This window comes from Leucoraja erinacea, unplaced genomic scaffold (genome assembly GCF_028641065.1).
Source record: "Leucoraja erinacea ecotype New England unplaced genomic scaffold, Leri_hhj_1 Leri_195S, whole genome shotgun sequence".
Classification (NCBI taxonomy): Eukaryota; Metazoa; Chordata; class Chondrichthyes; order Rajiformes; family Rajidae; genus Leucoraja; species Leucoraja erinaceus.
Genome location: NW_026576096.1, coordinates 32204 through 140635, shown reverse-complemented (window position 1 = coordinate 140635; position 108432 = coordinate 32204). Strand labels below are relative to the sequence as shown.

The 108432-nt window shown below is 48.6% G+C and overlaps 2 protein-coding genes across 2 annotated transcripts; both read right to left on the bottom strand.

Moving 5' to 3' along the window:
- Positions 1-6864: 6864 nt before the first annotated feature.
- Positions 6865-73548, bottom strand: ptpn23a (protein tyrosine phosphatase, non-receptor type 23, a). The gene is made up of 26 exons (XM_055666128.1): positions 73439-73548; positions 61640-61714; positions 57896-58023; positions 56340-56416; positions 54090-54139; positions 52444-52575; positions 50572-50652; positions 48775-48906; positions 45566-45613; positions 44925-44981; positions 44073-44131; positions 43192-43271; positions 39941-40055; positions 36224-36289; positions 34082-34227; positions 31296-31592; positions 29675-29829; positions 26065-26216; positions 25185-25364; positions 22020-24384; positions 20852-21142; positions 19390-19574; positions 17126-17230; positions 15118-15256; positions 11939-12052; positions 6865-8561 (listed from the first exon to the last, which is right to left on the bottom strand). The coding sequence occupies exons 1-26, from the start codon at positions 73520-73522 to the stop codon at positions 8016-8018; spliced, it is 5859 nt and encodes a 1952-aa protein (XP_055522103.1). The 5' UTR covers positions 73523-73548; the 3' UTR covers positions 6865-8015.
- A 6158-nt stretch (positions 73549-79706) lies between these two features.
- LOC129716252 (chymotrypsin-like elastase family member 2A) lies at positions 79707-96609 on the bottom strand. Its single transcript, XM_055666125.1, has 8 exons — positions 96561-96609; positions 93638-93714; positions 91526-91635; positions 90817-90942; positions 86872-87008; positions 84061-84206; positions 81429-81578; positions 79707-79842 (listed from the first exon to the last, which is right to left on the bottom strand). Exons 1-8 carry the CDS (start codon positions 96592-96594, stop codon positions 79816-79818), a joined length of 807 nt encoding a protein of 268 aa, XP_055522100.1. The 5' UTR covers positions 96595-96609; the 3' UTR covers positions 79707-79815.
- Positions 96610-108432: the final 11823 nt, after the last annotated feature.

Genomic DNA, 108432 nt, shown 5'->3' with positions numbered 1-108432 from the left:
TCGATCATGGCTGCTCTATCTTCAGTCATAAGGTCATAAGTGATTGGAGCAGAATTAGAACGGAGATGAGGAAACACTTTTTCTCACAGAGAGTGGTGAGTCTGTGGAATTCTCTGCCTCAGAGGGCGGTGGAGGCCGGTTCTCTGGATACTTTCAAGAGAGAGCTAGATAAGGCACTTAAAAATAGTGGAGTCCGGGGATATGGGGAGAAGGCAGGAAAGGGGTACTGATTGGGGATGATCAGCCATGCTCCAGAATTGTGACATCTCTTCCAGTAACTTCACATTTTTGTGTAGATTATCACAGCTGTTTCATTGAGCCTGAACTCTGCATTGACTGGAGCGCCCCCTGATCCATTTAATCTCCAGCAGATATGGATAGGACAACAAAACAGACCAAAGCAAAGCTGAAGTAAACGCAGTCCCACATTGATTCTGGGTTAAAGATAGGAATGAAGAAGTGCGAAGTGTGTGTACGCGTGTGTGTGTGCGCTTATGTGTATGCAAAGACCGCAAGATAGACCGCTCCTGCTAAATGGGCTGATGTGTAGTACGCAACGGAGCGGAACATGGGCCTTTTTGTCATCCATTTCAGTAACCCGACCCGACCCGCAGTGTAATTAACGTTGCGGGGGAACAGTTTGTTAATAAATTAAAATTCTGAAAATGAGGAGATTTTTCCCAAATAACTTTTATTTTTACGAGGTTGTTTCCGTAACCGGCTTCCGTCACCGCACTAGTATCTTTGCTCCGCTACGGGATCTTTGGTTACGGGAAATGGGGCCGAAAATGACCCATGAATCTGCCCATGACCGTACTATGTCTGTTTCGTCGAGTGGACTATCTTGCTCGCTCGCTCGCTGTAGGATCTTTGGTGAAAACTTGAGGAAAATAAATGAAACTCTTGTCTCAAGTGCCGGCGAAAGTTGGGATTGGAATATAATAACAGACTTATCGGTTGTCCAAATTAGGGAATTACATCACAAGCATCGCTTGGGCAGCATGGTGGCGCGGCAGGTAGAGCTGCTGCCTCACAGCGCCAGGGACCCAGCTTCGATCCTGACCTCGGGTGCCATCTGTACGGAGTTTGTACCTTCTCCCCGTGACCTATGTGGGTTTTCTCTGGGTGCTCCGGTTTCCGCCCACACTCCAAAGATGTCCGTGTTGTAGGCTAATTGGCTTCGGTGAGATTGCAAATTGTCCTTAGTGTGTCGGACAGTGTTAGCGTGCATGGATGAACACTGGTCAGCGCGGACTCAGTGGGCAGAAGGGCCTGTTTCCGTGCTGTATCTCCAATGTTTAAAGCCTTCACGTCTAATAGTTGATCATGGGAGATATTGGTCTGATGTGTGTAAGGGCTTCATCAATCTGATTCGTCACTGGGAAGACCGTTTCCCTGATAGAACACTCTCAACCCGAAATGTCACCCATTCCTTCTCTCCACAGATGCTGCCTGTCTCGCTGAGTTACTCCACCTCTTTGTGTCTATCCCTGATAGGACAGATGTGGGTGGAAGAAAACACCTTATGAGTGATAAATGAAAGGAACTGCAGATGCTGGAATCCAGATCAAATCACCGAGTGCTGGAGTAACTCAGCGGGTCAGGCAGCATCTGTGGAGAACATGGTTAGGTGACGTTTCACAGAGTGCTGGAGTAACTCAGTGGGTCAGGCAGCATCTGTGGAGAACATGGATAGGTGATGTTTCACAGAGTGCTGGAGTAACTCAGCGGGTCAGGCAGCATCTGTGGAGAACATGGATAGGTGACGTTTCACAGAGTGCTGGAGTAACTCAGCGGGTCAGGCAGCATCTGTGGAGAACATGGATAGGTGACGTTTCACAGAGTGCTGGAGTAACTCAGCGGGGTCAGGCAGCATCTGTGGAGAACACGGATAGGTGACGTTTCAGGTCAGCCTGTACAAGGGTTCCCACCCTGAAACTCTCCTGTCTATACGTTCTCCATGAATGCTGCCTGACCTGCTGAGTTCCTCCATCACTTTGTGTCTTTTCTGGCAAAGCTGGCATCTGCAGGTGTGTTGTTTTGGTGATTTCTGTGTTTTACGAATCATGTTTGACTTATTGTCCATTGCCGATTGCCCAAGGAAAGAGGAGTCAGTGGGTGGCAGCGGCTTTGTTGGTCTGAAGATGTGTCAGCGAGTGAACCAGACGTGGTTGTTACAACTATCTGGCAGTTTCCTGGTTTGTGTCACCAGACTATGATTTCTTTGAATTAATTCCTTGAATTTAAATTCCCCAGTTGTCTTGAAACACACGTCCTGCTCAGCTGCTCCAGAATTGTGACATCTCTTCCAGTAACTTCACATTTTTGTGTAGATGATCACAGCTGTTTCATTGAGCCTGAACTCTGCATTGACTGGAGCGCCCCCTGATCCATTTAATCTCCAGCAGATATGGATAGGACAACAAAACAGACCAAAGCAAAGCTGAAGTAAATGCAGTCCCACATTGATTCTGGGTTAAAGATAGGAATGAAGAAGTGTGAAGTGTGTGTACGCGTGTGTGTGTGCGTACGTGTGCGCGTACGTGTGTGTACGTGTGTGTGTGTCTAACACATACTGATACAATGAGGTGACAGGGACAGAATGATACAGTGTGGAAACAGGCCCTTCAGCCCAACTTGCCCACACCGGACAACAATGTCCCAGCTACACTAGTCCCACCTACCTGTGTTTGGTCCATATCGCTCTAAACCTGTCCTATCCATGTACATGTCTAACTGTTTCTTAAACTCTGGAATAGTCCCAGCCTCAACTATCTCCTCTAGCAGCTTGTTCCATGCACCCACACCCTCTATGTGAAAAATGGGGGGGGGTTTGAGGGGGAGTTGAGGTTGATTTTAAAGCCACTTAGAAAGGAATTGCTCCAAACATCAACACCTCGATTCCAAGTGCGATTAAAGAAACGTTGCCCATTTCTTCTCTCCAGAGATGCTGCCTGTCCTGCTGAGCTACTCCAGCATTTAGTGTCTATTTTCGCCGACGAATAAAAATGAAAGCTTAAAGCAACACAAACTTGGACAAGAAAGGCCCTTTTGGTGATTTTGGACGTAATTTAGTGTTAAAAACATATGACTTATTAAATATAAAATGTCACGTTCCAGGTGTACATATTTGACTAGAACAGCAACTGACAGGGATAATATGGCATTTAGTTTTGTACACGGCATTGTACTGTATATTAATATGCAGAAGAGCTTGTGATATTTTTGTTAATATATAACAAACTTTGTACTAATTGTAAATAAAAACTTTCATATGTTGTATGTTGGGATTTTCGCATAAGTCATTTCCCAATTTAGTTTAAGAAAGAACTGCAGATGCTGGAAAAATTGAAGGTAGACAAAAATGCTGGAGAAACTCAGCGGGTGAGGCAGCATCTGTGGAGAGAAGGAATGGGTGACGTTTCGGGTTGAGACCCTTCTTCAGACTGACTGGGGGGGGGGGGGGGGGGGGGGGGGGAGGGGGAAGAAGAAAGGAAGAAGGCCTCCCCTCCTCCCACATCAGTCTGAAGAAGGGTCTCGACCCCAAAAGTTACCCATTCCTTCTCTCCAGAGATGCTGCCTGTCTTGCTGAGTTACTCCAGCATTCTGTTACCCTGCTGTATCTGTATACCAAACGTGATATGGTCATTCAAGCAATGACAACAGTTTAAGAATAAGGAGTAAGCCATTTACAACGGAGACGAGGTAACATTTTTTCACACAGAGTTGTGAGTCTGGAATTCTCTGCCTCAGAGGGCGGTGGAGGCCGGTTCTCTGGATAATTTCAAGGGAGAGCTAGATAGGGCTCTTAAAGGTAGCGGAGTCAGGGGATATGGGGAGAAGGCAGGAACGGGGTACTGATTGGGGATGATCAGCCATGATCACATTGAATGGCGGTGCTGGCTGGAAGGGCCGAATGGCCTACTCCTGCACCTGTTGTCTATTGACCCCCCCAGTCATAAGTCAGTGACCCCAAACGTCGAGAAACAACTTTCTCTTCAGTTAAACAGTAAAAGAAGCACTTGAGACGAGAAAGTAATCAAAGTTATTTATAAGGACGAGTTATATTACAGTGGAATGGTCCGATGAGATTGATGCATTATCCAATAACATACACATGCAGGAGCTCGAGTCTCACTATAGATCCAACTCATCTCCCTCCATCCATTCACGGGTCACAATCCAAGATGGCTCGTGCTTTTATGGTCACGAGGACTACCATGTTTCAGTGAGTAAAGAATGGAAGGAAATGGTTAAGGGTGTAAATAACGGCCTGTTTCAGAATAGCAAGGGTGACAATTCATAGAAACTAAAGTTAACGCTAACTCCTCAGCTGCTCACAACCCAGTGGCATTTCTTTGTATAACACAGAATTCCCCCTTTTTTTTTGCAGAGATAAAACCTAGATGACATACAATAGAACACCAAAGGTAGACAAAAGATGCTGGAGAAACTCAGCGGGTGAGACAGCATCTATGGAGCGAAGGAATAGGTGACGTTTCGGGTCGAAACCCTTCTTCAGACTGACGTGGGGGTTGGGAAGGGGCGGGAAGAAGAAAGGAAGAGGCGGAGACAGTGGGCTGTGGGAGAGCTAGGACCCTTCTTCAGACTGATGTGGGGGTGGGGGTGGGGTGCCCCCCCCCTCCCCCACCCCATCAGTCTGAAGAAGGGTCTCGACCCGAAACATCATCTATTCATTTGCTCCATAGATGCTGCCTCACCCGCTGAGTTGCTCCAGCATTTTTGTCTACCTTCGATTTTTCCAGCATCTGCAGTTCCTTCTTAAACAATGTGAAGCCAAATCATTTAAAAAAAACAGATCGGTCAAACCCAGACCAGAATTCAAGTTTCCCCCTTTTCCCTGCGTTCCTCTCAAGCCAAACCCTCAAAACACATTCTATTGTTACCCCAGCACTTCTCTTTTGTAAACCAGCATCTGCTGTTCCTGAAGAGTCTGGAGAAGGCTCAACCAGAAACGTCACCCATTCCTCTCTCCACAGATGCTGCCTGACCCGCTGAGTTACTCCAGCACTCGTGTGAAACGTCACCTATCCATGTTCCCCACAAATGCTGCCTGACCCGCTGAGTTACTCCAGCACTCGTGTGAAACGTCACCTATCCATGTTCCCCACAGATGCTGCCTGACCCGCTGAGTTATGGTGCAGGAGCATCTATGGAGCGAAGGAAATAGGCAACGTTTCGGGCCGAAACCTTTCTGGAAATAGGCAACGTTTCGTGCCGAAACCCTTCTGGAAATAGGCAACGTTTCGGGCCGAAACCCAGACCCGCTGAGTTCGACCGTGTGAAACGTTACCTATTTCCTTGTTCTCCACAGATGCTGCCTGCACCCACTGAGTTACTCCAGCACTCTGTGAAACGTCCCCTATCCATGTTCCCCACAGATTCTGCCTGACCCGCTGAGTTACTCCAGCACTCTGTGTCTATTTTGTTTTAAACATCATATTGTGTCCAAATCTACATCTAAACTATTTGAAATAAGATTGCCCGTTGCTGCAATTGGTCTCATTTTGAGGATCAAGACTTTGGGGCCTGTCCCACTTGGGAGTTATTTGTGTGTCATCATTTACACGTCACAACGCGGGCGTTGTGGCGTGCATTACGCACGCATGGTGCGTGGTGCCGTAGACAGCGGCGAGCGGTCGCATGCAGCGTCCCTGCATGATGCGCAAATGACTCCCAAGTGGGACAGGCCCTTTTGACTCCGCTTTCGGTTCTTGGAATGAGAGTGGATGCCTTCAAAACAAAGGCATCTTTCTCCAAACAAACTTGAAGCAGGCACGTTAGATTTCTGGGGGGGAAACGAGAGGGGAAGTTACCACACACATCTCCCTCTTAGCTATCATTTAGTTGACTAGGAATCAAGCAGCAGAAAATGGTACAGGCGAGAGGGGAAAATGGTCACAATCACTGCCGTCTGGTGATCAACATGCACACTTGTACATCCCTTCTTCCCTGCCCCCCCTCACAGGGATTCTCCCAACCGTTGCCATTCACCTCCACCTTCTGCACAGACTGAAATAGAATTCATTGTAGAAATGATGTCAAAGCAGCTCGCAAAATTCAACTCCTAAACTCAAACACAAAGATGCAGAGTGCTGGGAGTCAGGCAACTGTGGAGAACATGGATAGGTGACGTTTCACAGGGTGCTGGAGTAACTCAGCGGGGCAGGCAGCATCTGTGGAGAACATGGATAGGTGACGTTTCACAGAGTGCTGGAGTAACTCAGCGGGTCAGGCAGCATCTGTGGAGAACATGGATAGGTGACGTCTTCACAGAGTGACGTTTCACAGAGTGCTGGAGTAACTCAGCGGGTCAGGCAGCATCTGTGGAGAACATGGATAGGTGACGTTTCACAGAGTGCTGGAGTAACTCAGCGGGTCAGGCAGCATCTGTGGAGAGCATGGATAGGTGACGTTTCACAGTGTGCTGGAGTAACCCAGCGGGTCGGGCAGCATCTGTGGAGAACATGGATAGGTGACGTTTCACAGTGCTGGAGTAACTCAGCGGGAGTGCATCTGGAGTAACTCACGTTTCACAGGGAGTCAGGCAGCATCTGTGGAGAACATGGATAGGTGACGTTTCACAGAGTGCTGGAGTAACTCAGCGGGTCAGGCAGCATCTGTGGAGAACATGGATAGGTGACGTTTCACAGAGTGCTGGAGTAACTCAGCGGGTCAGGCAGCATCTGTGGAGAACATGGATAGGTGACGTTTCGGGTCGGGACACTTACTTGATCTGAAGAAGGGTATGAACATTCTCTAATTTTAAGGTATTTACAAACCCTCCGACTGTTGCCCCACAGCTCTCTGTCCTTTCCCCCTCTCCCTCCCTCCCCCATGCCCCACCTAGACTCACACCTATATCCCCCTTCCACCAACATTCCTTCCTCTGGCTTCACAATTGGCAACTGTTCGGACTTTCAGTCTGAAGCAGGTGTACCGACCCGAACCGTCACGCATCCAAAGATGTTACGTGAGCCGCTGAGTTACTCCAGCACTCTGTGTCTGTCTGTGTTGTCCACTCATGTCTGGTTGGACAGGTTCAGCAAGGAGTGGCTGGAGGTCCATTCACCTGTGAGACTAGTCTAGCCGCCTGCCCGGGTAGTTTACACTGCTGCTCGGCAAGGACTTGGAGTTGATGCACTTCTAAAACAAGGCTGTACCACCAGCGCAGTTGAACCAACATTTGCTCTCCACCCTTGCTAACAAAAACCCGGCAGGCAGCCCCCAACAGCAGGGACCTGCACAACTGCTGAGGCGGGCATCAGGAGGAGGCAATTCTCCAGGCAGATCCACCACAGGCCGCCCTTCATGCAAGTCGACCAGAGACCTTCACAGTTAAGACTCAACAGCAAAGTCGTCACCCCGTGCAACTGGATCAGAGCCCAGAGTCGGGGAGTAATGAGAACATAACCAGGGGATAGATGGATAGATAGATGGATAGCAGCTTGCAAAGACCACATCCACAAGGTTGCGGAGAAACATGCCTCAGTCGTGATACAAACCGGAGAGCAAGAGTAAAACAACTTATCGACAGCGGGGGGAACTATTTTGGCCGTGAGCAAAAAGCAGGGCAATTTGTGCAGAATGGTGATTTGTTATAAATTCTTGAAATTAAACAAATTGTCGTGCGAGATGTCCGAAAAGCAGCCGGTCTAGAGAGTGAACAAAGTTCCGACATCCCGACAACTCTTGGTACCAATCGACCTGGCGGCAAACACCAGAGTAGATGAGTGGTTTACACAGAGCAATAATTTACTGTTTACATTGATGCTATGGGGAGGGACAACTCCTCACTGGTATACATGTAGGAGCTATACGGCATACAGGATACAGCTCTTTCTGATTTATACAGAACAAACCGGGAGCCTATTTCACTGACGTCCCCACGAAAGGCCCGATCACATTTTCCTCTTCCCAGCCCCCGCTACAGAACAAGAGGCGTTGAGACAGAGCGAGGGAGAGAGAGAGAGGGAGAGAGAGGGAGAGAGCCATCACGTCTTGTTCAGGGTCCACAGTGGGTCGAGCTGGCTGAGCGGGTCCTCGCCTGTGGTAGGCGTCTGGAGACCTTGCCCGTTGTTCTGGTGCTGGAGGAAGTTGTGCTTGCTGATCTTCTGCCTGTTGCGGGGGTTGGTGTCCAGAGTGAAGGCTTCTGCGGTGAGGGAGGCGAGGAGGTCGAGGGAGGCCGCCTTGCTCTCTGCCTCGGTCTCCGTGTGGGTGTGGTTGGCGGCGCTGGGCGTGTGGGTGGTCCCGCTTGTGTCCAGGGCCTGGCTGGGTTGGCCGGTGTCCAGGGTGGTCTCGGCCGGCAGCGGTGGTGAAGGCGGTTCCTCCACAGCTCGGGGGGCCTTGATGGGCGGGTCCTGCTGGAGGATGGGAGGGGGGTCGGGCACTGGCTCCAGGGGGGGCAGTGGGCCGGCCCTGCCCTCGCCAGCGCCCCCGGCACATGCCCTGATACTCAGCTTGGCAATGGTGGCTTGAATGGAGCTGATGGGCAGGTCACCGCCCAGCACTAAGTCCTGCAGTTCTTGCCGACTGTAACTCTGCAGGGCACACACAAACACACAGTCAACACATGTCTGGAGGCATATGGACCAAGCGCAGGCAGGTGGGACTACTGTAGCTGGGACATGTTGGCCGGTGTGGGCAAGTTGGGCCGAAGGGCCTGTTTCCACACTGTATCACTCTGTGACTTCATGTTGCAGTTGTATAAGACGTTGGTGAGACCACATTTAGAATATTGTGTTCAGTTCTGGGCACCATGTTATAGGAAAGATATTGTCAAGCTTGAAAGGGTTCAGAAAAGATTTACGAGGATGTTGCCAGGACTAGAGGGTGTGAGCTATAGGGAGAGGTTGAGTAGGCTGGGTCTCTATTCCATGGAGTGCAGGAGGATGAGGGGTGATCTTATAGAGGTGTATAAAATCATGAGAGGAATAGATCGGGTAGACACACACAGTCTCTTGCCCAGAGTAGGGGAATCGAGGACCAGAGGACATAGGTTCAAGGTGAAGGGAAACAGATTTAATAAGAATCTGAGGGGTAACTTTTTCACACAGAGGGTGGTGGGTGTATGGAACAAGCTGCCAGAGGAGGTAGTTGAGGCTGGGACTATCCCATCATTTAAGAAACAGTTAGACAGGTATTTGGATAGGACAGGTTTGGAGGGATATGGACCAAACGCAGGCAGGTGGGACTAGTGTAGCTGGGACACGTTGGCCACTGTGAGCAAGATGGGCTTGTTTCCACACTGTAACACTCTATGAAGGGCCTGTTTCCACACTGTATCCATGAAGAGCCTGCTTCCACACAGTTTAACTCGATTACTCTATAACTGCAAACAAGGTCCATTTCAGACGAACACATTGAACAGATCAACGCTGCATATTTACGACTGTTAATTGCATAATTCCAGGAAGGATGTGGAGGCTTTGGAGACGGTGCGGAGGAGGTGTATCAGAATGATGCTAGGATTAGAGAGTATTGGGTAACCTAGAGAGGTTGGACAAGACTTGAATGGGTTCGCTAAAGATAAGGACACAAAATGCCGCAGTAACTCAGCGGGACAGGCAGCCTCTCCGGAGAGAAGGAACATTCAGAGCCGGCACGGATGACCAGGGAAAGGCAGAGCCCACAATGGTCCATTGTTGGCTGTGGAAGAGGTGATAACAAACAGTGAAACTAGCAGGACGGCTAGGACGGGGGAGGGGCGGAGGGGCGGAGAGAGAGAGAGTTGCTCGAAGGGCTACTTGAAGTTAGAGAAGTCATTGTTCATACCGCTGGGGTGTAAGCTACCCAAGTGAAATACGAGGTGCTGTTCCTCCAATTTATGCTGGGGCTCACTCTGACAATGGAGGAGGCCCAGGACAGAAAGGTCAGGGTGGGAATGGGAGGGGGAGCACACTTTTTTGCTGTTGTTTAGATTAGATTAGATTCAACTTCATTGTCGTTGTGCAGAGTACAAGTACAGAGCCAACAAAATGCTTTTTCACCATACAGACATACGAATTAAAAAAATAACACACAACACGATAGTCTATGGGTTTTACAACATGCTCCGTGTACATATTCTGTTGTACGGCAGCAAGTGAGAATGTCATTGTCCTATCTGGGACATGAGACGATCGATAAACCACTCGAGACTAGTTTTGGAGATGGAGGGGAGAGTTGATTGAAGTTACGAGGCGTAGGTATGGGGGGGGCAGTCGGTAATGCTATACCTCAGGGTGGAAATTTCAAAGACAAGAGGGCATAGCTTTATGGTGAAGGGGGCTCAGTTTAAAGGAAACAACACCAATTCCTTCGCTCCATAGATGCTGCCTGACCCGCCGAGTTACTCCAGCATTTTTGTCCACCTATAGGATAGTGTTAGTGTGCGGGGGTCGCTGGTCGGTGTGGACTCGGTGGGCCTGGGGGCCTGTACCTCTAAACTACAATAAATACAATCAAGCCAAACTCTAGCACAATAGGCAGAGTAAAGGGGAAAGATACAGAGTGCAGAATATAGTTCTCAGTAGCGGTTCTCGAAAGGGTTTCTAGACAGGCAGGAAGTGGGTGCAAGGCATTAATCATTTAACGGGGATGTGTTTTACACAGAGGGTGGTGGGTGCCTGCAACGCGCTGCCAGGGGTGGGTGGTGGAGGCTGGTACCATAGTGGTGTTTAAGAAGCTGTTACACAGATGTACATGGAATAAAAGGAAAGAGTTAATGGGAACCAGATGAGTATTTTTTTTTTTTTTTTGTTTTTACACACACACAGAGGGTGGTGGGTGCATGGAACGAGCTGCCGGAGGAGGTAGTTGAGTCTGGGACCATCGCAGTGTTTTAGAAACATTTGGACAGGTAGGACAGATTTAGAGGGATATGGGGCAGGCAAAGTGATTAGTTTAGCTTGGCATGATATTTGGCACGGACATTGTGGGCTGAAGGGCCTGTTTGTGTGCTGTACTGTTCCATGTTTGCTCTTCCTCAGGGGAGAGGAGTTAAAGCAGCTTCAGAGACAAGATGTGAGAAGGCACATGTGAGGACAGTTGTGGCGTGTCCCAATTGAGTTCAGTTCAGTCTAGTTTATTGTCCCGTGTACCGAGGTCCAGTGAAAAGCATTTGTTGCGCGCTAACCAGTCAGCGGAAAGACAACACATGATTACAATCGCGCCGTCCACAGTGTGCGGATAGATTTAAAAGAATGGAGCGCTGGTGATGAGCGATTGCAGATACACTTCTGTCACCAGAGCGCAAAGAGTCGTCTGAGTTGGGCACCATCTTGTATCTTAACGGAGTCAAGGGATAAGGGGAGAAAGTAGGATTCTGGATGATCACATTGAACGGGCAGAATGGTCTACTCCTGCACTTATTTCCTATCTTCCTATCTTGGTTTCTGAACTATTCCTCGTACACAGTTAAAACTTGGAATGGTTTAGTGATACAGCGTGGAAGCAGGCCCTTCGGCCCATCGAGACCATGCCGACCAATGATCGCCCGTACACTAGTTCTATGTTATCCCAATTTCGCATGATACACACTAGGGGCAATTTACAGAAACCAATTAACCTGCAAACCCGCACGTCTTTGGAGTGTGGGAGGAAGCTAGAGCACCCGGAGAAAACCCACGCAGGTCACGGGGAGAACGTGCAAACTCTGTACAGACAGCACCCGTAGTCAGGATGAAACCCCGGTTGAGGCAGCGGCTCTCCCGCTGCGCCACCGTGACACCACAGGTTCTGTTCTGGTGACACAATGCAGTTGGCTCCATAATTTCAAGGGTAGACACAAGATGCTGGGGTAACTCAGCGGGACAGGCAGCATCTCTGGAGACAAGGAATGGGTGACACTTCGGGTCGAGACCCTTCTTCAGACTGATGCTTCATAATTACAATACGTGGTGCAGCAGCGTTAACAATTAGTAAACACTACAAATACCTTTTGAGATGAACAGGTGGGTGCCTTGGTGGACAGGTTGGTGGCAACTCCATGCCTCAGTAGAACCTGCTCCACATGTTTCAGGATGGCTTCATAGCAGTACTTCAGTTGGAGCTACAGAGGGGAAGACACAAAGCATTGGCCATTATAACAAGAGGAGTATAGACAATAGGTGCAGGAGTAGGCCATTCGGCCCTTCCAGCCAGACTGCTATTCAATGTGATCATGGCTGATCATCCCCAATCAGTATAGGAGCAAAGAGGTCCATCTGCAGTTGTACAGGGCCATAGTGAGACCACACCTTGAGTGCAGTTTTGGTCCCCTAATTTGAGGAAGGACATTCTTGTTATTGAGGGATTGCAGCATAGGTTTACAAGGTTAATTCCCGGGATGGCGGGACTGTCATATGTTGATAGAATGGAGCAGCTGGGCTTGTACACTCTGGAGTTTAGAAGGATGAGAGGGAATCTTATTGAAACATATAAGATTATTAAGGGTTTGGACACGCTAGAGGCAGGAAACATGTTCCCGATGTTGGGGGAGTCCAGAACCAGGGGGTCACAGTTTAAGAATAAGAGGTAAGCCATTTAGAACGGAGATGAGGAAACACTTTTTCTCACAGAGAGTGGTGAGTCTGTTGAATTCTCTGCCTCAGAGGGCAGTGGAGGCCGGTTCTCTGGATACTTTCAAGAGAGAGCTAGATAGGGCTCTTAAAGATAGCGGAGTCAGGGGATATGGAGAGAAGGCAGGAACAGGGTACTGATTGGGGATGATCAGCCATGATCACATTGAATGGCGGTGCTGGCTCGAAGGGCCGAATGGCCTACTCCTGCACCTATTATCTATTATGATGCTTTGGCTAAGGACTCTTCTTGGAGTCATAGACAATAGGTGCAGCAGTAGGCCATTCGGCCCTTTGAGCCAGCACCGCCATTCGATATGTTCATGCCTGATCATCTAAAATCAGTACCCCGTTCCTGCTTTCTCCCCATATCCCTTGATTCCGTTAGCCCTAAGAACTAAATCTAACTCTCTCTTGAAAACATCCAGTGAATCGGCCACCACTGCCTTCTGTGGCAGAGAATTCCACAGATTCACAACTCTGTGGGTAACATTCTTCAGTCAGTGTCTGCAGTTCCTCGTCCCTGGAGAACATTCGGAGAGGATGTGAATAGCGTAGATGAGACAATGCTAGAACTGAGTGGCGTGCCATTGTCTCCTGTAAATACTGTACAGCGGAGCGTGCCCAGGACCGCTCGAGTTTTACACAGGACGCAGCCAAGAGCAAAGCCTTGCATTCTCACCATGTACCAATAGATCCTACGTAGATGTACAAAGAGGAATAGGTCGGGTAGATGCACACCGGCTCTGACACAGAGTAGGAGGATCGAGAACCAGGGCACAGGTTTAATGTGGGAAAGATTTAATAGGAACCTTAGGGGCAAACGGTGGTGGGTGTATAGAATAGGCTGCCGGACGAGGCTTTAAGAAACGTTTAGACAGGTTTAGAGGGAGAGCTTTCAAGAGAGAGCTAGATAGGGCTCTTAAAAATAGCGGAGTCAGGGGATATGGGGAGAAGGCAGGAACGGGGTACTGATTGTGGATGATCAGCCATGATCACATTGAATGGCGGTGCTGGTACGAAGGGCCGAATGGCCTACTCCTGCACCTATTGTTTATGTCTATTGAGGGATATGGGCCAGACACAGGCAGATGGGATTAGCGTAGATGGGACATGTTGGTCGGCGTGGGCAAGTCAGCCTGTTTCCGTGCTGTGTTACTTCATGGCTCCCAGTACCATTGCTCATTTCCAGAACTCACCAGGAGTGCTGCAAGATCTCGCATCGCTCGATAATGTCCATCTCTTTTGGGTGTGGCAAGAATGTGTTCCCCACTGTCTCACACTGTCTTATAGACAATAGACAATAGGTGCAGGAGGAGGCCATTTGGCCCTTCGAGCCAGCACCGCCATTCAATGTGATCATGGCTGATCATCCCCAATCAGTACCCCGTTCCTGCCTTCTCCCCATATCCCCTGACTCCGCTATCTTTAAAAGCCCTATCTAGCTCTCTCTTGAAAGCATCCAGAGAACCTGCCTCAACCAGTGAATTCCACAGACTCACCACTCTCTGTGTGAAAAAGTGTTTCCTCGTCTCCGTTCTAAATGGCATACCCCTTATTCTTAAACTGTGGCCCCTGGTTCTGGACTCCCCCAACATCGGGAACATGTTTCCTGCCTCTAGCGTGTCCAAGCCCTTAACAATCTTATATGTTTCAATGAGATTCCCTCTCACATCCTTCTAAACTCCAGAGTGTACAAGCCCAGCCGCTCCATTCTCTCAGCAGATGACAGTCCCGCCATCCCGGGAATTAACCTGGTGAACCTACGCTGTACTCCCTCAATAGCAAGAATGTCCTTCCTCAAATTAGGGGACCAAAACTGCACACAATACTCCAGGTGTGATCTCACTAAGGGCTCTGTACAACTGCAGAAGGACCTCTTTGCTCCTATATTCGATTTGTCTTGTTATAAAGGCTTGCACCGTGTGTGTGTGTGTCCCACTGTCTCACCATGTGTTGCACCGTGTGTGTGTGTGTGTGTGTGTCACTGTCTCCCTCTGTGTTGCACCGTGTGAGTGGGTGTGTGTCTCTGCCTACTGTCTTGCACCGTGTGTGTGTGTGTGTGTCACTGTCTCCCCCTGTGTTGCACCGTGTGTGTGTGTGTCACTGTCTCCCCCTGTGTTGCACCGTGTGTGTGTGTGTGTGTGTGTGTGTCACTGTCTCCCCCTATGTTGCACCGTGTGTGTGTGTGTCACTGTCTCCCCCTGTGTTGCACCGTGTGTGTGGTGTGTGTGTGTCTGTGTGTGTTGCACCGTGTGTGTGTGTGTCACTGTCTCCCCCTGTGTTGCACCGTTGTGTGTGTGTGTGTCACTGTCTCCCCCTGTGTGCACCGTGTGTGTGTGTGTGTGTCACTGTCTCCCCGTGTGTGTGTGTGTGTGTGTGTGTCACACTGTGTGTGTATGTGTTGTGTGTGAGCGAGACTCTCTCTGTTCGACTGTCTCCCCCTGTGTTGCACCGTGTGTGTGTGTGTGTGTGTGTGTGTCACTGTCTCCCCCTGTGTTGCACCGTGTGTGTGTGTGTGTGTGTGTGTGTGTGTGTGTGTGCCCCACTGCCTCACCTTGTCGTGCAGCATGTGTTTGCGCTGCTGCCTCATGTTCCTGACGATGCGCGGCAGATCGGGGATGCCGTTGCCAGCTTCGACTTCCTGCACCGCTGCGTAAACCAGGCAGAAGGCTCCTGTTCTCCTCACTCCGGAACTGAAACAGTTGAACGGGTCTTTTACCATCTGATGCACCAATGTACAGCGAGACCCACTCTTTGCGCACACACACACACACACAGGAGATTATTTGCCGTACACAAGTACACTAATGGGCCTGTCCCACTTACGCGACTTTTTCGGCGACTGCCTGCACCCGTCATAGGTCCTCGCAGGTCGCTGAAAATGTTCAACATGTTGGAAATCCAGATTTTCCACAAATCCAGAAAATACGACTCTTTGGGCGACTACTCACGACCGTACAGGCTTCACCCCGCGACGTGTCGCCTGTACGGTCGTGAGTCGTCTCCTCAGTCGTAGCGTCTTTCTGGTCGCCGCTGGATTTCCAACACGTTGAACATTTTCGACCTGCAACGACCTATGACGGGTGCCGGCAGTCACCGAAAAAGTTGCGTAAGTGGGACACAAGTGGCTACAAGTACGTCACGCACAGAAACAGCCCTCTGAGTCTTTAGTTTAGACTACAGCGTGGAATCAGGCCCTTCGGCCCACTGAGTCCACACTACCAGCGATCCCCACACACTAACACTATCCTAAACACGGGCCAATTTACTGGATCTGATGTAGAACGCTGAAAAGCTCTAGGTAGAGCATTACTCAGCACTGGACAACATTATACTCGACAATTGTTACATTTACACCAAGCCAATTAACCTACAAACCCGCACGTCTTTGGAGTGTGGGAGGAAACCGAAGATCTCGGAAAAAAACCCATGCAGGTCACGGGGAGAACGTACAAACTCCATACAGACAGCACCCGTAGTCGGGATGGAACCCGGGTCTCTGGCGCTGCATCTTGCTGTGAGGCAGCAACTCTACCGCTGCGCCACCGTGACTGCTTTACCATTACAATTTTAACTAACTAACCTACAAACCTGTACGTGTTCAGAAAGGACGAATGAGGGCCATGATAATCCTGTGAATCACCAGCCCTTGCATGGGAGTGACACTGACATCTACACTTTGAGATGAGAGATTGCATAATACTACACATAGTATTGGGCGGCAGCGGGTAGGGCCGCTGCCTCACAGCGTCAGAGACCCGGGTTCCATCCCGACTACGTGTGCTGTCTGTACGGAGTCCACACGTTCTCCCAGTGACCTGCGTGGGTTTTCTCAGAGATCTTCGGTTTCCTCCCACACTCCAAAGACGTGCAGGTTTGTAGGAAAGAACTGGAGACGCTGGTTTAAACTGGAGACAAAAAGCTTCAGAATGAAGGTCTGAAGAAGGGTCTCGACCCAAAACTGTCACCCATTCCTTCTCTCCAGAGATGCTGCCTGTCCCGCTGAGTTACTCCAGCAGTTTGTGTCTATCTTCAGTTTAAACCAGCAACTGCAGTTCCTTCTCACACAACTTAACCACTTCACCGTGTTCCCATTTGTTAAACAGATTTCACAACTGTGTTACTTTCCCCATGACTTCACCATGAGTGGAATAGATCGGGTAGATGCACAGTCTCTTGCCCAGAGTGGGGAGGTCGAGGACCAGAGGACGTAGGTTCAAGGTGAAAGGGGAAAATATTTAATAGGGGTAACTTTTCCACACAGACGGTGATGGGTGTATGGAACAAGCTGCCAGAGGAGGTAGTTGATGCTGGGACTATCCCATCGTTTAAGAAACAGTTAGACAGGTACATGGATAGGACAGGTTTGGAGGGATATGGACCAAGCGCTGGCAGGTGGGGATTAGTGTAGCTGGGACATGTAGGCCGGTGTGGGCAAGTTGGGCGGAAGGGCCTGTTTCCACGCTGTATGACTCCATGACTCCAGACTATGAGCAGTTACGTTCCTGGTGAATACTCGACACAAGCACACATCCTTGCTGCGAGTTTGGAGATCACGTTACCTGCAGTGGACAACGACAGGTGTGTGTAGTGGACGCTGGTGCAGGTAATGTCCGTGCACTTCTTGGATAAAACGCAACAGGTGACTTTTACTCTCCGGCAAACCCCTGCGGTAAAAAGGTCACATGGTTACACACATGAAATGAAGATTTTATTCCAGTAACGTGGCAAATACAGGAGCAGGAGATTCTCACGCATTGTGGGCCCACCACTGTTTATCCAGCAACTGCTGGTCCGCCACGCTTTCATTAGTTTAGTCTAGTTTAGCGATACAGCGCGGAAACAGGCCCTTCAGCCTACCAAGTCCACGCCGACCAGCGATCCCCGTACACTAACATTATCCCACGCACACTCCAGGGACAATTTACATTTATGCATTTATAATTAACCTACAAACCCGCATGTCTTTGTGGAGTGTGGGAGGGTAGCAGAGTTAAGGGATAAGGGGAGAAGGCAGGAACGGGGTACTGATTGTGGATGATCAGCCATGGTCACATTGAATGGCGATGCTGGCTCGAAGGGCCGAATGGCCTACTTCTGCACCTATTGTCTATTGAAACCGAAGATCTCGAGAGAAAACCCACGCAGGTTAAAGGGAGAATGTGCAAACTCCATACAGACAGCACCCGTAGTCGGGATGGAACCCGGGTCTCACCATCGCTAATTTTGCCAGCCGGTATCTCGGCTCCACCAAGGTCGTGACAATAAACTAAACTGAACTGATTATTGTTTAAGAAAGAACTGCAGATGCTGGAAAAATCGAAGGTGGACAAAAATGCTGGAGAAACTCAGCGGGTGAGGCAGCATCTGTGGAGCGAAGGAATAGGCGACGTTTCTGGTCGAGACCCTTCTTCAAACAGATGTGGGGGTGGGGGGAAGAAAGGATGAGGTGGAGACAGTGGGCTGTGGGAGAGCTGGGAAGGGGGAGGGGAAGTAGGGAGAAAGCAAGGACTACCTGAAATTGGAGGTCAACACATTTATCCACATTAAACTTCATCTGCCATGCATCTGCCCACTCCCCCAACCTGTCCAAGTCACCCTGCACTCTCATAGCATCTTCCTCACAGTTCACACTGCCACCCAGTCAATGTTCATACCGCTGGGGTGTAAATGACCCAAGCGAAATATGAGGTGCTGCTCCTCCAATTTACAGTGGGACTCACTCTGGCCATGGAAGGAGGCCCAGGACAGAAAGGTCGGATTGGGAATGGGAGGGGGAGTTGAAGTGCTGAGCCACCGGGAGATCAGGTTGGTTACTGAAATCTCTTTTCAACTTCCAAAGAACCCACTTGACCAACACCCAGCCACCAAGCACCAGTGGTCCCATCTTGATTGTAGGAAGCTAGGAAGCAGCAACTGCTTCTTGCCCTCTGTGATGCTGCTTCTCAACCACCCTTCCACAAGGGCCCATTTCTCAGTCGCACGTGAACTCAATATTTTTCCAGCCCAGCCTGTAATATGGGGACCCAGAATGGAGAACTGCAGTAAAAAAAACATTACTCGTATGGTTAAGATCGACACAAAATGCTGGAGTATCTCAGTGAGGCAGGCGGCATCTCTGGAGAGAAGGAATGGGTGATAATAGACAATAGACAATAGGTACAGGAGTAGGCCATTTGGCCCTTCGAGCCATTCAATGTGATCATGGCTGATCATCCCCAATCAGTACCCCGTTCCTGCCTTCTCCGCATATCCTCTAACTCCGCTATCTTTAAGAGCCCTATCTAGCTCACTCTTGAAAGTATCCAGAGATCCGGGCTCCACCGCCCTCTGAGGCAGAGAATTCCACAGACTCACCACTCTCTGTGAGAAAAAGTGTCTCCTCGTCTCCGTTCTAAATGGCCAACCCCTTATTCTTAAACAGTGGCCCCTGGTTCTGGACTCCCCCAACATCGTTTCTATGTTTCTATTAGTAATGGCTACACCAGTACACCAATGACCCCATGGACGTCCCTGGCCAGGACCTGCCCTGAAAGAGGTGGACAACCCTCAACTGCTTGAGGACGGGCGTCGGACGCTACGGAGTAGCGATGTAGAGGTGGGGCCTCGTGGACAGTGAGCGCCTCCTGCCAGTGTGGGGACCCAACACAGACAGTGGAGCACATGGTCACCAGTTGCCCCAAACACCGGTTGGCCACCGAATGGTGAACGAGGTCTGATTGACCTGGACGATGACACGTTGGCCTGGCTCGTCTCAACGGAGCTGCAGGTCTAAAAGACACACGACAGAAGAAGAAGAAGTCATTATATAAGAACGTGAACTCACAGCTCAGGCCACGAGGTAAACTGCAGGTGGATGATGGTGCGTTTGAGGCTCTGGTCTCTGTACTGGAGCCCGATCATGCGCTCCACGTGGGTCTGCGTGATCTTCTGCGTGGTCAGCGTGAGGGTGATGGGTCCGTGCGCGATCTGCTGCCCCCGCTCCGTCGGGAAGTAACGCAGCACCTTTTGCTGCAACAGCGAGAGTGAAGAACACACAGCGTCACCAAACCACATCTACACCAGCAACCAGGGGTAGAATCAGGCCATTCGACCCCATCAAGTCAAATTCATCATTCAATCTTGGCTGATCCATCTCTCCCTCCTAACCCCATTCTCCCGCCCGTTTCCTACCACGCTCCAAAGACGTGCATCTTTGTAGCTCATCTTAGGGCTCATAAAAATAGCAGTCAGGGGATATGGGGAGAAGGCAGGAACGGGGTGCTGATTGGGGATGATCAGCCATGATCACTGTCTCTTGTCTAAAATAGTCTAATAGGTGACCTTTAGGGTCCCGACCCCAAACCTCACTTAGGATAATGCTAATGTACGGGGTGATCGCCGGTCGGAGCAGACTCGGTGGGCTGAAGGGGCTGGTCCCCGCCCTATATTGAAACATAGACAATAGGTGCAGGAGGAGGCCATTCGGCCCTTCGAGCCAGCACCGCCATTCATGTATTGTCTTTCCGCTGACCTGATGGCACGCAACAAAAGTTTTTCACTGTACCTCGGCACACGTGACAATAAAGCACTGAGGTGAGGAAAAACGCTTTCACCCAGAGAATCTGTGGAAATCTCTGGCAGTGGAGGCCAATTCACTGGATGTTTTCAAGAGAGTTAAATTTAGCTCTGAGGGCTAATGGAATCAAGGGATATGGGGAGAAAGCAGGAACGGGGAACTGATTTTGCATGATCAGCCATGATCAAATTGAATGGCAGTGCTGGCTCAAAGGGCCGAATGGCCTTGTCCTGCACCTATTTTCTATGTTTCGCTGAGAGAATGGACCAGCTGGGGCTTGTACACTCTGGAGTTTAGAAGGATGAAGGGAATCTCATTGAAACATATAAGATTGTTAAGGGCTTGGACACGCTAGAGGCGGGAAACATGTTCCCGATGTTGGGGGAGTCCAGAACCAGGGGCCACAGTTTAAGAATAAGGGGTAAGCCGTGTAGAACGGAGACGAGGAGACACTTTTTCTCACAGAGAGTGGTGAGTCTGTGGAGGCCGGATCTCTGGTTGTTTTCAAGAAAGAGCTAGATAGGGCTCTTAAAAATAGTGGAGGATATGGGGAGAAGGCAGGACTGGGGTACTGATTGGGGATGATCAGCCACGATCACATTGAATGGCGGAGCTGGCTAATAGGGCCGAATGGCCTCGTCCTGCACCTATTGTCTATGTTTCTATACTAAACTGAACAGGAGTGTCCACATCTATGGATGGGTAGACGTGGCCAATATCCTGTCCGTACCTTGTCGACCTCCTGCTCGGAGACAAGCATGACCACCAGCGAGACCTTCTGCTCGTAGATCATGAGCCAGAAGTCGGAGGCTGTTCCCAGGAGCGGGGCTTGTGTGGCGATGATCCTCGGGCAGTACGAGGACAAGTCCTCCACCATGCTGGCGTTGATGTAGTCGTCCTTGCCCGACTGGATCACGATCCTGTTCTTGTCGTACGGCATGATGTCCTGGTGCCGGTTCTTCATGGTGTAGCAGCGCGCAATGGCGATGGACAGCTGCCGAGCGTCCTTCTCCTGGGCGTCCTGCAGGTCAGGGTCACACACACAGGGTCACAAGGGGTCACAGGGTGACAAAGAGTGTGGAAACAGGCCCTTCGGCCCAACTTGCCCACACTGGCCAACATGTCCCACCTGCCTGCGCTTGGTCCACATCCCTCGAACTTGTCCTATCCATCTACCTGTCTGTTTCTTAAACAATGGGACAGTCCTAGCCTCAACTACCTCCTCCAGCAACTCGTTCCATACCCTCTGTGTGAAAAAGTTACCCCTCAGATTCCTTCCAAATCTTTCCCCCTTCACCTTAAACCTATGTCCTCTGGTCCTCGGTTCCCCTACTCTGGGCAAGAGACTCTGTGCATCTACCCGATCTATTCCTCTCATGATTTTATACATGATTCTAGATCACCCCTCATCCTACCTGCGCTCCAGGGATTGGAGTCCCAGCCTCCTCAACCTCTCCCTGTTGCTCACACCCTCAAGTCCTGGCAACATCCTTGTGAATCTCTGTAACAATTTCCAGCTTGTCAACATCTTTCCTATAACATGGTGCCCAGAACTGAACACAACTCGGGTAGATGCACAGAGTCTCTTGCCCAGAGTAAGGGATATCGAGGACCATAGGACATGGGTTTAAGGTAATGGGGAAAAGATTTAATAGGAATCAGAGGGGTCACTGAGGGTGGTGGGTGTATGGAACAAGCTGCTAGAGGAGGTAGTTGAGGCTGGGACTATCCCAATGTTTAAGAACCAGTTAGACAGGTACATGGATAGGACAGGTTTGAAGGGATATGGACCAAGGGCCTGTTTCCACACTGTATCACTGTCTGACTCTAATACTCTAAAGGTGGCCTAGCCAAGGTCTTGTACAACAGCTACATGACCTCCCACCAACTATACTCACTTGCAGGTCTTTCCATTTGCAGTCCAGCTCGGTCAAGCTTCCAAAGGAAGGTCTGTCGAGTGAGTCAACGATGACCTTGAAGCTCCCCAACTGGTTGAGCAGCATCTTGACGTGCTCGGGCTTCTCGTAGGGGTCCTGCTCGATGATCTGTATCCCCTTGGGCCTGTGTCCGTCCTTGGCGTCTGCCTTGGTGGGCAGGAGGAGGGGCTGCGTGACAGCGGTCTGGGCGCCGCCGTGCTGCCCGTCGGGGCTGGAGGACAGCAGGTCGTCGGTGGACGAGTTCTGCCGCTGGAAGGGGAGGTCGGAGCCGGGCTGCGTGGCCGCGGGCGCGAGGGTCTGCGACGGCCTCTGCTGGATGCCCGCCGGGCCGGGCATGGCGGTGGGCATCAGGGCCGCGGGGAGAGAGCCCGCCTGTCCTTGCGCCACCGGCGTTGGGGAAGGGGACGGGGTCGGGGGCAGAGAGGGGCCGGAACTGAACGGCTGCAGGGGGCCCGCGGAGGGTGGTCCGGGCGGGGCGGGCTGAGGGGCGGCCATGTGGCTGGGCAGAGGCACGGGTTGCAGCGCCACCATGTGGCCGGGGAGAGGCACGGGCTGGGGAGCGGCCATGTTGGGGAGCGGCACGGGCTGCGGCGCCACCATGTGGCCGGGGAGCGGCACGGGCTGGGGCGCGGCCATGTTGGGGAGCGGCACGGGCTGCGGCGCCACCATGTGGCCGGGGAGAGGCACGGGCTGGGGGGCAGCCATGTTGGGGAGCGGCACGGGCTGCGGCGCCACCATGTGGCCGGGGAGCGGCACGGGCTGGGGAGCGGCCATGTTGGGGAGCGGCACGGGCTGCGGCGCCACCATGTGGCCGGGGAGAGGCACGGGCTGGGGAGCGGCCATGTTGGGGAGCGGCACGGGCTGCAGGGCAGGGTGGAGGTGGGGCGTGAACGGCTGCTGGGGCGGGAGGCCAGGTGAGGCCGGCAGCAAGGACCTGGACTGAGCCTCGGTGGCAGTGGGCAGGGCGTGGCGCTGGGGAACCATGGGCGCTGGAATCTGCGGCTGCACTCCGGCCAGTGTTACGGGGAAGCCAGCGTTACCGGGGTGAGTGGGCGGATGGACGGGCTCTTGAGCGGGGTGCTGCTGGTACAGGTGAGGTCTCAGCTGCGGCTGCATCCCGTGCTGAGGGTGGACCTGAGGCTGTGGTGGGGGCATGTGTGCCGAGCTCTGAGCTCTGGGCTGGGGCTGGAAGGGCAGCCCGGTCTGGGGGTAGAAAGGCGCTTGGTAAGGTGGCTGGCTGATCATCACAGGCCTCATCTGACGCTGGTGGTCGGGATGGAGCGGGGCGGGGTGTGGGTACGCGTGCTGGGCTGGGGCTGGGAAAGGGGGCATGTTGGGGAAGCGGGGCTGGTACGGGTACTGGCAGACCACGCCTATACCGGACACGGGAGCGGCGGCGGGGAGCTGCCGGATGGCCGCCTCGTACACGGGCTGCCTGCCCACGGCCAGGCGAGGCTCCGGCGTGAAGCTGGAGATGGGAGTCTGCACGCTGTCCACGGTGGTGGTGGAGGGCCTGATGCCCAGGGCCGTCTGGGGCAGGGTCTGCACCCCGGGCATCTGCCCGCAGAACTGCCCTGGGTAGGCCAGGGTGGGCTCGGCGGGCGTGTGCAAGCCCGTGTTGCCATACGCAACTCCGGTGCTGTAAGGGTGACCCATCGACGGGGCAGCACAGATAGTGTTGGGGGGCAGATGTTGGGGCGAGGTCCCTCTGTGGGGGAAATGTCCAGATGTGAAGTGGGGCTGCGCCGGGACGGGGTCTCGGAGCCGGCCGGCCGCGGGGAAGGTCGGCGCTGGCGGAGGCGAGGAGGCGGACATGTTCTGCGGGAGGACGGGGCAGGAGACGGACGGGCCCATCCCGCCACTGGGGAGCCCGCAGCTGCCGCTGACTGAAGGCGGGCCCGAATGGCTGATTCCCGCCGCGTAGAGCGGTTGGGCCACGCCACCGGCGGACGCCGGCATCCGCGGACCCACGCCGCCGTGGTAATACATGGCCGCCGCGAACCGCTGGCCCGGCAACGGCGGCTGTAGAGGCGGGCTGGTGGTCCGAGCAGCAAAGTAAACATCCGGCCCCGAAAGCCTGGGCCTTGGGTACGCCGCAGGGTCAGCAGGATACGGCCCGTCGCCGGCCATCACCCCCAGGTGAGCAGCAAGGGAACTTGGCGGCAAGCTGGTCAACTCGTTGGGCAAGTCATTGTAGGGAAGGCCTGCGTTGAACGTCTGCATGTCCAAGTCTTCAATATTTGACATGGCTTCCAGCTCTGCATCAGAAGGTTTCTGTAGGGGTTTCGGGGCTGTGGGTCTTGGAGGTGCCTTCTTTCTCATCTCCCTGGAAAATATATATAAAAACAACATCAACTGACGATAATCTGATCTCTGTGAAGTTGTGAATCTATGGAATTCCCTGCCACAGAGGGCAGTGGAGGCCAAGTCACTGGATGGATTTAATGCAGAGTTTGATAGTGCACTAGGGGCTAGTGGAGTCGAGGGATATGGGGGAGAAAGCAGGCACGGGTTATTGATTGGGAACGATCAGCCATGATCACAATGAATGGCGGTGCTGGCTCGAAGGGCCGAATGGCCTCCTCCTGCACCTGTTTTCTGTGTTTCTATGGTAGACAAAAATGCTGGAGAAACTCATCGGTTGAGGCAGCCTCTATGGAGCGAAGGAATAGGTGACGTTTCGGGTCGAGACCCTTCTTCGGACAGGTCGCGGGGTACTCCACACTCTAACAATGGCAGTCCTGTTTTTCCTACATTATGCACGTAATTCTCATATTCAATAAGGACACAGAGTGCTGGAGTAACTCAGTAACTCAGCATGGATAGGTGACGTTTCAGAGTGCTGGAGCAGCATCTATGGAGAACATGGATAGGTGACGTTTCACAGAGTGCTGGAGTAACTCAGCGGGTCAGGATGCATCTGTGGAGAACATGGATAGGTGAGACGTTTCACAGAGTGCTGGAATAACTCAGCGGGTCAGGCAGCATCTGTGGAGAGTAGGAATCAGGGAGGTTTCAGGGCGAGACCCTTCTTCAGACTCCTGTACCTCAACTAAACTGTACCTCGATACACGTGAGGACAATAAACAAAATTAAACTGTGAGAGAAACAGGAAATCATCCTTACTGCTCTAGCAGCGCTTGTCTTTGTTCCTCCTGCAATTTGCAAATGTCCTTCATTTTATCCAGCAGCTTTGTTACTTTGTTTTCCAGATCGGCGTAAAATTCCTTTCCTTCCTGAGACTTCTTCATCAGGTCTTCGTAAGCTTCAAATGAAGTCACAAGCATCTGGGTAGCATCATTCCACCTGTGAGGGAGGACAGTTCATGTTGGCTTGGGTATTAAACCTCTCAATAGAGCCACACACACACACACACACACACCAAAGGGTTTGGACACGCTAGAGGCAGGAAACGTGTTCCCGATGTTTGGGGGAGTCCACAACCAGGGGCCACACAGTTTAAGAATAAGGGGTAAGCCATTTAGAAGGAGATGAGGAGACACTTTTTCACCCAGAGAGCTGTGAGCGTGGAATTCTCTGCCATAGAAGGTGGAGGCCGGTTCTCTGGATGCTTTCAAGAGAGAGTTAGATAGAACTCTTAAAGATAGCGGAGTCAGGGGATATGGGGAGAAGGCAGGAACTGGGTACTGATTGGGGATGATCAGCCATGATCACATTGAATGGCGGTGCTGGCTTGAAGGGCTGAATGGCCTCCTCCTGCACCTATTGTCTATTGTCACACAAACCATGTGGTGTATAACTTTGTAAGTGAGCTCTTTGTGGCAACTACTTGCATACCTAGGGGAGAAGGCAGGAGAATGGGGTTAGGAGGGAGAGATAGATCAGCCATGATTGATGGGCAGAGTAGACTTGATGGGCCGAGTAGACTTGCTCCTATCACCCGTGACTGGGTGGGCAGAAGGGCATGTTTCCGCGCTGTACCTCTAAAGTCTAAAGTCCAAAGCATCTTAATGAGCATGGTACACCATCCCCAACAGATACTCACTTCTGCTCTGCTTCAGTGAGAGCTTTCCTGACAGCAGCATACTTGACATTGGCATCAGTCAGGGCCTTCAGGATGTTTTCTTGGGCAGCCAGGTTTTGGTCAATGTAAACTTTCAGCTGGTCGTATTTCTTCAGTTGTTCTTCAAACAGCTTCTGCAATGACATTGGTTTTCAACACCACGATACAGGCTGTCTTGGTTACACTGTCATGAATGTTAGAAACATAGACAATACGTGCAGGAGTCGCCAGGCCATTCGGCCCTTCGAGCCAGCACCGCCATCCAATGTGATCATGGCTGATCATCTCCAATCCAGTACCCCGTTCCTGCTTTCTCCCCATATCCCTTGATTCCGTTAGCCCTACGAACTAAATCTTAAGGGCCTGTCCCACTTACGCGACTTTTTCCGGTGAGTTGCCGGCACCCGTCATAGGTCGTTGCGGGTCTCCGAAAATGTTCAACGCGTTGAAAATCCAGCGGCGACCAGAACAAGGTACGACTCTTTGGGCGACTACTCACGACCGTACAGGCTTCACCCCGCGACGTGTGGCCTGTACGGTCGTGAGTCGTCTCCTCAGTCGCCCAAAGAGTCGTAGCGTCTTTCTGGTCGCCGCTGGATTTTCAACATGTTGAACATTTTCGGCGACCTATGACGGGTGCCGGCAGTCGCCGAAAAAGTCGCGTAAGTGGGACAGGGCTCATGACGCTCTCTTGAAAACGTTAATTGCCTTTCCCTCCATTTTCCAAATCATTACAAGACTATTTTTTTTTAGGATGAAAGGTCACCCATGCCTCCTCCCCAGAGATGCTGCCTGTCCCGCTGAGTTACTCCAGCATTTGTGTCTACCTTTGACTTAAATCAGCGTCTGCAGTTCGATCCTACATATTTTTTTTATACTCTGACTCTGTTGGGCCAAACATGGACTGCTGTAGATGAGGCGTCTTAAGGGCCTGTGTCCCACTTAGCGATTTTTTTCGGCGACTGCTGGCGTCATATCAGTGTCGCTAAAAGATTTTGAACATTTCACAATCCAGCGGGGACAAAAAAATGTTGCAACGCTTGAAAATACACCGCGCGCCGTCATGCCGAAATAATCAGCAAGTGGGACAGGCCCTTTAGTCGGCATGGGCGGTTGGGCCTCCAATCCTGTTTACATGCATTATAACCCAATAACTCCAAGTGTAACAGTGCAAAGTGATATATTCTGCATCTGACGGTTTTCTCTTTGCACTCCCTCCTGCGTTTGCTTGACTGTGTTGTTGAAGTTGAGAGCCCACAACAGGGTAGATGCCAAGAGGCGTTTGCTTTTCCATATGAAGAGTTGTGGAGAAGGGGCAAATAACGTCTTAGGATATTGGGTCAGCCATTTATCAGGGCGGCACAGTGGCGCAGCCTTACAGCGCCAGGAATCCGAGTTTGATCCTGACTACGGGTGCCATCTGTGTGGAGTTTGCACGCTCTTACGTGAGTTTACCCCAGGTGCTCCGATTTCCTCGCACATTCCAAAGGCGCTCAGGTGCGTAGGTTAATTGGCTTCTGTAAATTGTTATACGGTCATAAAGAATAGTAGAAGTAGGCCATTCAGCCCATCAAGTCTATTCCGCCATTCAACCGTGGCTGATCTATCTTTCCCTCCTATCCCTATTCTCCTGCCTTCTGCCCACAACCCCTGACTCCCGTACTGATCACCCAAGGGTCTCAACCCGAAACGTCGACCATTCCTTCTCTCCATAGATGCTGCCTCACCCGCTGAGTTACTCCAGCATTTTGTGTCTATCGTCGATTTTACCAGCATCTGCAGTTCTTTCTTCCACGGGATAAGCTGAAGGTTGTGGATCAGCTGTGATCTTGCCGATTGGCTTGAGGGGCCCCATGTAGGGTCCCACTTCAGTTTTAGAGTCTGAAGTTTCTCAAGGTTAATATTTGGGCCAGGCTGTGGATGTGAGGCATATTATGCTTCATGGAATAAGCAAAATCCAGTCAGGTGGTTAGTTTGGATTGTGGATGGCACGGTGGTGCAGCTGGTATAGCCACTGCCTCACAGCACCCGAGACTCGGGTTCCATCCAGACTATGGGTGTCGTCTATGTGGAGTTCGCATGTTCTCCCTGGGACCGCGTGGGTTTCCCCCGGTTTCCTCCTGCACCCCAAATACGTGCGGGGTTGTAGGTTCATTGGCAAAGATTAGATCTTTAAATGGGACTTCGCTGGCTTTGTTTTGCATTAAACATCATTCACGATATTCTGTATCTGTACATTGTAAACGGCTCGATTGTAATCACGTGTTGTCTTTCCGCTGACTGGTTAGCACGCAACAAAAGCTTTTCACTGTACCTCGGTACACTCAAACTCTGTATATTGGCCCTAGTGTACAAGGAGTGGATGAGGAAATGCATAGAAATATGCATCAGCACACCACAGAGTTTAGTTTAGTTTAGAGTTATGGTGCGGAAACAGGGCACATTAACACTATCCTACACACACACTAGGGACAATTTTTACATTTACCAAGCCAATTAACCTACAAACCTGCACGTCTTTGGAGTGTGGGAGGAAACCGAAGATCTCCGAGAAAACCCACGCAGGTCACGGGGAGAACGTGCAAACTCCGTACAGACAGCACCCGTAGTCGGGATGGAACCCGGGTCCCTGGCCCTCGATTCGCTGTAAGGCAGCAACTCTACCGCTGCGCCACCGTGACCGATGGTCGCCGCGACTCAGTGAACCAAAGCTGCTCCATATCTGCCAACTAAGCTCAAATGTTACTTCGGAACTGAATTAAGACCACTCTTTCAATCTATATGTCCCATATGCACAAATCCAGGATTATTGGTTGTAACAAAGATAGGCACAAAAAGTTAAAGTAACTGATCGGGTCAGACGGCATGTGCAGGAAAGAAGTGCAGATGCTGGTTTAAATGGAAGATAGACCCAAAATGTTGGAGTGACTCAGCTGGACAGGCAGCTGGGAAGAAGGAACGGGTGACGTTTCGAGTCGAGACCCTTCTTCAGACTGATAGGCACTTCGGGTCGAGACCCTTCTTCAGACAACGAGTTACTGTCCCACTGGGTCACTCCAGCTTTTAGAAACGTAGAAAATAGAAACATAGAAAATAGGTACAGGAGGAGGCTGTTCGGCCCTTCGAGCCAGCACTGCCATTCATTGTGATCATGGCTGATCGTCCCCAATCAATAACCCGTGCCTGCCTTCTCCCCTTATCCCTTGACTCCACTAGCCCCTATAGCTCTATCTAACTCTCTCTTAAATCCTTGGCCTCCACTGCCCTCTGTGGCAGGGAATTCCACAAATTCACAACTCTCTGGGTGAAAAAGTTTTTTCTCACCTCAGTCTTAAATGGGCTCCCCTTTATTCTAAGACTGTGTGGCCCCTGGTTCTGGATTTGCCCAACATTGGGAACATTTTTCCTGCATCGAGCTTGTCCAGTCCTTTTATAATTTTATATGTTTCGGTAAGATCTCCCCCTCATCCTTCTAAACTCAGAGTCTATCTTCGGTTCAAACCAGCATCTGCGGTTCCTTGCTCCATATTATTGTTTGCGAGACATCAGTGTGTGTGTGTGTGTGTGTGTGTGTGTACAGTTGCACACCAACCTTCATTTCTGAATGGTCTGTGGTTACTAGTGTTGTGGTGATGTCGTCCTTTTGAATGGCATCTCGGAGCTGCTGTAACAGTGTCGAGCGCTGGTCCCTCATCTCCTCACTCTTCAACAAGATTCGCTTCATGTTCTGCAGGATGGCCTTGTCCTCTAGAATACATGGAAGGAAAAAGTCACACACGTTTGGATTCTATACCCACGTAAACCTTTCAGTTGGGCCACATCTCTTCAGTTGTCCTTGCAACGTTGATTTTAACACCGTGATACAGGCTGTCTTGAATATTACTTGAGGGCCTGTCATAGAAACATAGAAAATAGGTGCAGGAGTGGGCCATTCGGCCCTTCGAGCCTGCACCGCCATTCGATATGATCATGGCTGATAATCCAACTCAGTATCCCATCCCTGCCTTCTCTCCATACCCCCTGATCCCTTTAGCCACAAGGGCCACATCTAACTCCCTCTTAAATATAGCCAATGAACTGTGGCCTCAACTACCTTCTGTGGCAGAGAATTCCACAGATTCACCACTCTCTGTGTGAAAAATGTTTTCCTCATCTCGGTCCTAAAAGATTTCCCCCTTATCCTTAAACTGTGACCCCTTGTTCTGGACTTCCCCAACATTGGGAACAATCTTCCTGCATCTAGCCTGTCCAACCTCTTAAGAATTTTGTACGTTTTTATAAGATTCCCTTTGTCCCCACCTACGCGATTTTTTTCGGCGACTTGCCGCGGCACCCATCAGTCGCAGCAGGTGGCCGAAAATTTTCAACATGTTGAAAATCCAGCAACGACCAGAAGAAGGTATGAATCATTTGAGCGACTACTTACAAGGTTAATTCCCGGGATGGCGGGACGGTCATATGCTGAGAGAATGGAACAGCTGGGCTTGTATACTCTGGAAGGTACACAAAAATGCTGGAGAAACTCAGCAGGTGCAGCAGCATCTATGGAGCGAAATAGGCAACATTTCGGGCCGAAACCCTTCTTCAGACTGGTTTTGGCCTGAAACGTTGCCTATTTCCTTCGATCCTGTGATGCTGCTGCACCCGCTGAGTTTCTCCAGCATTTTTGTCTACCTTCGATTTTCCAGCATCTGCAGTTCCTTCTTAAGCACTTTGTATACTTAGAAGGATGAGAGGAGATCTCATTAAAACATATAAGATTGTTAAGGGCTTGGACTCACTAGAGGCAGGAAACATGTTCCCGATGTTGGGGGAGTCCAGAACCAGGGGCCACAGTTTAAGAATAAGGGGTAGGCCATTTAGAACGGAGATGAGGAAACACTTTTTCTCACAGAGAGTGTTGAGTCTGTGGAATTCTCTGCCTCAAAGGGCAGTTGAGGCAGGTTCTCTGGATGCTTTCAAGAGAGAGCTAGATAGGGCTCTTAAATATAGCGGAGTCAGGGGATATGGGGAGAAGGCAGGAACGGGGTACTGATTGGGGACGATCAGCCATGATCACATTGAATGGCGATGCTGGCTCGAAGGGCCGAATGGCCTACTCCTGCACCTATTGCCTATTGATGGGAGTAGACTGGATGGGCCGAAAGGCCTAACTCTGCTCCTACCGCTTATGAACTTGTACACCACAAGAGATAGAAAGCATAGCTTGGTACCATCGGTGACGGTGGGGGTTGGAAGGGCAGCGCGGAGGTCATCCAAGGGTCCGCTCAGCAGCCGCAAGTTGCTGATGTGCAGATTCATCGCCTTGTGCAGCTCAGTGTTGGTGAAGCTGGCCTTCTCGTGGACCTCCATGTACTTGAGCCACTCCTTGCTGAGGGCCGACGTCCCGCTGGGCTGGCACGGCTTGCCAGTCACCTCGTGGCATTTCTTCTCCATCGATTCATCCTCATCCATCAGCTCCTTCAACTCTCTCAACGATGCTTCCACGTCCGTGTACAGCCCGGACAGAACTGAAAAGCAAGGGCAAAAAAATCCCATTAACTCGATAACTAGAGCAATTCGAGGTAGACAAAAATGCTGGAGGAACTCAGCGGGTGAGGAAGCACTTTTTCCTCACAGAGAGTGGCGAGTCTGTGGAATTCTCTCCCTCAGAGGGCGGTGGAGGCAGGTTCTCTGGATGCTTTCAAGAGGGAGTAGATAGGGCTCTTAAAAATAGCGGAGTCAGGGGGTATGGGGAGAAGGCAGGAATGGGGTACTGATTGGGGATGATCAGCCATGATCACATTGAATGGTGGTGCTGGCTCGATGGGCCAAATGGCCTACTCCTGCACCTATTGTCTATTGTCCTCACTGGTCACGGACGTTGCCCGGCCTTAAATACCCGCTCAGGTAAAAATCCCGTGACTTGGCGCCTCCCACACCGAGACGCCTCCCTTCAGAGCCAAGGGTTGGTTGTGCCCGTGGCTTGCCACCAGGTGCCGCCACACGAACCCCCCCCCCCCAGAACCAGAGGTTCCGAACCAGAACACGTCGATACGTCAATTGAAGGGAGAGGGGGAAGATGTAACAGGAACGAGCTGCCAGAGGAAGTAGTCAAGGCAGATACGACAATAACATTCATAAGACATTTGGACAGAAACATGGGTAGGAATGGGTTGGAGGGATGTGGGGCAAATGCGTCCGACTTCGATGGGGCAGCTTGATCGACCATGGAAGTGTTGGTCTGTTTCTGTGCTCTGTGACTTGATCAAGAGATGGTGTCCTATTTTCAATGCAATAAACTATAACACACTGAAAGGGTCACAGGTTGAAAGAACAGTACGAGTTGGTCATTTTCAGCGAGTATATACATGTGTAAAAGCAACCCACAAGTTACCAACAGCAGACAATAGGTGAAGGAGTAGACGCTTCGGCCCTTCGAGCCAGCACCGCCATTCAATGTGATCATGGCTGATCATCCACAATCAGTACCCCGTTCCTGCCTTCTCCCCATATCCCCTGCCTCCGCTATCTTTAAGAGCCCTATCTAGCTCTCTCTTGAAAGTATCCAGAGACCCGGCCTCCACCGCACTCTGAGGCAGGGAATACAACAGACACACAACTCTCTGTGTGAAAAAGTGTTTCCTCATAGAAACATAGAAATTAGGTGCAGGAGTAGGCCTTTCGGCCCTTCGAGCCTGCACCGCCATTCAATATGATCATGACTGATCATCCAACTCAGTATCCCATACCTGCCTTCTCTCCATACCCTCTGATCCCCTTAGCCACAAGGGCCACATCTAACTCCCTCATCTCCGTTCTAAATGGCTTACTCCTTATTCTTAAACTGTGGCCCCTGGTTCTGGACTCCCCCAACATCAGGAACATGTTTCCTGCCTCTAGCGTGTCCAAACCCTTAATAATCTTATATGTTTCAATGAGCATCCTTCTAAACTCCAGAGTGTACAAGCCCAGCCGCTCCATTCTCTCAGCGTGACTATTGTGGCTCCTTTTTACTCACGGGAGCTGATGTTTTCTATTTTACCCACGTGTATGGGCTTTTGTCTTTAGGGAAAAAAACATACAAAAGGAAAAGATTGCGTAAAACCATCGCACAACATTTCCCAAATAGTGAAAGGCCTGGATAGAGTGGATGTGGAGAGGATGTTTCCACTGGTGGGAGAGTCTAGGACCAGAGGGCACAGAAGCCTCAGAATTAAAGGGCGTTCCTTCAGGAAGGAGATGAGGGTGGTGAATCTGTGGAATTCATTGCCACTGGCGGCAGTGGAGGCCGCAAGTCAGTGGATATATTTAAGGCAGAGATAAATAGATTCTAGATTAGTGCGGGTATCAGGGGTTATGGTGGGAAGGCAGGAAAATGGGGTTAGGAGGGAGAGGTAGATCAGCCATGATTGAATGGCAGAGAAGACTTCACTGGGTCAAATGCCCTAATTCTGCTCCTATCATTTATGAATATGAAAATGAAAACTCAGGACACAATTTACATAGAATAGACAGTAGGTGCAGGAGTAGAGGCCATTCGGCCCTTCGAGCCAGCACCGCCATTCAATGTGATCATGGCTGATCATCCACAATCAGTACCCCGTTCCTGCCTTCTCCCCATATCCCTTGATTCCGTTAGCCCTAAGAGCTAAATCTAACCCTCTTGAAAACATCCAGTGAATTGGCCTCCACTGCCTTCTGTGGCAGCGAATTCCACAGATTCACAACTCTCTGGGTGAAAAAGTTTTTCCTCATCTCAGTCCAAAACGGCCCAGCCCTTATTCTTAAACTGTGTGGCCCCTGGTTCTGGACTCCCCCAACATGGGGAACATTTTTTCCTGCATCGAGCCTGTCCAATCTCTTAACAATTGTATATGTCTCTATAAGATTTCCCTCTCATCCTTCTAAATTCCAGCGAATACCAGCCCAGTCGACCCATTCTTTCACCAAATACGTGGAGGTTGACAAACTCTTGTCCAGCATTCTAGCGGGAGTTTACATCTGCACACGGACGTACTTTGCATGGATTGAACCAAACTCTTCACTGTGTCGGGACGCACACTCAGAGCAGCACACTTCTCCATCAGGACCGGGGGTATATGATTGAACATGTCCAGGTTGTCCATCGAGTCTGGGTCAATCCTCAAAGAATCCATGAATTGCCTGTTATCAGAGGACACGAAACAAACCAGATTACAATGTGCGGGATATTGGTAAATCCACCCTCCCAATAGACAATAGACAATAGGTGCAGGAGTAGGCCATTTGGCCCTGGGAGCCAGCACCGCCATTCAATGCGATCATGGCTGATCATCCCCAATCAGTTCCCCGTTCCTGCCTTCTCCCCATATCCCCTGACTCCGCTATCTTTATCTAACTCTCTCATGAAAGTATCCAGAGAACCTGCCTCCACCGCTCACAGAGAATTCCACAGACTCACAACTCTCTGTGTGAAAAAGTGTTTCCTCGTCTCCGTTCTAAATTGCTTACTCCTTATTCTTAAACTGTGGCCCCTGGTTCTGGACTCCCCCAACATCGGGAACATGTTTCCTGCCTCTAGCGTGTCCAAGCCCTTAACAATCTTATATGTTTCAATGTTTCAAATATGTTTCAACAAAATTAGTGCGTGCGGGATATTCGTAAATCCACCCTCCCCTTTAAACAGGGTAGACAAAAAAGCTGGAGAAGCTCAGCGGGTGAGGCAGCATCTGTGGAGCGAGGGGAATAGGCGACGTTTCCCCCCGCTCCATAGTTGCGGCTGCAGTAGCCATTTAGCTTAACTCGCCATGATCGCAATGAATGGCGGTGCTGGCTCGAGGGCCGAATGGCCTCCTCCTGCTCCTATTTTCTATGTTTCTATTTTCCATGTAACTCGGTATGGTATAACTATAACCAGTTTGTTTTAAATTTTAGGGAGACAAAAATGCTGGAGAAACTCAGCAGGTGAGGCAGCATCTATGGAGCGAAGGAAATAGGTGACGTTTTGGGTCGAGACCTTCTTCAGACTGATGTGAGGGTGGGGGGACCCCCACATTAGTCTGAAGAAGGGTCTCGACCCAAAACGTCACCGATTCCTTTGAGTCTGAAGAAGCGTCTCAACCCTATTCCTTCTCTCCATAGAGGCTGCCTCACCCACAGAGTTTCTCCAGCATTTTTGTCTACCTTCGATTTTCCAGCATCTGCAGTTCCTTCTTTAACTTTTAAATTTTATCTGCCTGTAATTATGTGGGTGGTAGTCGGAGTCCCGTTTGCTGCTGGGATTCTTGTGCAGATGCCCTAGTAGTTGTTAGTTTTAGTTTGAAGAAGCATGGGGGAGAGGTCACAGCTTTGGGCCATGCACGAGTTCCACCATGCTCGAGTTTGACTACGAGCAAGATCAAAATGTACTTAAACAAGAAGAAGTTTGGATGAATATCTGACTGTTTTTACTACTACAACAAAGAAACTATCAATCAAGAGACTGTGTTTGGAAGATTTAACTTTTGACGGCATTGAATGTCTCGTGGAGAGAGACACACTTTTTCTCAAGAGAGTTGTGAGTCTGTGGAATTCTCTGCCTCAGAGGGCAGTGGAGGCAGGTTCTCTGGATGCTTTCAAGAGAGAGCTAGATCGGGCTCTTAAAGATAGCGGGGTCAGGGGATATGGGGAGGAGGCAGGAACGGGGTACTGATTAGGGATGATCAGCCATGATCACATTGAATGGCGGTGCTGGCTCCGGGATGGGAGTGGGAGATTGCAACCTTCACGTGGCCCGCCTTGTTTCGACGAATGCAATCGTGCTGGGTTCAAATCAGATCATATAGAACAAGTTGTCCGATAACCTTAGGCTGTGCATGCCATACGCAAGAAGAGGAACCCTATTCTACACCCACTAGGCACGATTTTTGCATTTACACCAAGCCAATTAATCTACAAACCTGTACGTCTTTGGGGTGTGGGAGGAAACCGAAGATCTCGGAGAAAACCCATGCAGGTCACTGGGAGAACGTGCAAACTCCGTACAGACAGCACCCGTAGTCGGGATGGAACCCAGATCTCTGGTGCTGTGAGGCAGCAACTCTACCGCTGTGCCACCGTAATGCCCATTAACACCAATAGTACAAAGATTTGTGGAATTATTGCTAAACAGGTAAATATATCAATTTGTTACAATACCTACTCTAAGACTTCATTTTTGGCGTCTGTTTTATCCACGACTTCCCGTAGTAATTTAGCTTTTTCTTCACTGGAAAACAAAAGGAGAAAAAAACATAAAAGCATGGATTACAATCACTAAGATATATTAAAATACTTGTGCAATGCAACGCAGTGTAAAATAAAATGGCGCCAAATGCAAGAAAGGAATTCATTGCCATAGACGGCTGTGGAGGCAGTGGAGGTTGACATTCTGGGTGTCGGGGGTTATGGGAAGAAGGCAGGAGAATGGAGTTGAGAGGGAGAGATTGAATGGCGGGGTAGACTTGATGGGCCAAATGGGCTAACGCTGTTATGACTTGAATTAATGAAGAAAATAATCTGGAAATACCTCATATTCAATTTTTTCTTGCTAAAAAAATGTTGACTTTTGATGAAATGTTAGTAATGTGAATGCAACAGTTAGTCAAGGCGTCAAGAGAGTTTTATTGTCATGTGTCGCAGATAAGAATGAAATTCTTGCTTGCTGCAGCACAACAGAATATGTAAACATAACACAGAACAGCAGATGTAAAGTTTAGTGTATATAACATAACCATATATGGTTACTAGACCAAGTGCAGACCCGTTGGGTCTGCTCCCCCAACGTAGCCATTCCCTACCCGTAGCCCCCACGGGAGACGTGGTCCTCCAACTGAAGCGGCTCAGAAATCAGCAGTGCGGCTGGTTTTAAATGGCGTCTTTGAGGTGAGATGCAGGCGCCAGCAGCCGTTATGTCACTGGCCAGCGGGAGGCGACAAAATGTGTGGGGAGGGGACGGGGACGGGGGACGGGGACGAGAAGGATTTTATTAAAAAATTGTACATAAACACGACCAAATTTAATGAGGAGTGGATACTTGGAATTAAAAGTGAAATCTCTACCGAAATGGAAAAAATCAGGGCGTTTGTGGGTCGGGTGTTGGCGTAGCAACGAATCAAAGGCTGGCAGCCACAAGTCAGAAACACACACAGCCACACAAACACAGAGTTTTAAATATAGATAGATATATTATGGTTATATATATATATATACACACACACAATAGATAAAGTGCAATAGTAATAATAGATTGTTATTGTTCAGAGTTTGTTTGATGTTGTGTTTAATAGCCTGATGGCTGTGGGGAAGTAGCTGTTCCGGAACCTGGATGTTCCAGATTTCAGGCTCCTGTACTTTCTTCCCAATGGCAATGGAGAGATGAGTGTGTGGCCAGGATGGTGTGGGTCTTTGATGATGTTGGCAGCCTTTTTAAGGCAGCGACTGCGATAAATCCCTTCGATGGTGGGGAGGTCAGAGCCAGTGATGGACTGGGCAGTGGTCACAACATTCTGCATTATTTTCCGCTCCTGGACATTCTCTGACAATTTCAACACCAAGGGCCAATTGAATCCAAATTAAGACAAAATAAATGTCACACTTGGTATCTTCAAAGAGAGCAAATCAAGGGCAGCCGACTCATCAAAAGCACAGACAGCTGTGGAGGCCAGGTTATGGGGCATTTTTAAGGCGGACATTGACAGATACATGATTGGTAATGGTGTCAAGGGTTGTGGGGAGAATGCAGGAGATTGGCAGGGAATGAGAGGGAAAGATAGATCAGCCATGATTGAATGGCAGAGGAGACTAGATGGGCCAAGCATTGCATTTCATTTGGGCTTTCACTGTTTTTCTTTGTAATGAGCTTTTTGTGACATTAGACTCTGTCACCACTGAAACCAAGGTACATAATTCACTTTAATTCTTAGTGTAGGAACTGCAGATGCTGGTTCACACCGAAGATAAGACATAAAGCGCTGGAGTAACTCAGCGGGACAGGCGGCATCTCTGGGCGGAAGGAATGGGTGAAGTTTCGGGTCGAGACCCTTCTTCAGACTGAGAGGGTGTTGCGGGGCTCTTGTTGGACAGAGGAGGAGCACTTCTTCAATGTAGGCATGCCTTGAGGAGATTTCGCAGTGGAGCAGATGAAATGTGTAGGAAGGATCTACAGATGCTGGTTTACATCGAAGATAGACACAAAATGCTGGAGTAACTCAGCGGGACAGGCAGCATCTCCCCCTCTCTCTCCCCCGACTCTCAATCTTCCATTATTATCATTATTTTAACTGCCTGAAGTTTCTCGTGCCCTTGATTTCGGACTCAAAATGGACAAGTGGTAATATTTACAGTGCCCTCTAAATTTTATTTGCCTCTGTACTCCAATGATTTGTTAGGGTTAAACAATTGTCAGAGAGTATTTTATACATTTGGTTTCATGTAGAAATTATTTGCCCTCCCATTTCAAGGCACCATAATGTTTGGGGGACAGCAATGTAGTCATGTTTTGTATTTTGTTATATATCTTTTGCATGCATCGACTGCTTGAAGTCTGCGATTCATGGACATCACCAGTTGCTGGGTGTTTTCACTGGTTATGCTCTGCCAGGCCTGTATTGCAGCCATCTTTAGTAGGTATGTTGCAAAACCTACCTGAATCGTCGCTGAGAATCTGCCCCAGCCCGTGTGTGCGATTTTGGCGCTGTTTAGAGGGGGCGGGTTTAAAACGCGATTTTTACTAGGCTGTTCCAATTGAAGAGTTCAGCCTAGTAAATTACGAAAAATCGCTGAAAGACCCCGTCGCAAAAGGTATTATTAGTTTTCAGGGAATACCAGTTATAATGTTTAAAAAATCACTCTCTCAAACCCGCGACTCTCTCGCAGCCCCAAGGTTTTGTAAGCAAACATTAAAGTAGTCATTAAAAGAGGCTTCTTATTGTACAAAGTTTACTATAGCGAGTATCCTTTTTATTGCAGTATTTTTGCATTTGAGGGCACGATCCTGCTGTGAACGTTCTAAACCAGCGCTGCTAGAAAGCTGATTTAAAATGGACTTTAATTTACATCACCCTATAAATTGATGTTGCTGGGTGTCTTCTCTGGTGATGATCTGCCAGGCGTGTATTGCAGCCATCTTTAGCTTATGCTTGTTTTGGGGGCTAGTCCCCTTCAGTTTTCACTTCAGCATATAAAAGGCATGCTCAGTTGAGTTCAGATCGGGTGATTGACTTGCCCACTCAAGAATTGACCGTTTTTTAGCTTTGAAAAACTTTGTTGCTTCAGCAGTATGTTTGGGATCATTGTCTTGCTGTAGAATGAACTGCCGGCCAATGAGTTTTGAGGCATTTGTTTGAACTTGAGCAGATAGGATGTGTCTACACTTCAGAATTCATTATGCCACTCAGGAATTGACCATTTTTTAGCGTTGTGCACTTTAACCACATGTGGGGTTTTTTCTAATACAAATCTCAAATTGTGGAGAACAGAGGCAAATAAATAATTGATGGGTCTTTGTCCCAAACATTATGGAGGGCAGTGTATACCATCGGACATGCCATTCTGATTCAGACATTTGCTGTTCCTTCTTTGGTGAGAGTCAGAATCCTGCAACGCATATTTAAGTATCCACTGTTTAAGAAGGAACTGCAGATGCTGGAAAATCGAGGGTAGACAAAAATGCTGGAGAAAATCAGCGGGTGCAGCAGCATCAAAGGAGCGAAGGAAATAGGCAACGTTTGCCTATTACCAAACGTTGCCTATTCCCTTCACTCCACAGATGCTGCTGCACCCGCTGAGTTTCTCCAGCATTTTTTGTGTACCTTTAAGTATCCACTGCTGAATGTACTGCAGCACAGTTCTGCAAGGAGGTTTCAAGCCTCAGGCTCACCTGTACAGAGACGAGGCCTCATGAGCTTCCATTGGCACCAACTTTGTAAAGATGTCAGGACCAGTCACGTTTGGGTCAGTTGGGTTGACAGGGAGGGCTTTTACCAACGACGCTCCTGGTAAAAAATACACGCCCACAAGATTTAAAACATCCCAAATTTATTTCCAAAAGACGTACAGGTTTGTAGGGCACGTAGTTTAGTTTAGAGATACAGCGCGGAAACAGGCCCTTCGGCCCACCGAGTCCCCACCAACCAACGATCCCCACACACTAACCTATCCTACACACACTAGGGACAATTTACACTTATACCAAGCCAATTAACCTACAAACCTGCACGTCTGGGCTGAAAGATGGCAGATGGAGTTTAATGCTGATAAGTGTGAGGTGCTACATCTTGGCAGGACAAATCAATATAGGACGTACATGGTAAATGGTAGGGAATTGAAGAATGCAGGTGAACAGAGGGATCTGGGAATGACTGTGCACAGTTCCCTGAAAGTGGAATCGCATGTAGATAGGGTGGTAAAGAAAGCTTTTGGTGTGCTGGCCTTTATAAATCAGAGCATTGAGTATAGAAGTTGGGATGTAATGTTAAAATTGTACAAGGCATTGGTGAGGCCAATTCTGGAGTATGGTGTACAATTTTGGTCGCCTAATTATAGGAAGGATGTCAACAAAATAGAGAGAGTACAGAGGAGATTTACTAGAATGTTGCCTGGGTTTCAGCAACTAAGTTACAGAGAAAGGTTGAACAAGTTAGGGCTTTATTCTTTGGAGCGCAGAAGGTTAAGGGGGGACTTGATAGAGGTGTTTAAAATGATGAGAGGGATAGACAGAGTTGACGTGGATAAGCTTTTCCCACTGAGAGTAGGGAAGATGCAAACAAGGGGACATGACTTGAGAATTAAGGGACAGAAGTTTAGGGGTAACATGAGGGGGAACTTCTTTACTCAGAGAGTGGTGGCTGTGTGGAATGAGCTTCCAGTGAAGGTGGTGGAGGCAGGTTCGTTTTTATCATTTAAAAATAAATTGGATAGTTATATGGACGGGAAAGGAATGGAGGGTTATGGTCTAAGCGCAGGTAGATGGGACTAGGGGAGAATACGTGTTCGGCACGGACTAGAAGGGCCGAGATGGCCTGTTTCCGTGCTGTCATTGTTACATGGTTATATGGTCTTTGGAGTGTGGGAGGAAATCTGAGATCACTAGACAATAGGTGCAGGAGTAGGCCATTCGGCCCTTCGAGCCAGCACCGCCATTCAATGTGATCATGGCTGATCATCCCCAATCAGTACCCCGTTCCTGACTTCTCCCCATATCCCCTGACTCCGCTATCTTTAAGAGCCCTATCGAGCTCTCTCTTGAAAGTATCCAGAGAACCAGCCTCTGAGGCAGAGAACTCCACAGACTCACAACTCTCTGTGAAAAAAAGTGTTTCCTCATCTCCGTTCTAAGTAGCTTACCCCTTATTCTTAAACTGTGTGGCCCCTGGTTCTGGACTCCCCAACATCGGGAACATGTTTCCTGCCTCTAGCGTGTCCAAACAATTAATAATTTTATATGTTTCAATAGGATTTCCTCTCATCCTTCTAAACTCCAGAGTATACAAGCCCAGCCGCTCCATTCTCGCAGCATATGACAGTCCCGCCATCCCGGAGAAAACTCACGCAGGTCATGGGGAGAACATAAAAACTCCGTACAGACAGCACCTGTAGTCAGGGTGGAACCCGGGTCTTTGGCGCTGCAAACGCTGCAAGGCAGCAACTCTACCGCTGCTCCACTGTGCTGCCTTTAATTGGCTTGGTATAATTGTAAATTGACCCTAGTGTGTGTAGGACAGTGTAAGTGTGTGGGGATCGCTGTTCGGAGTGGACTCGGTGGGCCGAAGGGCCCGTTTCCGCGCAGGATCTCTACTCTAAACTAAAGTGAACGACAGCTAAAGAACAAACATGTTTGGGCGTTTACTGTCTTACTTTGCAGTGGAGTTTTGTGTGACATTAGACTCTGCGGTCACATTGAAACCAAACCACATGATTCGCTTTCATTCTTGCCCGGATAGCTGATCTCAGTCGCGTTAAAACACAATGTCTTTCGTTCCCTCTTTCAATCTTCCATGTTACCAGCTCTTTTAACCACCTGAAGACTCTCGTGCCCTCGATTCCTAACTCAAAAAGGACAATGATATAGCCATACCGTCGCCAAGTCACATTCCATTCTGATAATCCTAGTCTTCCAACCTACCTCATTGCAGCCCCTGCACTTTTTCTCTGTAACAGTAATGCTATAACGCTGTAACACTATATTCTGCATTCTGGTATCTTTCCCTTTGCATCGCCTGTTGTACCCGCGTGTGAGTTGACTGTATTCATGTATAGTATTATCTACTTTGACTGTATAGCACAGGATCAAGGTGTTTCCACTGTATCTCGGTTCACATGACAATAATAAAACACAGGTAGAGTTGCTGCCTCACAGCGCCGGAGACCCGGGTTCGATCCCGACTACACGTGCTGTCTGTGCGGAGTTTGAACGTTCTCCCCGTGACCTGCGTGGGATTTATCCGGGATCTTCGGTTTCCTCCCACACTCCAAAGACGTGCAGGTTTATAGGTTAATTCGTTTGGTATAAGTAAATCAAGGGATTCCCAAGGGGTAAATTTGTTGATTCTGGATTTGTACATATTTTTTCTCATTGACAGACTGGGTTTGGTTCTGGTTATACCGGTATCTGCTCATCATTAAAGCCCTGTCCCATGGTGCGAGTTCATTCCAAGAGTCATTCCATTCCATTCAAGTCACACGCGGGTATAACAGGCGATGCAAAGGGAAAGATACCAGAATGCAGAATATAGTGTTACAGCATTATAGCATTACAGTTACAGAGAAAAAGTGCAAGGGCTGCAATGAGGTAGGTTGGAAGACTGGGATTAAGTAGGTAAGTAAATCTCCGAGTTCAAATCCGGGCAAACTCGGGAGAGCTCTTGGAATGAACTTGTACCGTGGGACAGGGCTATTAGTTGTTCATAAATAAGTGAATTAACATAGTTATGTGCTACTAAAGTTGCCAGGAGTGAACGGGACGAAAAAGGTTGGGAACCCCTGGTGTAAATAGTCCGGAGGGTGCAGGAGAGTGCGTGTGTGTGCGGGGTGATCGCTGGTTGGTGCGGACCTCGTGGGCCCAAAGGTCTGTTTCCGCGCTGTATCTCTAAACTAAACCTCAAATATTCAGCATAATCTAAAAAAACTTGCCTTTCACAGATGTGAGTGAATCAATGGGTGGTACAGTCTCGTGGTAGACAAAGTCATTATCCTTCTTGGCTGCTGTGTATCTAAGCAGAGAAACGGTGATCAAATGTGGAGGATATTACTCACCTTTTTTTCCCCCCCCCCCCCCCCCTCCCCCTCCCCCTTCCTCCCCATCCCCCCAACAGTAGAATGTGTGAAGTGTGACGGTAACACAATATCGGTGATGGAAACCAAGGAACTACGGACGCTGGTTTACACAAAGGGACAAAAAATGCTGGAGTAACTCAGCGGGTCAGGCAGCATCTGTGGAGAACATGGATAGGTGACGTTTCACAGAGTGCCGGAGTAACTCAGCGGGTCAGGCAGCATCTGTGGAGAACATGGATAGGTGACGTTTCACAGAGTGCTGGAGTAACTCAGCGGGTCAGGCAGCATCTGTGGAGAACATGGATAGGTGACGTTTCACAGAGTGCTGGAGTAACTCAGCTGGTCAGGCAGCATCTGTGGAGAACATGGATAGGTGACGTGTCACAGAGTGCTGGAGTAACTCAGCGGGTCAGGCAGCATCTGTGGAGAACATGGATAGGTGATGTTTTGGATCAGGACCCTACAGCAGATGGAACCCAAAACGTCACCTATCCATGTTCTCCACAGATGCTGCCTGACCCGCTGAGTTACTCCAGCACTCAGTGAAACGTCACCTATCCATGTTCTCCACAGATGCTGACTGACCCGCTGAGTTACTCCAGCACTCTGTGAAACGTCACCTATCCATGTTCTCCACAGATGCTGACTGACCCACTGAGTTACTCCTGCACTCTGTGTCTATCTTTGGTGTAAACCAGCATCTGCAGTTCCTTCCTTGGTACACATTGGTGACTTACTTTCCCCCAATGACATCCATGGTAAAACGCAGTGCCTCTTGTACAGTCTCTGGTTGCCCCTAAAACAGAGGGAGATTCTCAGTCTACCTTTATAATACAGGTAAAACAAACAACAACCTCCCCCCCCCCCCATCCACCAACACTCAGCCCATTTACAAAAGTAATTTCAGACGGATCAGAATCGAATCAGAATTCAGTCGAATCAGAATCCTATAGGGATGTGGGAGGAAACCGGAGCACAGTTAACTATAGGAGCAGGAGGTCCTTCTGCAGTTGTACAGGGCCCTAGTGAGACCACACCTGGAGAATTGTGTGCAGTTTTGGTCCCCTAATTTGAGGAAGGAATTCTTGCTATTGAGGGAAGTTTTAGCGTAGGTTTACAAGGTTAATTCCCGGGATGGCGGGACTGTCACATGCTAAGAGAATGGAGCGGCTGGGCTTGTACACTCTGGAGTTTAGAAGGATGAGAGGGGATCTTATTGAAACATATAAAGCAGCTGTTCCACTTGGGCAACCTGATTGGCAAGTTTAGAAGAGTTGGATCGATTGTAATAATGAATAGTCTTTCCACTGACTGGTTAGCATGCAACAAAAGCTTTTTAGTGTACCTCGGCACACGTGACAATAAACTGATCTCGAACTTGAAGCTGCCACATGGAAGTCCACTGCAGATCATGGACAGTGCGGAAATAGACCCTTCGACCCACCTTGACCATGCAGGCCAACTTGGCTTTTGCTAGCTAGGCTGGTCGTATTAGCTTGTATTTGGGACAGAGATCTCCAAATATTTCCTATCCCTTTTCTGCAATCAATTGGCTTACAAAGTCGCCTTCCAATAAAGCAGAACCTTACCTTTGCATACTTGATTGCTTCGTTCAACTTGTCGAATGAACTTTGAAAGTAAGCAAGCTGCAACAACAGAACAGGAATCAATCTGAAATGTCCCCCCCAAGCAGATGAGACAATCACAAGGTTAATTCCCGGGATGGCGGGACTGTCATATGCTGAGAGAATGGAGCGGCTGGGCTTGTATACTCTGGAGTTTAGAAGGATGAGAGGATATCTTATTGAAACATATAAGATTATTACGGGTTTGGACATACTAGAGGCAGGAAACATGTTCCCGATGTTGGGGGAGTCCAGAACCAGGGGCCACCATTTAAGAATAAGAGGTAAGCCATTTAGAACGGAGACGAGGAAACACTTTTTCACACGGAGAGTTGCGAGTCTGTGGAATTCTCTGCCTCAGAGGCCGTTCTCTGGATGCTTTCAAGAGAGAGCTAGATAGGGCTCTTAAAGATAGCGGAGTCAGGGGATATGGGGAGAAGGCAGGAACGGGGTGCTGATCAGACATGATCACATTGAATGGCGGTGCTGGCTCGAAGGGCCGATTGGCCTACTCCTGCACCTATTGTCTATTGTAATTTTAATTCATATTCCGATCCACATCACAAATCCAGAAGGGGAAAACGATGGTGAATATTTCCACTCACCCTCTCTCCATATTTCTGTTGCTCCTCGGATTGTTTGCCCATATGTAGCTGTAATAAAGCACAATAAGTCTTCAGAAAAGCACGTCACGCAAGAATGGTCTAGTGACTGGGAATAGGAAAGAATTATCAGGGATTTCTCAAAGCATAAAATTACATGGGCAAGTTGAGCCGAAGGGCCCTCATCTGTGAGGGACAGGGAGGGAATAGAAATATAGAAACATAGAAAATAGATGCAGGAGTAGGCCATTCAGCCCTTCGAGCCTACACCGCCATTCGATATGATCATGGCTGATCATCCAACTCAGTATCCTGTACCTGCCTTCTCTCCATACCCGCTGATCCCTTTAGCCACAAGGGGCACATCTAACTCCCTCTTAAATATAGCCAATGAACTGTGGCCTCAACTACCTTCTGTGGCAGAGAATTCCACAGATTCACCACTCTCTGTGTGAAAAATGATTTCCTCATCTCGGTCCTAAAAGACTTCCCCCTTGTCCTTAAACTGTGACCCCTTGTTCTGGACTTCCCCAACACCGGGAACAATCTTCCTGCATCTAGTCTGTCCAACCCCTTAAGAATTTTGTTAGTTTCTATAAGATCCCCCCTCAATCTTCTAGATTCTAGCGAGTACAAGCCGAGTCTATCCAGTCTTTCTTCATATGAAAGTCCTGACATCCCAGGAATCAGTCTGGTGAACTTTCTCTGTACTCCCTCTATGGCAAGAATGTCTTTCCTCAGATTAGGAGACCAAAACTGTACGCAATACTCCAGGTGTGGTCTCACCAAGACCCTGTACAACTGCAGTAGAACCTCCCTGCTCTTATACTCAAATCCTTTTGCTATGCTATATATACTTGAAATTAGAGAAATAAACAGGGTTAGGTTAGGTAAGGGGGAGGTACAGCGAGACCTGGGTGGCCTTGTACATCGGTCACTGAAAGTTGGCGTGCAGGTACAGCAGGCAGTGAAGAAAGCTAATGGAATGCTGCCCTTCATAACAAGAGGATTTCAATATAGGAGTAAAGAGGTTCTTCTGCAGTTGTATAGGGCTCTGGTGAGACCACATCTGGAGTATTGTGTACAGTTTTGGTCTCCTAATTTGAGGAAGGACATCCTTGTGATTGAGGCAGTGCAGCGTAGGTTCACGAGATTGATCCCTGGGATGGCGGGACTGTCAAAGGAGGAAAGATTGAAAAGACTAGGCTTGTATTCACTGGAGTTTAGAAGGATGAGTGGGAATCTTATAGAAACATATACAATTATAAAAGGACTGGACAAGCTAGATGCAGGAAAAATGCTCCCAATGTTGGGCGAGTCCAGAACCAGGGACCACAGTCTTAGAATAAAGGGGAGGTCATTTAAGACTGAGATGAGAAAAAACTTTTTCACCCAGAGAGTTGTGAACCTGTTGAATTCTCTGCCACAGAGGGCAGTGGAGGCCAATTCACTGGATGGATTTAAGAGAGAGTTAGATTGAGCTCTCATAGATTGGGGCTAGCGGAATCAAGGGATATGGGGAGAAGGCAGGCACGGGTTATTGATTGGGGACGATCAGCCATGATCACAATGAATGGCGGTGCTGGCTCGATGGGCCAAATGGCCTCCTCCTGCAACTATTTTCTATGTTTCGATGTTTCTAAACGTTTGTGCTGCTGGGTTGTAAACTGCCCTCATTCCACTGAAGGAGATGGTTTGTTAGCACATGTTAAGTTACTATTGTCAACGGTAGTTTTTTCCAAAATAAATCATCCCATTTCATTTAATTAAACAAATTTACATTTCCCAAATAACTATGTTTAGTTTAGATTATTGTCACGGGTACCGAGGTAATAATAATAATAATAACTTTATTTATAAAGCACATTAAACAACTGCAGTTGCCACAAAGTGCTGTACATGAGAACTCATGGACAAGAAGTTATTACAAACCATTAAAAACCGTAAAACAAAGGGCTATAAAACAGTAAAAATTAAAAGACATTAAAAGCACTAAAAACAGGAGCAATGTCTCAGCCAGTGTCGAAAGCCAGAGAATAAAAATGAGTTTTTAGGGTGGATATGAAGATGGACGGACAGTGAGGGGGCCTGTCTGATGTGCAACGGCAAGGTGTTCCAGAGTGCTGGAGCAGCAACAGAAAAGGCTCTATCCCCTCTGAGCTTCCGCTTAGACCTTGGTACCTCAAGGAGCAGCTGATCAGCTGACCTGAGGCACCGGGCAGGAGCGTATGGGTGGAGCAGCTCAGAGAGGTAAGGCGGGGCGAGGTACAGTGAAAAGCTCTTGTTGCGTGCTAACCAGTCAGCAGAAAGACAATAGATGATTACACTCGAGCCATTTACAGTGTACAGATACAGGATAAGGGAATATCGTTTAGTGCAAGGTGAAGCCAGCAAGGAGAGTCCGAGGGTCAACAAAGAGGATCATAGTTAAGGCAGAGAAGGTGAATCTGTGGGATTCTTTGCCACAGACGGCTGCGGAGACCACAAGTCAATGGATATTTTTAAGGCAGAGGTAGATAGATTCTTGATTAGTGCGGGTGTCAGAGGTTATGGGAAGAAGGCAGGAGAATGGGGTTAGGAGGGAGAGATAGATCAGCCATGATTGAGTGGCGGAGTAGACTTGATGGGCCGAGTGGCCTAATTCTGCTCCTATTCCTTATGACCTTAAAGTAAGAAATGTTGCTGTTGGAATAGAGACTTAAGCCCCTGTCCCACGATGCGAGTTCCACCCATGAGCTCTCCCGAGTTAAAAAAAAAAAATCAAACTCGTGGTACCTCATCACGAGTATTTTTTTACTCTTGGAAATTTTTCACACTGTTAAAAAATATTAAAACAACGAAAAAACGTCACGAGTTTCTGCGTTTCCCAAGTACCTGCCATTAGCGTTACGAGCTGCTAAGAGACGCCCCAAGCTCCAACGTACCCACTACGCACTTACCACAAGTTTGATTTTTTTTTTTTTAAACTTGGGAGAGCTCTTGGGAAAATTCGCATCGTGGGACAGGGGCTATAATAGTGTGGAGATTTCTTCTGTAGCTAGCACATGAACAGTGCCTGTGTTGGAAGCATCTAAATGTATAGATCGTCACCATTAAGTTCAGATATGTGGATCACTGGCCCAGTTACCTGATCAATAGGCCGTCACCATGTATTGGAAAAATGCAGCTTGAAATGCAGAGTTGAATTATTTTCCACACACACTGCGACTTACATGTGCAACGGCTGCATAGTAATAGATCTTCATCTGTATCAGCTTCTTCCAGTCTTTCTGGAATTTTCCTATCAGCGAAGCTGTCTCGGAGTTCTCCAGAGCACGGCAAGCCTCCTTATAATAGTCCACCACCTGGCAAGACAGCACAGCGTGAATATCCACCAGCTTTCTGCCTCACCCGCTGCATGTAAAACTAACGCTAAATCCACCAAGCACAACAGCTCAATAATGACAAGGTGGTCACAGTCAACGGGAGCTTTCTGGGACACGGGGAGACAAACTCCATCCACGTGCTGATTAAATAGATGGACTGAGTTTGAATAGTTATCCCCTCACGGTCACGGGTTGAAGCAAAACAACATCAGTCGATCAGGTAGGAGTGTGCGTGTGTGTGTGAGTGCGAGTGTGTGTGTGCGCGCGCGCACGTGAGTGCGTGTCTATGTGTGTGCGCGTGCGTCTGTGAGTGTGTGTGTGTGTCTGTGAGTGTGTGTGTGTGTCTGAGAGTGTGTGCATGTGTGTCAGAGTGTGTGCATGTGTGTTAGATTGTGTGTGTGTGTGTGTGTGTGTGTGTGTGTGTGTGTCTGTGAGTGTGTCTGTGTCTGCGTGTGTATGTGCAAGTGTGTGTGTGTCTCTCAGTGTGTGTGTGCACGCATGTGCATGCGAGTGTGTGTGTTTGAGTGTTTGTCCGTGAGTGTGTCTGTTAGTGTGTGTGTCTGTGTCTGAGTGTGTATGTGCGAGTGTGTGTGTGTGTCCGTGTCCGTGTGTGTGTGTGTCCGTGTGTCCGTGTGTGTGTGTGTCCGTGTGTGTGTGTGTGTGAGTGTGTGTGTGTGTGTGTGTGTGCGTGTGTGTGTGTGTGTGTGTGTGTGTGTGTGTCCGTGTGTGTGCGTGCGTGTGCGTTCAGTTTAGTTTATCGTCACGTGCACTGAGGTACAGTGAAAAGCTTTTGTTGTGTGCCAGCCAGTCAGCTGAAAGACAATATGTGATTGCAATTGAACCATCTACAGTGTAAAGATACAGGATAAAGGGAAAGAATGTGAACAACGTTTAATGTGAGATATACACCAAATAAAGTTAGGCCAAGGCTCTCTAATGAGGTAGATATTAGTTCAGGACCGCTCTCCAGTTGTTGGTAGGATGATTCAGTTGCCTGATAACAGCTAGGAAGAAATTGTCCCCAAATCTGGAGGTGTGCGGTTTTTTTTAAGGAATAACTTACATTAATGTTTGGAGACACTAAGAACACCATATGCTACTTTACAAAAAAAGACACTGGTCAGGATTTGTGGAACGTCTCTGTAACTCCAGCATTTCTGGAGAACACGGACAGGTGTGGAAAAGAGTTTCCACTCTAACGTCACCTATCCATGTTCTCCACAGATGCTGCCTGACCCGCTGAGTTACTCCAGCACTCTGTGAAACGTCACCTATCCACGTTCTCCACAGATGCTGCCTGACCCGCTGAGTTACTCCAGCACTCTGTGAAACGTCACCTATCCACGTTCTCCACAGATGCTGCCTGACCCGCCGAGTTACTCGAGCACTCTGTGATACTTCACCTATCCACTTTCTCCACATATGCTTCCTGACCCGCTGAGTTACTCCTGCATCTTGTGAATTTACATTAACCTATCCATGGTTAACGTTAAATAAGTCCTATCAAAAATATTCTGAAATCAAGATTAGAGATTTTCAGCTTTGATAGATATGGGATAAGCAAGCAATGATTGAAGTAAGTGCACATGAGAATTGGATTGAATGTTTTTAACAGGATATTAATAGTGTACTTGTCACACTTACCTGAGCACTTATTCTTGCTACTAGAAAACTTTTTCTATTGTCCAGCATAGATTTTTCCAACAGACACTCCTGTGCTTGTCCCTAAATGCAAAGATAGCAGTCTGAGATTAAAAATAACATTTGATACCAATTTAAAAAATCTGCATGAGCAATTTAGGAATCAGACAATAGACAATAGACAATAGGTGCAGGAGTAGGCCATTCGGCCCTTCGAGCCAGCAGCGCCATTCAATGTGATCATGGCTGATTATCCACAATCAGTACCCCGTTCCTGCCTTCTCCCCATATCCCCTGACTCCACTATCTTTAAGAGATCTATCGAGCTCTCTCTTGATAGTATCCAGGGAACCGGCCTCCACCGCCCTCTGAGGCAGAGAATTCCACAGACTCATAACTCTCTGTGAGATAAAGTGTTTCCTCATCTCCGTTCTAAATGGCTTACTCCTTAGTTCTGACATTGTTGGCCGGTGTGGGCGAGTTGGGTTCCACACTGTATCACTCTCTGACTATGTCTTCCGAAATCCCATACCAAGACCAGTCTTACCAAGACTTGTTTTGGTGATCGCTGGTCGGCCCGGACGGTGGGCCGAAGGGCCGGTTTACGCGCTGTATTTCCAAACTAAATAAATGAAACTAGTACGGGTGTGAAGGGTTATGGGGAGAAAGCAGGAGAATGGGGTTAGGAGGGAGAGATAGATCAGCCATGATTGAATGGCGGAGTAGACTAGATGGGCCGAATGGACTAATGCTGCTCCGATCACTTTTAAAAAAAATATATATATTTTTATTAAAAGCATATGTACAAATAGTAATAAATGACAAATTGGTTACAGAATTCTTACATAGCTTCAAGTTTTTTTTTAAAGAAAAGAAATAAAGACAGTAAGAGATTTGAGAAACTATAAACTAATAGGAAGAAAGTAATAATAATAATAATAATAATAACTTTATTTGTTAAGCACCTTAAAAAACAACCAAAGCTGACCAAAGTGCTGTACAGAAAAAGAAAATAAGCAAGACATCATAAAACAGGCAGAACAACAGAACATACAGCTAACATGAGACGCATAAATTACATACGAAAATCCAAACAATAGATTAAAAGACATAAAACACGAGTACGAACAACGCAGCAAAACCAAGCAAATAAAGTTAATAAACAATTCAACACCTCACTGGTCTACAAAGGCCATGAAAAATAGATATGTCTTCAGGAGTGAGAGATAAAACAGCTAGAGAATGGGGCCTGTTTAACGTGCAGGGGCAAATCATTCCACAATGCTCGGCTCCGACACTTTTAAAGGCACGGTCCCCTCTGAGCTTCCGCTTATTTTTGGCTCAATCAGGAGCAGCTGATCATCTGACCTGAGAGAGCGGGAGGGTGTATAAGGGTGAAGAAGCTCAGATAGGTAGGACGGGGCAAGACCATTTAGGGAAAGTAAGAAAGAAAGATTATAAATATAAAGATTGTGGAGATAGATCCAGGAGATATTGAGTATAGAAACAGCATCCCTCTTCCCATCAGAACTGCCCCCTCCATCGACTCTTTTAAGTCAAGACTTAATACTCATCTTTACTCCCAAGCCTTTCTTGACATCCTCTGAGGGAGGGCGATATGTATGTATTTATGTATGTACTTAATCTATGAACCATTGTTGTATAATGTTAGTTCCTCCACCAATACCAAGCACTTTGGCCAATAAGAGTTGTTTTTCAAATGTGCTGTAGAAACAAAAGTGACTTGACTTGACTTGTTCATCCAACCCTAAACTCAAGTTTGTGACTTTAATTTTGTGTTAAACCAGTTTACTTTGTTAAAAATTCAATAAATGGAGACCCATATGCTCGGACCACTTATGAAGGTGAACTCACCAGCATGAGGTTGATGTTGAGGTTGAGGATCTGGTGGCTCATGTCGACACTGAACGAGTGACTGAAGTGATCACACAAGTAGGTAAAAGCTCCCGCCGAACACTGGAAGTGCGTACAGGAAACCTTCATGCCCTGCAAATGGCCAGCGGAAATCAATCATTGTATGTGTAGTCCACCATCAACTGGACTCCGACAACTTCCATTCATTTTCCACACACACACACACACACACACACTACATCTACTCGTGCCCAAGGAGAGCAGCACTGTCCCATTCCCTGCACTGCTCTCAAATTCCAATTATAATAGGCAACCTTTTAAACAGATTTTGACCTTTGAAATTGTGCACACTTTCCAATTTCTTATCGTCAATAACAATACATTCTCAAAACATTAATATACAAATGTATGAACACTAATAAATCTGCCACGGGCAATGATGGTCCAATTCTACACGGCCATCGTAGAGTCTGTCCTCACCTTCTCCATCATGGTTTGGTTTGGCTCAGCCACCAAGCACGACACCTGGAGGCTGCAGCGAATCGTCCGATCAGCAGAGAAGGTTATTGGCTGCAACCTTCCCTCCATTGACGAATGGTACACTGCAAGGGCCAGGAAGCGAGCGGGTAAGATCATCTCTGACCCCTCTCACCCTGGCCACAAACTCTTTGAATCGCTTCCCTCTGGAAGGCAACTCCGGACTGTCAAAGCTGCCACAGCCAGGCATAAAAACAGGTGTTTTTTCCACGAGTAGTTACTCTATTCGCCATCAAACAAGCTCTGAACAATAACAGCCTATTACACTTTATCTGTTATATATATATATGGTCTATGGACTATAGACACACTGAACTTTATCTCCTGTTCTGTACTATGTTTACATATTCTGTTGTGCTGCAGCAAAGCAAGAATTTCATTGTCCTATCTGGGACACATGACAATAAACTCTCTTGACTCTTGATATGTTTGCAAGGGTCCCCGTCACGGTTTATCCCGAACAGCTCCGTCACAGAGGACCCTGTGATTTACGGACTGTTCCCAGGGACACATTCAGAGACTGACATCGAGTGCTGCTGGAAGGTCATCAACTCGGTGAAAGACGCCCTTTGGTCTGCCCGAGCGTTGTTGACCACCCAGCAGAGCGAGATGTCCATCGGGGAATGTTGCCGACTGGCCCGCTGCAGACTGCAGGAGTACGTACAGTGCTGAGAGACACACTGAAGCTCGGTGCAGCCAACGCCAAGGCTCGGTGGGGGAGGGCCACAGTCTAGGGTCCTTCCGCTGCTGGACATGGGGGGGCAGTGTGGTGGAGACGCCCCTCAAAATAAGGGAAGGGATTCCACGCCGGTGGGCCACATGAGTGGCAAGGGTGGGGGATAAATTTGTGTAATTTATGTAAACTGTATTGTATGTATGTACAGCCTCCGAAAATGTCGGATGGAGTTTTGTGAGGATCATGTATTGGATATATTTATTTCTCAAATAAAGTCTATTTTGAAATTTAAAAAAAACCTTTGTCATAGTGCAACTTCCACATTGTTCTGCACAGCTATCTTAGTCATGCAGCGTCCACATCTGCAGTGGGCCTAAAAGGCAGAATCTTTACAGCTAGTCTGTTTCACAATTCATGGTTTGTACCCCCCTACCTCCTCAGTCACTCTGTTATCCACGGCTCCAAGCATCGAGTGAAGGGCTCCTGGAAGCAAAATAAATCATAACCAGTTCAGTGTCTTAGGTAGACAAAATGCTGGATGCATCAGACCCTCAGATCAAAGGACACTTCAACATCTAATCTAACTTTTTAAATTCTTATAAATACGTCTCAAACTCCAACGAAGGTAGACAAAAATGCTGGAGAAACTCAGCGGGTGAGGCAGCATATATGGAGCGAAGGAATAGGTGACGTTTCGGGTCGAGATCCTTCCTCAAACTGATGTGGGTCCGGGGCAGCGGGGGAAGGGGGGGGGGGGGGGGGGGGGGGGGGGGGGGGGGGGGAGAAAGAGCGGGGAGGAGAGTGTGGGGAGGCGGAGACAGTGGGCTGTGGGGAGAGCTGGGAAGGGGAGGGGAAAGAGGGAGAAAGCAGGGACTACCTGAAATTGGAGGTCAATGTTCATACAATGTTCATATTTCTCAATTTACAGAAGCCAATTAACCTACAAACCTGTATGTTTTTTCCAGTGCGGGAGGAAACCGGATCACCTGGGGAAAACGCACGTGGTCACGGGGAGAAAGTGCAAACTCTGTACAGACAGCGCCCGTAGTCAGGATCGGAGCCGGGTCTCCAGTGTTGTAACTCTACCGCCGCGCCACCCACTAATTGACCTATATCCTGCCGTACACTTGAGACAGCCTTAGTAAATTCTCTTCCGTCAGGGATGACGCCACAGTGAGGAATGTTGTTTGATCACATCTAACAGCCAGATTATATTACCTTGCACCTAGTTTATCTGCTGGAATGTACTAAGCGTAACACCCCCTAAACACAAGATGATTCAAAAGAAAACTTTACAATCAACATTGTGAGTCAAGGGAGGCACAGCGGTAGAGTTGCTGCTTCACAGGTAGAGTTGCTGCTTCACAGCGCCAGAGACCCGGGTGCAATCCTGATTACGGGTGCTGTCTGTACGGAGTTTGTACGTTCCCCCCCGTAACCACGTGGGTTTTCTCAGAGATCTTCGGTTTCCTCCCACATTCCAAAGACATACAGGTTTGTAGGTTAATTGGCTTGGTATAAGTGTAAATTGTCCCTAGTGTGTGTGTAGGATAGTGTTAGTGGGCGGGGATTGCTGGTCACTGCGGATTCGGTGGGCCGAAGGGCCTGTTTCCACGCTGTACCTCTAAACCAGGGGTGGGCAACCTTGTTCTGCATAAAGGCCAGGACGCATGTCTGTGAGAGGATGGTGGGCCACATCTATCACGTGTACACATGGATCCCGCCCCTTCATGGATGCCACCCAGAGCACTGGCCCCTAGTTACGGGTGCTCACCAACATGGCGCCCCTAGTTACGGGCGCTCACCAACATGATGTCCCTAGTTACGGGTGCTCACCAACATGGTGTCCCTAGTTACGGGCGCTTACCAACATGGCGTCCTCAGTTACGGGCGCTCACCAACATGGCGTCCCTAGTTACGGGCGCTCACCAACATGGTGTCCCTAGTTACGGGTGCTCACCAACATGGCGTCCCTAGTTACGGGTGCTCACCAACATGGCGTCCCTAGTTACGGGCTCTTACCAACATGGCGTCCTTAGTTACGGGCACTCGTCCCAGCTCACCAACATGGCGTCCCTAGTTACGGGCGCTCACCAACATGGCGCCCCTAATTACGGGCGCTCACCAACATGGCGCACCTACGGACCATTGCCTTGGCTCTGTCCTGAAGGCGGTGGCTCAAATACGCACACTCACCCGTCCCCGGCCCATTGACAACCCCGATCCTGACAGTGAAGCCCAGACACGGGAGGTGCGTGGCCGTGCCGGCGGCTTTGCGCAGGATGCGGTACAGCCAGAGCTCGGCGCTCGGCCCCACTCCGGCGCTCGGCGTCTCGGCCTTGCGGCCGAATGGCCTACTCCTGCACCTATGGTCTACTGACCTGCGTGGGTTTCTCCAAGATTCTCGGTTTCCTCCCGCACTTCAAAGATGTACAGGTATGTAAGTTAATTAGCTGGGTGTATGTGTAAATGGTCGCTGGTGCGTGTAGGATATTGTTGGCGTGCAAGGATAACAGAGGGGGAGAAGCTGATCCCGAGTCTGGTGGTGTGCACTTTCAAGCTTCTGTACCTTCTGTCGGATGGGAGAGTGCGCTGGGCGGTGCGGACCCGATACTTCCGCGCGGTACCTCTAAAACTAAACTAAATCGCTGTGCAAAATCTTTCCAGTACAGTGGCTACTTACCTAGATTATAGAGAATGCAGGCCTGTTCATAGCAGATCTCATCCACGGTTACTGCTTTGCCGGAAAAGATCTCAGTCCTGGAATTTCAACAAGCACATCAGGAAGTCAGTACCTATACTTACTCGCCTACATTGCAAACATGGGCAGAACACAAAACGCACACAAACTGTGCAGGAAATATCAAATATTAGAGGACACAGCTTTAAGATGAGAGGGTCAAAGTTTAAACGAGATGTCCAGGGGCAAGTTCTTTATTTATACACACAGGCACACGCACACACACACACACAGGCACACGCAGACACACACTGAAGGACATAGACACACACACACACATACATGAACGGACACAGGCACACGCCTACACACACACACATGGACGGACACAGACACACACTGACACGCACACAGACGGACACACAGAGATACAAAGCAGACACACACAGACGCACGCACGCAAGGATTGACACACACACACACACACAGACACGCACACACACAAATATAAACGCACAGACACGCACGCACGCACGGACACACACACACACATAAACACACACAGGGTGGTGGGTGCCTGGAACGGGCTGCCAGGGGTGGCAATGGAGGTAGATACGATAGTGGCGTTTAAGAGACTTTTAGACAGGCACATGGGAATAGAGGGATATGGATCATGCGCAAGCAGATGAGATTAGTTTAACTTGGGATCATGTTTGGCACGGAAATTGTGGGCCGAAGGGCCTGTTCCTGTGCTATAATGTACTGTCATATCGATACGACAGAACTTCTATTGATCCCAGGAAGGAAATAGACAACAGGTGCTGGAGTAGGCCATTCGCCCCTTCGAGCCAGCACCGCCATTCAATGTGATCATGGCTGCTCATCCCCAATCAGTATCCCGTTCCTGCCTTCTCCCCATATCCCCTGACTCCGCTATCTTTAAGTGCCCTATCTAGCTCTCTCTTGAAAGTATCCAGAGATCCGGCCTCCACCGCCCTCTGAGGCAGAGAATTCCACAGACTCACCACTCTCTGTGTGAAAAAGCGATTCCTCGTCTCCGTTCTAAACGGATTATTAACTTATTCTTAAACTGTGTGTGTGGCCCCTGGTTCTGGACTCTCCCAACATCGGGAACATGTTTCCTACCTCTAGCGTGTTCAAACCCTTAATAATCTTATATGTTTCAAGTGACTGTCCTCTGGAGAGAAGGAATGAGTAACGTTATGTTGTCTGAAGAAGGGTCTCAACCCGAAACGTCACCCATTCCTTCCCTCCAGAGATGCTGCCTGTCCCGCTGAGTTACTCTGGCATTTTGTGTCTGTCTTCGCCCTTGCAGCTTAGTTTATTGTCAAGTGTGCCGTGTGAAAAAGTGTTTTTCCTCATCTCCGTTCTAAATGGCTTACCCCTTATTCTTAAATCGATCTGCCAACTGTCATAAAACACAAGATAAATGAAGCATGAAATTAAAGTGAGGAGTGGAAAGGATTGGGGATGGGGGGGGGAACAAAAGAAAGACGAAGCAAAACAAAAACCCAGCACTGGGCAAAGCTTGTTCTCACCATGTAACTGGGACCGCTGCCTCCTCTCCTGACCCCATGGGGACACGACTCTGCAGATAGTGAAGCTGGCCAAAGTACTTCCTCAATGTGCTGCATCCTTCAAAGTCTCTCGTTACATTGACAGCGCTCTGTAACATTTAACACACGCCAAATCACGACAGACCTACGAATGCTTTCACATTACATTTCTTTTACCTCAAGAGTCTCCTAGAAACGTCAAATCAAGATTCAAGCGAGTTTATTGAAATGTGTCCCTGATATGACAATGACATTCTTGCTTTGCTTCAGCACAACAGAACATAGTAGGCATGACTACAGAACAGATCAGTGTGTCCCAAGCCTTTCCTGACGTCCTCTGAGCGAGGGCTATTTGTACATATGTATGTAGCTTGCTTGTGTATACTATTCTTATAACAAATGTAAAGCACTTTGATCAACGAGAGTTGTTTTTTAAATGTGCTATATAAATAAATAAATGTGACATATACCATAATATAAATATATACACACATGAATAAATAACCAGATAAAGTGCAAATAAACAGATTATGGTTATTAATGTTCATAGTTTTGTCCGAGCCGAGAGTTTAATAGCCTGATGGCTGTGGGGAAGTAGCTATTCCTGAACCTGGTCGTTGCAGTCTTCAGGCTCCTGTACCTTCTACCTGAAGGTAGCGGGGAGATGAGTGTGTGGCCAGGATGGTGTGGGTCTTTGATGATACTGCCAGCCTTTTTGAGGCAGCGACTGCGATAAATCCCCTCGATGGTAGGGAGGTCAGAGCCGATGATGGACTGGGCAGTATTTACTGCTTTTTGTAGTCTTTTCCGCTCCAGGGCGCTCAAGTTTCTGAACCAAGCCACGATGCAACCGGTCAGCATGCTCTCTACTGTGCACCTGTAGAAGTTAGAGAGAGTCCTCCTGGACAAACCGACTCTCCGTAATCTTCTCAGGAAATAGAGGCGCTGATGTGCTTTCTTAATAATTGCATTAGTGTTCTCAGACCAGGAGGGATCTTCAGAGATGTGCACGCCCAGGAATTTGAAGTTCTTGACCCTTTCAACCATCGACCCGCTGATATAAACAGGACTGTGGGTCCCCATCCTCCTCCTTCCAAAGTCTACGTGGTAAGAAGTACCAGCTGGAGGCAAGCCTGTAAACTCATGAAAATTAGCAGGAAATGGCATTTCCTCATCCTTCACTCCATAGATGCTGCCTCACCCGCTGTGTTTCTCCAGCATTTTTGTCTATCGAATATTTGACATCCTACTGATAAGCAGGGCAACCAGAACTGCACATAATATTCCAAATGCGGTCCTACCAACATTTTAGTTTCGTTCGAAGGTCGACACAAAATGCTGGAATAACTGAGCGGGACAGGCAACATCTCTAGAGAGAAAGAATGGGTGACGTTTCAGGACGATACCCTTCTTCAGTTTCGAAGGATGAGGGGGCGGATCTTTTAGAAACATATAAAATTATAAAAAGACTGGACAAACTATATGCAGGAAAAATGTTCCCAATGTTGGGCGAGTCCAGAACCAGGGGCCAGTCTTGGAATAAAGGGGAGGTCATTTAAGACTGAGATTGGAAAAAACCGTTTTCACCCAAAGAGTTGTGAATTTATGTAATTCCCTGCCACAGAGGGCAGTGGAGGCCAAATCACTGGATGGATTTAAGAGAGAGTTAAATAGAGCTCTAGGGGCTAGCGGAGTAAAGGGGTATGGGGAGAAGGCGGGTACGGGTTATTGATAGGGGACGATCAGCCATGATCACAATGAATAACGGTGTCTGCTCGAAGGGCCGAATGGCCTCCTCCTGCACCTATTTTCTATGTTTCTATGACCTGAAACGTCACCCATTCCTTCGCACCAGAGATGCTGTCTGTCCCGCTGAGTTACTACAGCTTTTTTTGTCTATCTTCGGTTTAAACCAGCATCTGCAGTTCCTTCCTACACATCTTAGAGTCATCGAGTGATACAGTGCGGAAACAGGCCCTTCGGCCCAACTCGCCCGCACCGGCCAACAATGTCCCAGCTACCCTAGTTTAGTTTACAGATATAGTGGAAACAGGCCCTTCGGCCCACCGAGTTTGTGCTGACCAGCGATCACCCGTACACTAGCACTATCCAACACACTAGGGATAATTTACAATTTTTCACCAAAGCCAATTAACCGACAAACCTGTGGGTCTTTGGAGTGGTGGAGGAAACCCATGTGGACACAGGAAGAACGTGGGCAGCACGGTGGCGCAGCTGGAGAGTTACTGCCTTACAACGAATGCAGCGCTGAAGACTCGGGTTCGATCCCGACTACGGGTGCTGTCTGTACGAAGTTTGTACGTTCTCCCCGTGACCTGCGTGGATTTTCTCCGAGATCTTCGGTTTCCTCCCACACTCCAAAGAAGTACATGTTTGCAGGTTAATTGGCTTGGTGTAAATGTAAAAATTGTCCCTAGTGTGTGTAGTGTGTGTAGGGTAGTGTTAGTGTGCAGGGATCGCTGGTCGGCGCGGACCCGGTGAGCCGAAGGGCCTGCTGCCTCCGCGCTGTATCTCTGGACTAAACTAAACGTGCAAACTCCGTATAGACAGCACCCGTAGTCAGGATCAAAGCCAGGTCTCTGGCGCTGTGAAGCAGCAACTCTACCACTGCGCCACCGTGCCACCCTAGACAATAATGGCTTTCAGCAAAATGAAGAACTTGGGTCTGACCGTCACAGTACATTAAGTTGATGCAAAGCAAGTAACCGAAAATGTGTCATCGAAAATGTGCTGCCCGTTACATTTTGTCATTTTAATTACTTTAAAGTTTTAAAAAAACTCGCCCTTCCAGGTGGACAGAAAAAAAATAAACTCTCTCAAAAAATGTTTCCCATTAAATCATGGGAGTTTTGGAATGAAACAGCCAAAGACAACTATTAAAGAAGGAACTGCAGATATTGGAACAATCAAAGGTAGACAAAAATGCTGGAGAAACTCAGCGGGTGAGGCAGCGTTTATGTAGCGAAGGAATAGGGTTGAGTCTCTGCTTCAGACTTAAAGGAATAGAAACATAGAAAATAGGTACAGGGTGAGGCCATTCAGCCCTTCGAGCCAGCATTCATTGCGATCATGGCTGATCGTCCCCAATCAATAACCCGTGTCTGCCTTCTCCCCATATCCCTTGACTCCACTAGCCCCTAGAGCTCTATCTAACTCTCTCTTAAATCCATCCAGTGATTTGGCCTCCACTGCCCTCTGTGGCAGGGAATTCCACACATTTTTTTCACAACTCTCTGGGTGAAAAAGTTTTTCCTCACCTCAGTCTTAATTCCCCTTTATTCTAAGACTGTGGCCCCTGGTTCTGGACTCGCCCAACATTGGGAACATTTTTTCTGCATCTATCTTGTCCAGCCCTTTCAAATGTTATATGTTTCTATAAGATTCCCCCTCATCCTTCTAAACTCCAGTGAATACAAGCCTAGTCTTTTCAATCTTTCCTCATATGGCAGTCCCGCCAGCCCAGGGATCAATCTCGTGAACCTACGCTGCACTGCCTCAATCACAAGGATGTCCTTCCTCAAATTCGGAGACCAAAACTGGACACAATACTCCAGATGTGGTCTCACCAGATCCCCACCCCCACATCAGTCTGAAGAAGGGTCTCGACCCCAAACGTCACCTATTCCTTCGCTCCATAGATGCTGCCTTACCTGCTGAGTTTCTCGTAGCATTTTTGTCTACCAAAGACAATTGTTAGGCACCCACCTGTCTGAGCTGATCGAGTTTCCTCAGTTCCTCACTGTAGTTGTCTGGATTTTCACCATAGTGCTTCAAAATGTACTGGAAAAAACACAAAATAAAATCAGGACCGCAAAATAATTTCCCACAAAATGTTCCTCTCTTATTTAAACCACTTTAAACAGAGAAAATAGACAATAGACGCAGGAGTAGGCCATCCGGCCCTTCAAGCCAGCTCCGCCATTCAATGTGATCATGGCTGATCATCCACAATCAGTACCCCGTTCCTGCCTTCTCCCCATATCCACTGACTCCGCTATCTTTAAGAGCCCTATCTAACTCACTCTTGAAAGCATCCAGAGAACCGGCCTCCACCGCCCTCTGAGCCAGAGAATTCCACAGACTCACCACACTCTCTGTGTGAAAAAGTGTTTCCTCGTCTCCGTTCTAAATGGCTTACCCCTTATTCTTAAACTGTGGCCCCTGGTTCTGAACTCCCCCAACATCGGGAACATGTTTCCTGCCTCTAGCGTGTCCAAACCCTTAACAATCTTATATGCTTCAATAAGATTCCCTCTCATCCTTCTAAACTCCAGGGTGTACAAGCCCAGCTGCTCCATTCTCTCAGCATATGACAGCCCCGCCATCCCGGGAATTAACCTTGTGAACCTACGCTGCATTCTGAAAGCATTACAAGTTTTTGTATGATTTATATGATTCATATATTATCAAGTGAAATTTTCATGTTATTGCTGACAATGTTTGTTTAGGGTCAGAGGTCAAATACGGCTGGTCACGTGTGTGGCCTCACACGGAAGCATTTTTCTTTCATGACTCAGTTTTATCTTACCAACTCTGTGAATTTTACAAAAGCTAGAATGTTCATATCTTTGGCAGACGTGCATTATAGTTCTGCGGGTACGAAAATAGCAATGAAGAAGGTTAATCTCTTACAAGGTTTTATTTCCAGTGACGGCGCCTGGTCACGTGTGTGACGCGGCCGGTTCACTTTCCAAAGAATGGCCCAGACGCTGGTTTACACCAAAGATAAAACGCAAAATGCCGGAGTAACTCAGCGGGACAGGCGGCGTCTGCGGAGAGAAGGAAGGGGAGACATTTCGGGCCGAGACCCTTCTGCAGTCTGAAGAAGGATCTCGACCCCGAAACGTCACCCCTTTCCCTCTCTCTACAGATGCCGCCTGTCCGGCTGAGTTACTCCAGCATTTTGCTGTCTGACCTGTTGAATAATGTTCTCGGGGGAGGGGGTCAGGCAGCATCTGTGAAGGAAATTTGATGGGTAATGTTTCAGGCCGGGACCCTCCTTCAGACTGATTGTCGTGGGGGGTGGAAGATGAAAGGGAGGGATGGGGCAGGACTAGCTCTGGGATGTCATTATCAGAGCACGGTCAAACAGCAGTAATTATTCGAGTCATAGAGTGATACAGCGTCTTCATCTCTCCTCTCCTGTCTGACAGTGAATCCGAGATTCCAAACAAACTCAGGATAGACAATAGACAATAGGTGAAGGAGTAGGCCATTTGGCCCTTCGAGCCAGCATCACCATTCAATGTGATCATGACTGATCATCCCCAACCTTGTAAACCTACGCTGCACTCCCTCAATAGCGAGAATGTCCTTCCTCAAATTAGGGGACCAAAGCTGCACACAATACTCCAGGTGTGGTCTCACTGGGGCTCGGTACAACTGCAGAAGGACCTCCTTGCTCCTATATTCGATTCCTCTTGTTATAAAGGCCAACATGCCATTCGCTTTCTGCACTGCCTGCTGTACCTGCATGCTTACTTTCATAGACCGAGATAAAAACTCATAGACATAGATAAAAACTCATTACCCCTCCAATTCTTTCAATTGCTTTAAAGACTGTTTTTTTTCCTGTCTTCCTGATTAAAATCTCAGTTTAGTTTATTGTCACGTGCACCGTTTTGTTGCGTTACAATCGAGCCATTCACAGTGTACAGATACAGGATAAAGGAAATAACATTTAGTGCAAGGTAAAGCCAGCAAAGTCCGATCAAGGATAGTCCAAGGGTCACCAATGAGGTAGATAGTAGCTCAGGACAGCTCTCTGGTTGTGGTAGGATTCAGTTGCCTGATAACAGCTGGGAAGAAACTGCCCGCGACTTTTCACTGCAGTCTGCACTTTCCTCTGCGCCATCTTGATTAGTACAGGTGTTTCTTGATTAGTGCGGGTATCAGAGGTTATGGGGAGAAGACAATAGACAATAGGCGCAGGAGTCGGCTATTCAGCCCTTCGAGCCAGCACCGGCATTCAATGTGATCATGGCTGATCATCCCCAATCAGTACCCCATTCCTGCCTTCTCCCCATATCCCCTGACTCCGCTATCTTTAAGAGCCCTCTCTTGAAAGCATCCAGAGAACCGGCCTCCACCGCCCTCTGAGGCAGAGAATTTCACAGGCTCACCACTCTCTGTGAGAAAAAGTGTTTCCTCGTCTCCGTTCTAAATGGATTACCCTTTATTCTTAAAAAGTGGCGAAGGTTTTCTGTTTTACCCATGTGTATGTGCTTTTGGCTTTCAGGGGAAAAAAATGTACAAAGGGAAAAGACCATCACACAGCACACAACATTTACCAAATAATGAAAGGCCTGGATAGAGTGGATGGGGAGAGGATGTTTCCACTAGTGGGAGAGACTAGGACCAGAGGTCACAGCCTCAGAAGTACATGCCTACTATGTTCTGTTGCGCTGAAGCAAAGCAAGAATTTCATTGCACTATCAGGGAACGACAATAAACTCACTTGAACTTAAACTTGAGAACGTTCCTTCAGGAAGGAGATGAGGAGGAATCTCTTTAGTCAGAGGGTGGTGAATCTGTGGAATTCATTGCCACAGAAAGCTGTGGAGGCCAAGTCAGTGGATATTTTTAAGGCAGAGATGGATAGATTCTCAATTAGTGCGGGTGTCAGGGGTTATGGGGAGAAGGCAGGAGAATGGGGTTAGGAGGGAGAGATAGATCGGCCATGATTGAATGGCGGAGTAGACTTGATGCCGAATGGCCTGAGTCTTCTCCTACGACATTATGACTATCAACCACACACAATTCTTCAACCATTGGGACAGGATCTTCCCGTACGATCAAGACATCGCCGTAATAAGCAACGCTTCCCTTTCCTGGATTCCGATTATCGTGCAGAGAAAGTGTGTACATTTGTAAATATGTTTTTAAAAACTGCTCGTATGAATGCGCTGGGATTTTGGAAATCTGCAAAGTAAATTATTGGCGGAACTAGTGTGTGAAAGGAAGCGATAATTGCTTTACTTTCACACAAAACGCTATTGTATAAGATGTTTAAGAAGGAACTGCAGATGCTGGAAAATCGAAGGTAGACATAAAATGCTGGAGAAACTGTCCCGAAACGTTGCCCATTTCCTTCGCTCCTTAGGTGCTGCCTCACCCGCTGTTTCTCCAGCATTTTTGTCTACCTATTATATAAGATATTTGTTTCTATCCTGGGTACACAAAAATGCTGGAGAAACTCAGCAGGTGCAGCTATCCTGTGCTGAAAAAACAATCTGTTTTTGAGTCAACAGATTTTGGCCCATATAACCATATAACAATTACAGCACGGAAACAGGCCATCTCTGCCCTTCTAGTCCGTGCCAAACATTTATTCTCCCCTAGTCCCATCTACCTGCACTCACACCATAACCCTCCATTCCTTTCCCGTCCATATACCTATCCAATTTATTTTTAAATGATAAAATCGAACCTGCCTCCACCACTTCCACTGGAAGCTCATTCCACACAGCTACCACTCTCTGAGTAAAGATGTTCCCCCTCATGTTACCCCTAAACTTTTGTCCCTTAACTCTCAAATCATGTCCTCTTGTTTGAATCTTCCCTACTCTCAATGGAAAAAGTTTATCCACGTCAACTCTGTCTATCCCTCTCACAATGGAATTTTTTTTAAAGTTATCTTTTGTCTTCAACTGTTCTTGAAGATATTAAATATGAGATCCCTCACCTGACCAATACTTTTAGCATTAGATAACATAATTAGTAGATTGATTCAGGGAACTGAACCATCCCACCACAACCAGAGAGCAGTGCTGGACTGTTTAAGAAGGAACTGCAGATGCTGGAAAATCGAAGGTACACAGAAAAGCTGGAGAAACTCAGCGGGTGCAGCAGCATCTATGGAGCGAAGGAAATAGGCAACATTTCGGGCCAAAACCCTTCTTCAGACTGAACTACTATCTACCTCATTGGTGACCCTCGGACTATCCTTGATCAGTCTGAAGAAGGGTTTCGACCCGAAACGTCACCCATTCCTTCCCTCCAGAGATGCTGCCGGTCCCGCTGAGTTACTCCGGCATTTTGTGTCTATCTTGATCGGACTTTGCTGGCTTTACCTTGCACTAAACGTTATTCCCTCATCATGTATCTATACACTGTAAATGTCTCAATTGTCTCAAAAAGGGGATCTCATTGAAACATATAAGACACACTAGACGCTTGGACACACTAGAGGCAGGAAACATGTTCCCTATGTTGGGGGTGTCCAGAACCAGGGGCCACAGTTTAAGAATAAGGAGTAAGCCATTTAGAACGGAGACGAGGAAACACTTTTTCTCACAGAAAGTGGTGAGTGTGGAATTCTCTGCCTCAGAGGGCTGTGGAGGTAGGTTCTCTGGATACTTTCAAGAGAGCGCTAGATAGGGCTCTTAAAAATAGCGGAGTCAGGGGATACGCGGAGAAGGCAGGAACGGGATACTGATTGGGGATGATCAGCCATGATCACATTGAATGATGGTGCTGGCTGGAAGGGCCAAATGGCCTACTCCTGCACCTGTTGTCTATTTATTGTCTATTGTAATCATGTGTTGTGTTTCCGCTGACTGGTTAGCACGCAACAAAAGCTTTTCACTGTACCTCGGTATGCGCGACAATAAACTGAACTGAAACTAATTTTTTTAATTTTCCAAGCAACGTTAATGCTCATGACATAATCTTAAATCTTCACACCAGTGAGTCACAAACAACAGCCAGCCATGAGTACAATCTGAAGGGTCCTGACCCAAAACATCGCCTGTCCATTCCCTCTCCACATGTTTAGTTCCGCCAGCATTCTACGTTTTGCTCAAGATCTTCTGCAGACTTTTGTGTGCCGAAAGTACAATCTATGTTACTCATCTACCGTATCCGCTGTTCCCCTGACAGTCTTTCCAGGTGAGGCAGAGGTTCACTTGTACCTCCTCCAACCTCACTACTGTATCCACTTGTTCCAGGTGTGGACTCCGATGTATCGACGAGACCAAGCGCAGGCTCGGCGATCGTTTCACTGAGCACCTCCGCTCAGTCCGCCTTAACCTACCTGAATGGCTTAGACCTTATCACTTTAACTCCCCCTCCCATTCCCAATCTGACCTTTCCGTCCTAGGCCTCCTCCACTGTCAGAGTGAGGCCCAGCGCAAATTGGAGGAACAGCACCTCGTATTTTGCTTGGGCAGTTTACACCCCAGTGGTATGAACATTGACTTCTCTAACTTCAAATAGCCCTTGCTTTCCCTGTCTACCCCCCTCCCCCTTCCCAGTTCTGCCACCAGTCTCCGACTACATTTTATCTCTGTACCGCCCACTCCCCCGACATCAGTGAGAAGAAGGGTCTCGACCCGAAACGTCGCCCGTTCCTTCTCAGACTGAGAGTCTGGGGAGGGGGCTACAAGGGGGAGATAGAGATATGCAGCCAGCACCGGGTCATGATCAGAAGCCAGAGGTCTGAGGCGTGCTGGAACACTACCCGTCAGTCGGGCAAGTGCCTCTACAAACACACAGCTGGCAACATCTGGAGCCACGCACCCTGCTTGACCGACACGCCGCCCGTCACTGACCGACCGGCCAGCATACCACGTGTTACATGCACCACACTTACTCATCAAGACAAATTTCACTTGCACCACTTCCAACCTCATCGACTGCATCCGCTGGTCCGGATGTGTGGACTCTTATGGATCGGCGAGACCAAGCGCAGGCTCGGCGATCGGTTCGCTGAACACCTCCGCTCAGTCCTACCTGATCTCCCGGTTACTAAACACTTTAACTGCCGCTCCCATTCCCACACTGACCTTTCTGTCCTGGGCCTCCTCGATTGTCAGAGTGAGGCCCGGTGCAAATTGGAGGAACAGCACCTCGTATTTCACTTGGGCAGCTTACACCCCAGCGGTATGAACATGGACTTCTATAACCTCAAGTAACCCTTGCTTTCCCTCACTCTCCAATATACAATAGACAATAGGTGCAGGAGTAGGCCCTTCGGCCCTTCGAGCCATTCAATGTGATCATGGCTGATCATCCCCAATCAGTACCCCGTTCCTGCCTTCTCCCCATATCCCCTGACTCCGCTATCTTTAAGAGCCCTACCTAGCTCTCTCTTGAAAGTATCCAGAGAACTGGCCTCCACCGCCCTCTGAGGCAGAGAATTCCACAGACTCACCACTCTCTGTGAGAAAAAGTGTTTCCTCGTCTCTGTTTTAAATGGCTTACCCCTTATTCTTAAACTGTGGCCCCTGTACCTCTTCCATGCAGCCTTCTTACCCCAGTTTTATGTCACTGGGGCACGGCCACTACAATTCAAGAACCAGAGGACATAGGTTTAAGGTGAGGACTGAACAATTTAAAAGGAATCTGAGGGGTTACGATTTCCACACAGGTGGGCGTATGGAACAAGCTGCCGGAGGAGGTAGTTGAAGCTGGGACTATCCCAACGTTTATAAAACAGTTAGACAGGTACATGGCTAGGACAGGTTTGGAGTGATATGGAACAAGTGCTGGCAGGTGGGAACTAGTGTAGCTGGGACATATTGACCGGTGTGGACAAGTTGGGCCAAAGGGCATGTTTCCACACTCTATGACTCGATGCAGACTCGAGTTCAAAATTCAACTAACCAGAACTCATGTGCCATTTAAAATTTGCTGAAAACTGTGCTCTTTAGAAACATTCACAATCGAAACGTCTCAAAGCTTTCACAAACCACAGGAACAATGACATAATGTCATCCACGACTATGCAGAATAGTTAGTTAACCGGTTAGCACGCAATAAAAGCTTTTCACTGTACCTCGGTGCAGATGACAATAAACTAAACGATACATTATAAGCTCTCACACGGTTGTCCCAAGTCAGTTTGTTTACATTTCCTGCGGCAACCAACATCACATATCAGTCACATCATATCCAGAAGGATGGAAACTAGGTTTAACTAGGCATCAGACCCTCAGTTCTGATCAAAGGACACTTCAACATCTAATCTAACTTTTACAATTCTTATAAATACGTCTCAAACTCCAACAAAGGTAGACAAAAATGCTGGAGAAACTCAGCGGGTGAGGCAGCATCTATGGAGCGAAGGCATAGGTGACGTTTCGGGTTGAGGCCCTTCTTCAGACTGATGTGGAGGTGGGGGGGGGGGGGGGGGGGAGGTGGGGAAGAAAGGAAGAGGCGGAGATAGTGGGCTTTGGGGGAGCTGGGAAGGGGAGGGGAAGGAGGGAGAAAGCAGGGACTACCTGAATTTGGAGAAGTCAATGTTCATACTGCTGGGGTGTAAACTACCCAAGCAAAATATGAGGTGCTGCTCCTCCAATTTACGGTGGGACTCACTCTGGCCATGGAGGAGGCCCAGGACAGAAAGGTCGGATTCGGAATGGGAGGGGGAGTTGAAGTGCTGAGCCACCGGGAGATCAGGTTGGTTATTGCGAACTGAGCGGAGGTGTTGGGTGATGCGATCGCCAAGCCTGCGCTTCAAACGACAACAGTTTTCTCCAATTCCAACCACTACAGCAATCTAGGTTCTCAAAATGCAATGTACCATTCAACGATTGAAGACATTTATTGGTTTGAGCAATCGAGGCTCCAGGATGGAGGTCCAGGATCCAGGACATCTCGGAAGGGCTGCCTGGCATCCTCAAGGGGGAGGGGGTGCATGTTGGCACAAATGGCAAAAGCAGGAAAAGGGAAGAGAATATGGGATGTTAGGCAAATATGGGATGTTAGGCAAAAGGGTAAAAAGCAGTAAGTGTAAGCAACTGCAGATGTTGGTTTAAATCGAAGGTAGACACAAAATGGACATCTCTAACTTCAGATAGCCCTTGCTTTCCCTCTCTCTCCATCCCCTTCCCAGTTCTCCCACTAGTCTTACTGTCTCCGACTACTCTTTGTCTTTGTCCCGCCCCCACCCCCCTGAGATCCGTCTCTCCAGAGATGCTGCCTCACCCACGGAGTTACTCCAGCATTTTCTGTCTACCTAGTGTAAAAAGCAGGACTGCCATAGTATTAATCTCCACATTACTTCCCGTGCCATGTGCTGGTGAGGGTAGAACAGGAAACATAGAAACATAGTAAACAGATGCAGGCAGAGGCCATTCGGCCCTTCGAGCCAGCACCGCCAATCAATATGATCATGGCTGATCATCCAAAATCAGTACCCTGTTCCTGCTTTCTCCCCATATCCCTAAGATCTAAATCTAACTCTCTCGTGAAAACATCCAGTGAATTGGCCTCCACTGCCTTCTGTGGCAGAGAATTCCACAGGCAAAGGATAGGCCCGGTGAATAAGTAAGTAAGTAGGTTTATTGGCCAAGTATTCACATACAAGGAATGTGCCTTGGTGCACCGCCCACAAGTAACAACATGACATTCAGTGACAGTTAGGAATGACTCAGAAAACACTAAACATTAATAATAATAAAACATTAATGATAAAACATGATACATAACTCCATCTTCTTCTTGCGTATGGTGTGCACAGCCTAAAGTTGTGGGACAACTTGTTCTATTTGATCTTATTTGATCGTACAAATGAGCAGTTGGTACAGCGGGCAGGGATTCAGAGTTTTGGACCACGGGGATCTCTTCTGGGGGCAGGTGACCTGTACAAGAATGATGGGTTGCACCTGAGTTGGAGGAGGACCAATAACCTGGCAGGCAGGTCTGCTAGTGCTACATGGGTGGGTTTAAAGTAGTTCGGCGGGGGGGGGCTGGGCTAATGAAAGAAAGAGGCAGGTGAGAGGCTGATAGTCTGTGTGGATCAAAGATCCAATAGCAAGCAAGATAGATCATTCGACGAAAAAGAGGTAGTACGGTCATGGGTAATTTTCGGCCCCATTTCCGTAACCGGTTTTCGTCTCCGCACTAGTATCCTATGGGATCTTTGGCGCGGAGACGGAAGCCGGTTACGGAAACATCTTCGTAAAAATAAAAGTTATTTGGGAAAAAATCTCCTCATTTTCAGAATTTTTATTTATTAACACAAACTGTTCCCCCGCAACGTTGATTAAACTGCGAGTCGGGTCGGGTCTGGTTACTGAAATGGACCGCTCCGTTGTGTACTACACATCATTTAGAAGGAGTGGTCTACCTTGCTCCGCTATAGGATCTTTGGTGTGGATGGTGATGAAAGAAAGTTCAGCAGACACAATAGGCAGGAGCATGGCAGGGAACGGGAAAGGTCTGTTGGTCTGAATTGCATTTATTTCAATGCAAGGGGGCGGATGAGTAAAGGTGTGGATAGGTGAGAGACTGAACAGCAAGAGTCTCTGATCCATATACCTAGGAATGAGCAGCAAAATTCACTGGATGTTTTCACGAGAGAGAGTTATATATATGTGTAGGAAGGAACTGCAGATGCTGATTGAAACCGAGGATAGGCACAAAATGCTGGAGTAACCCAGCGGGACAGGCAGCATCTCTGGAGAGAAGGAATGGGTGACGTTTCGGGTCATGAAGAAGGGACTCGACCCGAAACGTCACCCATTCCTTCTCTCCAGATATGCTGCCTGTCCCGCTGAGTTACTCCAGCTTTTTGCATCTATTGAGAGTTAGATTTAGCTCTTAGGGCTGATGGAATCAAGGGATATGGGGAGAAAGCAGGAACGGGATACTGATCCTGGATGATCAGCCATGATCACTTTGAATGGCGATGCTGGCTCCAAGGTCTAAATGGCCTACTCCTGCACCTAGTTTCTATGTTTCGAAGTCTTTAGAGGGTCAGGATTGTGTATAAAATCATGAGGGGATAGATAGGGTGAACGCACAGAAACTTTTACCCAGGTTAGAGGAATCAAGAACCAGAGGATATAGGTTTAAGCCGAGAGGGGATAAAATTAATAGGGACCTGAGGGGCAACTTTTTCACATAGTATGGGTGTATGGAACGAGCTGCCGGAGGAGGTAGTTGAGGCTGGGACTATATCAACATTTAAATGACATTTGGACAGGTCCAGGACAGGTTTAGAGGGATCTCTGTGTCTATCTTAGTCTCTCTTTTTGTGCCCCTCGCTCTCTCTCTCTGTCTGATCGCTGACTGCCTCTGATCACTCTATACTCTCTCTGATTGTCTGTCTGTTTCTGATATATCTCTCCGTCTGGCTCGAAGGGCCAAATGGCTTCCTCCTGCACCTATTTTCTGTTTTATATCTCTGATCCCTCTCGGCCTGTCTGTCTCTCCCTCCCCCGTCTGTCCGATCTCTCTGACTGCTTGCGCCCCTCTCCTATCTCCCCTCCTCCATCCCCTTCCCTCTCCTCCCTCCATTTCTCCCCCCCCATCTGTCCCCTCGCAACTCTGATCTCTGTGTTTGCCTCCCTCTCTCCCCTTATCCTCCTCCCCTCTCTGCTCTTTCTTCTCCCCCTCCCCCCAATCTCTGCCCCTCACCTCTTCCCCACCCTCCTACTCTCCACCTCTCCCCTCATCTCTTCCCCACCCCCCATCTTCCCATCCTCCCCCCATGCTCCCTTCTACCTCCCCTCTACCTCCCACCTCTCCCCCTCATCCCTTCCCCTCCATCCTCCCCTCCCCTTCTCTCCTCAACCTCCCCCTCTCCCTTTCCTCCCCATCACTGACCCTCCTCCCTCACCCCCATCCTACCCTATTCTATAGTGCTGTGTCTTTTTTATTTATTTCTTTTATATGGATGTATGGCAATCTGATTTCATTTCTGTAAAGCACTTTGGCTTCCATGTGATTTGATTTAAAAGTGCTATATAAATAAAAATTACTTACTTACCCTCTACCCCATCCTCCCCCCTCCTCCGCTCTCCCCACCTCCCTCTCTCCCCTCATCCTCCCTTCTACAGGATACTGAGTTGGATGATCAGCCATAATCACATTGAATGGCGGTGCAGGCTCGAAGGGCCGAATGACCTACTCCTGCACCTATTGTCTATGTTTACCTCTCCCCCCTCCCTCTCCCCACTTCCCCTTTCTCTCTGCACCCACTCTCCCCCTCTCTTCCCCCCACCCTCTCCCCTCCCCTCATCCACCCTCCTCTCCTCTCATCCTCCCTTCTACCTCTCCTAACTCACTCTTCCACCCTCCTCATCTCTCACTCTTCCCCCTCTCCCTTTTCTATCTCCTTTCTCTCCCCCATCCACTCACCCTCTCTCCGCTCCCCTCATCTTCTCTTCTACCTCTCCCCCCCTCTCGACCTCTTCCCCCTCTCCCCTCCTTCTCTCTCTCTCTCTCCCTCTCCTTTCTCTCTCTCCTCTCACCTCCCCTTCTCTCTCTCCTCTTTCTCCTTCTCTCTCTCCTTTCTCTCCCCTCCCCTTCTCCCTCTCCTCTTTCTCTCTCCCCTCATCCTGCCACCTCTCCACTCTCACCCCTTCTCTCTCTCTCTCCCCTCACCTTCCCCCTCTCTGTCTCTCTCCCCTCATCCACTCACCCCTTCCCTATCTCCTCTTTCTCTCCCTCCTCTCCCATTCTTTCTTCTCTTTCTCTCCTCACCTCCTCCTCTCCCCCCCCCCCCGTGTCCCCGTGTGCCCCAGCCCCCGTGTGTCCCCCCCCGCGTGTGCCCACCTGTGTGACGGCGGGGGTGAAGGGGAAATCTCCGGCCTCCTTCAGGTCGAGCCAGATCATGGGCATCCGCGGCACGGCCTCCATCTTGGACACGGCCCGGCCCCGCCCACCGGAAACCCGCGCCTGCCTGCCTGCCCGCCCGCGGCATTCTGGGAGTTGTGGTCCAACCACCCATCCCCCAATGGCTGCAGGGCTCAGCACTCACCTGTACAGGTGGTCATTGGTGTGGTGCTCACCTGTACAGGTGGTCATTGGTGTGGTGCTCACCTGTACAGGTAACTAGCGGTGCATGGTACACCTGTACAAGTTTCCAGCGGTGCATGGTACACCTGTACAGGTGCCCAGTGGTGCAGCATACACCTGTACAGGTGCCCAGTGGTGCAGCATACACGTGTACAGGTGCCCAGTGGTGCAGCATACACCTGTACAGGTGCCCAGTGGTGCAGCATACACCTGTCCAGGTAGTCAGCGGTGCACGGTACACCTGCACAGGTGCCCAGTAGTGCACCGTACACCTGCGCAGGTAGTCAAAAGTGCTGCGTACACCTACACAGGTAGCTTGCGATGTGGCGTAGACATGTACAGGTAGCTAGTGGGGTAGACATGTAGAGGTGGCCAGCGGTGTACACCTGTACAGGTGGCCATTGGTGCGGTGTACACCACCACAGGTGACGACAATGGTGTGGTGTAGACATGTACAGGTAGCTAGAGGTGCAGTGTACACCTGTGCAGGTAGCCAGCCATGCAACATCCACCTGTACAGGTAACCCGTGGTGCAGAATGCACCTGTACAGGTAGCTAATGTTGTGGAGTACACCTGTACAGGTCAAGAATATTTTATCGTCTTGTGTCCCAGATAGAATAATGAAATTCTTACTCGCTGCAGCACAACAGAATATGTAAACATAGTACACTGTAAACAATATGATAAACGAGAGAGAAAATAGAAAGGTTCAGTGCGTGTATATACACAAATACTCACAAATACACACAGACCGTTCCATAGACGTACAGGCGTGTAGGTTAATTGGCTTGGCAAATGTAACTCCTGCACCTATTTTTCTATGTTTCTATGTTAATAGCCTGAAGGCTGTAGGGTGGGACTCGTGTACCTGGTCACATATTGTGCGTAGGATTTGTGTATCTTTATTGCAAAACCAATAATTTGTATATGGATAGGAACAAAAAGCTGACAATAGGTGCAGGAAACATAGAAACATAGAAATTAGGTGCAGGAGTAGGCCATTCGGCCCTTCGAGCCTGCACCGCCATTCAATATGATCATGGCTGATCATCCAACTCAGTATCCCGTACCTGCCTTCTCTCCATACCCTCTGATCCCCTTGGCCACAAGGGCCACATCTAACTCCCTCTTAAATATAGCCAATGAACTGGCTTCAACTACCCTCTGTGGCAGAGAGTTCCAGAGATTCACCACTCTCTGTGTGAAAAAAGTTCTCCTCATCTCGGTTTTAAAGGATTTCCCCCTTATCCTTAAGCTGTGACCCCTTGTCCCCTTGTCCTGGACTTCCCCAAGGAGTAGGCCATTCGACTATTCGAGCCAGCACCGCCATTCAATGTGATCATGGCTAATCATGCACAATCAGTACCCCGTTCCTGCCTTCCCCCGCTATCTCCGTCTCAGCGGGTCAGAGAGGAACTATGGAGAAAAGGAATAGAAAAAATATCTTGTTGTGAAACGTCACTAATTCCTTTTCTCCACAGATGCCTTCTGACCAGCTGAATTACTCCAGCTTTTTGAGTCTATTTGGTTTAAGCCAGTATCGGCAGTTCCATCCTACGCAATTTGTGGATGGATTTTGTATACACTTTTTCCTGACCAATAATTTGTGGATGAGTTTTGGATATGCTTATTGTTCATAAGTGATAGGAGCAGAATGATACCTTTCGGCCCAGCAAGTCTACTCTGCCATTCAATCATGGCTGATCTATCTCTCCCTCCCAACCCCATTCTCCTGCCTTCTCCCCATAACCCCTGACACCCGTACTAATCAACAGTCTATCTAAAATAGACACAAAATGCTGGAATAACTCAGCGGGACGGGCAGCATCTCTGGAGAGAAGGAATGGGTGACGTTTCAGGCTGATGTTCGGGGAGAGGGAGGTACAGAGATAAGGACGTGCAAGGTGTGAACACGGGACAAAGGGGATGGAGATCAAGGGAAATGTAGAATAGATCATTGTTGGCTGGGAGAAGGCAACAACGAAGCAAACAGAGATAAAATGTAGTCGGAGTCAGTCAGACTGTTTGGAGAACTGGGTAGGAGGAGGGATGGAGTGAGAGGGAGAGCAAGGGTTACTTGAAGTTAGAGAAGTCAATATTCATGCCACTGGGGTGTAAGCTGCCCAAGCGAAATATGAGATGCCCTGGTAACCTCTCTCCATCCAAAACGTCACCCATTCCTTCTCCCCAGAGATGCTACTTGGCCCGATGAGTTACTCCAACACTTTGTGTCTATCTTTGTTTTAAACCAGCATCTGCAGTTCCATCCTGCACAAGAATCTATCTATATCTCTGCTTTAATAATATCCAGTAACGTGGCCTCCACAGCCTTCTGTGGCAAAGAATTCCACAGAGTCGCCGCCTTCCCTTCTGAACACCCACCATACCCCTCACCAGACCTCACTTCACCTCTGTCCATTCCTCTGTCCCCAACCCCCACCCTGGCCGTGTCTTCACCATCCCCCCCCCTGACCTCCCCCTTTCCGATGCGGAACAGTCCGTCTCCAGCAGAGGCCTCACCTTTGTTCCCCTCCGTCCCTCACATTCAACGAATTCCGGGTCTGCCGAAATAAAAAGCACACTGTCCAACCATCACCTGTGCAGGTAGATAGTGCATGTGCTGTACACCTGGCCAAACAGTTGAATGAATGTATGAATGAATGAATGAATGAATGAATGGATACCTTTAATTGCCAAGTATTCACATACAAGGAATTTGCCTTGGTGCTCCACCCGCAAGTGACAACATGACACACAGTGACAGCTAGGAATGACACATAAAACATTAAACATTAATAATAAAACATTATCGATTAAACATGTGAACTAAATTAAATACCAGAGCTAAAGGAGGCTACAGATTTTTGGTTATTGAGTAGAGCAACTACTCGTGGAAAAAAGCTGTTTTTATGTCTGGTTGTGGCGGCTTTGACAGTCCGGAGGTGCCTTCCAGAGGGAAGTGATTCAAAGAGTTTGTGGCCAGGGTGAGAGGGGTGTGAATATGCTTTGTGTATGTTTATTGCTGATCAAATATTTGTGGAAGACAGATATAAAATGCTGGAGTAACTCAGCGGGCCATGCAGCGTCTCAGGAGAGAAGAAATGGTGGATGTCTTGGGTCGAGACCCTTCTTCAGACTGAGAGCGAAGAGAGAGGGGGAGTAGAGACATGGAAAGGTCCCTGTACCTCATCCTGGGACCCCGACAGTCCTTTCAGGTGAGGCAGAGGTTCACTTTCACCTCCTCCAACCTCATCTACTGTATCTGCCGTTCCAGGTGTGGACTCCTGTACATTGGCGAGACCAAGCGCAGGCTCGGCCATCGTTTTGCTGAACACTTTCGTTCAGTCCGCCTAAACCTACCTGATCTCCTGGTTGCGAAACACTTTAACTCCCCCTCCCATTCTAAGATGTCCATCTACACTGGTCCCATCTGCCCATGTTTGGTTCCTGTCCCTCTAAACCAGGGGCCGGCAACCTACGGCCCCCGGGCCGAATGCGGCCCTTAAGCCAAAATAATCCGGCCCGCTGGCAGATTCTTTTACCCCGTAATCATCCGGCCCGCCGATCGCGGCCGAGCTCTGTCTGCACCGCATCCTGCGCAAAGCCGCCGGCACGGGCGCGCACCTCCTGCGAACACGTTTAAGAAAGAACTGCAGATGCTGGAAAAATGGAAGGTGGACAAAAATGCTGGAGGAACTCAGCGGGTGAGACATGCGAGGATCGCACGAGGCTGCCTCACCCGCTGAGTTTCTCCAGCATTTTTGTCTACCTTCTGTGATTTGATGCCTGCTATGCAGGGCGGGATGGGGGCGAGATCGATGTGGACACGTGATAGATGTGGCCCCGCCATCCGCTCCTATGCGAAACAAGGTTGCTCACCCCTGCTCTAAACCTTGCCTGCCCATGTGTCTGTCTATGAATGATTGATTATTATATATTGATGTGTGCGTTGTTGTGTCCACAGGCCTGTTAAGCTGGAGCAAGTTAGTCCACGCCAACCATCGATCACCCGTTCACACTTGTTCAATGTTATCCCAGTTTTGCTTCCCCATACTTTATTAGCCAAGTATGTTTTGCCTCATATGAGGAATTTCATTTCACATACAGTCAATAGTCAATAGACAATAGGTGCAGGAGTAGGCCATTCGGCCCTTCGAGCCAGTTCCGTCATTCAATGTGATCATGGCTGATCATCCACAATCAGTACCCCGTTCCTGCCTTCTCCCCATATCCCCTGACTCCGCTATCTTTGAGCCCTATCTAGCTCTCTCTTGAAAGTCTCCAGGGAACCGGCCTCCGGCAGAGAATTCCACAGACTCGCAACTCTCGCAACTCTCTGTGAGAAAAAGTGTTTCCTCGTCTCCGTTCTAAATGCCTTACCCCTTATTCTTAAACTGCGTGAGGCTCCTGGTTCTGGACTCCCCCAACATCGGGACCATGTTTCCTGCCTCTAGAGTGGTGACTGTGGAATTCTCTGCCTCTGAGGGCGGTGTAGGCCGGATCTCTGGATACTTTCATGAGAGGGCTCTTAAAGGTAGCGGAGTCAGGGGATATGGGGAGAAGGCAGGAACGGGGTACTGATTGGGGATGATCAGCCATGATCACATTGAATGGCGGTGCTGGCTTGAAGGGCTGAATGGCCCCCTCCTGCACCTCTTGTCTATTGTCTATTGCTGGCAGGCAGGAGAGAGCGATCTCTTATTTAACGGATGAATTACTGTGTAGCAGCCTCACAAATGTCCCATTCTTTGCTTTGTGTTCTCTACCGCAGCTGGACCTAGTGGACAATGTCGTCATTGAATCAATGACCCTTGCTGCCAATTTACCCAGAACCCGAGTCATATATTCCAGCAGCTTTGTGGAAACTGCTTTCTTAAAACGCCATCGTAGAAACATAGAAACATAAACAATAGGTGCAGGAGTAGGCCATTCAGCCCTTCGAGCCAGCACCATGGCTGATCATCCCCAATCAGTACCCCATTCAATGGTAAGAATGTCCTTGAAAATCAGTACCCCTACTCCCTCAATAGCAAGAATGTCCTTCCTCAAATTAGGGGACCAAAACTGCACACAATACTCCAGGTGTGGTCTCACTAGGGCCCTGTACAACTGTAGAAGGACCTCTTTGCTCCTATACAGTTTTGGTCTCCTAATCTGAGGAAAGACATTCTTGCCATAGAGGGAGTACAGATAAGGTTCACCAGACTGATTCCTGGGATGGCAGGACTTTCATATGAAGAAAGACTGGATAAACTCGGCTTGTACACGCTAGAATTTAGAAGATTGAGGGGGGATCTTATAGAAACTTACAAAATTCTTAAGGGGTTGGACAGGCTAGATGCAGGAAGATTGTTCCCGATGTTGGGGAAGTCCAGAACAAGGGGTCACAGTTTAAGGATAAGAGGGAAGTCTTTTAGGACCGAGTTGAGAAAATAATTTTTTACACAGAGAGTGGAGAATCTGTGGAATTCTCTGCCACAGAAGGTAGTTGAGACCACAGTTCATTGGCTATATTTAAGAGGGAGTTAGATGTGGCCCTTGTGGCTAAAGGGATCAGGGGGTATGGAGAGAAGGCAGGGATGGGATACTGAGTTGGATGATCAGCCATGATCACATCGAATGGCGGTGCAGGCTCGAAGGGCCGAATGGCCTACTCCTGCACCTATTTTCTATGTTTCTATACTCAACTCCTCTTGTTATAAAGGCCAACATGCCATTCGCTTTCTTCACTACCTGCTGTACCTGCATGCTTACTTCCATAGACTGGTGTACAAGGACCCCCAGATCCCGTTGTACTTCCCCTTTTCCCAACGACGCCATTTAGATAGTAAACCGGAGTATGATAGGAAACCATTTAGGGAGGAAACCGGAGCACCCGGAGAAAACCCACGCAGGTCACGGGAAGGAACATACAAACTCCGTACAGACAGCGCCCGTAGTCGGGATCGAACCTGTGAGGAAGTAATTCTACCGTGCCGTCCACAACAGATTAATATAACAAAAGTAAAGCATTAGCATGGAAACAAAATGAAATAAAACCAGCTTAACTCAGCAAATCCTGTTTTATTAACAAATTCAGGTTTCGAAGAAGTCATTTCTCCATTCTGTTGGTCGAACAAATGCCGGAACTGTCTTAAACGCCACCGTTTTGTTCCATGGTCTGAAAGAAGGGAATAGATGTTTAAAAATTTAATTTTAAGATAAGCTGCCGAGGAAGGTCATAAGGGATAGGAGTAGAATTAGGCCATTCGGCCCATCAAGTCTACCCCGCCATTCAATCGCGGCTGATCTATCTCTCCCTCCTAACCCCATTCTCCTGACTTCTCCCCATAACCCCTGACATCCGCACTAATCAAGAATCTATCTACATCCACCTTAAAAAGGGGCTAGTGGAATCAAAGGATATGGGGAGAAGGCAGGCACGGGTTATTGATTGGGGACGATCAGCCATGATCACAATGAATGGCGGTGCTGGCTCGAAGGGCCGAATGGCCTCCTCCTGCACCTATTGTCTATGTTTCTATGTTAAAAATATCCACTGACAGAGGCAAAGAATTCCACGGATTCACCACCCTCTGACTAAAGAAATGTCTCCTCATCTCCTCCCTAAAAGAACGTCCTTTAATTCTGAGGCTATGACCTCTAGCCCTAGGCAGCCAGCATCATCAAAGACCCACACCACCACGTGCAAACTCCACACAGACAGCACCCGAGGTCAGGATCGAACCCGGGACCCTGGGTCGCAGAATGTCAGGACATTGAAAGTTCCATCCAGAGGTTTGTTACAGGACTGCTCGCAGCAATCTCTCACTGTCAGCATTATCAAATCTCTTTTAGTGACAGGGCAGCACAGTGGCTTAGAGCATCAAGACCCAGGTTCGATCACGACCTCGGGTGCTGTCTGTGTGTGGAGTTTGTATGTTCTCCCTGTTGACTATTTCAGTGGATATAGAGACCACACCTGGAGTATTGTGTGCAGTTTTGGTCCCCTAATTTGAGGAAGGACATTCTCGCTATTGAGGGAGTGCAGCGTAGGTTTGCAAGGTTAATTCCCGGGATGGCGAGACTGTCATATGCTGAGAGAATGGAGCGGCTGGGCTTGTACACTCTGGAGTTTAGAAGGATGAGAGGATATCTCATTGAAACATATAAGATTGTTAAGTGTTTGGACACACTAGAGGCAGGAAACATGTTCCCGATGTTGGGGGAGTCCTGAACCAGGGGACCACAGTTTAAGAATAAGCTGTAAGCCATTTAGAACGGAGATGAGGAAACACTTTTTTACACAGAGAGTTGTGAGTCTGTGGAATTTTCTGCCTCTGAGGGCGGTGGAGGCCGGATCGCTGGATGCTTTCAAGAGAGAGCTAGTCTTGTAAATGGCATCTACTGTCTTAACCAATATTTTTGTATTGTACATTCCCTTTGGCCATCTATGTATCCTGCAGGTATTCTAAAGTTTAATATTTTTTGCAGTTCAAAACCTTTTTTGTTACATTTAATGCAAAGAGTTCTCACATTAATATCATTTAGAGGAGAACAGTCCCCTCAGCGATAAAGTACTATTTGATTTATTATATATACTCTTAAGGATAGTGGAGTCAGGGGATATGGGGAGAAGGCAGGAACGGGGTACTGATTGGGGATGATCAGCCACGATCACATTGAATGGCGGTGCTGGCTGGAAGGGCCGAATGGCCTCCTCCTGCAACTATTGTCTATTGTCTATGAAAAACGAAGGAAGCTTACCTTGGAAATCCAATCATTGTACGCTGATATTCGGGTGAAGACAGTAGGGTAATGAGCCACGATGCAGGACCCTGGTCCGAAGCTCACAATGCCATGCACACGCCAAACTCCATTAGCATCCATGCAGTTCAAAGGCCCACCTGAATCTCCCTATAAAGCAACATAACAGCCGAGGGAAATGTGTGTCTCAAATGCAAGGAAGAAAAAATAAATCACCTGTTATTCATCCACCTTGTTCATTAGTTCTAGGAGCATAATTAGGCCATTCAGCCCATCAAGTCTCCTCTGCCATTCAACCAATGGCTGGGAAGGGACTGCAGATGTTGGTTTACACCGAAGGTAGACACAAAATGGCCCCTCAGTTCTGTACACTCCCATATCTGAGGAGACTGAAGAAGGTCCATCTGTCTCCTCAGATTCTGGTGAACTTCTACCGCTGCACCATCGAGAGCATCCTTACCAACTGCATCACAGTATGGTATGGCAACTGCTCTGTCTCCGACCGGAAGGCACTGCAGAGGGTGGTGAAAACTGCCCAACGCATCACCGGTTCCACGCTCCCCTCCATTGAGTCTGTCCAAAGCAAGCGCTGTCTGCGGAGGGCGCTCAGCATCGCCAAGGACTGCTCTCACCCCAACCATGGACTGTTTACCCTCCTACCATCCGGGAGGCGCTACAGGTCTCTCCGTTGCCAGGAACAGCTTCTTCCCTGCGGCTGTCACTCTACTCGACAACGTACCTCGGTGACTGCCAATCACCAAACCCCCTCCCCACCCGGACATTCCTCCCACAGGAAAATACACTATGACTGTATGCATGTAAATAGATATATTTATAGCTCATATTCTATGTTGCTTTTTTACGGAGATGCTAACTGCATTTCGTTGTCTCTGTACTGTACACTGCATAATGACAATGAAGTTGAATCTGAATCTGAATCTGAATCTGAACCAGGATCTCTCGTTCCCCTCTCCCCTGGCGTCTGAAGAAGGGTCTTGACCCAAGACGTCGACCGTTCTTTCTCTCCAGAGACGCTGCCTGATTAGTTTAGTTTAGAATATAGATACTACAGAGAACTGGCAGTAGAGGGCGGGTCACGGTGGCGCAGAGGTAGAGTCGCTGCCTTGCAGCGAATGCAGCGCCCGAGACCCGGGTTCCATCCCGACTACGGGTGCTGTCTGTACGGAGTTTGCACGTTCTCCCCGTGACCAGCGGGGGTTTTCTCCGAGATCTTCGGATTCCTCCCATATTTCAAAGAATTGTAGGTGAATTGGCATGGTAAATATAAAAAATTGTCCCTAGTGTGTGTAGGATAGTGTTAGTGTGCGGGGATCGCTGGTCGGCACGGGCCTGGTGGGCCGAAGGGCCTGTTTTCGTGCTGTATCTCTAAACTAAAAACAGACCCATCGGCCCACGGAGTCCGCGCCAACCAGCGATCCCCGCGCACTAACACTATCCGACACACACTAGGGACATTTTTTACATTTTTACCAAGCCAATGAACCAACAAACCCGCACGCCTTTGGAGTGTGGGAGGAAACCGAAGATCTTGGATGAAACCCACGTAGGTCACGGGGAGAACGTGCAAACTCCGTGCAGACAGCACCCGTAGTCGGGATGGAACCCGGGTCTCTGGTGCTGTGAGTCAGCCGCTGCGCCACCGTGCCACCCCGCTGAGTGACTCCAGTGCTTTGTGTCTGTCTCCGTCTCCATTCTAAGAATGGAGTTGGTGATAAGGTGTCATAGGTCAAAGTGATAGGAGTAGAATGAGGCCATTCGGCCCATCAAGTCTACTCCGCCATTCAATCAGGGCCGATCTATCTCTCCATCCTAACCCCATTCTCCTGCCTTCTCCCCATAACCTCCGGCCCCCCGTACCAATCAAGCTTTTGTCTATCTATCTCAGCCTTTAATATATCCACTGGCGTCTGTGAATTCCACAGATTCACAACCCCCTGACTAATTTACATGTAGACAAGCTTTTCCCTTTGAGAATAGGGAAGATTCAAACAAGAGGACATGACTTCAGAATTAAGGGACAGAAGTTTAGGGGTAACATGAGGGGGAACTTCTTTACTCAGAGAGTGGTAGCGGTGTGGAATGACCTTCCAGTGGAAGTGGTGGAGGCAGGTTCGTTGGTATCATTTAAAAATAAATTGGATAGGCATATGGATGAGAAGGGAATGGAGGGTTATGGTATGAGTGCAGGCAGGTGGGACTAAGGGAAAACAAGTTGTTCGGCACGGACTTGTAGGGCCGAGATGGCCTGTTTCCGTGCTGTAGTTGTTATATGGTTATATGGTTATATGGTTATATGGTTATAATCCCTCCTCATCTCTTTCTCAAAAGAACATCCTTTAATTCTGAGGCTGTGACCTCAGGTTCTAGACTCTCCCACTAGTGGAAACATCCTCTCCACATCCACTCTATCCAAGCCTTTCACTATTCTGTACGTTTCAATGAGGTCCCCCCTCATTCTTCTAAACTCCAGCGAGTACAGGCCCAGTGCTGTCAAATGCTCATCATATGTTAACCTACACATTCCTGGGATCATTCATGTAAACCTCCTCTGGACCCTCTCTGGAGCCTCAGATATGAGTGCCCGAAATTGCTCACAATAGTGCAAACTCACCTGGCATCCACCAGACTTGCCATCACCTCCGGCACAGATCATGTTCGGAGTGACCACTCCTGACCACCAGTAGGGCGATGAGCATGTGGCGTAGTCCACTACTGCCAAGTTGGCTTCCTGGAGGGTGGCAGAGGGAATGCCGAACGCTGAAAGATAGGCAGAGCATCGAGGTAGTCACTAACAGCGGTATCAACATTGACATTATGCATTCATAGACAATAAACAATAGGAGCAGGAGTAGGCCATTCGGCCCTTCGAGCCAGCACCGCCATTCAATGTGATCATGGCTGATCATCCCCAATCAGTACCCCGTTCCTGCCTTCTCCCCCATATCCCCCGACTGCGCTATCTTTAAGAGCTCTATCTAGCTCTCTCTTGAAAGTATCCAGAGAACCGGCCTCCACCACCCTCCGAGGCAGAGAATTCCACAGACTCACAACTCTCTGTGAGAAAAAGTGTTTCCTCGTCTCCGTTCTAAATGGCTTACCTCTTATTCTTAAACTGTGGCCCCTGGTTCTGGACTCCCCCAACATCAGGAACATGTTTCCTGCCTCTAGCGTGTCCAAACCCTTAACAATTTTATATGTTTCAGTAAGAATCCCTCTCATCCTTCTAAACTCCAGAGTGTACAAGCCCAGCTGCTCCATTCTCTTAGCATATGACAGTCCCGCCATCCCTTGTAAACCTACTTGTAAACCTACTAAAGAAACTTCTTGGAGCCGATATGATGAAAGAATGGGTCGACTGGGCTTGTATTCACTGGGGGTTTAGAAGGATGAGAGGGGATCTTATAGAAACATATGACATTCAGAGAGGATTGGACAGGCTAGATACAGGAAAAATGTTCCCGATGTTGGGGGAGTCCAGAACCAGGGGTCACACAGTTCAAGAATAAGGGGTAGGCCATTTAGGACTGAGATGAGGAGAAACTTTTTCACACAGAGAGTTGTGAATCTGTGGAATTCTCTGCCTCAGAGTGCGGTGGAGGCCGGTTTTCTGGATACTTTCAAGAGAGAGCTAGATAGGGCTCTTAAAGATAGCGGAGTCAGGGGATATGAGGAGAAGGCAGGAACGGGGTACTGATTGTGGATGATAATCCATGATCACATTGAATGGCGGTGCTGGCTCGAAGGGCCGAAGGGCCTACTCCTGCACCTATTGTCAATATTTCTTTACAAAGAGGGAGATGGGCCTATAGAACGAGCCGGGCAGAGGAGGTAGCTGACACAGGTAGAATAACAACATTTAAAAGACAGACATAAGTGCTGGAGAAACTCAGCGGGTGCAGCTTCATCGATGGAGCGAAGGAAATAGGCAACGTTTTGGGCCGAAACCCTTATTCAGACTGCCTATTTCCTTCGCTGCATAGATGCTGCCTCACCCGCTGAGTTTCTCCAGCAATTTTGTCTACCTTTTCCAGCATCTGCAGTTCCTTCTTAAACATTTAAAAGACATTTGGATAGGTACATGGATCGGAAAGGTTTGGAGGATAGTGAACCTTCATTGCACACTGGTGTACGTAAAGAACATTTCAAAATCCAGCAGTGACAAAAAAAAATGTTGCGACACGTGAAAAAACACCGCGTCATGCCGCGTCGCGCCACGTATTTATCGGTGACCTGCTACGTCAGTCAACGATGCTGGCAGTCGCCGAAAAAATCTCCAAGTGGGACAGGCCCTTTAAACTCACCTGGTGCTGTCAACCAAAGATCCTATAGCGGAGCAAGATAGACCACTCCTGCTAAATGCAAGGGGCTGATGTGTACTACGCTACGGAGCGGAACGTGGGCCTTCTTTTCATCCATTTCAGTAAGCCGACCCGACCCGACCCGCCGTGTAATCAACGTTGCGGGGGAACAGTTTGTGTTAATAAATTAAAATTCCGAAAATGAGGAGAAGATTTTTACCAAAGAACTTTTATTTTTACGAGGATGTTTCCGTAACCGGCTTCCGTCTCCGCGCTAGTATCTTTGCTCCGCTACGGGATCTTTGGTGCCGAGACGGAAGCCGGTTACGGAAATGGGGCCGAAAATGACCCATGAATCTGCCCATCACCGTACTATGTCTGTTTCGTCGACTGGACTATCTTGCTCCCTGTAGGATCTTTGGTGAAAACAAGAGAACAAGACAACAAGCCAATGCTTCCTTTCAAGAGGTAAAGCAGCATTGACTGACACCTAGTGGTAACATTGGATACTGTAATGTCCTTTAATTTTATTTTAATGCTTTTTGAATTTCCTTTAATTGGGACCTCATGGAAACGTGCAGAATAGTGAAAGGCCTGGATAGAGTGGATGTGGAGAGGATGTTTCCACTAGTGGGAGAGTCCAGGACCAGAGGTCACAGCCTCAGAATTAAAGGACGTTCTTTTAGGAAGGAGATGAGGAGGAATTTATTTAGTCAGAGGGTGGTGAATCTGTAGAATTCTTTGCCACAGTAGGCTGTGGAGGCCACAAGTCAGTGTATATATTTAAGGCAGAGATAGATAGCTTCTTGATTAGTACGGGTGTCAGGGGTTATGGGGAGAAGGCAGGAGAATGGGGTTAGGAAGGAGAGATAGATCAGCCATCATTGAATGGCGGAGTAGACTCGATGGGCCGAATGGCCTAATTCTGCCCCCAATCACATATGATTTTATGAATGTTACCATAGATGAAAGGCTACAATTTTTACAAGGGGTGTTTCGGGAAGAGACGGTCTGAAGAAACGTCACCCATTCCTTCTCTCCAGAGATGCTGCCCGTCCCGCTGAGTTACCCCAGCAGTTAGTGCCGCCCTCTGTTGTGTAGATGCCTGGTTGCTTTGTACTCACGTTCGGTTAAGCCCCATCCAGTCACATAGCAGGGGTACCCATTGGGAAGTATCGACCCGGGTTCGGCGAGGTTCGCTATCTCTACATCGGGAGTGCTGTATGCTGGCTCTGCCATCCGCAGGAGGGCAATATCGTTTCTAGGAGTCACAGGCACATAAAGATCAGAAGTGATTGGAGCAGAATTAGGCCATTCGGCCCATCAAATCTACTCCACAATTCAATCACGGCTGATCTTTCTCTCCCTCCTAGCCCCTTAAAGATAGCGGAGTCAGGGGATATGGGAAGACGGCAGGAACGGGGTACTGATTGGGGATGATCAGCCTTGATGTGGCCCTTGAGGCTAAGGGGATCAGGGGGTATGGAGAGAAGGCAGGTACGGGATACTGAGTTGGATGATCAGCCATGATCATATTGAATGGCGGTGCAGGCTCGAAGGGCCGAATGGCCTACTCCTGCACCTAATTTCTATGTTTCTATGTTTCTATGATCACATTGAATGGGCGGTGCTGGCTCGAAGGGCCGAATGGCCTACTCCTGCCCCTATTGCCTATTGTCCCCTGCCTTCTCTCCAAAACCCGATTATTCAGTTCCCAGCCCTGGCCCTCTTGGCACCATATAACCATATAACCATATAACAATTACAGCACGGAAACAGGCCATCTCGGCCCTACAAGTCCGTGCCGAACAACTTTTTTTCCCCTTAGTCCCACCTGCCTGCACTCATACCATAACCCTCCATTCCCTTCTCATCCATATGCCTATCCAATTTATTTTTAAATGATACCAATGAACCTGCCTCCACCACTTCCACTGGAAGCTCATTCCACACAGCCACCACTCTCTGAGTAAAGAAGTTCCCCCTCACATTACCCCTAAACTTCTGTCCCTTAATTCTGAAGTCATGTCCTCTTGTTTGAATCTTCCCTATTCTCAAAGGGAAAAGCTTGTCCACATCAACTCTGTCTATCCCTCTCATCATTTTAAAGACCTCTATCAAGTCCCCCCTTAACCTTCTGCGCTCCAGAGAATAAAGACCTAACTTATTCAACCTATCTCTGTAACTTAGTTGTTGAAACCCAGGCAACATTCTAGTAAATCTCCTCTGTACTCTCTCTATTTTGTTGACATCCTTCCTATAATTGGGCGACCAAAATTGTACACCATACTCCAGATTTGGTCTCACCAATGCCTTGTACAATTTTAACATTACATCCCAGCTTCTATACTCAATGCTCTGATTTATAAAGGCTAGCATACCAAAAGCTTTCTTTACCACCCTATCTCTGTGTAATTCCCACAACATCATACTTGCCAATTTCTAACTGAGCCTCAAGCTCGTCCGTTTTATTCCTTATACTTTGTGCATTCATATATAATACGTTTCATCCATTACTCACCTCACCTTTCACATGGATTCCTATTTCACGGGCCATCCTCTCCTAACCCTTCCTCAGCTTTCTACCCCATTAATTCTGGCGTCTTTCGTAACTTTTCCTGCACTGTCTTTCCCTTTAATTCCATCCCTGTATTTCCAATTTGTCACCTCCCCTCCACTGACTTGGCCTCCGCAGCCGTCTGTGGGCCTTGAAATCTCTATTGTGCAGTCGAAAAGACTAAAGGCCCTGTCCCACTTTCGCGACTTTTCTGGTGACTGCCGGCAGCCGTCACAGGTCGCCGAAAATGTTCAACGTGTTGAAAATCCAGCGGCGACCAGAACAAGGTACGACTCTTTGTGCGACTACTCACGACCGTACAGGCTTCACCCCGCGACGTGTCGCCTGCATGGTCGTGAGTCGTCTCCTCAGTCGCCCAAAGAGTCGTTGCGTCTTTCTGTTCGCCGCTGGATTTTCAACACGTTGAACATTTTCGGTGACCTATGACGGGTGCCGGCAGTCACCGAAAAAGTCACGTAGGTGGGACAGGGCCTATTAGGGGGAATGGAATGTTGAAATAGTTAATTGCTGAGTTGGATTCATCTGATCTCAATAATACCATCATCTAATTACAGATGCTTTTGAACCAAGTCACCCTTGTCAATCATGGTCCCTTTTACATTTCCTGACTCAATACAGTTCAAACAAGGTTAATAAATGTCACAAATGCATCCAAACAAGGTTCATAGGTTCAAGTTCAAGTTAGTTTATTGTCATGTGTCCCTGTATATGACAATGGAATTCTTGCTTTGCTTAAGCACACAGAAAATAGTAGGCATTTACTACAAAACAGATAAATGTGTCCATATACCATGATGTAAATATATACACACATGAATAAATAAACTGGTAAAGTGCAAATAGCAGAAAGTGGTTATTAATAATCAGAGTTTTGTCTGAGCCAAGTTTAATAGCCTGATGGCTGTGGGGAAGTAGCTATTCCTGAACCTGGTTGTTGCAGTCTTCAGGCTCCTGCACCTTCTACCTGAAGGTAGCAGGGAGATGAGTGTGTGGCCAGGATGGTGTGGGTCTTTGATGGTACTGCCAGCCTTTTTGAGGCAGCGACTGCGATAACTCCCCTCTAGGAGCAGAATTAGGCCATTCGGCCCATCAAGTCTACTCCGCCATTCAATCATGGCTGATCTATCTCTCCCTACTCACCCTATTCTCCTGCCTTCTACTCATAACCCCTGACACACCCGCACTAATCAAGAATCTACCTATCCATTGACTTGGCCTCCACAGCCTTCTGTGGCAATGAATTCCACAGATTCACCACCCTCTGACTAAAGTTGGAAGCTAAATGCAACTTAGGAAGTTCGGCATGTCCCCTACAACTCTCACCAACTTCTACAGATGCGCCGTAGCAAGCATTTTATCTGGATCCATCACAGCTTGGTTTGGGAACAGCTCCATCCAAGGCCGCAAGGAATTGCAGTGAAATGTGGACGCAGCCCAGACCATCACACAAACCAACCTCCCTTCCATTGACTCCATCTACACCTCACGCTGCCTCGGCAAGGCCAGCAGCATCATCAAGGACCAGTCGCACCCCGGCCACTCCCTCTTCTCCCCTCTCCCATCGGGCAAGAGGTACAGAAGTGTGAAAACGAACGCACACCTCCAGATTCAGGGACAGTTTCTTCCCAGCTGTTATCAGGCAACTGAATCATCCTACCACAACCAGAGAGCGGACCTGAACTACTATCTACCTCATTGGTGACCCTCGGACTATCTTCGATCGGACTTTGCCTTGCACTAAACATTATTCCCTTAATGATGTATCTGTACACTGTGGACGGCTCGATTGTAATCGTGTATTGTTTTTCCGCTGAGTGGCTAGCACGCAACAAAAGCTTGTCACTGTACCTCGGTACACCTGACAATAAACTAGACTGAAAGAAGGAATAAACTGAAATTGCTATTTCCTTATGTAGGTGGAGGGTTGCTCCTCAATTAACAGAACTAGCTTAGTTTAGTTCTGAGGGGTGTTGAGAGGGTAGACACAGAACCTTTCTCCCCCGATGGAAATGTCAAATTCTGGAGAGCATCGTTTAGTTTAGTTCAGAGATACAGCGCGGAAACAGGCCCTTCAGCCCATCGAGTCTGCGCCAACCAGGGATCCCCGCACACTAACACTGCCCTGCAGACTATTTTTTCAATTTACACAAAACCAGTGAACCTACAAACCTGCCTGAAGAAGGATCTCGACCCGAAACGTCACCTGTTCCTTCGCTCCATAGATGCTGCCTCACCCGCTGAGTTTCTCCAGCATTTTTGTCCGCCTACAAACCTGTACGTCTTTGGAGTGTGGGAGGAAACGGAAGATCTCGGAGAAAACCCACGCAGGTCACGGGGAGAACGTGCAAACTCCGTACAGACAGCACCCGTGGTCGGGATCGAACCCGGGTCCCTGGCGCTGTGAGGCAGCATCTCTACCGCTGCGCTGACCCAAGCAAACCACGGCAGCTCTCGGTAGCGGGTGGGTGAAAGGTTTAAAACTGTGAATTACCCGTTTGCGAGAACGTCTGGGTTGAATTCAGGGTGAATGATGATTGTCTTGATGTGTCGCAAGTACTCGTTGCCTTTCTGATACAAATCGTGTTCTCCAAGCATAACCGCAAATCTTCCTGGGACGCTGAAGGGAAAGCAGGGAAGATGTCAGGTTTGTACAGCAGGGTGTCAGGCCATTCGGCCCACCTTGTCCGTGTTGACCAAGCTAGCACAACATGCAACTGTCCAGAACCAGGGGCTTACCCCTTATTTAAGAATAAGGGGTAAGCCATTTAGAACGGAGACGAGGAAACACTTTTTCACACAGAGAGTGGTGAGTCTGTGGAATTCTCTGCCTCAGAGGGCGGTGGAGGCCGGTTCTCTGGATACTTTCAAGAGAGAGCTAGATAGGGCTCATAAAGATAGCGGAGTCAGGGGGATATGGGGAGAAGGCAGGAACGGGATACGGATTGTGGATGATCAGCCATGATCGCATTGAATGGCGGTTCTGGCTCGAAGGGCCGAATGGCCTACTCCTGCACCTATTGTCTATTGTCTATTGTCTATTGTCTGTTGTCTATTGTCTATTGCCTCCACAGACGTCTGTGGCAATGAGTTCCACAGATTGACCACTGAGGGAGGAGATGAGAAAGGCAACCGGGAGATGGCGTTGGGCCTAGGCGGAGTGAAGAAATGAAACGATGCCCATCTTAGAACTGTGGACTTACTCAACGATGCAGTGACCAGCGGTCAAGACCCAGTTCGGAGTCACGAGAGATCCAGCGCACATATGCTGGAAGAAATCGGGGTCAAAGTCATACGCAAACTGTAGAGAGGCCTGGAACAAAGAGAAAGCCTCCAGATTATTTATCTTGTCGCTACAAACCAGCAATGTGAATGACTGAGGTCTAAATGACTGAGGTGTTCCCAGGTATAGTAGATACCAAGGGGGCGGCAGCGGGTAGTGCTGCTGCCCCACAGCGCCAGAGACCCAGGTTCAATGCTGACCTCAGGTGCTGTCTGTACGGAGTTTGCACCTTCTCCCCTTGACTGAAATGTCATTGAAACATGCAAGATTATTAAGGGTTCGGACACGCTAGAGGCAGGAAACATGTTCCCGATGTTGGGGGAGTCCAGAACCAGGGGCCACAGTTTAAGAATTAGGGGTAAGCCATTTCGAACGGAGATGAGGAAACACTTTTTCACACAGAGAGTTGTAAGTCTGTGGAATTCCCTGCCTCAGAGAGGGCGGTGGAGGCCGGTTCTCTGGATGCTTTCAAGAGAGAGCTAGATAGGGCTCTTAAAGATAGCGGAGTCAGGGGATATGGGGAGAAGGCAGGAACGGGGTACTGATTGGGGATGATCAGCCATGATCACATTGAATGGCGGTGCTGGCTCGAAGGGCCGAATGGCCTACTCCTGCACCTATTGCCTATTGTGGGTTTACTCTGGGTGCTCTGGTTTCCTCCCACACTCTTGGTTTGTGGGTTAAATGGTTTCGGTAAAATTGTAAATTGTCCCTAGTGTGTAGGATTGTGTTAGTGTACGGGGACCGCTGGTTGGCACGGATTTGGCGGGCCGAAGGGCCTGTTTGTGCACTGTATCTCTAAAGTCTAAAGTCTAAAGTACCACCACCCCTGGCAGCGCGTTCCAGGCACCCACCACCCTCTGTGTAAAAAAAACCTGCCCCGCACATCTCCTTTAAACTTTCCCCCTCTCACCTTAAAGCTGTGTCCTGGGGAAAAGCTTCTGACTGTCTACCCTATCTACTCCTCTCATAATTTTATAAAACATCCACCAGGTCTCCCCACAACCCCCAGTGTTCTAGAGAAAAACAATCCAAGTTTCTCCAACCTCTCCCTGTAACTGAAACCCTCTAATCCAGACAGCGTTCTGATGAATCTCTTCTACACCCTCTCCAAAACTGCCACGTCCTTCCTGTAATGGGGCGACCAGAACTTAAGGGCGGCACGCTGGCTCAGCGGGTAGAGTTGCTGCCTCACAGCGCCAGAGACCCGGGTTCGATCCCGACTATGGGTGCTGTCTGTACGGAGTTTGTACATTCTCCGCGTGACCCTGTGGGTTTTCTCCAGCTGCTCCAGTTTCCTCCCACACTCTAAAGAGGTACAGGTTTGTAGGTTAATTGGCTTGATATAATTATAAATTGGCCCTAGTGTGGGATAGTGTTATTGTGCGGGGATCGCTGGTCGGCGTGGAATCAGTGGGCCGAAGGGCCTGTTGCCACTCTGTATCACTAAACTAAACTAATTTAAACTAATCTAAACTAAACTAACCTAAACTAATATAAACTAAACTAAACTAAACTAAACTAAACTAAATCTAAACTAAACTAATCTAACTAAACTAAACTAAACTAAACTAAACTAAACTAATCTAAACTAAACTAAACTAAACTAAACTAAACTAAACTAAACTAAACTAAACTAAACTAAACTAAACTAAACTAAACTAAACTAAACTAAACTAAACTAAACTAAATAAACTAAAACTAAACTAAACTAAACTAAACTAAACTAAACTAAACTAAACTAAACTAAACTAAACTAAACTAAACTAAACTAAACTAAAAACTAATCTAAACTAAACTAAACTAAACTAAACTAAACTAATCTAAACTAAACTAAACTAAACTAAACTAATCTAATCTAAACTAAACTAAACTAAACTAAACTAAACTAAATTAAACTGAACTAATCTGAACTACACTAAATTAAACTGAAGTGCACTAGGCTAGACTGCACACTATACTCCTCTGAAGCAGCATGGTGACCCTGCCTCTTGTACTCGATGCCCAGTGGTGTGGGGATGAATAAACTTGCCTGCCACGGCCAACTGTGTGGGCTTGCTTCCTCCCCTCCCACCACACGGCTGTCGAGAGGTGTCGCAGTCACAGCCCCTGGCACAAAGAAAGGCAAGAAAACATAGTGAGATTAAATCATTTCATTAACACTTTGGCAACCTGTCGGATTCTCTGCCACAGAAGGCAGTGGAGGCTGATTCACTGGATGTTTTCAAGAGAGAGTTGGATTTAACTCTTAACGGAGTCAGGGGATATGGGGAGAAGGCAGGAACAGGGTACCGATTGGGGATGATCAGCCATGATCACATTGAATGGCGGTGCTGGCTCGAAGGGCCGAATGGCCTCCTCCTGCACCTCAAAAGCTGCCTACCACCCACACTGGATCCCTATCAGTTTGCCTACCGCAAGAACAGGAGTACGGAGGATGCCATCTCAACGGCACTTCACTCCGCCCTCTCCCACCTCGACAACAGAGACACTTATGTAAGAATGCTGTTCATCGATTACAGCTCAGCATTCAACACCATTATTCCATCAAAACTGATCACCAAACTCGGTAACCTGGGCATCGATCCCTCCCTCTGCAACTGGATACTGGACTTTCTAACCAACAGACCCCAGTCTGTGAGGTTAGACAAGCACACCTCTTCAACCCTCACCCTGAACACCGGCGTTCCACAGGGCTGTGTGCTGAGCCCCCTCCTCTACTCCCTCTTCACCTATGACTGCACACCTGTACATGGTACTAACACCATCATCAAGTATGCAGATGATACAACGGTGATTGGCCTCATCAGCAACAACGATGAGCTGGCCTACAGGGAGGAGGTCCAGCACTTAGCAGCATGGTGCGCTGACAACAACCTGGCCCTTAACTCCAAGAAGACCAAGGAGCTCATTGTAGACTTCAGGAAGTCCAGAGGCGGCACGCACACCCCCATCCACATTAACGGGACGGAGGTGGAACGTGTTTCTAGCTTCAGGTTCCTGGGAGTCAACATCTCCGATGACCTCTCTTGGACCCACAATACCTCAACTCTGATCAAGAAGGCTCATCAGCGTCTCTTCTTCCTGAGGAGACTGAAGAAGGTCCATCTGTCTCCTCAGATCCTGGTGAACTTCTACCGCTGCACCATCGAGAGCATCCTTACCAACTGCATCACAGTATGGTATGGCAACTGCTCTGTCTCCGACCGGAAGGCATTGCAGAGGGTGGTGAAAATTGCCCAACGCATCACCGGTTCCACGCTCCCCTCCATTCAGTCTGTCCAAAGCAAGCGCTGTCTGCGGAGGGCGCTCAGCATCGCCAAGGACTGCTCTCACCCCAACCATGGACTGTTTACCCTCCTACCATCCGGGAGGCGCTACAGGTCTCTCCGTTGCCGAACCAGCAGGTCGAGGAACAGCTTCTTTCCGGCCGCTGTCACTCTGCTCAACAACGTACCTCGGTGACTGCCAATCACCCACCCCCCCCCCCCCGGACACTAATTATTATTTATTCAAATCATTTGCTACGTCGCTCTTCCAGGGAGATGCTAAATGCATTTCGTTGTCTCTGTACTGTACACTGACAATGACAATTAAAATTGAATCTGAATCTGAATCTGAATCTGAATCTATTGTTTATGTTTCTATGTTTCTAATCAGCAAGAAATTGCCAGTATTGCTTTCAATTCCTTTATAAATTCATATGTTTGAGGAACAGAATTAGGCCATTCGGCCCATCAAGTCTCCTCCACCAATGGCTGATCTATCTCTCCCTCCTAACCCCATTCTCCTGCCTTCTCCCCATAACCCCTGACACTTTTAATAATCTAGAATTAGTGACATTTATAATCTAGAATTTATAATCTAGACATTTAATAATCTAGAATTAGTGATATTTAACTCAATGGTTAACAAATTGGCATCCATAGAACAGTACAGCCCAGGAAGAGGCCCTTCAGCCCACAATGTCTGTGTTGAACTTAGACTAATCCCCTCTGCCTGCATGTGATCCGTATCCCTCCATTCCCTGCATATCCATGTTCCTGTCTAAAAGCCTCTTAAACGCCACTATGGTATCTGCCTCCACCCCCACCCCTGGCAGCGCGTTCCAGGCACCCACCACCCTCTGTGTAAAACAAAAATGCCCCGCACATCTCCTTTGCCCCTCTCACCTTGAAGCTCTGCCCCCCCCCCCCCCCCCCCCTAGTCTGTGATATTATCATCGAATCAGGGCTGGCCTTCATTTGGCCTGGCTTTTTCTCATCTCCAGTATTTCCATTCCCCCCCCCCAACCCCCCCCCCCCCCCCCCCCCCCCCCACCCCCTCGCCCTTCCCCCCACCTCTACTTCCAGTCAGAAGAAGGATCTCGACCCGAAACGTTACCTATCCATGTTCTCCACAGATGCTGCCTGACCCGCTGAGTTACTCCAGCACTCTGTGAAACGCCACCTATCCATGTTCTCCACAGATGCTGCCTGACCCGCTGAGTTACTCCAGCACTCTGTGAAACGTCACCTATCCATGTTCTCCACAGATGCTGCCTGACTCGCTGAGTTACTCCAGCACTCTGTGAAACGTCACCTATCCATGTTCTCCACAGATGCTGCCTGACCCGCTGAGTTATTCCAGCACTCTGTGAAACGTCACCTATCCATGTTCTCCACAGATGCTGCCTGACCCGCTGAGTTACTCCAGCACTCTGTGAAACGTCACCTATCCATGTTCTCCACAGATGCTGCCTGACCCGCTGAGTTACTCCAGCATTATATGTCTGCCTTCGGACCGATCTAAGCCTCCCTAACTTTTATAAATTTCTACCAAATCTCTCCTCAACCCCCGCCCCGCCACTCCAACTTTCTCTCCCTGTTTGACCAACCACTCTTTGTAGCTGTTCTAGTCTAATCCAGACAGCAATTCTGGTAAAACCAAGGAAAGAAAAATTGGTTAATTCTTACGGAGGCAAAGAGTCATGAGCAGGTACTGGATCATGTTGAAGTCTTGTCTAAGTTGGACGGCAACTTCTCGTAGATATATATACACACACGCACCGGTGAGCGTCACGATATATTTTCCATTCCCGTGTGAAGGATAGCAACTGCTGAACGACCAAATATGTGCTAAACGCCTGTGAAACTGACCAGATGTAGGGAATAACCAGTCACCAGTAATAACCTTCAGGAGCTTCAACGAGGCTGCTGCCAGGACTCGAGGTGTCTGAGCTACAACGATGGGCCTGTTCCACTTACGCCATCTTTTCGGCGACTGCCGGCACCAGTCATAGGTCGGCGAAAAATGTCAACATGGTGAAAATCCAGAAAGACGGTTTCGGCCCGAAACGTTGCCTATTTCCTTCGCTCCATAGATGCCGCTGCACCCGCTGAGTTTAGAAGGATGAGAGGGTATCTCATTGAAACATATAGGATTGTAAGGGTTTGGACACACTAGAGGCAGGAAACATGTTCCCGATGTTGGGCGAGTCCAGAACCAGGGACCACACACAGTTTAAGAATAAGGAGTAAGCCATTTTGAACGGAGACGCGGAAACACTTTTTCATCCAGAGAGTGGTGAGTCTGTGGAATTCTCTGCCTCAGAGGGCGGTGGAGGCCGGTTCTCTGGATGCTTTCAAGAGAGAGCTAGATAGGGCTCTTAAAGATAGTGGAGTCAGGGGATATGGGGAGAAGGCAGGAACGGGGTACTGATTGGGGATGATCAGCCATGATCACATTGAATGGTGGTGCTGGCTCGAAGGGCCGAATGGCCTACTGTCTATTATCTATTGAGTTTCTTCTGCACGTTTGTCTACCTAAGACGCTACGACTCTTTGGGCGACTGAGGAGACGACTGACGTCCGTACAGGCGACACGTCGCGGGGTGAAGCCTGTACGGTCGTGAGTAGTCGCCCAAAGAGTCGTACCTTGTTCTGGTCGCCATTGGATTTTCAACACGTTGAACATTTTCGGAGACCCGCTGCGACTGGCAGTCGCTGAAAATATCTCCGTACGTGTGGAACAGGCCCTACAGGGAGTGGTCGGGCAGGCTGGGACTCTAATCCTTGGAGCACGAGAAGGATGAGGGGAGATCTTATAGAGGTGTACAAAATCATGAGGGGAATAGATCGGGTAGACGCACAGAGTCTCTTGCCCAGAGTAGGGGAATCGAGGACCAGAGGACATAGGATCAAGTCAAGTCAAGTTTATTTGTCACATACACATACGAGATGTGCAGTGAAATGAAAGTGGCAATGCTCGCGGACTTTTGTGCAAAAGACAAACAACAAAACAACCAAACAAATTATAAACACAATCATGACACACATATTCTTTTACATAATAAATAATGGAAGGAAAAACGTTCAGTAGAGTTAGTGCCTGGTGAGATAGGCGTTTACAGTCTCTGGGCAGAAACTCCTTCTCAACCTCTCCGTTCTCAGCGCATGGCAACGGAGGCGTTTGCCTGACCGAGGTTTAAAGGTGAAAGGGGTTCGAGGTATAAAGGGGGAAAGATTTAATAGGAATCCAAGGGTTAACTTTTTCACACAAAGGGCGGTGGGTGGGTGGAACAAGCTGCCGGAGGAGGTGTTTACGACGGAACTGCAGGTGCTGGAAAAATCGAAGGGAGACAAAAATGCTGGAGAAACTCAGCGTGTGAGGCAACATCTATGGAGCGAAGGAATAGGTGACGTTTCGGGTCGAGACCCGAAACGTCACCTATTCCTTCGCCCCATAGATGTTGCCTCGCCCACTGAGTTTCTCCAGCATTTTTGTCTACCAGAGGAGATAGTTGGGGCAGGTTGTATAAAATGCGAGGTTGTTTTCAGAAGTCAGAAGCAGTCCTCAACTACTATCTACCTCATTGGCGACCCTCGGACTATCCTTGATCGGACTTTGCTGGCTTTACCTTGCACTAAACGTTATTCCCTTACCATGTATCAGTACACTGTGGACGGCTCGATTGTAATCATGTATTGTCTTTCCGCTGACTGGTTAGCACGCAACAAAAGCTGTTCACTGTACCTCCGTACACGGGACAATAAACTAGACTGTCATGCACTTTAATATAGAAAATAGGAAGGATTGGGGTGGCACGGTGGCGCAGCAGTAGAGTTGCTGCCTCACGGCGCCAGAGACCCGGGTTCCATCCTGACTACGGGTGCTGTCTGTACGGAGTTTGCACGTTCTCCCCGTGACCTGCGTGGGTTTTCTCCGGGTGCTCTGGTTTCCTCCCACACTCCAAAGGCATACAGTTTTGTGGGTTTAATTGGCTTTGGTAAAATTTGGAAATTGTCCCTAGTGTGTGTGTGTGTGTGTGTGTGTGTGTGTGTGTGTGTAGGATAGTGTTCGTGTGCGGGGATCGCTGGTCGGCACGGACTCGGTGGGCTGAAGAGCCTGTTTCCGCGCTGTATCTCTAAACTAAACCAAACGGAAGATTTATTTTACACGCTGGGAGACGTGAATTTGTTGTTGGACAAATGCACCAGCGTCTTTCTCCCCCCACCCCCCCACCCCGTTTCACCCAAGACCAACCTGCAGCTGCACAAACTATCAGGAAAACAAGCAACACCTTGGCCTCTATCTCATACAACGTACAACAATACAGCACAGGAACAGGCCTTTCGGCCCACAATGTTCGTGCTGAACATGACGCCAAGTTAAACTAATCCCCTCTACCTGCACGTGATCTGTATCCCTCCATTCCCCGCATATCCATGTGCCTGCCTAAACCTTACTTAAACGCCACTATCGTATACTATCATATAATGCTTGTGGGACTAGCCCCACTATTCACTAGTGGGAGAGTCTAGGACTAGAGGGCACAGCATCAGAATTAAAGGACTTTCTTTTAAGAAGGAGATGAGGGGAAATTTCTTTAGTCAGAGGGTGGTGAATCTGTAGAATTCTTTGCCACAGACGGCAGTGGAGGCCAAGTCAATGGACATTTTTGAAGCGGGGATTGACAGATTGTTGATTAGTGCGGGTGTCAGGGGTTATGGGGAGAAGGCAGGAGAATGGGGTTAGGAGGGAGAGATAGATCAGCCATGACTTGATGGGCTGAATGGCCTAATTCTACATCTAACCCTTGTAAACATGCTGGTTTATACAAATGTGGAGAACATGGATAGGTGACGTTTCACAGAGTGCTGGAGTAACTCAGCGGGTCAGGCAGCATCTGTGGAGAACATGGATAGGTGATATTTCACAGCATCTGTGGAGAACATGGATAGATGACGTTTCACAGAGTGCTGGAGTAACTCAGCGGGTCAGGCAGCATCTGTGGAGAACATGGATAGGTGACGTTTCACAGAGTGCTGGAGTAACTCAGCGGGTCAGGCAGCATCTGTGGAGAACATGGATAGGTGACGTTTCACACAGAGTGCTGGAGTAACTCAGCGGGTCAGGCAGCATCTGTGGAGAACATGGATAGATGACGTTTCACAGAGTGCTGGAGTAACTCAGCGGGTCAGGCAGCATCTGTGGAGAACATGGATAGGTGACGTTTCACAGAGTGCTGGAGTAACTCAGCGGGTCAGGCAGTATCTGTGGAGAACATGGATAGATGACGTTTCACACAGAGTGCTGGAGTAACTCAGCGGGTCAGGCAGCATCTGTGGAGAACATGGATAGATGACGTTTCACAGAGTGCTGGAGTAACTCAGCGGGTCAGGCAGCATCTGTGGAGAAAAGGAATCGGTGACATTTTGTGTTGGAACCCTTCTTCATACACTAGAACTGTGTTCTTTGGCGTGCATGAGGCTGATGGATTATCTAATACATGTGTATAAAATCATGAGGGGAATAGATAAAGTGAATGCTCTTGCCCAGGGGAATCGAGGACCAGAGGACATAGGTTCAAGGTGAAGGGGAAAAGATTTAATAGGAATCCGAGGGGTAACATTTTCACACAGAGAGTGGTGGGTGGATGGAACGAGCTGCCGGAGGAGGTAGTTGAGGCTGGTACTATCCCAATGTTTAAAAAGCATTTAGACAGGTACATAGATAGGACGGGTTTGGAGGGATATGGGCTAAACGCAGGCGGATGGGACTAGTGTAGATGGGGCATGTTGGTCGGCACGGGCAAGTTGGGCCGAATGGCCTGTTCCCGCACCCTATCACTAAGACTCCACATGTTGATCTGTGCACACATTGGTTGTAGGTTTTACAAAGTGTAGCTACACCTCAAACTGGAGCAGTCTCACACCTCATGGATGCCCGTTTATACGTTCGATGAATTTTTTTAAGCTTATCTTTTGAATCTTGCAAAGATTAAATAGTGTTGAAGGTGGAGACTGGACTAATATTTGTGTTGGAAGGACAACTCAGCGGTATGAATATTGATTTCTCCAACTTCAAGTAACCCTTGCTTTCCCTCTCTCCAGGCCTCTCCCCCCCATCCTCGTTCCCCGACTAGTTTCACCGCCCTCCTGATCACATTTTACAGTCTCCACGCCTCGTTGTCACCTTCCCCTCAGCCAACAAGTCTCCAGTGTACATTTCCTCAATCATAGTTTAGAGATAGAGTGTGGAAACAGGCCCTTCGGCCCGCTGAGTCCGTGCTAACCAGCGATCCCCGCTCACTAACAGCATCCTACACAAACACACACGCTGGGGACAAGTTGCAATTTTACCGAAACCAATTAGCCTACAAACCTGTACGTCTTTGGAGTGTGGGAGGAAACCGGAGCACCCGGAGAAAACCCACGCAGGTCACGGGGAGAACGTACAAACTCCGTACAGACAGCACCCGTAGTCGGGATCGAACCCGGGTCTCCGGCGCCGTGAGGCAGCAACTCTACCGCTGCGCCACTAAAAAAGCATTCTCCGCTCTGATCACCTTACATGCTCTTTGTAACCTTTCATAGAGATGTCGCCCTGTCCCCTGACCCAATAATGAAGGGTCTCGACCTGAAATGTCACCTATTCCTTGTCTCCAGAGATGCTGGCTGTCCCCAGCATCTGTGGAGAACATGGATAGGTGACGTTTCACAGAGTGCTGGAGTAACTCAGCGGGTCAGGCAGCATCTGTGGAGAGGAGGAATGGTTCTGAGCACTGGCTGCCCCCTAGTGGAGATCCTTCAACTAGCAACCACCAGAGAACAGTTCCCCATCTGCATTTCCACCATATGTTGGAGTTTCCAGCTTGCTTCCTTCAGCGTGAAGAAGGGTCCCGACCCAAAACATCACCTGTCCATACCACCCAAGGTGTGTAGGAATGAACTGCAGATGCTGCTTTACACCAAAGACAGACACAAAGTGCTGGAGTACATCAGCGGGACAGGCAGCATCTGTGCCTGAATCAGTCAGCTAGAATTTAGAAGATTGAGGGGGGATCTTATAGAAACTTACAAAATTCTTAAGGGGTTGGACAGGCTATCTGCTGCTGCTGTTGTTCCTCCCAAATCTACAGCAGGAAGATTGTTCCCGATGTTGGGGAAGTCCAGGACAAGGGGTCACAGCTTAAGGATAAAGGGGGAAATCTTTTAGGACCGAGATGAGAAAAACATTTTTCACACAGAGAGTGGTGAATCTGTGGAATTCTCTCCCGCAGAAGGTAGTTGAGGCCACAGTTCATTGGCTATATTTAAGAGGGAGTTAGATGTGGCCCTTGTGGCTAAAGGGATCAGGGGGTATGGAGAGAAGGCAGGGATGGGATACTGAGTTGGATGATCAGCCATGATCATATTGAATGGCGGTGCAGGCTCGAAGGGCTGAATGGCCTACTCCTGCACCTATTTTCTATGTTTCTATGTTTCTGGAAAAAAAAGTCCTAGGGTCATAAGGCCATAAGTGATAGGAGTAGAATTAGGCCATTCGGCCCATTTACGCCATTCAATCATGGCTGATCTATCTCTCCCTCCTAACCCCATTCTCCTGCCTTCTCCCCATAACCTCTGACACCCGCACTAATCAAGAATCTATCTATCTCTGCCTTAAAAATATCCACTGACTTGGCCTCCACAGCCGTCTGTGGCAAAGAATTCCACAGATTCACCACCCTGCTGAATGACCCTGTGATTATGTTAGTAGCTGACTGGATTATGAGGTGCTGCTCCTCCAGTTTGTGTGTGGCCTCATTACAGCAACGGAGGAGGCCCCTTCACAAAATGTGTAGCCAAGACCTTCAGACGCTGTTTTAAATCGAAGGGAGACACAAAAAGCTGGAGTGACTCAGCGGGCCAGGCAGCGTTTCTGGAGAGAAGGGATGGGTGACGTTTCAGGGGTCGAGACCCTTCTTCAGACTTGCTTCACCGAGCAGGGACCGCAGGTGTCGATGTTACACCGACTGACAGGGGAACACAACACGGCCCGTTGGGGAATAAAACTGGAAAAGCAAGTCTCGTCGCAACTTAGCAACTTGGGAGTTGTGTACACGGCCAGAGGCTCGTTGCAATTAATAAGGTGAAGCTCTCCGTCAAAGGCAAGAGGAGAGGATGAGAAACATGTTCACCAGCCTGCCTTCCCGTTATACAAAACCATACCATACATAGAAACATAGAAACATAGAAAATAGGTGCAGGAGTAGAGGCCATTCGGCCCTTCGTGTCAGCACCGTCATTCAATATGATCATGGCTGATCATCCAACTCAGTATCCCATCCCTGCCTTCTCTCCATACCCCCTGATCCCTTGAGCCACATCAAACTCCCCCTTAAATATAGCCAATGAACTGTGCCCTCAACTACCTTCTGTGGCAGAGAATTCCACAGATTCACCACTCTCTGTGAAAAATGTTTTTCTCATCTCGGTCCTAAAAGATTTCCCCCTTATCCTTAAACTGTGACCCCTTGTTCTGGACTTCCCCAACAATCGGGAACAATCTTCCTGCATCTAGCCTGTCCAACCCCTTAAAAAATTTGTAAGTTTCTGTAAGATCCCCCCTCAATCTTCTAAACTCTAGCGAGTACAAGCCGAGTCTATCCAGTCTTTCTTCATATGAAAGTCCTGACATACCATGCCATACCATAGAGAGGGAGAGAGAGAGAGAGAGTTGTAATTCACAGACAGGAGAGTAGATTATAAATCCATGCCAGGAGACCAGGGGACTGGCCACATCCACAATTACAACATAGCCACGGGTCTCTGCTGGACATTTCAATGTAGAACGATACAGTATATGGGAGACAGAGAGAGTCACAGGCATAGAGCACAGAAACAGGCCCTTCGGCCCAACCCATCCATGCTGACCAAGCTGGTCCATTTGCTCATGTTTGCCCCACATGGCTCTCAAGCTTCAGAGTCTGAGAGTCAAACAAGGAGCAGATATTTCATGATCTCCTTCCTAAAGGAATGTTATTTTATTCTGAGGCTACCACGTCTGGTCCTAGACTCTCCCACTAGTGGAAACATCCTCTCCACATCCACTCTATCCAGGCCTTTCGCTATTCGGGGGAAGTTTCAATGAGGTTCCCCCTCATCCTTCTAAACTCCAGCGAGTACAGGCCCAGTGCTGACAAACGCTCATCATATGTTAATCTACTCATTCCTGGGTTCATTCTTGTAAACCTCCTCTGGACCCTCTCCAGAGCCAGCACATCCTTCCTCAGATATAGCAAAAGGATTTGAGTATAGGAGCAGGGAGGTTCTACTGCAGTTGTACAGGGTCTTGGTGAGACCACACCTGGAGTATTGCGTACAGTTTTGGTCTCCTAATCTGAGGAAGGACATTATTGCCATAGAGGGAGTACAGAGAAGGTTCACCAGACTGATTCCTGGGATGTCAGGACTGTCTTATGAAGAAAGACTGGATAGACTTGGTTTATACTAGAATTTAGGAGACTTCGGTTTATGATTGTTCCCGATGTTGGGGAAGTCCAGAACAAGGGGTCACAGCTTAAGGATAAGGGGGAAATCCTTTAAAAGCGAGATGAGAAGAACTTTTTTTCACACAGAGAGTGGTGAATCTCTGGAACTCTCTGCCACAGAGGGTAGTTGAGGCCAGTTCATTGGCTATTTTTAAGAGGGAGTTAGATGTGGCCCTTGTGGCTAAAGGGATCAGAGGGTATGGAGAGAAGGCAGGTACGGGATACTGATTTGGATGATCAGCCATGATCATATTGAATGGCGGTGCAGGCTCGAAGGGCCGAATGGCCTACTCCTGCACCTAATTTCTATGTTTCTATGTTTTTATATGGGGCCCAAAACTGCTCACAATATTCCAAATGCGGCCTGACCAGCGCCTTGTAGAACCTCAGCATTACATTGCTGTCGGAAGGAACTGCAGATGCTGGTTCAAACCGAAGACAGACACAAAATGCTGGAGTAACTCAGCGGGACGGGCAGCATCTCTGGAGAAAAGTGTAGGAAGGAACTGCAGATGCTGATCATCCCCAATCAGTATCCCGTTCCTGCCTTCTCCCCATATCCCTGGATTCCATTAGCCCTAAGAGCTAAGTCTAACTCTCTCTTGAAAACATCCAGTGAATCGGCCTCCACTGCCTTCTGTGGCAGAGAATTCCACAGATTCACAACTCTCTGGGTGAAAATTTTTTTTCCTCATCTCAGTCCTAAATGGCCGACCCCTTATTCTTAAACTGTGTGACCCCTAGTTCTGGACTCCCCCAACATCGGGGAACATGTTTCCTGCCTCCAGCGTGTCCAAACACCTTAAGAATTTTATATGTTTCGATAAGATTCCCTCTCATCCTTCCAAATTCCAGCGAATACAAGCCCAGTCGACCCATTCTCTCAGCATATGACAGTCCCGCCATCCCGGGAATTAACCTGGTGAACCTACGCTGCACTCCCTCAATAGCAAGAATGTCCTTCCTCAAATTAGGAGACCAAAACTGCACACAATACTCCAGGTGTGGTCTCACTAGGGCTCTGTACAACTGCAGAAGGACCTCCTTGCTCCTATAATCACCTACTCTGGCTATGAACATTTGAGGTGTGGTGAGCTCACTACTTCTTTTGTGAGACTCTACAGGCAGCTGCAAGCCCTTGTTGGGAAGGTCTGCGGTTAATTCAGACGTGTGATGTTGCAAATTCCAGTTGTGCATTTTTATCGCGGGTATTAATGCATGTTCCCCCAAATGCGATTTAAAACATAAGAGTTGCGGCCTCACGGCGCCAGAGACCCGGGTTCCATCCCGACTACGGGTGCTCTCTGCGCGGAGTTTGTACGTTCTCCCCGTGACCTGCGTGGGTTTTCTCCGGGTGCTCCGGTTTCCTCCCGCATCCCACAGATGAACAGTGGGTTTACAAAAAAGCTGGAGAAACTCAGCGGGTGCGACAGCATCTATGGAGCGAAGGAAATAGGCAACGTTTCGGGACGAAACGTTGCCTATTTCCTTCGCTCCATAGATGCTGCCGCACCCGCTGAGTTTCTCCAGCTTTTTTGTGTGCCTTCGATTTTCCAGCATCTGCACAGTTCCTTCTTAAACAACATGAACAGTAGGTTAATTGGCTTCGGTAAAATTGTCGGTAAAAGTGTGTGGGATAGAATTAGTGTGGAGGCCGGTTCTCTGGATGCTTTCAAGAGAGAGCTAGATAGGGCTCTTAAAGACAGCGGAGTCAGGGGATATGGGGAGAAGGCAGGAACGGGGTACTGATTGGGGATGATCAGCCATGATCACATTGAATGGCCGTGCTGGCTCGAAGGGCCGAATGACCGACTCCTGCACCTATTGTCTTTTACATTCATTTCTCCAACTGATTCAGGGGACTATGTCCTGTAACTCCTTGACCCCCCGACCCCGCTTCATTCACGGTTCACAAATGTCCTGCCCTGGGTTGAATTCCCAGAAAGAAATCAAGTTTCCCCCTTGTAGATTTAACGGGCCGGTCCCACTTTTTTAGGCGCCGACCAGAATGAAGCCGCCATGGAGACTGGCGAGAATTCTCGTGCCGTAGGTGGGTCGTGGGCTGCCAGGAAGTCAAAGGTTTTCGTAGGTAGACCGGTGAATTTCATTGGCTAATTGAGGGGGGGGGAGGTGTGTGCGTCTCTGGGCACACGCGTGTGTGTGTGCGTGTGAGTGTGCGTGCGTGTCTGTGCGTGCATGCGTGCGTGTGTGTATGAGTGTGTGTGCGTATATTAGTGTGTGTCTGTATGAGTTTGTGTGTGTGTATGTGTGTATATGAGTGTGTGTGTCTGTGTGCGAGTCTCTGTGTGCGTGTGTCTCTGTGTGCGTGCAGGTGTCTGTGTGTGTGTGTCTGTGTGCGTGCATCTCTGTATGCGTGTCTATGTCTGTGTGCGTGTCTGAGTGTACGTGTCTGTGTGTGTGTGAGTGTCTGTGTGTATGAGTGTGGGGTGTGCGTGCGCGCGTCTGTATGTGTGCGTGTGCCTGTGTGTGCGTCTCTGTGTGCGTGCATGTGTGCCCGTGCGTGCGTGTGTCTGTGTGTGTGTCTCTGTGTGCGTGCACGTGTGCCCGTGCGTGCCAGTGTCTGTGTCTCTGTGTGCGTGCATGTTTGCCCGTGCGTGCCAGTGTCTGTGTGTGTGTCTCTGTGTGCGTGCACGTGTGCCCGTGCGTGCCAGTGTCTGTGTGTGTGTGTGTGCGTGTGTGTCTCTGTGGGTGTGTATGTGTGGTTGTGTTTGTGGGGGTGTGTGCATGCGTGTGTGTGTGTGTGCATGCGTGTGTCTGTGTGTGTGGGTGTGCGTGTGTGTCTCAGTGTGTGTCTCTGTGTGCGTGCATGTGTGCCCGTGCATGCGTGTGTCTGTGTGTGTACGCGCGTGTGTGTCTCTGTGTGTGTGCGCCTGTGTGTATTCCACTCTGACAGTCGCCGTTCCAGTTGCCAGTTTCTCAGCGACCTGCTACGACTTGTAAATCGCCCAAGTGGGACAGCCCCAGAAGAGCCCATCCCATCTCCAATCCAAGGGCTTCTGAGGAAGGAGAAAGATGCGAGTGTTTCTTGCATATATAATAATAATAATTTTATTATTTAAAAGTATGATGGAAATGGCTTGACATGGCTTGGATGAACAGCATGTCATTCACCAATGTATATTACAGATTAAGCTAAATGCATGTGTTCATTTAAAAAATCATCATAGTGCCATTTTGCCTTATTATTGAAGTCTAATATAAGTTACATATTGAAGGCAAAAATGGAAGATGTACAGAAAAATCGATCCGATACAATAACATTATCACTTGTAATAAATATCATTTGTCATTTTTTTTTCTATGTACAGACAAGCAGAACAAAGACATCGTACACGGAGTGGATTTAAAAAAACTTATTTACAGATTTCTAGTGCCTTTGATAGGGTACGGAATTTGATTTTTCTTTTAGATAACAATAATAAATTAAATATTTTGTTTCTTCGGACAGTAGTTGCATGTTACACGGTCCAGATGAATCTTATTGAGGGGAGAGGCGGGGGTGGGGGGGAGAGAAAGAGTGGACAACCAAGTCATTCAATTGGCCACGGAATTTTTCTTCCCACATTTAAGACCAAATCTCTCCCCTCTCCCAACTGAATGTCAATGTGGGAAGTTTCATCACCGAGACACAAAGGCAATGTCCACTGAAAATTACTGAGGAAACAAATTCTTTAAGAAGGAACTGCAGATGCTGGAACAAACAAAAAAAATCGAAGGTGGACAAAAATTCTGGAGGAACTCAGTAGGGGTGAGGCAGCATCTACGGAGAGAAGGAATAGGTGACGTTTCGGGCCGAGACCCTTCTTCGGAAGAAGAAGGGTCTCGGCCCGATACGTCGCCAATTCGAGACCCTTCTTCCGAAGAGCGAAGAAGTCAGTCTTCAGGGTCTCGACCCTTCCCTTCGCTCCATAGATGCTGCCTCACCCGCTGAGTTCCTCCAGCTTTTTTTGTCCACCGAGGAAATAAATGAAGTCCACTGAATGTCCACAAGGGTGCAGCGGTGGTTCACC

Coding starts and splice junctions, on each gene's coding strand:
- LOC129716252 (XM_055666125.1), bottom strand. CDS start 96,594: ATGATCCAGTACCTGCTCATGACTCTTTGCCTCC. Junction 93,715..96,560: donor GCTCATGACTCTTTGCCTCC/GTAAGAATTAAC, acceptor TCTTTGTGCCAG/GGGCTGTGACTGCGACACCT. Junction 91,636..93,637: donor CACACAGTTGGCCGTGGCAG/GCAAGTTTATTC, acceptor TCTTTGTTCCAG/GCCTCTCTACAGTTTGCGTA.
- ptpn23a (XM_055666128.1), bottom strand. CDS start 73,522: ATGGAGGCCGTGCCGCGGATGCCCATGATCTGGCTCGACCTGAAGGAG. Junction 50,653..52,443: donor TCAACATCAACCTCATGCTG/GTGAGTTCACCT, acceptor CTTTGCATTTAG/GGACAAGCACAGGAGTGTCT. Junction 45,614..48,774: donor ACTATGCAGCCGTTGCACAT/GTAAGTCGCAGT, acceptor GCTTTATTACAG/CTACATATGGGCAAACAATC.